We start from the raw sequence: 144,179 nt of genomic DNA on the forward strand, positions 1-144,179 counted from the left end.
ATGTGCCTTGAGAGGCTATGGTGGTTTCCATATGTGTGCCTCCCAACATTTTGTTCTAATATTGTGGAGAGTTAGAGATTTTCAAAGTCAAGGCCTTTCTATGTTGCAATTTGAAAATCCTAGTTATGATGCTGATGCTTAAAGATGACTTATCTATTTGACTCTTCTTATGATAATATTTCAAGATTGAAGTATCCTTGTACTAACTGTGTAATTATGAATACCTCCCTAGTTAATAAGGAGTGTTGAAAAATGTAACTAGGTTTGGTCTTCATAATTGACATTGTAGTTATGTTATTGTAAATTTCATGTAAAAGAAAGATAAGAAAAATGCATATTATTTTCAAGCATGTGTTTCATGCTCAAGTCATTTTTTCAATTAGGTCAAGCATGTTCTTCATGCTTCTAGGGTTTTCCAAGTCAAACGAATATTTGTCATGATCCAAAGAGTCAAGTCCCTTTTGGAATTTTAAAATAAATTGAAAAAAATAATTTTATTTGAGTAAAAATGTCAATAGTGACCCCACAAGAACAAATTAGCCCTAGAAGGGACAATTCGACCTCCTGCCAATATGTAAATATATAGGACAGTTCGAACTCATTTGGAGCATCTCAAGCAAGTTCGATTCCTGTGCTAAGAAAGATAGAGAAAACCATCGAAGAAGCCTAGAAGAAAGAGCAGAGTTCTAAAGAATCCAAGAGAGAGAGCGAAGGAAAAAAGGTTGAATATTTGCCTAATTCTCTCATACGTGAGATTTTTTGGAGCTGCTGTAGGGGCCAATTTTTTTGAAGTAACTGTAGGTTGAAAATTTTGTTGCTGGGGGCTAAAATTAGAAATTTGAAAGGCTTTGAATTGGTTTGACTTTGACTTGCTAGAAAAGTTGTGAAGGAGGGTTGACTTGGATCTTGTGGGAGGTATTGGTCTTGGATTTCTCATTTTATCTGATTCTATATGAAGAGTAGAATTTTCTAGGTTTCCCCTTGGAGGGGTTTTTGCCCTGGCTTGGAGCCTATTATTCTTTTGTGATTTTTATGGTTTATGGTTTTTTATAATTGTTTTATGAAAATAACATAATAAAGTAAAATAATCCAACATAAATTCATAAGTGATTATCTAGTATAAGAGAAATCAAACTAATTGCTACCCTATTGATTTATCAACATGTAATTGGCTTTCTGACGCATTGCACCCCTGGTTGTGATGTTCTCACGGAGTCTAGGATGTTGTGTGGGAAATCACCTACAAAGAATTAAATTTATATGGTTTGTTATTAAATATCATTGAAGTATATTTTTAGTAATAAAAGATACCTTTGCAATGTAATTATTTACCCCGTGCACTAGTCGACACTGTTGCAATGACTACCTTGTGGTCCTCTTCTGGTTGAGGATCTTCCTGTATGATATGCTCTTCCATTCAAACCACAAAATTTATAAGTAGATAATAGTAAATGAATAAGTTAAAAAAATTAGAAATACATACTTCATAAGTACAAAATTATTAAGTACATGATTAATGTACAACCCTATTAACATTGGGATTCATCTATTGATGCAATATCTTGGGGTTGCACCCCACTTTCACGGGGTTCCTCAGGAGCATCAAAATGTCCTTTTTGGTACGAAATATCAAAGGAATGATGCTTAATAGTCACGGGATCATCTATATTTGTACTACTCCCTTGCTAATGAAAGCAAAGCAACACATTAGATTTATATCAAACATGATTGTATTTTATAAATAATGAAAGGTTAATGTGGATTGATTTTTATTTACCCTGTCCTTCAAATTGGATCTTGGGGTTTGCCCCATGATTTTTCACCATTCAAATACGCCTTTAAATCCGAAGTTGAAACCAATATGGAGGTCTTCCTTTGTGGCTTCAATTCCGAATGCATCATCCTGCATTTCATAAGAGTATTGATTTTTATTATTTGCTAGTGCAATTACTAGAATGTTGGAATACGATATAATAGATAATATCGTTAAAAATTTCTGGGGTACTTACAAGTCATGCATATAACTTCAAATAGCCACCTTGCCACAGTTTGTGCTGCCCATGATTCTCAAGCCTTGCCTTGGTTTTCTTCCAATTTTCGGGGACCCTATGAAAAGTTTCAAGTATGTTATATACTACAATTTTTTTTCAAAACTAACGAAAATATAAGTATTGAATTCAAGATGTAATTTATACCTTGCTTGACCAAGTGGTGTTTTCCATTCATTTCTCATTTTCTTCCACTTTGTGTCCTCGATGAGGCCCATCCATTCCATCTTAGGAATCATGGGAGGGTGCTCATACCTAGAGTTATCTATCAATATTTTTCTATACTGATATCATAAATATTTTAACTATTTTTTGATTGCAGCAGTGATCTTGGTTTTATTGAAGGTATCTACCCCAAATAGATCTTCAAGGTAGTCCATAACCTCTTTTTTAAGGTTGGAATTTTGGCAGTTCCACCTTTCGCGTATGGTGGGCCCAAAAATATCTAACGCTTTGTCATCTATTTTTTTATAAAACAAGTTGTTACCTACATGCAAAAAGATACAATCATTAGTTTGAAAATAATAATATAGATGACTTATGTTTTAGATAAAAAACATGAAACAGTTAAAACATAAAAAAATACTAGGAATTTTTGGTGTTTTTATTAGAAGTCCTTTATCATTCACCAAAAATGTGCATGCAATTTTCCCTGTGATCTTAACACGTGATGCTCTAGGAAATGAACCCATAGTGTCATCAGTACTAGGGTCACCTCTATCACCACTTGATCTTGAGCCTGGTCGCGTGTTTGCTTTAGGGGTCATGTGCTCATGGGTCATAACCAATGGTGTGGACCCAATGCTAGTACCCCTAGAAAATGTATGCAGGGCACTAGTGCTGGCCAACCGCTCATGTTGTGTCTCGTTAGTTCCTCTAGTACCAACACCAAGTTGAGTATCAATTGATTGACGTGGGGGAAAAGTTCCTCCAAATAACACTACATAAGAAAGAAAATATTTTTTTGATTAAATAATGTAAAAGTTAAAAAAAAAATTAGAATTAAAATTATGACATTAAAATAAATGCACTTTAAAATATGGTTATTACCTTGTATGTCTCAATATCTTCTCTCAATTGCTTGATCCTATCCTCAGTCGCAACACTACGATCCCTACTGCAAATCAACTCAAAGAGTTGTTTGTTCATTTTCTTCACATACTTTTTTATTGTGACCTCAAAGTTGGGGGATTACCACAACTCTTCCTCATCGAGAACATAATCATCACGAGGCTCGTGCTACATGTTTTAACAAAAGAAAATTTATTATTTCGATTATATAATCAAATAATCAAAATTTCTAAAGTGAAATTGTTATTTGTTTACTTTTTACTATGCAGGTGTTTTTCCACACAAATCAATGTGCCACATAATAATATAATTAGAGTAGTGAAATACTTAAAAAAATGTTAAAAAATAGGTATCAACATAAAATTTTTAATTTATGCACATATAAACATATAAAAACATGATGAATAAAGGACTAGTACTATAGTATGCATGTGAGTAATTATGCCATTTTCAAACCTAGGCTTTTATGGCAAAGAACCTGAATAAATGGGACCTGCATTTTCAAGCCATTAGTTCAAGACCAAGGAGTCACAAAGTAATCATCCAAAATACATATTTGTGTTAAGATCTGAATTATCTCTATGAACAAACCTATAGGTTCTCAATGGCATGACCATGCCTCATAATATGAATTTTGTTGCATTAATCTATGGAACAAATTGTAAGGTAGTGTACTAGTTCAAGCATATATATGACTTAAAAACTATCTCTGTTTCGAGCATCCAAAGTTTACATAATGAAGATTCAATTTCGAGTTATCCATGGTATAGGAAGCAAGCAATAGTTGTGTTATGTGACATATGAAATCTCTTCAGATCTGAATCACAGGTAAGCAAGTCAAATTAATTGCAATTTTAAAGAAGTTCAAATATGAATTTCATTAGTTCTCTAACATCCGAAATGACATCTCTGAGAGACATTCAAGATTCTCACCGTGATCAATTTTTTTTGATAAGTCAAAATTTCTGAAGGATAGTGACATGACAATGTTTCTCTTCAAAATATTAGCATACTGAATCTATGGAACTTGTGGTACCTAACTTCTATGAAAATTTGTGGTCATGTGTTGCGAACTTGAAGCATTTTATCTTAGGCCAATTATCTATTTTCTATGGATCCTTGCATAGACTATAAGTTGGTTACTGCATTATGATGCAAACTCTAAGGAATTGTGCAAGTTAAGAAAATACGATTTGAGTTATAATAAATCTGAAATCCTTGAGGTGAGCACAATCACTCAAACCCTCTGAAGTTTTTAAGATTGAAGTTACAAGTCCATACTATTCAAATCAAGTAGTAAATAATTTGAGTTATGGAAATTTAACCCTCATCTATTGGCCTCTAAGTTTTTTTTTTTATCTCCGTAGGAGAGTAAAATACTAACAAGGTTAATCTTGTAACAATCCAAGATGGCACCCTTGTGAATTAAGACTTGGAAGTCTGAGATCATACTTGTATGTCTAGTAATCCGAGTTTATTTCTATGGCACAAATTTGTGAAGGCTTTATGATATGACTATACATAATAGAAGGATGGAATATATACACTAATATGATCTAAGGTATTTTTGAAGCTGTGACATGGGTTGTATAAATTCAACATCAGATATGAAGGTATATGTTCTATGATAAGTTGATATGGCTAAGAAAAATAACCTTAAAATATCAATGAGAAGGGTCATGTCCCTGTGGCAGACCAATACTCTATAATTGACATTCCAATCTCACTGTACAATGGTATTGTTTCACTTATGTGGTTTGTTCATCCGAAGTTTATCTCTAAAGTTGTGAAAGGAAGACAAAGTCTAAATTTATCTCTTTGTTACTCTAACATAGTTTTGTGCCCAGAAGGTCTATGGTGACAATCGATTCCTTAGAGGTTCAAGTTGTATCCAAAAGTGATCAAGTTTGTAAAGAAAAAAATAAATTGCAAAGAGCTGACCCATTATCTCTTTAAATCAGTCCTTACTCGAAGGAAGGATTGAAGGAAAAGTAAGGAATATCAAGTCAAAATATTTGTTTATGGAAGAATGAAACATAATTGATATAATAGATTGTGAAGTATCCAAAGCCTTATAAACCATAGCAAGGGTTTTATCTAGGAATATATAGGTTTATACCCTAGGAATGATTACTTCCAGTAAAATATGAAGAAGCCCTTTCCCGTGCATGATGATGTGGATGAAGTTGTCTTACAAGCTAAATGCCAGATGGCGCTGACAAAGTTGCAAGCAATGCAAGAAGTCCATAGATTAAGAGGGAGTTGAATCTTCTCAAAAGAAAAATATTCTATATCTCTCGCCTAATTTCTTGTGTTCCTTGTTTTTTATGCATTGTTTTTGTATAATTGCTTGACGAACTAATGAATTTTTAAATTTAGGTCTAGATTGTTCTCCATTGTAGATAATTGCATTTTAAAACCTTTTAAACACTTTTCACATTAAATTCACCCCATATCAACATTAGTAACTAAATATAGAGAAAAATAACATTAACAATGCAACAAAGCAATAAGGAACAATTGAATAAAAACATACACAATAGAGACACAAGGATTTAGGTCAGAGGCCAGGGAAAAATCTCACCAAGGGGAAAGCCCAAAAATCAATTCTTCTTCTTCTTAGATATTCATTAAATGTTCAATTGAGGTACAAAGTACAACACATGTCTTTAAAAATGAATCACATTATGCCTCCTAGGGCCAACCCTGGATAATGTAGGATCCTCATAAGATGGCAACATATAAGTTTATCAAGGATGCATTCACAAGCCATCCACAAGACCTCTGAAAGGTCTGCCTCTATATTGCTATCATAAGAGAAAATATATCTGACTCAGGTAGGAGCATGTGTCACAAGAATATCATAGTTAAGATCACAAATATCATTTCCATTGAATATATCACTACCATACGGTCATAAAGATAATTCCATACATCAATATCACTACCATAGAGGTTCTTCCATACAAGGACACAACCATACAAGCTAGTCATGAGGCCACTGTCATAAATCATAGTCATAAGAACACTCTGCCTTATATTATTGAAGATATATCATCATACAGAAGATATCACTATCATATAAGCATAAGAGTCATTGCTATACTTTATTGTCATAAGCACATAATTCACTGCTATACTTCACTTCCATTGGCACATAAGTTACTATCAGAAGACATTTCTATAAGGACAAATCTTACTGTCATAGATTGTTAATTTGAAATCTCATGGATAAATTCCCTCCATTGGACAACCTTCCTCATCAAGAAAGACCCCTCTTAGCCCTGGGAAGAATTTAATTTGGTCAAGGAAAAATATAATTTTTGTGCACAAAAGTACAAGTAAGCCTATGCAAGTTAATTCAACCTCCTAAGATGCATATAAGTACACATCATGTCACTTCACTTTGGAGCATCATCACATCTACCCGATACCTATTAACATCTACCACTTTTCTTTGCATAAGGGGTCACTAGTATATTTATTAAAACAATTATTTAAATGGTTTTTGGGTTTTAAGTTACGTATTTATCTTTCAACGTTGTTTTAGTTAAGTTTAATAATAAATCTCTGATCTCCTCTATGATTTGTGTAATAGGACATAATGTCGCACTCAGTCCATGCTTCTAAAGGCCCCATGCCATGTGGAAAATAGGATTCAAAATTAACTCAACTATTGTAATGAACTCCATAACAAGCCATTACCAATAATAGCTAATAGGTCCTTCAACCAACAATAAAGTCAATTGGTTTCACTAAAGAACAACACTTCATTGCAACGATTTCAAAATTCATCCTCTGGTCCAATAGAAGAAAAACCTCTAGATTCATTAACTTTATGTTTATCAAGAGAATCAAGGGAGACTGTTAGCTCTATAAATCTTGTATAAATACCCTTGAATTCGATGCCAAGGAAGGGGCTGTGATCACACACAGGGGGCTCTATAATAATTCAATTTGTGCTTTCCCAATTTTGTAGAGAATAGAAAGTTTTATTTAAGATATTGCAGAGAAGTTATGGCTTTGTCATAAAAGGACTTCACACTATTGCAATTCATTTCATTAAGGGTGAGATCTACTCTCGGAACTATGGTAATAAAAGTTTTACATGGTTTTAATTAATTCTTATTCTTGTGTACTATTACAGGAATGCTGGATTATTCTCTGATTGTTAAAGTTCCATTATTGTTTATGATCTTTATTTTGAACAATATTATCTTTCTTTCATATTATGCACTATTCTTTTGTCATTGACATTTTGTTGTTGAAGCTTTGTTAAAGTTATCTTTGTAGGGTAGAATGAGATCAAAATCAATCTCGATTCATTGAAGTATTCCTGTGGTGACTAATAACTATTTATTATTCATTTCCAAACTTATTTTTCTTTCACTTGTATTAGTTAATGTGAACTAAATCCTTTAATTAATACAAAATCACATGATGAATTATATTAGTTCTTCCCATGTTTTAGTTACCTTTCTCTCAGATTAGGGGAGGGTTATGCCATTTTAGTTTGAGATAGGTTTGTTTTACATTAGTTTTACATCTGCATCTTATTTTTTCTTTAAGTGCTCTCTTAAAGGGAAATAAACCATTTAATTTCAGTTTGATCAACCTTTTTAAATTGAACAAAGATTTGCGTCAATTTACTTCTTTAACTTACATCTTTAAATATCGATGTAAAGGAAATGTAACATATTATGATGTAGATATATTAAATCTTAGTTTAGGGTAGATTAGTATTATATTAGTTTTAGGTTAGTCTTAGATGATAGAGTAACTGGACCCATAACCAGTGGGAACCACTACCTTCAATGGAAAAGGAGCTACTTTAAGTTCCTGACCAGGTGGTCTCCTCTAATGTTGACAGAGGAAATTTTTGCTGATCAACATGTCCCCTTTATTACATGGAAATATAACCTGAGGCTATTACAGATCCCTCTCCCTTGGGGGAATACCATCCTCGATGTTCTTATGACTCTTATCATATATTCATATATATATATATATATATATATATGAAGACACATTCACTTTAACCAGCAAATAAGGAAGGATATAATGCCTGCATATGCTCAGTTATCTCCCATGCAACTTCATTGGGCATGATGTGCTTCCAATGCCCTTTAACATGCTCTGTTGCTTGGTTTTAGAGCATGAACTTCTTTCACTACAATATGCATTGCAGCTCTCATTAGAACTCTCCTTCTAGTCCCACCTACAATATAAACCAATCAATCACATGATCAACATCCCATACATAGCTTTTAAGCAATTGAAGATGGAAAACATCATGGACTTTCACTAATGGAGGAAAAGAAAGTCTATAGACCATTGGTCGAATCCTCGCAAGGATCTCAAAAGGCCCACAATATCAAGGTGCCAACTTAGCACGACCCTATCTTCAAAGATCTCTTCTCGAGCTTCATATGTGAGTACACATGATCTAAAACCTAAAACTCCTTGAGTACCTTATGTTGATCTGCATATCTCTTTTTCCTAACCTTTGTTGTCTTCAAATTCTTTTTGATAACTTGCATCTCCTACTCCATCTCTCTCAACAAATCCTGTCCAATGAATATCCTGCTCAATGGATCACTCCAGGCGATATGATTATTATAACTCCTCCCATAGAGAGCCTCAAAATGAATTCTCTTCAAATATTCCTGATACCCATTATTATAAAAAAACTCCATGAGTCGAAGATAATCCTCCAACTTTCTCTATTGATGCATGTCATACATCGTAAACATATCCACAAGAATCATGTTAATCCTATATGTCTTCCATCTATCTATAGGTGATAATTTGTACTCAAGGCTAACTCTGTCCCCAGGCCTACAAACAACTCCTTCCAAAAACTAGAAGTGAACTTGGCATCTCTATCTGATATAATCCTCTTCGAAACCCCATGCAACCTCACTATCTCCTTAATGAAGATCTAAACCACTTCACCAGCTTCATTAGTATACTTTACCGTAATGAAGTGAGCTACCTTGCTCAGTATGTCAACCACAACCATGATGGAGTCATGCATCCTGGATGTCCTTAGAAATCTTGTCATGAAATACATGGAACCGACCTCTCATTTCCATTCTGGAATTAGAACAGGATGCAACAAATCTGTTGGATGCTTTCACTTAGCTTTCACCTATTAACAATCCATGCACTTAGCAACAAACTAAACCACCTCTTTCTTCAAATTAGGCCAATAGTATACCTTCTTTATAGCTTTCAATGTCTTTTGGTATCTTGGGTGGCCGTAATATGACATGACATGAAATTCTTTCAAATTAGCATCTTCAAGTCACAACTGTCGGACACATAGATCCTACTCCCGAATCTAACTAAGCCATTTTCCATGAGGTGATATTCCTTATACTTATCAATTTCAAGTTGTTGCTACAATCTTTGCTTAAGTTGTTGGTACCTCTCATAATATTTCCCTTCATGTAAGATCTAGTCCCGCAAATTTGTCCCATAAGAGATTGCAACTGAAATATGATTCACCTACACTTTCGTATTGAGAGCCTCCATATCCTAATTCTCTTTTCCTTTGGTGTACATGATCTCAAAATCGAGCTCACTGAGTGTATCCATCCATCTATATTTGCTTAAATTTAAATTGGTTTGGTCAAACAAGTACTTCATTCCACTATGATCACTCATCAAAATGAACCTCCTACTAAAAAGATAATGTCTCCAAATATTCATTGCATGAATGATAATTGCCAACTTGAGATCACAAGTCACAAATTTTTTCTCATTCTCTTTCAGCTTCCGTGATTTATAATACACCACCTACCCTTCCTGTATGAGGACTCCACCTAGTGCTTCCTTGCAAGCATATGTACAAACCAAAATGTCCTTATCAAGATCTGCAACCCCCAAAATTGGAGAACTAGTAAGCAATTTCTTTAACTAATCAAAACTATTTGTGTACTCAGTCGTCCATTCAAACTTCTTTCCTCTTTTTAGCAAAGATGTGATATGATAACCAATCTTAGAGAAGTTCCTGAAGAACCTCCTGTAATAACCTGCTAATCCCATGAATGATCTGACCTCATCCAAATTAATCGGAATTAGCCTCTCCATCGTAGACTTAGTCTTATCTAGACCCACTGTCATCCTCTCCTTGGAAACAATATGTCATAGGTAATGACATATTGTTGAACTTTGCATGCAACTTATGCTCTCCCAACAATATAAATATCTCTAGAAGGTTCCCTACATTCTCTTCCTCATTCTTTGAATAGAAAAATATGTCATCAACGAAGACTATCATAAAATTATCTAGGTAAGGGCACAACACATTTTTCATCAATACACATGAAGGTGGCCAGTGCACTGGTAAGATCAAAAAGAACAACGACAAACTCATAGTGCCCATACCTTGTATGAAATATAGGATTGTAGATGTCTTCTTCTTTGATTTGCAATTGATGATATCTCGATTTGAGATCAATCTTTGAAAATAAAGAAAATCCCTTTAATTGATAAAAGAAATAATAAATATGAGGCAATGAATACTTATTCTTTATAGTCACCCTATTTAGTTACTTGTAATCAATGCTCAATATGGGAGTATCATCCTTCTTCTTTTCTAACAACACTGGTGCTCCCCAAGGAGACACACTTCTTCTTCTTTACCTGATATGTGTATTAATGGTCTAATCATAATATCGTGTCCGTCTGAATATTAGAACTTTTAAATGGTAACAATTGTAAAACCTACGATATCAAATCTCCAATATAGGGTTCTGATATAATGGACCGGATAAAGTTATCAAAAGGGAGTTTAAAAGTGGTAGATGTTAATAGGTATTAGGTAGATGTTAATATTCTCTCTCTTCTCTTTATTAGTTTGTACAAGTCTGCAATTTGGAGGTTTGAGCTTGCATGTGCAAAGGGAAGAAGGGAATATCTGATTTTTGCGTTGAATTTTATGTTTCAGACAATTTGACAAACCGTTAACCATAATTGAATTCATGTTTTGACTTAATTTCACTCAGAAAATATCGATTTTTGGAGGCCGAATTCTTTGGTGAGGGAATCAAACTTTTTTGGGCATATTGACTTGGGTTGACCACAAGCATGTTGAATGAATTTTGACTGCAAAATTTATTTTTCCTTTGGCCGAGATTTTTGGGACTATTTTGACCGATCTTCGACCAATAATGAAGGCTGAATATTTTCACTATTGACCGATCTCTTTTGGAGGAAGTTTGACCATTATCTTATGGACTAGTTAGGGCATCATTTTCTACTGTTGACTTTGACATAATTTATAGATTTGATTTTTTGACCATATTTGACTTTTGGGCTCATCTCTTGGATATTGGTTGGTTGAATTTTTGGATAGTCAAAGATTTTAATTTGACTAATTATTGGTGAATTGGAACATTTTGTCTCTCTGCTAACCATTTGATGATAATCAAATAGAAGAGTAATTTAAAAGGGTTTTCCCCTTTGTACTTGAGCCACTAGAAAAGAGATGATAGAAGAAGATATGCTCCTCATGGCTGTGAATAAGTCTATCATCCTCAATTGAGACCAAGAAACACAACACATGGAAATAATCTACCTCTACTCAATCTGAATACATTCTTATTTCTGCTCATTCTAGTTCTTCTCCTCCAGATTCATGTGATAGTTGGTTAGTAAATAGTGGGGCCTCTAGACATTTCTCAGGGTACCATGAAGTCCTCTCAAATCTGGTTGAGAGGGAGACTAATATGAAGATCATTCTTGGGGACAACTCTACTTATCTAGTGAAGGGTTTTGGTTATGTCACTTTTCATTTGGATTATGGGGAAACCGTACTTCTTCATGATGTTATGTATGTTTCGGGATTAAAGAAGAATCTTATATCTATATCTCCCTTGGATATGGAATCCTGCATGAGGGATGCATTCACCTTGGGATCTAAAATTGAAGGACTCTATAGAGTTAATGGAATACCATTGTGAGAAATGATACATGATAGCAATCATCAAAGTGAGCTATGGCACCAAAAGTTTGCACATCTACACTATTTAGCCATGCCTTAAGTAAGGAGGATGGTTTCTAAATTTCAAACTAAAAATAATGTGGTATGTCTGGTATGTGCTAGTGGAAAGAAGTCGAGGGGACCATTCCCCTCTAGCAAAAACCAAGACCAATGATATTCTTCATCTCATTCATTCTAACCTATGTGTTCCCATGTCGATAAAATCTCTAGGTGGATATATATATATTACATAACCTTTGTGGATGAATTCTCCTAGAAAACTTACCTAAAGCACAAGGATGAAGCATTTGATATGTTCCAGGATTTTAAGGCATTGATAGAGAATCAAATAGGGAAAAGGATCAAGGTCTTTAGGCCTGATTACAGAGTTTGTCCCTGATGGACTACATCTCCGGGTCCGCTTTCAAGATGGGCGTTTGCTTTATTAGGATTGAACGAAAGAGGTATTTTACATAGAAAAACACCGGACTGAATGTGCATGCAGGCACTTCTGGTCTCTGTCAACATAAATATCTCTCTCCTAGCTTTCCAACACCTATCTCGGTTCCCAATTACGCCTCCAGATGGCCAAGATACACTGAAAATGACAACTGCCTCTCTAGCTCAGCATCTGCATACAAGTCTCAAAATCTCTTCAATGCCTTTCTCCATGAACAAAAGGTTGAATTTATAGTGTTTTTGGTTCATTTGAGCCCCTGATGCCAAACTTAGGCATGAATGTGCTTCATTAAGTGTGAAATGCCTCGGTCTTGTCACAAGAGGACACCTTAGGATAAGTTACATGGTGGTTCAATTAAAAATAGAACAAACATAACAAAAACCCAAATATAAACTTAGGATAAACAATCCTGCTGATGGCATGCAGACATTGTGGAAAACGAAATTGTTGGCATGTGACTGGCCGGTCTAGCCCCTGACGGCCACCTGGTGGATCAATTCGGTGGTTCTGGCTAATGGCAGTGACCCAACTGCATGTGACAGCTGCTACACCCAACAGTCGCGGTCTTCCGGCGGTCAGCTCAAAACTGTGCAAATTCCAAACTGTGTTCTGACTGCTCATATGGTCGATGATTCTGTTGTGGTTTCCAAACTATGGTGACTTGCCTGTCGGCTACCACTACGTTCACATGCACATTTCTTCGACACAGTCCTACTGTGGTTAGCACCCGCGGTTAGGGACTGTATTTATTTGCATTGGTTTTAATATATAGTTCGATAGGTTTAGGTCTTTAGGTTTTTCATTAGATCTTGTCACCATGGTGCTATATGTAGCCACTTAGGTTTAGTGCTAGGATTGAGGACTTAGGTTATGTCATTAGCTTAGGATTTAAACCTTTTTACATCACCATAATAAAAAACCCATTACAATAATATTGTCACATTATGACAATAATCTAGACCACATTTCCACCATGAAAACCACCACCATGATTAACTGAAAAACATTGGTGAAGCTGAAGATGAACTGGACTTCTTGCACAAATTGGACTGACAAGATCTTCCTGGATCAATACACCATGTAGGATTAATTTTACCATAGTAAAATCACTTTCACCATAGGAAATAATTTAGTAAACTATTTTTATTAAATTATTTCTGTTTAAAATTAAAAAATATCCATGAGAATAATTGAATAAATAATTATTTATTTAATTTTCCCTATAAATAACTATTAAATCATTATTTTATAATTATTTCTTAACACATTTGACTAAATCACCTTGGAATAATTAAATAAATCATTATTTATTTATTATTCCTTATTCTTATTTTTGGAATAATTGTTAAACTATTATTTAATAATTATTTCAAATTCACACTTTTCTTAATCCTCACAAAGTGATTAATAAATCATTTTATTTGTTAATTACTTCAATCATTTTCTAAATAAAGATATTTGACCATTTTGAATATCTTTTCCCTCTCCAAAAAATATAATAAAGTATTCCTAACAGTTAGATTTTGATTTGGTCAATAATATTTTATTATTTTCCATTTCCTAATTTAACTCAATACTTTGTTATAAATAACAAGGTTCTCGATTCATTTTTTACCATGATCATTATCATCGTCACCATTATCATCTTATGACATTTGAGCTCCCACTTGAGTTCCATCTTGCTTTTGGGTTTTTTGCATATTGAGAGAGAGAAACAGATCGCTGAAGCACAAGGACATCAAAAGGACCCATCCCACGGAGGGGGATCTATAGACCCATGTTGTAAATCTTCCTCACCAGGTGTTTTTTAATAAAATATTATTCATTTAAAGTCCTTCTATTAGGTTATTGCACTTTTCTTTACTGCTGCTATATGTTTTGGACTTGTATCAGATATTTTCTTGTAGGGTTTTATCATGTTTTATTGCAGATCTGAAGCATAGAAGCAACCATTTTCTGTTGTTAGGGTCACTTGTCACCAATGACTTAAGTGAAGTATTTTTGGTACACTTTTCCAAAATATTTACACTAAAAAATGGCAACTCCACTGATGTAGTAATTCAGAACCTTGGTGACTGCTATTTCAACCCTCTTCAGTATTTTTCCAGCTATTTTTAGCCTCTGAATTTCTATTTTTAAATATCCTTTGTTTTCTGGAAAATTTTTGGTTTATGTTGTGGTTCCACATCTTTTCGTAGGTCACAGGTACCAGCCAAGTAGGAGACGACACAATCTAGGTGAGATCTGTCGAGCGAGAGTTGAGGGAGAAAAACACACTTTTCAGGCTCTTTTTTGTGTCCTAATGCACTTGTCATCCCCTAAACTGCATCCGGACACACTTTATAGGTCAATACATGCATTCTACATTTTCAATTATTATTATTATTTTTTTCCATAATTTTTCAAAATTTTGCTGTGACTACTGCCTGTGTGTCAGGGAGGGCTTCTTATATTTCTTGTGTCACAACTAGGCCTAGATCCGCTTAGAAAACTCTTCTTGAGGAAGGAAAAATATCCCTAGGGTTTAGAGTACATCTCCACCATTTAGGAAAATGGTTTCTAAAGTGAGGAGTCTAGTTTGCAGTAGTCCCAACCACTATTTTTCAGTCTTTTTAGCAGGTTATAACAGTCCATTTAGACACTTATTTATAACACTTTATTCCACTTTTAATCTAGTGTTGCCTTTCCTCCATAGGATTCCCTTGAGTATCCTCCATTTTGCAGCCATTTGCTTGCCCTTTACCAACTAGTTACCCTTTGTTATTTGTTGGCTTTCTGGATCATTTACAACAAATTGTTGCCTCTAGATCTCAATCCCTTTGACCTTAGATATTTTTTCCATAAGTGTGTCTTTGAGTAGCTTTTTTTCCACCTCTCTCTTTTCTGTTTTCATGCCTATTTGGGTGGGGGTTTGTGTGCTTGGATTGACTATTTATTTTACTGTCCATTTTCAAAATTATTTATAGTTTTTTAACACTTTATTTTTAGCAACACATGGCATCATAAAACATGCTCAATTAACTCATACCCTAAACACAATTTTCACAAACATGCACACCCTAAGCAAATGTGAGCTTGGTTAACACCACCAAGCAAAGACTTGAAACACTACACCTTAATAATTAAACTCACATAGATTAAGCCCACTTGGGCACTAGGGCCAAAACAATTTGTGTAGTTAGGTGTAGGATCAGTGGGATAGGCTTCCAATAACACCCATCGATCACTTACATTGAGACATAGCTTTTTGACATATTAAGGAGCTTGAAATCCTTCACCATCCCACGGTCCAAAGTTGGAGTGTGTTAGAAACCTGATTTAGAGGCGGTTAGGCTAGGTCATTGTGCGAGCGGTTCTCCCCGAGGCTACCCAACTTGTGGTAGGGAATACCGTGCTTTGGATGATCACTAAGAAGCTCAAGACTCAACCACCCCCATGGGATGAAGGTAACCCTAGTGACCAATCACAGGAGAACACACTATAGGACTAGCCGTGGGCAACAGTTGGTTCTCTACCCTATTTAGAAAATATCTACGAGTTAAGCTTTTGGCACATGAATTTGAATCTATTACATTCAGTTAGGTTCCTAGAGCACAAAATAACTATGTATATACCACTGCAAATAAAATTCTATATTTACATTTATCCCATGCATATACAAGAATACATCCATAACATAAAAAAATGTCGAACCACAATCATCACAAAAATATGCATAACCATATTATGTATCCATCATATAATTTTTGGGGTCCACTACTCTAAATGCATTCAACATGTCCATAGCATGCTACATCCATCCATACAACAGTGGGGGGAATCTATGCCCCTACATTTACTTATCATCCTCTAGAGGATCTTGTGCTAGTTGGGCCGAGTGCTCGAATCCATTATTTGAGCACTTGGATCACAATGGCGCTCCACAAATTCATCTAGCTAGGGGCACTATTCCCACCTTTGCATACCTGATAAGTCCCCTCCACCACATATGATGAGGGGAAGTATATCATGCCTAGGGGCATGAAGGCACCCTTGGTCACCTTTTCATTTAATATTCATAAGTCTCGGCCTAGACCCCAACGATCTAGGTATGGTCGATTATCCTTTCATTTCTTGGATTGTTTGTTCTACTGGTCTCTCTAATGAGCCATGTACAAATCACATATCGTAGATTCTTGATAACATATCTTCAAACATTCTACTCTATGTGATACCACACTTACTTCCTGGTCCCCATGTTTGACTTGGTGGGCATAGATGATTCTAGACCTCCTCTAGTAGTTCATTCCATCATTTTTCTTACCTTGATTCTTCACCAAGAACCATCCTTCTGAGAAGGATTAAGGCCATTTTTAGACAAGTAAGGCCACCTTCCTGAAAGCCACAAATCCAAATTTTGAATGTCATTTTTTTCACTATGATCCCCGCAAGATTTAGGGCCTTCTCCTCCTCTCAAAATTATCTAACAACTCACTATATAAATGAATTGGATTTGGGGGCAAGAACCCCTTTTATAAGAAAAACCCTAGTTTTTTCGTTGCCCATTGAGACCAAATCATAGCTTGGTTTGACAAACCATTAACATCATTGGAAATCTCTCACCGATTTCTATAATGGGTCTCTTTTTATTTTTGGTAATTTGATACTTTACTAGGAAACCATTTTCCCATGAGGTCTCACTTTGCCGCCTATTAAAATCGAATTTATTCATATGAGATGCCTGTACTCTGATACCACTTTACATTTTTACTGGTTGAATCCCATGTCAATTTTCATCATGAGTAACCACTTTTTACTCATATTTTTATGGTCCCCTTTGGGCCTCCCCCATGTGGCAGCATCGTCGAGGCACCCTTGCTCAAAGCATCAAAGATGAGTCACCCTTGTATCCATGGAGTCTTTTTTGAGTCCCACTGAGTCCTGCTATAGTATATCATCCATTTTTGTGTCACATTCATCCCCATTTTCTCATATTTGGCCTCCAACTATACTGCTCCATCTTTGAAAACCCTCTAGCTGTAATTGACCATCTCCTCTGGAATCAAGTCAGTAACTACCCAGTCAACCATGCATATCATGCTCTGACAAGGGAAGTCATCAGTTCACCTATCATCTTGTATCCTCCCATAATCATCCCTGGTGTCATTCAATCATTCACATTACTATGACCCTTGTGCCTTTTTTGAGGAATCGTCATTGCCTCACCTTTGGCAGGCCCTCTTTTATTGACTTCATCACATTTATTCCATAAGAGTAGTTAGAGGGCGGTGTACCTTGGTTAAAAATTTCATCATTATTTGATGCCTTAGATAAAGCAAAGGGAGTTAACAATTCCCTTTGATTTGGTTGTTTCTCGCGTACTCGAATCCATCTCATTATCACACGATCGAAAATCGTACACTTGATGGTCCAGTGATCCAATAGATTGTACCAACATTTCTTGGGTGTTTGTGAGATGAAATTCAATAGATTTGGCTGGCTCAGTTCCCGTCGGTTGTAGCACCCACAACATGCATGCCTTAGTCAGATGACCCATTTATATATTCAAAACCGTTTCCTATTCATTAGGGCTTCTTTGGTTGTGATCCACCCTTACCATGTGTTATAGACATATTTGGGCACCGCAACCCCAATCTTATATGTCAATAAACCAAGGACTCTTTAACCCCTAAAAGTGTTATTTCATACCCTAAAGGATCATAGTCAACTGATTACATCATTCCCTAGAAGTTCCACCTAAAAAACCACTCAAAACTGGCCACAACTGGACCATACTGGCTGCTCCACTGTCAGGGTGTGATGCATACTGACTCATACACTAGCCAGGTGCGATGCATACTGAAGAAGCCTTCTGTGGGGTGTGATGAGTGAGAATGGACAAATTTCCGAGACAGTTTGCTAAGTGGATGCTCATGGAATCTTCTAGAAACTTCTCCTATGACACTTGCCTCTCTGAATTCGCCTAGGGATGAGTAAGAGATCCAAGAAATATCCAAGTGGAACCAAGAACTACAAGTGGAATGAAACTAATAGAAAAAACCTAGAGATGACTCATACCCTTGCAGAAATCTATAAATGGATCCCTCATCTGAGAGATCTGGAGGATGGAATTTTGTAATTTGTAAGGAAGTGCTGATAGTTTGTCTTTGAGAAGGAAGATTGTATTGTTGGGTGATCTTGCTTTTCATGAGGTGAAGAGGGCTTTGATGCTGGGAGGATGATGCTAGATCAGATAGCTGGGTTGTAATTCTCCCTTCTATTTTAATAAAGTTCTTTGAATTTTCCTGCATACAATCATGTACTTGTGAATCTTGTTATTTGTGAATGCCATTGTATGTTCAATGTATTTCCGATTCTGCATTGTTTATGATATAATAGATCGAGAGGCTTTGATGGTGTTTTGTTACTTTGTTTCTACAGGTATTCTCTAAGTGGGACAAGTAGGAGAGGAGTGGCAAGCTCTATCAAGGGGGAGAGAAATCAAGCAAGGAGTCAAGCGGAAGATCTAGGTTGGTCCCTTTGCTTCTCTCTTATCTATCATACATAAAGGAAATCACAAATTGCTTTGAGTGTTTGTTTCTAGAATAACTGCCAATCCTAGTGGGACTAGCGGATCGAAAAGACACTAGATTTCCTGGAAAAAAAATGGCGACTCCATTGGAGAGCAAATAGTTTGTTTGTTTGTTATTTATTGTTTGTTTTATAAACTATAGATGGAGCCTGAAGTTAGCTAGATAGCCTTCGAACTGCTCTTGCTCTGCAATTGCAAAGTAGATGAATGCTGCTTCAGTCAATCTCTGGTTTAGTTTATGAACTGAAAATCTGAATTATAAGCATTCTAAACACCCTTGTGGTAGCTCAGTAACCTCCCAAGATCATTCCTTTGTACTTTTCTCTTTACTGTCCATCATAGCTCAGCTTAACTCACTGAAATCAGCTGCAAAATTGAGCCAAAACCCATCTCAGTTGCGCTCCCTGGCCCATCGCACTATCTGTAACTGGAAGCCAGTATGCATCACACTTCCCGTGTGTAGCAGGTGAGATGTATCCCTATTTCTATGAAGCACAGGTGCGATGACTGATTAATCCTATTTCTCTCCTTGAAATTTGGGGTTTTTGTCCTTGTTTTCAGCTCTGTTTGATTTTTTTGCTGCTTATGAACAATATGTCATTGCTGAAGCCTCCTTGCATTACATAGATCAACCTCCATTGATTAGGATTAGTAAATTTTTTTCTGTATTTGTCCATCATTTTCAATCCTTTGTCGAAAAGTTGCTTAAATCGATCTATCATTTTGGTACAAAAGTGTCGTAATTGTTGTTTTGTGTCAAAAAAGAGAAGTGTCGTTGAGTCTTCCTTGTTTGGATAATCGATTGAACTTTTTGTCATGTATTTGATTTGACTTGTTGATATTTGAAGTGTCAAAAGCATCTTCTATTCAAAATTGAGAAGTTTCATTTAAGTCTTCCTTTCATTTTGAAAAATAAATTGTCGAAATGTCACTTTGAAGAAAATATTTTAGATCTATACTTAGTTTTCCTTTTTGGCATTCTTCACATTAAAGGGAAAAAAAAACAAATACATGCATTTGCATTTGCAGAAAAATGATTTAGGAAAAGTGCATTTAGTGTGTGCTCTTTGCTCTCTGTTTGAAAGAATCGTAATCTTCTTTACCTAGTAGCTAGGATTTTCATTGCTAAAAATCAACAACGATTGTTTATCATTCTAGATTGCATATTTAGGAATTTTACATCTACATCACGCGGTGAACCTTGAAAGGAAAAATTCTAAGCAAGATCAACTCTAAAATAAATTTCAATGAAATTAACAACGCTTTGGAACCTAATGTAACACATCTAGATGTCTAGGCTAGAGACGTGTTCTGGCGTTGTAAAATCTAGTGACTATCGTTTTCATCGAAGGTCGGGTGATTCCTCCTCTTTGATACGACAAGTGCTAGCATGGACTTGTGCTCCCTGTATCGTCGAGTATATATTGGGAGACCACAATAGGCTTATATCCTTTATCCACAGGAAGCTGTGTCTTCCGCCCTATTGATCGCAATGCACTGAACACAACGTTTGGGAAGATTGACTGCCATACATAAGTCCTTGGTAATTTCTCTTTAATTTATCACCAAGGTGTATATTGCAGTTTTGCGATTGGTTTGGTAATCCCTCTATCTACATTTCCAGAGTAGTCACTTTCGTTCCTTTTTGACTCCTTAAAAGAAAAGGTCCATCTCAGCACTTGTCACTTTAGGCTCATTAAAAATTGAAGGGAACTAGAGTCATCTTTAACTTTTTCTCGACTCTTAAAAATTGAAAAAGCAATGTTGTGTCAAAACATCATTAAAATTTATTAAATTCAGAATAACATCCCTGTTCCTTCGTTGATCTTAGGTTGAGATAATGGAGTCTACTAATCAAGGAATCCATTTTGAGGGGAATCCTAGTCCTTTCTCCTCTTAGGGAGATATTGGTGCTCCATATATGGCCACATTCAACCATTATGGCTATTCTCAACCTCTATTGTTCAAAATATCGTAATTCCTCAGCAATTGAATCAACAACCAGTTAATGCTAGAGTTGACCCTTTGCCTTCTTCTTCGTTTGTTTCTCCCTCCCTTTCTTCCTCTTCACTTGGTGAAAGTAGTGATGTTAGTAACCAAGTGACTGAGAAGAAGAAGAAAGGGAAGGAGAAGAAGAAGAAGAAGTCAGTTAAGCAAGGGGGCAACCATGAATCATCTGGTGAAAATCCGCACACTAAATCTCCCAGATATCCTTGTGTAATTTGCAGAGGAAACCATTTTCATCGAGATTGTCCTTGCCTTCCACAGATCTTGAGAGAATGGTCTCCCTGCTCGCACTGTCCGGTGTCATCAACCTCTGGTGATCATGTTGACAACACACCATCAACTAGTGAAAATGAAGTTCATGGACAGAAAGGAAAGGTCAAAATTCCATGTGGATTATGTGAAGGGGACCATCACCTTCCTTGTTATCCTTTTTTGGATGAGGCCTAAAGAGTCTTGTGTAACTTCCCTGCTTCGCCGCAGCGACTTCCATCTAGATACAAGAAACTCACCTCAAGTCCTTTACTAGTTGAAAATCTGACTAAGATAACTCAACCATCAGTCGAAACACCTATCGTTGAAAGTTAATCTTTTGAGTCCATACCGGACCAAAGTCAACAGGTCGAGATGCCAGTCGACCCAATTTTACCTTAAGAAGATCCACCTTCAGATGATACCATTCTCAAAGAGAGTGAGAACGATACTGTTCAAATTATTTTTGTCACTTCAGAGTCCAACGAACTTGGGGGAAATCTACCCGTTTCTTCACAACAGGAAGAGAACCCCCCAGTTCCCACTACTCAAGGGGTTCATTCAACCTTTTATTCGGTACCCCCTACAAGTAGTCTAGTCACTTCCTTCAGTTGGAATCGACTAACGAGATCCCACCTTCCTTCTAATGTACCATTCCGGATCATAGGACAAGTGTACAAAATGGTCATGTCTGGCACTGTCATAGATGAAGGGGCTTTAGTGAGTATCCTTTCCTCAATTGCTTGGAAAGTGCTTGGTTCACCATCGCTTATGCCTGTCACACAGAATTTGTCAGGCTTTAACAAAGGAACCAGTCGACCGTTAGGGATCCTTCCTAAGTTACCCATAAATTTGAGAAGGAAAACCATTCACTTGAACGTGATGGTAGTCCAAGGACCGTTAGATTACAATCTGCTCCTTGGACATGACTATGTTTACAACATGGAAGCTATTCTTTCAACACTCTTTCGAGTGATGTGTTTCTCGCATGAAGGAAAAATTGGCACTGTTGACCAGCTTTCATTTCCCGGTTCAAACACAATGTCAAGTCAAACATCACCCCTAAATGGTCCTTTCGTGTCAAGAGTGTCTCTTCAACCTTCATTCCATCCACCTAATTACCGCGAGTAGTTCGGTGAATGAAACAAAGCTTAGGGGGCATGCACCCTTGTCTATTTTGAGACGAACCCAACTAAGAAGATAGGTTTCCTTGTAGGTTATGTGATTGGAAGTGTTATCTCACACCATTCACATTTGTCTATTAGATGGACAAAGCCAATGGAGTGTTTCGTCAGCTCCGTTAACAAAAACAATCCTTCTTAACCGCAGTGACTTCCATATGGTGATCCGGATTTAAACAGGAACGCAATAGATTACAGAGATAACCATAAATACAGAGATGCAATAACCATAAACACATAGATGCAGCGGAAATAATGCTTCATTTCATTAATGGAAAATACTGAAATATGCTTACAACCAGAAATGGAAAGAAACTAGCTAGGGCGATGGTAGCTTATCTCTGAGAAGAGATGTGCGGCTACATGCCTCTGAACTGTTCCGAACTGTATTACAATGAGGCTCGAAGGCCTATTTATTGTTGAGAAACAATGGAAAACCCTTCACATCCCGAAACCTAACCCTAGAAGATGAAACGCCAAATTGTGGGCCCCGTTTGGGTAAATTGGTACATCAATTTCCCGGGGTCGTAACTTTGGCATACGATCTCCGTTTGACGCGTATGATAGCTCGTTAGAAAGATCTATCCGAGTACTACCACTTTGGGAGGCAACATTGGTCTACGACCCATGTTGCCCCAGAATCCCAAAAAAACGTCGTTTAGGGCCTCAAAACGGCTCCGGAAGTTCGGGACCCGAAAAAAACTGCTAAAAATAGTAAACTGTGCTACAATTTAGGAAACTGAAAAGACTGAAAGAGACAGTTGTGGGGGTCCAAATGGGTTGGTGGGTGGCCACCAACATCCACCTGGATCATTCCTCCCCCCTTAGGAAGCAATGGTCCCCATTGCGTTGAGTTCCTCCATCTGCTGAACTTGTCCTGCAATCTGTGATGTGTCCAGTGATGGTGGGAAGCATGGTCGATGATGGTCCACATTGAATACTCGGTGCAAGCGAAGGAATGGAGGAATGCTGTGCTCCAAAGCATTGTTCCCCATAGCCTTGGTACTGCTGTAAGGACCATGTCGGAGTGGTCTGAGCTTCTGATGGGTTCTTGTAAGGCGTTCTTTCTGCAGATGTAACCAAACTTTGTTGCCCACCTGAAACTTGTGTGGTACCCATGTCCGTGAGGAGAAGTTGTTCCTGTGTTTTGTCATGACCGTATCCCTTTGCTGTTGCTGCTGCGTGGAGGAACCCTTTGCAGGGGTCATGGATGTAGCAACGATCTTCCCCTTACTTTGGGAGTGAACCAGACAGATGAATTTCCTGGTCTGTGATATGAGCTTGCTGCCTTTTTTGGTAGTGATCAAAGATGTGGCGGTAGGTGGGGCTACCTCTGGTATCCTGTATAATGAATCATTCAAAGAAATAATGACAGCACGAGGCCTTGACTCATACACAGCATGTCGCCTCCACAAGTATGGTTGGCCTAATAATACATCGCAAACATCCAGAGGTGTAACATCACACAATACCTCATCTGTGAAGGGCTTGATGCTGTAGGGAAGGCGGCACTGCTGGCGAACTTTCAGATCTCGTCCTTCGTGAAGCCACCCGATACTGTATGGCTGTGGGTGTGGTGTAGTTGGTAGGCCCAACCGCTTCACGACCTCTGCTGAAACCAGGTTCTTTTGGCTACCACTGTCGACAATGAATCGCAGCGGTGAACCCTTCACCCACATCTGTGAGTGGAAAAGACGCTCCCCCTCCTCTGGATCTTCGGGCTCATTTTTCTTGATCTTGGCAGTGGCAACAGTGGCACTGGGATCTGCATCAATGATCTGCTTCCCTTTTCCATTCCCCTTGTCGGGTTCTGGCTCAGGATCGGAACATGCATCTGATTCGGAAGCCTTCAACTCAGCCACCAGCGACTGCTTGGTCCGACACTCACTTGTGTTATGAGTGGGACTCTTGTGGAACTCACACCACTTACCTGTGTCCTTCTTCGGCTTCATGGTGTTGTTCTTTTCTTGCGGCTTCGACGGGTTGTCTTGGGTCACCCCGCCTTGGCTTTGTCCCTTGGGCTTCGGATTTGCAGATCCAAAGTCTCGCTTCTTCTGTTTGAACTTTTGTTCGATTTTGACAGCGTATCGGTATGCTGTGCCGAGTGAGGAGATGTTCAAGAACACCATCTCTTCCTGGATGTATTTGTGCAGGCAACCACGGTATTTGAGTACCAGATGCAGCTCAGAATCTTTGATACCCAACTGTGTGCGAAGGGTATGAAAAATGTTTGTGAACTCCGGCACATCTTGGTCTCGTCCCTGCCGCAGTGTGGTCCATTTGATGTATTTGTCCTCATAGCTTCCGACAGGGTAGTATTGCTCCTTGATGGCATCCCGAAAGTCATTCCAAGTGGGTGCGGCCGAAAATAGTGAGCCTGTACTTTCATCCTTCTGCTCGCAGTAGGTTTCCCACCAGTCCTTGACGTGGGGGGCTGCTTTGAGAAGAGCGAAAACAATCTTTTCCCGACTTGAAAATTCGTGAACAGAAAAATACCCATCTAGCAGATTTAACCATTTATCTACGGCATCTGCATCTATTTGACCCTCGAATATGGGGATTTCAAAATTAACTTGTACCTTGAAGGGTGTGGCATTTCCAGAGTCGCTGTTGGAAGCCGATGCGTCGCCTCTGGGTAGCCGCTGAAGAATCTGCGCAAAGCTATCCATCATCGCGTTCCTTTGCCGCTCGAGTGCTTCTTCGAGCAAGATTTTGATAGGATCTCCTGCTCCCTCGTCTTTCTTCTGATCCGCCATGGGAGGCCGTCGGGATTTGCGAGGCTGGTCTTGCAAAGGTTCGACCAGTTCAAGCCCTAACTCCTTATATCCCGACCTCGTTGGGGACATGCAAAGAAAAACAGAGAAAAAGCAGACCGCTCTGATACCACTGATCCGGATTTAAACAGGAACGCAATAGATTACAGAGATAACCATAAATACAGAGATGCAATAACCATAAACACATAGATGCAGCGGAAATAATGCTTCATTTCATTAATGGAAAATACTGAAATATGCTTACAACCAGAAATGGAAAGAAACTAGCTAGGGCGATGGTAGCTTATCTCTGAGAAGAGATGTGCGGCTACATGCCTCTGAACTGTTCCGAACTGTATTACAATGAGGCTCGAAGGCCTATTTATTGTTGAGAAACAATGGAAAACCCTTCACATCCCGAAACCTAACCCTAGAAGATGAAACGCCAAATTGTGGGCCCCGTTTGGGTAAATTGGTACATCAATTTCCCGGGGTCGTAACTTTGGCATACGATCTCCGTTTGACGCGTATGATAGCTCGTTAGAAAGATCTATCCGAGTACTACCACTTTGGGAGGCAACATTGGTCTACGACCCATGTTGCCCCAGAATCCCAAAAAAACGTCGTTTAGGGCCTCAAAACGGCTCCGGAAGTTCGGGACCCGAAAAAAACTGCTAAAAATAGTAAACTGTGCTACAATTTAGGAAACTGAAAAGACTGAAAGAGACAGTTGTGGGGGTCCAAATGGGTTGGTGGGTGGCCACCAACATCCACCTGGATCATATGGTTACCTGGAGACTCTCCTTTTATCGATGCCTGGTGGCATGCAAACCTTTTTATGCAAGTGGAAAACGACCAATTTCATTTTTAGCTTTTTAGATTTTTTAGCTTTTAAGTTTTTTCAACTTCTTAGATTAGGTGATTGGTCTGATCCACCATTCACCTTCGTCTATGCTGCGGACAAAGCAAAGGAAGTGTCTTGTCTAAAATGCTGACAAAACCATCCTACCTAGCCTCAGTAGTTCCTTAGCCTTCTAGTTTTTCTAGCTTTTTTAGCTTTTTAGTTTGGTCGTTTCTAGCCTACATAAAAAGGCAATGAGAAATGTTATCGCATGGTTCAAGCTCGTTAAAAAATAAACCTACCGCTGAGCATATGTTCCCTCAGAGTTCAAGCTCGTTAAAAAATGAACCCACCTTCGGTAAATGACCTTTGTGATTACCATTCTATCAGCCTTTTGGACCTTGGTTGTGTTCTTGCCATCACCTCCATTCTTTTGGCTGATCATACACTTCCACTTGATTGTTTACCTTTTTGAGGAACAGCTATGATGAGTGGTCCTGTTAGCCACCCTCTTCACATCACCATGTTTTGAGAAGTTCCATGATTACTCGGAACTAGTTGCAACCCTAAACACCAGTCGTTCCTCAAAAAACAAGTCTACTTTAAACTCTTTTCAGACTCGCTAAATATGAAAATATTGTCGAGCTATTGGCCTTTCCAACTCGCTAAAGTGATTTGAAGTGCCATCCCTCCTATATATTTTAAAATTTTCGGACCTGAGGGATTTATTTCATGAAAAAGTTCGAGCGCTTGTCTTTTCGGCTTGCTAAAGTTATCGAAAACTCATCTCTTTCATATTATTTTATTCTTTTTTTTCAGACTTAAGGGATTATGCTACGAGAAAGAACTGTTGGAGTTTCCTTTTCATCCATTTTCAAACTCTCTAAACATGAAAAGGACCGAGTTATCCTTGTCGTTAAACTCGTTAAAACAATAGTGAAAAACTTGTCCACTCAGACAAGAATGAGTTTCACTGTCACTAGGCTTGCTAAAACATAACGACAGGTTTGCCCGAAGGGAAAATTATAGAACAAGCATATGTTATCCTCCTCAAGCTTGACAAAAATAAAGAGGTACTGGTCAGCAATGACTGGGGAAAAAGGGAAGAAAAATTGAAGAACTTTATTGGTAGCAGGTCGCTCTTGAACATGACACTTTCACTCCATCACCATGATTGAGTCAGGATGGCTTATTCCGTTCGCCGGCCATATCACCATTCATCCTACATGCCATCCATTTTTGGGGTTAACGCTACCAATCCATCTCAGTGTCGCTGATATGTTCAAGAGAATTCATTCAGAGAATTCACCTTCCAGTTAATGCCTTATCCACTGCAATACCTTCACCCTCCATTTTTCATGACCGCCATTCCTAAACCTTGTATCATTAGATTGTTTTCACCTCCAGAAAATCATTTGCTACGTCATGTCATAGATGTGGGATACATTAAGGCCCTCCTACAATGGGTCACTTCTTGTCGACATCAGCGCATTATCCAAGAAGTTGACTTAGAAACAACCCTTTCAGTACTTTGAAGCTTGCATGCCTCAATGGCAAGTTTCTCACTTCCGGTGACAGGTTTACATCAAAGGCCTTCGACCGAGAGATTTTGCGTGGTGTTCAACATCAGATCATATATTCACACCACGTGAAATGTACAATAGTACCTTGAGGGTCATTATCATTATCAGTGATTCCTCTTGTGCCTGTTAACAACTTACATTATTGGTTGGTAATTAGGCGATGTCTTTCCATGTTCGACTTCAGGACATCTTTCCACATGGATCAACTTGTACATCGGGCGAAGATTGAACGAGTTTGAAGACCCTGGATCTAGTTTCATCCATCCGGGCTGCGATATATTTAGGAATATAAAGACATAAAATGTACACAGAAGCTGCACAGATGATCATCCAAGCTAGGGATGATGACTCTATATATAAAGAATCACTGCAACCGCAAGCGATTATCTGTCCTATGTACATGTAAATGAATTTATAAAGCTGAGCATGGGAATGCCCACCTCAGCTAGATCATGAAAATAATATGATGACGATGTATTGTATTGTATCTTATAGAGGTCACCGTCCAGTTTGAATACCTCGGATCCTCATGATAAAGCATTTCACCTGACATCAAAAGATTTATGACTTCGTGCTTTAGGGGGAAACTATTATAGACATATTTGGGCACTGCAACCCAAATCTTATATGTCAATAAACCAAGGGCTCTTTAACCCCTAAAAGTGTTGTTTCATACCCTAAAGGATCATAGTCAACTGATTACATCATTCCCCAAAATTTCCACCTGAAAAATCACTCATAACTGGCCAAAATTGGACCATACTGACTGCTCCACTGTCAGGGTGCAATGCATACTGACTCCTACACTAGCTAGGCGCAATGCATACTAAAGAAGCCTTTTGTGGGGTGCGATGAGCGAGAATGGACAAATCTCTGAGATAGTTTGATAAGTGGATACTCATGGAATCTTCTAGAAACTTCTCTTATGACACTTGCCTGTCTGAATTCGCCCAAGGATGAGTAAGAGATCCAAGAAATCTCCAAGTGGAACCAAGAACTACAAGTGGAATGACACTAATCAAAAACCTAGAGATGACTCACACCCTTGCAGACATCTATAAATGGATCCCTCATCTGAGAGATCTGGAGGCTGGAATTTTGTAATTTGTAAGGAAGTGCTGATAGTTTGTCTTTGAGAAGGAAGATTGTATTGTTGGGCGATCTTGATTTTCATGAGGTGAAGAGGGCTTTGATGTTAGGAGGATGATGCTGGATTAGAAAGATGGGTTGTAATTATCCCTTCTATTTTAATAAAGTTCTTTGAGTTTTCCTCCATATAATCGTGTACTTGTGAATCTTGTTATTTGTGAATGCCATTGTATGTTCAATGTATTTCTGATTCTGCATTGTTTATGATATAATAGATCGAGATGCTTTGATGGTGTTTTGTTACTTTGTTTCTACAGGTATTCTCTAAGCGGGACAAGTAGGAGAGGAGTGGTAAGCTCTATCAAGGGGGAGAGAAATCAAGCAAGGAGTCAAGCGGAAGATCCAGGTTGGTCCCTTTGCTTCTCTCTTATCTATCGTACATAAAGGAAATCGCAAATTGCTTTGAGTGTTTGTGTTAGGCCCCTATACTACTAGTGTAACCCCTTATTGTTATTAGTATAACCCACTTATTATATTGATGTACCCATGTAGTGCCCATATTGTTACTATTGTGCCCCATAGAAGCCCACTATTGTTATTATTGTGCCCTTACATTATTATTGTTATGTCGGCTCTGATTATGTTATAACCCCTTAGACTCATATATATAGAAAGGAGGTCTTTTCGTTTGTATCATCCAAGAATTGTTCATTTATGTAATGTAAAGGAGGTTGCCCCCTCGAAGAGGCTGAATTCTAAGGCGTTGATCTATCTTTTCTATCTTTTCTTGAGCTGGTTTCATAACATTTGGTATTAGAGCTTTGGATTGTAGGGTTTCGCTGCTCCAAACAGGTCATCGTGGTATTTTCGCTATAACTTTTTTTCTGTGACGTTTCGGAAGTCGCAAAAAAAAACCCATTTGAGAAGAAATCACGCTGAACCTTGGGTCCGAATTTCAGAGCTTTTCACGTGATATTTGCGGAGATATGATCTGAGGAAGTTGGTCTTTTTGCAGACTCCTGAATTACATTCAAAACAGGTGACCTGGGGAAAATCGTCATAACTTTCTCTCTGGGGATCGGATTGAAATTTCGTAAGAAGGTATAGAAAGAGGACGGACTGTAGTTTCTTGTATGCATTTTTTAGATCCAAAGGTTGAAACAATGACACGTGGCACTTCATACAATTTCGCTCTTCTGGAAAGGTCTATAATCAGGTCATCTTGGGAGATTGTGCATAACTCTTTCTTATAGAATCCAATTGGGATCAGATTGGTGGCATTGGAAAGAGGACACAGAGGGCTACTATAGTTCACAATTTTAGAACTTAAAGATCTAAAAGTATAGAGTTACAGTCGTTTCAAGGTCGAGCTCCTAAAATCAAGAAAAAGCAAGATGAGGAAGTTTGATGGTAAGGATCCGGTAAATTGGATACTTCAGATGGAGCAATATTTTGATCTACATGGTGTACAACTGTTACAAAAGGTATGTATAGCATCTTCATATTTAGAACCAGATCAATTTTTATGGTATGAAGGGCTTTGTTCTCGTAAAAAACTTGTTACGTGGTCAATTTTCACGGAGGAAATGATAGCACATTATGAGGATACAAAGAGCAACACCTTCTTTAGAGCAACACCACAACAATTGGAAAGAGTAAAAGGGCTTTGTGACATATTGGAAAGAAAAATTATGGAAACCAGGAAGCATACCCCTCACAACTATAAAGATGGAAGTGTTGTTTCTCCCAGCCTTCCACAACCTACAAGGGTTACACCACAACAATTGGAAGAAAAAAGAGAAAAAGGGATTTGTTACAATTGTGATAGTGAATGCCCTAAAGGTCATAGGTGTGCTGAGAAGAAATTATTTTACATAGAATATGAAGAGGAGGAAGAAAAGGATCAAGAAACATCAAAAGAAGAGGATATACGCCAGGACACCACCCCAGAGAAAGAAGAAATGAATCATACCATATCTTGTAAAGCATTGGCAAGAATTACCACTCAAACTCTCAAGATAGAAGGACATATCAAGAAGAAAAAGGTGAAAGAAGTGAAAGATCACATCGAGAAAGAAGAAATGAATCCAACCATATCTTGTAATTCATTGTTCGAAATTACCACTCCTCAAACTATCAAGATAGAAGGACATATCAAGAAGAAAAATGTTCAAGAAGTGAAAGATCACATCGAGCATCAAGAAATGAATCCGACCATATCTTGTAAAGGATTGGAAGAAATTACCACTCCTCAAACTCTAGAGATAGAAGGACATATCAAGAAGAAAAAGGTTCAAGCAGAGAAAGATCACATCGAGTATCAACAACAAGTTCTCCAACTTTTAAAGGATAAAGCCACTTCGTTGCAAAATCAAACGAAACAACAGGTAGATCAACATCGTAGTGAAAAATGTTTTGATGTAGGTGATTGGGTATTTTTACTGCTACATCTCAAGCAAGCTATTTATGAGAAGGAAATGTTGGCAATACTACATGCACTAAAAAAATGGCGACCTTACCGAATGGGAAGACTCTTCAAGGATGAGGATGTGGAAGCATTGTTTTGTGCTATTTATATTATCCAACCAGATTGGATAAACGAAGCAAGGGATGAATGGAAGAAGGACGAAGAAGTATGGCCACTTATTCAAAAGTTGCAAAAGATCCCAATTCAATAAATATTGCCAGAAATTAAAGAGGAAGGAAAAATCATATTGGAACCTAGAGCAGTCACAGAAAAAAGAACCCGACAGCTACAAAATCGATCAATTTCAGAGTATCTCATCAAGTGGAAGAACTTACCCGTTGAATATTCCACATGGGATGACAAGAATTTTATACAGAAGCATCAAGAACTACTCAAGCGTTGAGGACAACACTTTTTGAAGGAGAGGGGCATGTTAGGCCCCTATACTACTAGTGTAACTGCTTATTGTTATTAGTATAACCCACTTATTATATTGATGTACCCATGTAGTGCCCATATTGTTACTATTGTGCCCCATAGAAGCCCACTATTGTTATTATTGTGCCCTTACATTATTATTGTTATGTCGGCTCTGATTATGTTATAACCCCTTAGACTCATATATATAGAAAGGAGGTCTTTTCATTTGTATCATCCAAGAATTGTTCATTTATGTAATGTAAAGGAGGTTGCCCCCTCGAAGAGGCTGAATTCTAAGGCGTTGATATATCTTTTCTATCTTTTCTTGAGCTGGTTTCATAACAGTTTGTTTCTAGGATAGCTACTAATCCTAGTGGGACTAGCAGATCGAAAAGTCACTAGATTTCCCGGAAACACCATGTCAACTTGGTGAGCATTATGTATCATGTACTCAGATGTTATTGTATTTAGTCCTGGCCTCTGGTTTCCAAGAACATTATGTATATGGAACTCATTGTATTATTGTATCACATTCTGGCCCATTGGTGCCAACGTATCATGTATCATGTACTTTGTAGTTCAGTCCCACAATGATGGGCATACCATTATTATTTGTACTGAGTTATCTCAGTGGGTATGGGTATGCCTCCCCTACCTCATTTGAGATCATGTACACCAAAATAAATGGAGACTTATATTAGATTAGTAGGTATAGCCCCCTCCATTTTTCCATCCTTCCTGGCATTGCTTCAACTATCTCTCTCTCTTTTTGACTCCCCTTTGGTGTCTCTTCGAAGTGTAACTTACAATGTATTTCAGTCATACAATTTTCTCCTGACGTTCATATGTTGGGGGTAAATCTGTTATCACCTAAAAAATGATCACCTAGCAATTTCTAACTAGGTGGATCGAAATACACCACGTAGGATGAATTTTACCATAGTAAAATTACTTTCACCATAGGTTTCTGTTTAAAATTAAAAAACCCCATGAGAATAATTGAACAAATCATTATGTATTTAATTTTCTCTAGAAATAACTATTAAATCATTATTTGATAATTATTTCTTAACACATTTGACTAAATCACTTTAGAATAATTAAATAAATCACTATTTATTTATTATTCCTTATTCTTATTTTTGGAATAATTGTTAAACCATTATTTAATAATTATTTCAAATTCACAATTTTCTTAATTCTCACAAAGTGATTAATAAATCATTTTATTTGTTAATTACTTCAATCATTTTCTAAATAAATATATTTGACCATTTTGAATATCTTTTCCCTCTCCAAAAAATATAATAAAGTATTCCTAACGGTTATATTTTGATTTGGTCAATAATATTTTATTATTTTCCATTTCCTAATTTAACTCAATACTTTGTTATAAATAAGAGGGTATTCCATTCATTCTTGACCATGATCATTATCAATGTCACCATTATCATCTTATGACATTTGAGCTCCCACTTAAGTTCCAAATTGCTTTTGGGTTTTCTGCATATTGAGAGAGAGAAACAGATTGCTGAAGCACAAGGACATCAAAGGACCCATCCCATAGAGGGGGATCTATAGAACCATGTTGTACAACTTCCTCACCAGGTGTTTTTTAATAAAATATTATTTATTTAAATTCCTTCTATTAGGTTACTGTACTTTTTTTACTACTGCTATATGTTTTGGACTTGTATCAAATATTTTATTGTAGGGTTTTATCTTGTTCTATTGTAGATCTGAAGCGTAGAAGCAACCATTTTCTGTTGTTAGGGTCACTTATCGCTAGTGACTTAACTGAAGTATTTTTGATACACTTTTATGTACTCTTTACACTAATAGTGACTTTTGATGAATATGTTTCCCTTGGAAAAGCAAGGGGTGTTCCTCCTCCTCCACCTACTCAGACTAAGGATGATGCCATGGACCTACTAGAAGGTCCTTCTATGTTTGAGCCTGAGAAATATGTTTATGATGATCCCATTGAGTCTATGGACCCCTTGGATTATCCTCCATGTGATCCCCTTGCTAGGAAGAGACCACTTTGGATTTGTGATACATTACAGGACGCTAAAAGGCATGCTGCTACAAAAGGAACCTTCAGGGAAAGTAAGAAGCCATGTCAATACTAGGGATACATTGCGGTTATGAGCTCCACCATCTAGGAGGAACCACATGCCTTTGAAGAAGATGTGAAAAATCAAGTTTGGAAAGATTCTATGGCCGAAGAATATAAATCTATTGTGAAGAATGATGTATGGGAAGCTGTCCTGAGACCCAGGGGGAAGTCTGTTGTGACTTCTAAATGGCTGTACATGATAAAACATGGAGCTGATGGGAGCATTGAGAAATATAAGGTGAGATTTGTGGCTATAGGTTTCTCCCAGAGAGAGGGAGAAGATTACAATGAAATCTTTTCACTTGTTTCCCACTATAGCAGCATTAGATCTATTATTTCCCTTGCTATTAGTGAGGGATGGACACTTCACCAGATGGATGTGAAGACTACATTTCTTCATGGCATACTACAAGAAGAAGTTTATGTTGAGAAACCATAGGGATTTGAAGTGCATGACAGTAAGACTCATGTTTGCAGACTGAATAAGGCACTTTATGTATTGAAACAAGCCCCCATATCCTGGTATGCCCACATTGATAGCCACCTGGTGAAGCTTGGATTCACGAGAAACAATGCTGACCTAAACCTCTAATTCAAAGTTGTCCAATGTATGATTTTGATTTTTGTTCTATATATTTATGATCTATTCTTGACAAGTATTGAGCCTCTAATGCTTGAGTGCAAGAGAGAGTTGGCCTCTAAGTTTGAAATGAAGGACCTTGGATAGATGCACTACTTCCTGGGCATAGAGTTGTGGCAAAGACGTAGCGATATTTTCTTTTCTTAAGGAACATATGTTTTGAAAATGTTGGAAATATTTGGAATGGTAGAATGTAAGTCCATGGTCACACTGATGGAAATGAACTTCAGGAAGTTATGTGGAGATGCTGCATGACCTAACTTGGTGAATTCCTCCAAGTATCGATAGTTGATTTGAGCATTGATGTTCCTTGTAAACAACCATCCGGACATATGTTTTGTAGTTAACACTTTGATTTAATTCATGACTGAGCCTCTTCATGCACATTGGTTTGTTTCCAAGTATGTGCTGAGATATTTTCATGAGTCGATTAATCTTGGTTTGAGATATAGTACCAAAGATGTGAAACTTCATGGGTACATTGATGCTAACTGGGATGGAAATGTTATCTACAAGAATAACACATTAGGGTGTTGCTTTAGCTTGGCTTCTTCCATGATATATTGGATGAGCAGAAAACAAAATTCCATTACTCTTAGCACGACCAAGGCAAAGTATATTGATTCTAGCATGGATAGCTATGAGGTAGTATGGTTAAGGAACATATTTGGAGAGTTGTTTGAGTAGGTTTTGGATACGACAATGATATACTACGACAACAATATTGGGATATGATTGGAAGAGAATCCCGTATTTCATTACAATTTCAAGCATATTGAGATTAGATATCGCTACATTCGAGATATGGTGCAAATAGGAGCTATGAGACTCCATCACATTTTGACAGATGGGTAGATAACATATCTTCTTACCAAGGCTTTGTTGAAAGGGAAGTTCTTGGTGTTCAGAGAGAAGATTAGACTAATTGTTGGGATGGGGTCCCCAGGGGCAGAAAGGAATTAATTAGTAGTTTTTTGTAACAAATTTTGTAAAAGATGTAAAGTCTCCGAGATTTTTGGATGCAGAGTATGTAGTTGAATAAAAGTTAAAAGGGCTTAGCCCCTTGTTTTAAGTAAAGTTCTGAGTTGGTTTTGAGATTCACCCATGGTTCACAGACCATGGAATTGTATGAAAAAAGTCTATAAATAGTTGAGTCTTAGTGAAAGGAAGAGGTAACTAGATGGAATGATAAAGGATCGTGTTGATTGAAGAGTCTTGGGCAGGAGCTAAGGTAGGAAGGCTCTGCTTCGCGTGCTTAAATAGGGAAAGAAAGGCTCCACAGTTGAATGCCTAGAGGCCTAGGTAGAGTCCGCAGCTGAGTGCGCAGACCCCTGCAGCTGTGTGCGCAAGGCAATTTGAGTCTATAATCCGTGAATTGAGATCAATAAAGACAATTTTCAGAAGAATCCTTAAGTAATTATGTTCATATATGTTTATGTTATATGCTGATGATAAATAACTTGTTTTATGAAATATTGATTGAATGCTACACGATTATCTTGAATTAGTATTAATAATGTATGCAATGAATGTTTAAACATGTCTGCGAAGACTCCGATGATTTCTCTTATGTTTATTGATGACTTAAGTAGATCTACACAAACACCAATTTACGATTGCTTTTTGATGCATGCAAGTAGGTAGATCAACTGCTAAAGGTCCACAAGGACTGATCGTGGACCTTCGTGAAGGTCTGAAGGCCGTTTTAACAGAGTTATAGTGACACGCCCTAGGAGTCTGTTGATTTAAGTGGAGATAGATCTAAGGTGTTGGAAGACATCACACTAGTCTCTCGATGTAGAAACTTGGTTCTTGCATCCCCCCATACTGCTTCGAGTGAGACTGCAGCCTGCACTACGCGGGTTGTTGCCGAAAGGGCCAGTAGTGTAGGGTTTTATTGGTTGGTGCAACTAACTCCGAACTTGGGTCAAGACCCCCTAAGCCAACAAATGGTTCCATTGTTGGGACCGAGATCTGCTTGAAAGAGATGTGTGATGTCACACCATTGAAATCCGACCAAGGAAGAAACTGAAAAGTGGTTGGATCACAAGATTCACTAGTTCACAACACAAGAAAACATGTATCCACACCTGTCAAAGGAAGAGTGGTTGAACATGTATCTATACATTGAGATACATGATATCTTCTTCTGCACCTTCCTCATTGAACTATACGAGTGGTTAGCCAAATTGACAGACAATCAAGGAAGGTGGAAGCTCAATAGTCGTATAGTGTGGACTCCATAATTAGTGCGATGACTAGAAGCTTCTGATAACAAGATCACGCGGGCTATCAATAATTGGGTCGATCAAATTCTTGGAGGATTTGTTATAGAATTTGCAGTTGATACCTTAGTCAGCTATAGCGAAGCGGAGAGGATATTTTTCAAAGGACCGTGAGGTAAGTATTCAAGATCATTGAATACTTGGATTAAAATGCTATTATGTGAAAAATAGGTGATGACATTACCTTGATCTTCGAAGCCACGTGAAGTGGAAGATTCTTTAGAGATTGTGAGGGATCAGGACGAGAGTATAGTTCATTGATTGGACCTCCTTCAAGCGATGACAAAGGGGCGGGAAGACTACTTCGCGAAGCGCTATGCAGCTAATCACTCAAGGGATTCCTAGAACAAATCACCCATCCACTCTGCCTCCACCTCCACCTCCACTGCATACACCATCACACACACCTTCACCTCCGCCACCACCATTCAACATGGAGAACACAATGAAGATGCTAATATTCAAGGGCATAGGAAGTGAAGATCCAGAGTAGTTACGGTTTGTTATGAATGCTGTATGGACAACACAACAGATCACCGATGATAATATAAAGAAGGCATAATTGGTTACCGCTTCGTAGGATTGCGTGCTAACCTGGTACATTAAGTATTGCACTGATAATCATCTTGCAATGCTAGCAAAGACTAAGACGACTTTGAACAAGGAATTTAGTAAGCCTAAGTTTGACTCATAGTTAGTGATTGAATTCAAAGAGGTCATGATGAAGGTGGAAGAGACACCTTGGGACTTTGATCAGAGGTTGAAATGCCAGAACATACAAGATAAAATGTAGATCTCAGATAACCACCACCGCGACTGGTTTATTGCGTCGCTTCTAACCCATTTGAGAGTTGCTCTATCACAGCAGAAGATAAATACATAGGTAGAAGCCTTAGAGATCACAATGAGGCTGAATGCATCACCTATTCATGATACGAACCTAGGAGTACGACAGATCCACTCACAATTAGCAAGCTTACGCCTATAATTACAGAGTTTGAAGAAATACAAGGAGGCTATACCATAAATGCGTGTAGAAGTCTGGTGTTTGAAGTGTAAAGGCTATGGGAATGATAAGGATCATTGTCTAGTGTATGTGAATTATATTATAGGAAGGGGGAGATTCCCCTGAAATGAGAAGCCCCAGCAGGCCCGACCATGGGGGCTGCACTATGGTGTGTTATTTGTCAAGTTACCAGGCAACATGTGACGAATAATTTCCATTTACTTCAGAAGTTCATTAATACACCCCAGCAGTTGTTCTATAATTTTTGCAAATCTGTGGGCCACGATGAGCACCATTTTTGAGGCTATGAGTTGATGATGGAAAGAACCCCTACGTACCATATGCAAGAAAAAACTCGACCTACAGATCAAGGCGCGGGAGGAGCATGCAGAGGTTATTAGGGTCGAGGACAGGGCCGAGGAGGAGGAGGAAATGGTAGAGGTCGAAATTAGATTATCGGCTACAACTGTGAACAGTCGGGACACTATGCGCGAGAGTGCCAGAATCCTACACACCCATCATGTCAATACTATAGACAGTTTGACAATACTATAGAAGAATGCTCGGTGCTAATAGCCAAAATGCAAGAGAAGAAATCACAACCTCAGCAGCTGACGCAAAATTTACAAACGATGAAGGCTAATCTCCATGAAGAAGACCAAAGCATTAATATTGTGATGAGAAGTGGAATGATGACTAGCACTAATAAAGGTAAACAACCTGAAGAAGAAGGATGGGTCTGCAAAGCGCTAGAGAAATAAGCCGAATTTGATTTGGATCACGCTAAGGAAATATTTACGGAAGCCAAGAAGAGCTTCGTTGAGGCCTCCACCTTAGGAAGCGAGGAAATATGCAAGAAATCAACACACTTGCAGAGGTTGATCCTTTTGTACTCACTACGTTTTTGGAAATTTGCATGAAGTTGCTGCGTGATTGCAAGGCTGTAGAAGGCCTGTAGGAATTAATAAATAATTATGCCAGCAAAGAGAAAGCCCTTGATGGACACGCGTAGTCAGAAATATTGGAAAGCATAAGGCACAAAGATGAGGCTAACAATGCAGATAGGTGATTATGAAATGGATTAGGTAATCTTGAATTTGGGGTTCGATGCAAATGTGTTATGCCCCTATAATACTAGTGATTACCCCATTACTATTGTCATTGTATCCCTTATTTTTATTGTTGTGCCCCTATTGTCCCCATATTATTATTATTGTGCCCCATAGAAGCCCATTATTGTTATTTTTGTGTCCTTATATTATTATTGTTAGGTCGGCTTTGGTTATATTGTGACCCCTTAGACTCCTATATATAGAAAGGAGGTTTTGTCATTTGTATCATCCAAGAATTGTTCATTTGTGTAATGTAAAGGAGGTTTCCCCCTTTAAGAGGCTTATTTTGAAGGTGTTTATCTATATTTTCTATCTTTTTGTGAGTTGGTTTCATAACATTTGGTATTAGAGCTTGGATTCTAGGGTTTTGCTACTCCAAACAGGCTATCATGGCATTTTCGCTATAACTTGTTTTTTGCGATGTTTCAGAAGCAAAAAAGACCCATTTGAGCTGAAATCTCTCTCAACCTTGGTTCCAAATTTCAGATCTTGTCTCACTATATTTTCGGAGATATGATCCAAGGAAGTTAGGGCTTTTGCAGGATCCTGAATTATATCTCAAATAGGTGACCTGGGGAAAATCGCCATAACTTTTTTTCTAAGAATCAGATTGAAATTTTGTAAGAAGTTACAAAAAGGGGATGGATTGTAGTTTTCTATGTAGCAGTTTTAGATCCTAAGGTCAAAACAGGGACACATGGAATTTCGTACAATATTGCTCTACTGAACCAGTCTATAATCAGGTCATCATGGGAGATTTGGCATAACTCTTCATTGGAGAATCCAATATTGATCAGACTTGCGGGGTTAGAAAGAGTACTCATAAGGTTACCATAGGAAGCAATTTTAGACCTTGGAGATCCAAAATTATAGAGATATAGTAGATTCAATATCGAGCTCCTATAAAGTTTGGTTTGAAAAATTAGTTTGAAGGAATTCAAAGGGCATAGTGAAGCATTATTATCAGTAATTGATGCCCCAAAGAAAGAAAATGGAAACACTTAGTAAGCAAATTGAAAGCTATAACATGACTCATGAAGAAGAGGAAGAAATGCAACATGATATATCAAAATTACTAGACCAAGTGAAACAAAATTCACTCGCACAAAAAGTAACATAAGCTAAGATGGATGGTTTAAAGAAAGACGTAGAAGCTAAGATGTATGGTGTGGAAGCTAAGATTTATGGTCTAAATAAGGCGTGGAAGCTAAGATAGATGGTTTAAAGAAAGGCATAAAAGCTAAGATGAATGACGTGGAAGATAATATGGATGTGGAAGCTAAAATGGATGGCGTGGAAGATAAGATGGGTGATTTAAAGAAAGGTGTGGAAGCTAAGATGGAAGATTTGGAGATAGATTTGACAAAGTTTCTACAAGAAATGCTTACTGATGGCAAAAGGGTAGTAAATGGAACTCATGATGAGAAAAAAATAAATGTTAATCATGATTTCATATACTCTAATGTTGGATCGAAGAACCACCATGTTCCAAAGATTGATATGAAGAAGTTTGATGACAAGGATCCTGTAACATGGATACCATAGATGGAGAAATTTTTCGATCTCCATAATGTGCAAAACACACAAAAAGTACGCATTGCAAGTTTATATTTGGAACCAAATCAGTTTGCATGGTATCAATGGCTTTGCTCTCGTAAACAAATTCACTTCGGCTATTTTTACAGATGAAATGATAGAACATTATGAGGATACAAAAAGAAAAACTTTTTTTAGCCTATTGATAAATCTCAAACAAAAGGGTTCAATGATGGAGCACATTGAGGACTTCCAAAAATTGAATATAAGGGTAAAAGATATTCCAGAGGAGCATATGATTGATGTGTTCATAGGGACTTTAAAGGATAATATCCAACATGAGGTTTTCCATTGGGAACCTAATTCATTGGAGAAGGCATTCAGGCTGGCAAGAAAAATGGAAAGAAAAATTATGGCAACAAGCAAGCCTACCACTCACAATCATAAATATGGAAGTGTTGTTGCTTCTAGCCATCCACAACCTACAAGGTTGGCACCACAAAAATTAGAAGAAAAAATAGAAAAATGGCTTTGTTACAGTTGTGATAACAAATACACTAAAGGTCATAAGTGTGTTGGGAAGAAATTATTTTACATAGATTGCGAAGAGGAGGAAGAAAAGGAATAAGAAACATCAAAAGAAGAGGATATACACCAGGAACAAACCCTAGAGAAAGAAGAAATGAGCCTGATCATATCTTGTAATGCATTGGATGGAATTACCACTCCTCAAACTATCAAGATAGAAGGACATATCAAGAAGAAAAAGGTAATAGTGTTGATTGATTTGGGTAGTACCCATAATTTTATTCATTGTAAGATAGCCAAGGAATTGAATTTCTTTCTATATCTAGCACCAAAGTGTCAAGTGATGGTTGCAAGTGCAGGAACCATAAATTTCTCAAGAAAGAGCCATAATATCAAGCTATGCATGGGAGAATATGTATTGAATAGCCCAATGCTTTCCATTCTAATGGGGGGTGTTGATGTTGTACTAGGAGTCCAATGGCTATAATCCTTGGGTACAATAGCTTTTGATTTTCAAAAACTTTTCATGAAATTTTCTTTAGAAGGAAAGGACGTTGAATTAAGGGATATCACAGGGAAACTGGGAAAGATAATCAACTCTAAAAAAATGAAAAAGCTTCTAAAGAAATAGTAAGGCATAATTGCATAATTATGTTCACTAGAGGTTCCCACATTGAAATCATCTATTTCTCCAGATCTCCTAAAAGTCTTGGAAAATCATTCCAAGGTATTTGAGATTCCCAAAGGCCTCCCACCTATTCATGATAATGATCATGCTATTCATTTGATTCCAGGAAGTGTTCCTCCAAACGTCAGGACTTATAGATATCCCTATGCCTAAAAGAGTGAAATTGAACATATGGTTGTAGAAATGCTAGAGGCTGGTAAAATTCAACCTAGTCAAAGTTCTTTCTCTGCTCTAGTAGTATTGGTTCGCAAGAAGGATGGATCATGGCACACGTGTCCATATTATAGGGAGCTCAACAAGCTCACTATTAAAGATAAATTTCTCATTCCTGTCATTGATGAATTATTGGATGAATTGCATGGATCAATTTTCTTCACCAAGTTGGATCTTCGTTCAGGATATCATCAAATCAGATTGAAGACTGAAGACATTCCAAAAGCAAAATTTAGCACTCATGAGGGTCATTATGAATTTTTTGTCATGCCTTTTGGTCTTACCAATGCACCTTCTACATTTCAAGGTTTGATGAATTCCATTTTCAAATCCTTCCTTAGAAAATTTGTGTCATTATTATTTTGATGATATACTAATCTACAACAAGTCTTGGAAGGATCATGTTCAACATGTTGATAGGGTGCTCAAACTATTGGAGGAGAAACAATTATATGCAAAAATCTCCAAATGTTTCTTTGGAGTATAAGAGGTGGAATATCTGGGTCATATTGTATCTCATGCAGGTGTTAAGGTAGACCCTAGCAAAATTAAAACCATTAAGGAATGGAAAATCCCCACATCCATAAAACATCTATGAGGATTTCTTGGGTTGACAAGGTATTATCACAAGTTTGTTAAGAATTATGGGAGAATAGTAGCACCTCTAACAAAATTATTGAAGAAAGATGCATTTTCATGGACTCTAGAAGAAACGAAGGCCTTTGAACATCTTAAAGAGGCAATGTGCCAAGCACCGGCCTTAGCTACACTAGGCTCAAAAAACTTTTTTGTGGAATGTGATGCCTCAGGAAATGGAATTGGTGCTGTTTTAATGCAAGAAGAAAGACCCATTTCTTTCGAAAGTCATCCAGTCAAAGGAAAGTATGTACATGAAGCTATTTATGAGAAGGAAATGTTGGCAATACTACATGCACTTAAGAAATGGCGACCCTGCCTAATGGGAAGACACTTCAAGGTAAAAACAGATCATGATGGTCTTAAATACTTTTTAGAACAAATATTATCTTCAGAAGAGCAGCAAAAATGGGTCATAAAGATGTTGGGTTATGACTTTGAAATCATCTACAAAAAAGGGAAGGAAAATGTTGTGGCAGATGCATTCTCAAGAAAGGATGAGGATGTGGAAGCATTTATTTTTTCCATTTCTATTATCCAACTAGATTGGATAAATGAAGCAAGGGATAAATGGAAGAATGACGAAGAAGTGTGGGCACTCATTCAAAAGATACAACAAGATCCCAATACATTTGATACATTTAGCTAGAAAAATGATTCGTTATGGTACAAAGATCGATTATACCTATGTAGGAATTCCCAACTAAAACAAAATATTCTTAGGGAATTGCACACCTCTCCCTTAGGAGGGCCTTAGGATTTCTAAAATCTTACCACAGGGTTAAGAATGACTTTTTTTGTGATGGCCTTAAATTGGATATTCAAAAGTTTGTGGCGGAATTTTTGGTTTGCCAAAAAATTAAAGTTGAAACAATTAAGACCCCGGGTCTATTACAACCTTTATCCATTACAAACCAACGTTGGGAGGAGGTTTCAATGGATTTTATCACAGGTTTACCCAAGTCCGAAGGAAAGAGTGTTATCAAGGTGGTAGTTGACATACTTACCAAGTATGCACACTTTTGTGCATTATCTCATACATTTAAAGTGAGTATAGTTTCTACTAAATTTATGGAAATAATTCAAAAGCTACATGGAAACCCAAAGATTATTGTAAGTGAAAAAGATTCCATTTTCACTGGAAGTTTCTAGACAAAATTATTTTCTTGTCGTGGTACTCAGTTAGCTCATAGCTCATCTTATCATCCTCAATATGATGGGAAAACTGAGATAGTAAACAAATGTTTGGAAGGATATCTTCATTGCTTTGTATTTGATAAACAAACACAATGGGTCAAATGGTTGCCTCTGGTTGAATGGTGGTATAACACTTCCTTCCATACTGCAACAAAAATGACCCCATTTATGGCACTTTATGGATATCATCCACCATTCATCACATCATATTTAAGAGAAAAGTCTAAGGTTCAAGCAATGGAAGATCACATCAAGCATCAACAACAAGTTCTCCAACTCTTAAAGGATAACCTCACCTTGGCGCAGAATAGAATGAAATAACAGGTAGATCGACATCGCAGCGAAATAAGTTCTGATGTAGGTGATTGGGTATTCCTACAGCTACAACCATATAAGAAAATGTCCCTCAAGCAAGCTAAGAAGGATAATAAATTATCACCAAAGTATTATGGTCCGTACAAGGTGTTGCAAAAGATAGGTACTATGGCATACAAATTGGATCTTCCTGCAGCTTCCTGAGTGTACCCAATTTTCCATGTTACATGCTTAAAGAAGGTTAGACGTGACAAGATCCCAGTTCAAACAATATTGCCAGAACTTGATGAGGAAGGAAAAATCATATTAGAACCTTAAGCAGTTAAAGAAACAAGAACTCGACAACTACAAAATCGATCAATTTCAAAGTATCTCATCAAGTGGAAGAACTTACCCATTGAAGATTCCACATGGGAGGATGAAAATTTTATACAGAATCATCCAAAACTACTCAAGCGTTGAGGAAAACACTTTTTTGAAGGAGAGGGGCATGTTAGGTCCCTATAATACTAGTGATTCCCCCATTACTATTGCCATTGTCCCTTATTGTTATTGTTGTGTCCCTATTATCCCCATATTGTTATTATTGTGCCCCATAGAAGCCCACTATTGTTATTTTTGTGCCCTTATATTATTATTATTGTTAGGTCAGATTTGGTTATATTGTGACCCCTTAGACTCCTATATATAGAAAGGAGGTTTTTTCATTTGTATCATCCAAGAATTATTAATTTGTGTAATGTAAAGGAGGTTTCCCCCTCGAAGAGGCTTATTTTGAAGGAGTTTATCTATCTTTTCTATCTTTTTGTGAGCTGGTTTCATAACATAATGTTTTATCGAAACATACATGGGAAAGGATGGGGAGACCTGCACTGTAATGGTATCCGATTCAACTCAGAATCATAACCAGCAGAAAATCATCCCCATGGGATGATTATATGGAGTAACAGTTGACATTGAAGGTGCGAGTGTGATGGCAGACTTTGAAGTTATAGAAATTGTCGATGACAGTAATCCCTACCCCGCGCTCCTGGGAATTGACTGGGCTATTGATATGAATGGGGTCATTAATTTGAAGAAGAGGACAATGTCATTTGAAAGAAAGTCGCTTCGAGTTATAGTGCCACTGGATCTGGCAGAAGGGGCACGCTATATTGAACCAGTCTATGATTATGAAGAAAGTGATGATGAACTGGATCAAATTTACAAGATAACAACACAAGATCAAGACTAGATCAATCTGACGATAGATGGGAAGATTGCATGGGACCAAGAGAGTTCCTGCACCTTTGATTCAGACGAGGAGTTAGAGCATTGGTATAATCACTTACATGAAGTTTCTACATTGCGATGCAATATGATGACAAAGGCATTGCATTGTGTTTCGTCGGAGGTAAGAAATTTACCTTATTATGATGGTTTAACTGACGTAGATTTGTTTTTGGAGGAATTTGAGCGTGAGGTCCTTGAGGACCACCACTTCCAAGCATTAGAGTTGGCACTGTGTGCTACACCTACACAATGGTGGGGTACGCATAAGGATAGTTTTGCTAGATGGCGAGATTACAGAAGAATGATGAAGCTACGGTTTGGGTATGCTAACACCAAAATAATTGAGAAGTATAATGGAAAGGATGATCCGCGCGATCACCTGGAAAAATGGAATAAGGCATGGGGCACATAACCATAGCCATAGTGGGTATACATGTTTGTCATACCTTGGATACAATCCCCATGAACTGGTATCTTGAAACGGAGCTCCACCATGGCACCACAGAATGGGATGTATTGAAGGAAGGGTTCTTATTGAATTTCAATTTTGAGGACGAGTTTGCAAGCATCGATGAAGCATTGCAAGAAACTAAAGTGGTTATATTTAGAACACTGAAGGAACCTATGGAATGGACCTAACTAGACAAGAGCACCCAACTGCACCACACAGTGGAATGCTATAATGTGACTGCTAAAGAAGAATATGAAGACCCAAGGAATGTCAATATTTCGGAGGTAGAAGGAAATCGCGAAGTTGAAGGCCCACAAATAGAAAACCCGAACATCTTTGCACCTTTGAAGACAAATCAAGTAAACATTAGCACTAAAGAAGAACTGAAGTTCACAAAAATTGGAGATTATTGGGACGACGCTACAGTAGATAAAGTTTTTGAATTACTTCATGAATATCAGGATATCTTTCCCACTAAGTTTTCCGACTTAAATGGCATCATCAACTATTTGGGTGTCATGAAGATCACATTGAAATCGGACGTGAAGCCTATTAAACAAAGGCCTTATTGCCTTAATCCTAAGTATAAGGAAAAGGTTCTCCAAGAGTTGGATAATATGTTGGAGGCAGGCATTATAGAACCTATTGAAGAATCCGATTGGGTGATCCCAATGGTGGTCCAATAGAAGGAAAAAAAAGGCGAAATAAGGATTTGCGTAGATCTACGGAAGCTTGACAATGCCTGTGTTCACGATCCATTCCCAACGCCATTTACAGATGAAGTGTTAGACAATGTTGGACGACAGGAGGCCTATTCCTTTACTGATAGGTTCTTGGGGTATCATCAAATCAAGCTAGCGCTAGAGGATAGAAGCAAGACAACCTTCACGATGAAGTGGGGTTGTTTTTAGTACACTGTGATGCCATTTGGACTAAAGAATGCGACTGCTATATTTTCCCACATAGCCATAGCTACGTTCAAGGAGTTCATTCATAAGTTTTTGGAAGTATACTTTGATGACTCAATGATGTTTGGATTACTAAAGTGTCATGTAGTGAGTCTGCGCCTAATGCTCGATACATGTCGCAGATTCCAGATAGCACCGAATTTGAAAAAATGCATATTCTGTGTACCTTTCAGAATCTTGCTGGGTCATGTTGTGTGCAACCAAGGATTGATGGTGGACGTTGCAAAGATTGTGGTAATTTTAAACTTGGAGGCCCCTAGGAACGTCAAGCAGCTGCATGCAACGCGGGGACATACATGATACTATAGAAAATTTATCAAAGCTTATGCTCAAATCACTGCGCCCATGGAGAAACTGCTAAAGAATGACGCGACATTCTTTTGGGACAAAGAATGTCAGCGCAACTTATATGTGTTAAAAGAAAAGATGGTCACTGTACCGATCTTAGTATTCCCCAATTGGAGAAAGGTGTTTCATGTACATGTGGATGCTTCTTGCAATGCGCTGGGTGTAGTATTAACATAGGACAATGAAGGAGAACTAGAACATCCTATCGGCTTTGCAAGTAGGAAGTTATTGAAGGCTGAGAGAAACTATTCAACAATTGAGCATGAAGGGTTAGCGATGTTCTACACACTGTAAAAATTTAGTTACTATCTATCAGGAGGGAATTTCAAGATGTATATAGATCATTCTCCTGTGTTGGGGGGAAGATTTGCAAATGGTTGCCATCATTTCAAGAGTATGAATTTGAAATCATTGTGAAGCCAGGAAGGTTAAATGTGGGACCTGACCATCTGTCACGAATTGAAACAGGAAAGGAACCTAGTAATCTGGAGGAAAGGTTGCCAAATGCATAGCTCTTTGCGGTGCATTTAGCGGATGACCATTTTGCAGACATTATTCACTTCCTAACTATGGGGATAGCATTGGAAGGATATACAAGTCAACAGAAGAAGGAATTAGTAGTTCACATGGCCAATTTTTTAGTTATTGCAAGACATTTGTATAAAATGGGTGAAGACGAAATATTGTGAAGATATGTGCTGGAATTTGAGCGGGACAACATTCTCACTGAAGCTCATGGGGAGCTGCGGGAAGCCATTATGCAGGAAAAGAAACCGTGCATAAGATTTTGCGCAGGTTTATGGTGGCCAACATTGCACAAGGATTCCAAGGCATACTGTAAGGCATGTGATGCATGTCAAAGAACTGGAAGACCATCGCGAAGGGATGAGTTACCCCTACATCCTCAGGTGTCCTTGCAGGCATTTGAGAAGTGGGTGATTGATTTTGTTGGGCCAATTCAGCCCCTTGGAAAGAAAACGGGTGCACGCTATATTATCATTGCGACGAAATATCTAACCAGATGGGCGAAAGCACAACTGATTAAGGATTGTATAGGGGCTATGACAACAAAATTATTGTTTGAGTATGTCTTAACCAAATTTGGATGCCTGAAAGTGTTGATGAGTGACAGGGGTACGCACTTTCTGAATGAAACGATCAACGCGTTGACTGAGGAATTCCAGGTCTACCATCAGAAGAGTACACCATATCACCCACAGGTAAACAAAATTGTTGAAGCCTTTAACAAGATTTTGGAGAACACGCTGATGAAGATCTGCAATGTGCAACAGAATGACTGGGATGTACGCGTACCTGCAGTGCTATGGGCTTATAGGACTACTTGTAAGAAGCTGATAGGACAAATGCCGTTCAGATTGGTCTCTGGGGCCGAAGCTATAATGCTGATGGAATAAATTATACCTAGTTTGTGCATAACAACTTTGACGGACATGGCAGATTGCGAGGCCATGGAGGAATGGTTCATGCAACTGATGGAGCTCGAAGAAGATCGATTTTTGGCAGGATTCCATCAACAAGTATAGAAGGAACGCGAAAAAGCATGGCATGATCGCCATATCAAGCTTTGCACATTCAAGGTAAACGATATTGTCCTGTTATATGATAGTAAATTCACTAAATTTCTAGGTAAATTCCAGATGCATTGGTTAGAGCCATATATTGTCAAAGAAATTACACATGGAGGTGAAATTCAACTTGTGAAGCTGAAAGGGGAACTCTTCCCAAGAAGAGTGAATGGGAGCAGGTTGAAGTTGTATACAGGGATCCTGCGCAATGACTATATGGCAGCAGGATAGTCTTAGTGCTCTAGGTAGTTGCAAGGGAGCGCGGGACTATAAACTACACTACATGGTTTAGAGGACAAAGTAGTGAGAAAGCTACACTGAGAGTGATAAAGATGAAACAAATGAAGTTGTGCCACGGGAAAAGGTACAATGTGGCCCAGTACGAAAATGACCATTGGAGTTACTGTTCATGACTTGATAGTCCAAAAATGGTTAAGAGGAGCAGGGTGGTGGAAATTAAGGAAAAAATATTCGAAGATTTGCCACCAAAACAACATTTATTATCATAATTTGGGGGGAACAGTTGGAATTGAATTCAAAAACCCCTATAAATTACGCGTGCCGGTCCAACAAAGAACACTTTGTGCTCTAAGGCTTGTTGCTAAATTTTGATGTCTGTCACCTATGAGCCGAGCGTTCTAGGAAGAATTCTTGTCATGATCAAACTGTTCTCCCATAGCCCAAGAGTTATTTATTGAGAGAATGACTGCAACTAAACCCACCGAAACCCTGATTTCAGGAGCCGCTATGTTCGAGGTGCTAGGACCAAAAGTGTCTAGTGTATAGGCTATGCCTGTGGTGCCCACAACACCAAGGTCACCTAGGCCAAAGCAAACTATGGCTAAAGAAAAGCAACTTGCTACAAAGGAAAAGAAACCATACGCAAAGGAGAAATCAAAAAAGCTGGCTCCAATGCGTGCATCACCGAGAAAGCATACTGAAACACAGGGAAAGCAGAAAAAGGATAAGCAGTAGAAAGAGTAGTGGACGTAGAGGAGGAAGAATTCCAGGGAATGGAGGATATTTATCCCGAAGGGGTTGAGCCGATGAGGAGGCTGCTTGAGTATATCTGTCTGCGCAAGGAAAAATCTAAGGTCACGAAGGATCTCGATACGGGAAAATTTTTCAGTGTGAACACCTTTGATGCCTAAGAAAGTTGCATTTGAGGGTCCTAGGTTGACACACATTCCATTGCTTAAAATGGAATATTGGGACCTCGTGGACCACACAAATTTTCCACACTTGGTGACTCACAAGTACATGCAGAAAATCTACTTTGAAGACACGGGGGTTACAACTTTGGAGCCCATGAAGTGGGTGCGCAGTGTTGAGTAGTCAGGATTTCTCAATCTACTGTTGGTGTCGCATTATCACCACACCCCCATTAATACGGTCTGTCTACACCAGCTCCTCGCGGTGGTGCATGATGGGTGCCTATGGCTCAGAGAGCCTATCCCTATAACCGACTTGTTGATCCATAAGATCAAGAATTTTCCTTACAAAGGTGAAAACCCTGCCAAGGAGTTTGGGGGAAAAACTAGAGAAAACGAATTGGCAGACAAGATGAAAAAGGAGTTGGGTTGATAAAAAAGTCGTAAGGGTATTTTATCACATCCATATAAGAACCAGTAGTGCAGTTGGCTGCCCAGATCCTAGCAGGAAAGGTAATGAGAAAATGCCACGCGGATGAAGTTCCGGCACTGTTCATTTCACTTGAATCATAATGTGCGAAGGGGGTTCAGTACAACTGGGCCATGTACCTATGTCAGGAGTTCCTCACGAACTTCCGTGAGGCCCAGGATGAGAGAAAGCCACTTCACTTTGAATGGATGCTATTGTCAATCATTTTGTTGCTTGGAGGTTACCAGAGGATAGCCAATTTCCTCCACACAAAGAGGAGGCAGCGCAGTTTGCCTCGTTATGGACATCAAAAGATCCAGAACAGGTTAAGGAGACAAATATCTTTTGGGTGTTACATGCACATGGAGATTAGCCAGTGGCCAAGATTTCACCCCACCTTGTATGAGAAGCTCTCGGCTTATGCAGAATTCAAAGTCAATTTTCACAAGGTCTTGATCAAAGCGCACAAAGACCCTGAGTAGAAATGGCACATGTTGCTTTATATGGTGACAAATACAGACATCCAGGAAGTCGCGGGGCTGTGGCCATGGGAATGGTGCATGCCTACGAAGTTAGATGTAAGCACACACATAGGCATAGAGAACTCGACTGCGCAGAAGGAGAAGGACACTGCTCAGCAGGCTGTGCACACCTTAGCTACACAAAAGAAGAAGGAGACAACAACAAAGAAGGCTCACCTGGAAAAGGTGCGCACTACTAAGGCCCAGGAAAAACACGAGAAAAATTATGCAGAGGAAAATGAACAATTTGCTTCCCAACACACTAATGAGCAAGAACTGTCCAAGCAAGAAGGAGGTGGCGGTGAAGAGAAAACCACTCATTTCATACTGAAGAAGTGCTTGTAGGAGCAGCAGAGTGGGAAACAAAAGAAACAAAAGTCTGACAAGCAAACACATGTGGATCCCATGATGCTGATAGAGGGTGATCTTGATGAGATCGGTGACAAAATTTGGAACACCATGATAGACGTGCTGCAACAATTCAAGCAACAATATTTGGAGACGCTTGGGGGCGTCTAGAAGGATCTGCGCGAGTTGCAGATCCAAGCAAGCATAATTCAAGCATATGTAGGGAAGGAAAGTGATGCGTAAGACAACTTGACACAAGGAAGGAGTGCAGTATCAGAGATAGACTAGCTTCAAGATGTCAAAATATTTCCTATGCCTAAAGGGTTAGTCCGTGTGGAGATGGAGGAGCAATGCAAGGTTCTTCACACAGTAAAAAACACTGGGATAAACTTTGCCATGCTACCACTTGAGTCTCTGCATGCGCTACATCAAGGGGTCATGGAGGAGCTCAGGATCAAAGAACATTGTGCACTCACTGCTGCCAGTGAGTTCAAAGTTAACAATCATTAGATTTTCGTGGAAAAGACTCAGGTCCTGAAGGAGCAGGAGGAGTTGCGTACACAACGTCAGAATCTCATGGCAACAATTGAGTAGGCTTGCAAATCTTTACCTGTTATAGACAATTTTGTGCCTTACAGCAACAAGCATGAATTGTCAATAATCCAAGGGATCCAAAGTTCCCTAAACATGATGTTCCTACCCCTAGAGGAACAAGGTCATCAAACCAACAGCTCTCAGATCAGTTCTCCACCTGAAAACACTCAAAAACAAGCAATCCTGAAATCAAAGCAGGTGCTCCACTAGGCTTCTGCGCTGAAACACAACTGCTCCATGGTGTACCTGCGTTGCAAAGCAGGTAGAACAAAGCCCACCTGCGTTGAGCGAGTTTGGACATGTGGCACACTGAGTCATTGCTCTGGAATCTTCCAAAAATGACACTTGGATCAGGGATTTCGCCTTGTGATGAGTCAGAGGCTTTGTTTCTCCAAGTGGAAGCAAGGTTCACCAAGTGGACTCAAGAACTGAAGATCAACTAAAGATTAACTGAAGAGAGAGAGGACACAAGGCAGCTACACATCAGTTGCAAGCTGACTCATCCTTTCTCAATTCATCTATATATTGAGCTCTCTCCTATGAGCTCAGGAGGCTGGAATTTTGTGCAAAGTAATGATATGATGTTGGTTTCACTATAGAACTATTGGGTGATTGTTTGAGAGAGGTGAAGAAGAGCAATTCTTTCTGCTGGGAGGTGTTGCTGGGTTGGAGCCTTCAATGGTTGTAATACTCTCAGAACCTTTATTTCTTCATTAATAAAAGCTATTGAGGTTCTTCTATGTGCTCTTGTTTCAATGATATATTGTGATGATTGCATGTTTGGTTTATACTAATCCATGAACCAGTTATGATTGCATGCCTCTTGTAGTTTCCTTCTTTGTTATTTTGCAGGATCTCATTGTAGCTGGGCGAGCAAAAGAACAAGGAGCTAGGAGCAAGCGGCCAAAGAGAAGAGTTTGGATTCGACATTAAGCGCAAGGCAACGGTTAGTGCATTTCTCCATTCTCTTTTGCTTTCATAAAGAAGTAAACCTTAAGTAGTTTGTTTTACAGTTGTTGCTAAGGAACTGTCACCCTTAGAGTGGGATAGGGTCATCCGAGTCGGATACTTTTCCCTACAACAAACTGGCGACTCCGCTGGGGATCGTATCTGTTTGATTGTTTGTAGTATTTTGCTATTCATTTCCTGAACGAAAAAGTACCAAATCGAAAAGCTTTTGACTATATCAAAAGCGAAGTAGAGGGCAGCTACTCTAGCTCATTTCTGAGCATGTTCATGATTTGAAGAGCTGATCTACAAGGATCCTTGTAAGCTCTTAGTGATAGTTTTTCACCTTCCTAATCATCCCTTTGAGTATGCTTGACTGATTGCTTCTGATTTGAGCAAAAACCATGAATTTTTGAGAAAATTGTGACCCGGAAACTGAGAAAACGTAAGTCTCGTTTTCCAAAGCAGGCTGTACACAAGCTACCTGCTTTGCAACGCAGGTAGCCCCTTCGGGACCTGCGCTGAATGTCAAACAGGCAGTGTACTACCTGCTTTGATCCAGTTTTGCCTAGTGCAGTTGGGGTTTCCTCCCTTTTTCTTGCCTGTTTTCACTACAGTTTTTGCAGCAAGTTGTCTTTCTTGTACCTATTCTGAAACCAACCTTACTTGCCATCATTCAGCCTCTGTTATATAATGAAATTGTACTTGTTCTTTGTATTTCTTACTTCATTTACAAATTCCCATAACGAAAAGTAAACTAGTCTTGCTTTGGCCTCCTAGATCTGAACCTGTGTTAGGCATTTTGCTGGTCTAAAGAGTTAGCTTGCTTGCTGTCCATAGCTGATTAGTCTTTTTACTTTCGTCATTATGGTTTGATTTCATGTATTTCCAGTGATTAAACAAGTAAATCTTAAGGTGTCTTTTGATTTTGGGCAAACTTGTTTGTTTTCGCTTTAAATCGAAATCAAAGTTATATAACAACTTTCTTTTTGTAATACATCAACATTAAGAAAGGGAAAAGAAAATACATGCAATGTGCATTTTGCATTTGAAAAAGTTTGCATGATGATTTAGGAGAAAGTGCATTAGTTTGTGCTGTATGAACTGTGTGAAAAGATATGCCTTTCTTCTCCCTCAGTAGTTGAGATTTTCATCAGTCAAAAAGATTTGAAAAAGCTTGCTTCTCATCTTAGACTGCATTTAGGAATTTGTATCAAACATCTCGTGGTGATCCTTAAAGGCAAACTGCTAAACAAGATCAACATTAAAATAAATTCAATTTACATAACAACGCTTTGTAACATAACGCAAACACATAGAGGTCTAGGTAGAGACGTGTTCCGGCGTCGTTAAACATAGTGACTGTCGATCTCTACGAAGGTGGGTGATTCCTCCTGAGAGTCGGTGGCACTAATACGGACTTGTGCTCCCACGTACCGTCGCGTATATATTGGGAGACCCCTATAGGAACAAAGCCTTTATCCATAGGAAGCCGTGTCGGCCGCCCTACTGATCGCGACGCAGTGAACACAACATTCACGAAGATCGACCACCCGTACCGTAAAACGTATTCTGTGGTTTCGCGAAAAGTTTGGCACACCCTCTGCCTAGAACTCCAGAGAAGTTTCTTTTGGCCTTTTTCAAACTCTATAACTGAAAAAGTCCATCCGAGCATTTGTCACTTCGGGCTTGTTAAAACATCGAAGGAGACTAGAGTCATCTTTAGCTTTTTCTCGACTCTTTAAAACTGAAAAAGCAAGTTGTGTCTAAAGCGTCGTTATAAAATTTATTTTAAGCGGAATAATCATCACCCTTCCCTCGTTGATCTTCGAAGTTAGTCCACCACAAGTGGAAGTTCCTGTAGAATCGCTAAGAAATCTTTTGGATAGACTAGATATGTCTGAACAACCGTCGACATCTAGGACTGTGTCGTTCGACACAGCAGCAGCAGGGCCTCCTACTGCTACTCCAACGATGTTCGCTGGTATACCATCTGTCCCGGCAAATTATCAACAACAAGCCGGAGTCCCATCAAGGACGACGACATGGTTAGTTCCTATTTCTTCATCCGGATTATCATCTGGTATTTCTTATGTTGAAACTCAACAAATTGATCCAATGTGTCTTCAAAGGCCAATTTACCCTTTAAGTACTGGATTTCCACCATATGGAGGGCAGTATGCTCTTTCATTGTTCCCTCCCAGAGAACAACCATATGGGAGTTTACAACAAAGTTCAGGTCAAACTGGAATTACATCCAGCGGTTGGGTACCAATACTGCCTCAGCAACCAGGGGTTGTATATTCAATGCAACCAGTACACCCTGTGTCGAATATTCCCACCATACCTGCTATAATGAATGTGTCGCAAGTCTCAACGACTCAATCACAATCTCAGGGTAGTGCCTCCTTATCTGGAGCGACTCAGGCTCAAACAAGTACTGTGACTCCTCATCCTGGTCAATCATCCAGTATTGGTCAACAGCAAATGGTCCAACAACCAGAGCTGGTTCAATCTCAACAACCGCCATTCCAGCAATCATATCAAGGACCTGAGCAACAAGTCTTTGTAAGTAATGGGCAACCATGCTATAATGGTTATGCCCATCAACCTTGTCAAAGTTGTCAGCATTATGCTGGTCTGCAAAGACCCATTGCTCAGGCGATACCATCTTATCCTGGATATGCTTCGCCTAACCTGAACCAACAGTTGCCCTTTGTAGCAACTCTAGAACTACCAGATCTAAACCGGCTGACGAATGATCCAATTGCTTATGCCCCTTGGTGGCCAGCGATTCCGCATAAACTTCCATCGGACATCCCTAAATTCAATGGAAATCCAGGTGAAGATCCGTCGAATCATGTGATGACATTCCACCTGTGGTGTTCATCAAACACCCTGAATGATGATTCGATAAGACTTCGCCTCTTCCAGAGGACATTGACAGGTCCAGCGGCTAAATGGTACATTGAATTGCCAAGAGCCTCTTTCGACAATTTCAGCTCCTTAGCCACGACTTTCTTAACCCATTTTCAATTACCGATAAGGTATGAAACAGGAACAGAACTCCTTACCAACTTCAAACAGACAACGGCCACTCACATATCTGATCATATACATGAGTGGCGACATCGTCGTAGGATGGTGAAAACTTACGTTCCCGATCAGCTGTTAGCTGAATGGTTTATAAAGTCGTTACTTCTGGCTATAACGGAAGATGTGGCCAAGGGAGGAGTCGTAACAGAGGAGCAAGTCATTGCTCGTGCTCAATACTTAGACTTAGTATATACTCAGTCGGGCACGCTCTACGACAAAATACCTGACGCCCCTAGACCTAAATTTTCAATTCCTTCCCCTCCTGAATCGAATACTAACTCTCACGCCAATAATGGCGTGACTGGAAAACGCAAAATTTCTAGTCAAAATGCAAATGAGGAACTTCTTGCCTCAGAAGAAAATGCCATGTCGACCGACAAGGGCAAACAACTGAAGCAACCAGGGGGCAAGAAGGTAAAGAAAAGGAAAGGGAGACCCCCGACAGGGTGTCATATATGCGATGAGGATCATTGGACGAAAGATTGTCCACATATACCTGAAGTTAAGAAACTCTTCAAGAGTTCAAAAACCCCAGCAGTATTGACTGATTCGTTCCCTAATCCAAGCCAAAATCTGGTTGCCAATCAAAATGCTTCCCGATCCCAAGTGCTTATGTTGTCCACCTCAAAGCAGCAGAATAATGCTTTGACAAGGAATAAAGGTTACCAGAATCCACAGCGGTCGAATAACAAGGCTGATAAACAACCTAGCAGTTCGACAACAACTTTGAACGAAGTTGTGCCACCCATCGTTTCTAAACCAATGATAAAGTCGCCAAAGGGAGTAGTACACAAGTCTACATTTAATCCTCATGAAAAAATAACACAGGATTATAATATAATAGAGGACCTGACCCAATCGTCGTCCGCTATGTCGACACTTGAGGTAGCACAAAATTGCACCTCCCAAGAGCAAGCTTTATTATCAGCTATAAGTGGGATTGGCCCAATGGATTCCAATCTTGTGGCCTTTGATCATAAAGGATATGACCCTAAGTTACCAGCTCAACAAGCTTTCCTTATTAAAGTGAAAGCCCTCAACAAAACTGTTCATCGAACAATTATTGATGAGGGGGCATCTACATGTCTTATGTCGATGAGTTGCTGGAAAAATTTAGGCTCACCACCCTTGTCGAAATCGTCAACGAAGTTAAAAGCATTTGATGGACGATCATACACTCCATACGGGATTTTAAATAACTTGCAAGTTGAACTGGGGGGCAAAACAGTAGAAGTTGATGTGGAAGTAATCGACGGAAACCTCGATTACAACATCCTACTGGGAAGGCCTTGGATATATGCCATGGCTGCAGTTGTGTCGACCTACTACAGGAGGATTGTATTTCCTTTTCAAGGAAAAGTTACAATCGTCGACCAACAAACTTTTCTCCCCAACAATTCTCAAGTTACGGGAAGCAGCACAATGATCCATGAAAGTAATCAATCACCCCAAAATATCGGAGTAGGTCTCCTAAAAGACCCTACCTTAATGGGTACTTTTGCCCTACCGCCGGCAAGAAATCTGGCGGAAGTAGCCACAGTGGAAACCTACAATATGAAATCTTCTATATCCAACAGATTCAGAAGATTCCTAAATATTTTGTCAGCATGGATCGTCGCCCTAATGGAAATACTGTAAATACAGTGGGCCCCGAGGACAGTTCTTATCTCGTGTCAACCTCGTTAAAAAATGGAACAAGGAGTCATGAGGATAGTTCTTTTACTATGTCAACCTCAATAAAAAATGAAACAAATCCCCTTTTCAAAATTCAAAGGTAAACCTTCATTCCAACCACCAAGTTGAATGCAATGAAGCTTGGGGGGCACCCTCCTTTGACATGCGTCATTATGATGCTGGGGGCATGCATAAATTCGAGCAGTTTTAGCACATAGTTCATGCTCGTTAAAAAATAAACGCAAGATCCGAGCAGTTTTAGCGCATAGTTCATGCTCGTTAAAAAATAAACATAAGTTGTGAGCAATCTTCCCCTAGAGTTCAAGCTCACCCAGAAAAATGAACCGGTAAATAACCTTGGTGAATGTAACCTTTGACAGCCATATTAAAGCCCTTGGTCGTGTTCTTGCAGTCTCACCTCCATCCGTTTATTTGGCCAATCGTTCATCTCCATATGTTTGTTTACCCATTTTGAGGAACAGCTGCGAAGAGTGATCTCACTAAGCCATCCTTGTGACACTGCCGTGATTGGAATATTCCAACCTGTACCTGGAATCTGCTGCTGCCCTGTTAATCACTCGTTCCTCAAAAGACGAGTCTTCTTTGAGCTCTTTTTACTGACTCGTAAAATATGAAAAGTTTTGCCGAGTTTTGGCCTTCCAGCTCGTTAAAGCGACCGGAAGAGCTATCCCTCCTCTAGATTTTAATCTTTTTGGACCTGAGGGATTATTGCACAAAAAGAGCGAGCGCTTGTTTTGTTCGGCTCGTTAAAGCAATCGAAAATTCATCCCTTCTGTATTGTTTTATAATTTTTCGGACTTAAGGGATTAGATGACGAAAAAGGAATTTTGGAGTTGACTTTATGTACCTTTTCAGACTCTCTAAAAATGAAAAGGACCGAGTTATCCTTGTCGTTAGACTCGTTAAATTCATTAAATAGCGACAAACTTGTCTTTAGACGAGAACGAGTTTCCCTATCGCTAGGCTCGTTAAAACATAGCGATGGGCTTGCCCGAAGGGCAGGTTATAGAACAAGCATATGTTATCCTCCTCAAGCTTGACAAAAATAAAGAGGTACTGGTCAGCAATGACTGGGGAAAAATTGGGAGAACCTCACAGCATTAATGGTAGCAAGTCGCTCTTGAACATGACACTTTGTCCTCCGTATCACATCGGGTTGGGTTGTTTCATTCACCGGTCTCATAACCATGGTCCTCGCCACACCATCCACAATTGGGGTAATGCTACCGATCCATCACATCAGTGTCGTTATATGTTCAAGAGATGTGGTTCTGCAAAGAGTCAACCGTGTCCCACCCACTGCCATACATTATCCTTCATCCACTTCATGACCGCCACCCTGAATCATACATCACAGTTTGTTTTCACCTCATCACAATCACTAGCTCCGTTCCGTGTCACTGATGTGGGATTCATTAAGGCCCTCCTTTGACGGATCGCTCCTCGTCGACATCAGCTCATTATCCAAGGAGTTGATCTAGGAACAACCCCTTCAGTACTTTGAAGCTTGCATGCCTCAATGGCAAGTTTCTCACTTCCGGCGACAGGTATACATCAATGACCTTCGACCAGAGGATTTTGCATGGTGGTCGACGCCAAGTCCTTTATTCCCACCATGTGAATTGTACTGCTGTACCTTGAGGGTCATCATCCTTATCGGTGATTCCTCTCGCTCTTGTTAACGGTTTACATCATTGGCCGGTAATCAAGCGATGTCTTTCCATGTTCGACTTCAAGAAATTCTCACATGGATCGACTTGTACATCGAGTGAAGATCGGAAGAGATTGAAGACCCCGGATCTAGTTTCATCCATCCGGGCTGCGATATATATTCAGGATATAAAGACATTTGATATGTACATCATTGCAGCAGATGATCATCCTTCTCAAAGGATGATAATTTCAGCAGAGAATTATCAGTCTACAATCAGACGATTGTCTGTTCTATGTACCAAAATGTATTTATAAAGCTGAGCATGGGAATGCCCGCCTCAGCTAGATCATGAAAATGTATGAAAAATAATGTATCGTATTGTATCTTATTACAGGACACTTCTCAGCAGATTGAATGAACTTCGGATCCTCTCAATAAAGCATTTCACCCGATAAACGACCTCATACTTTAGGGGGCATCTGTTATAGACAATTTTGTGCCTTACAGCAACAAGCATGAATTGTCAATAATCCAAGGGATCCAAAGTTCCCTAAACATGATGTTCCTACCCCTAGAGGAACAAGGTCATCAAACCAACAGCTCTCAGATCAGTTCTCCACCTGAAAACACTCAAAAACAAGCAATCCTGAAATCAAAGCAGGTGCTCCACTAGGCTTCTGCGCTGAAACACAACTGCTCCATGGTGTACCTACGTTGCAAAGCAGGTATAACAAAGCCCACCTGCGTTGAGCGAGTTTGGACATGTGGCACACTGAGTCATTGCTCTGGAATCTTCCAAAAATGACACTTGGATCAGGGATTTCGCCTTGTGATGAGTCAGAGGCTTTGTTTCTCCAAGTGGAAGCAAGGTTCACCAAGTGGACTCAAGAACTGAAGATCAACTAAAGATTAACTGAAGAGAGAGAGGACACAAGGCAGCTACACATCAGTTGCAAGCTGACTCATCCTTTCTCAATTCATCTATATATTGAGCTCTCTCCTATGAGCTCAGGAGGCTGGAATTTTGTGCAAAGTAATGATATGCTGTTGGTTTCACTATAGAACTATTGGGTGATTGTTTGAGAGAGGTGAAGAAGAGCAATTCTTTCTGCTGGGAGGTGTTGCTGGGTTGGAGCCTTCAATGGTTGTAATACTCTCAGAACCTTTATTTCTTCATTAATAAAAGCTATTGAGGTTCTTCTATGTGCTCTTGTTTCAATGATATATTGTGATGATTGCATGTTTGGTTTATACTAATCCATGAACCAGTTATGATTGCATGCCTCTTGTAGTTTCCTTCTTTGTTATTTTGCAGGATCTCATTGTAGCTGGGCGAGCAAAAGAACAAGGAGCTAGGAGCAAGCGGCCAAAGAGAAGAGTTTGGATTCGACATTAAGCGCAAGGCAACGGTTAGTGCATTTCTCCATTCTCTTTTGCTTTCATAAAGAAGTAAACCTTAAGTAGTTTGTTTTACAGTTGTTGCTAAGGAACTGTCACCCTTAGAGTGGGATAGGGTCATCCGAGTCGGATACTTTTCCCTACAACATTACCTGAGTTGGTGTTATAGACATTTTTGTGCCTTACAGCATTGAGCATGAAATGTCCATAATCCAAGGGATCCAAAGTCCCTAAAAGAGTTGTTCCTACCCCTAAAGGAACAAGGTCAACAAAAGATAGCTTCTCCCAGAAGTTCTCCACCAAAAACAACTCAGAAATGGTCAAATCAAGATCAATTCAGTGGCTCCACTAGCTGCCTGCGTTGAAATGCAGAAACTACACTGGCTAGGTGCACTGCAATGCAGGTGGAAGCACTACCAGGGTGCGCTGAGCGGGAAATGACAAATGGCAAGCTCATTCAACGAGGTGGAAAGACCCTGGAAGCTTCCAAAATCTTCTCCAATGACACTTGCCTCAATGAATTCGACTAGTGATGAGTAAGAGGCTCTCAACCTCCAAGTGGAAGCAAGAACTGACAGAGAGAAGCCACAAGTCAAAGCATAAGCTGACTCATCCTCTCTGCTTACATCTATATATGGATCTCTCACCCAGAGGTTCATGGGGCTGGAATTTTGTACTTTGCAGAGAATTGCTGTTGGTTTGAGATTGAGATTAGTACATTGGGTGATTTATGCTTTGTTGGAGGAGAGGAAGGGATTCCTTTGCTGGGAGGTAGATGCTGGATCGGGACTCACTTGGTTGTATCTCCTCTTGAACCTTGTTATCATATCAATAAAGCTATTTGAGTTTCTCCTATATGCTTGTATTTCAATGATGTTTTGTTATATTTGCATATTTACTTTATATCTGATCCTAAACTAGTTATGAATGTGAATCTATGTCTTTTGTGTAGTTTTCTTCTCTTGTGATCTTGCAGGAACTGGATGAAGCTGGACCAGTGAAAGAGCAGGCAGTGGGAAGCGAGCAGAAGAGAGAGTGATTGGATCGACAAACTAGCGGAAGACATCGATTAGTTACATCCTTCTTTCTCTATTTACATTCCATAAAGAAGAATACTCAGATAGTTTTCCTTGTTTGTTGCTAAGGCACTATCACACCTTAGAGTGGGATAGGGGCATTCCGAATTGGATACTTTTCCCAACAACAGTTGGGTATACTTGATGATGCAGAGGCTTCAGCCAAGGCAAGAAAGTTGGATGCTATAGTGTGCGCTTCAAAGGAGAAGGTCAACAAGGTGATTTTCGACCTCAGGATGCAGATAGATGAGCTGTAGTTAAAGTTGCAGCCGATCACACCATCGAAGATTGGGGAACAAAGGAACGTGACGATTAAAGAATCCATGGCTCGGCTAGATGTCGCTATTCAAAGGTGTGACAACCTCTTCACTCAAGCACTAGGCCTCTGGGATACATTGTAGGAGGATCCTACGCTACAACAATTAAGCATGGAGCTTAGGGAAGCGCAACAACAATATGATGAATCAACATGACAATGCAGACATTGGCACTAGTCTAGCGTTTCACGCGCTTACAAGAAGTTAAGGCAAAGTTGCTGCACATTCAGGAATTGCAGAAGAAGAAGTCTGTGCTTAGCGCACGACTTGAGCCTTGGACAAAGGAGTGTTGTGGAGGTAAATCCTCTCTGCGGATAGAGACGATCCCTACTAGCCCAGACCGGGTCTAGCAACAATCACACAATGTTATCACGCAAGTTCCTAATTGCAAATAAAAAGTGGATGGTGAGAACCTACTTGGATTCCAACGCTAGTGTTTGTAGAAGAGATGTCGCTCTCGTTCCTTTGCCTCAGCCGGTCACGATCCCCACGATCTCCGTGATTGGACACATGCACATGCAAAGAACAACACGAATACAAGCATAAAATATAGTAGATGCAATTATATATCAGTCAGAAAAGATATAACTCAACATCAAACATAAGACAATGAGAGTGGAACCATAATGATAGTCATATATTATTAATAAATAACAAAGAAGAATACAACCATTGTTCTGACGTCAAATCCTCCTTTGGCTGGGTAGTCAGCTACACAAGTCTTGTAAAGCTTGTTGGGATGGGAACAAGCCTCTCTCTCTTTGGGTGACAAGAATCTCCTTACTTAGATTTGGATTTTTGGGTGCGAAGAAGGCGCTTGCAGCTTCAAACTCTCTGACACTATGCTGGAATTACTGACTAGAACTACTACCACCATTAGAATTACTAGCTTGCTCAAGGCATAGAGACAAGCTTTTATAGATAGAGAGGAAAGAGATAGGATCAACCACATTATTCATGGGATTGGCTTTATCACTTGGAAACTTCCATGAAAGGTGGGAAACCACTTCCCTTCTATGGAGATTCGAAGCCAAACCATCCTAACTCAACATAGATTCAGTTGGTGAATGGGTTGAAGAGAACCTTCGGGAGCTTGTTGGTTAAAAAATTTACTCAATTCGGTTGGCGCGAGTGCGACTTTGAGACAGAGCGCTAATGGTGTGCCCTTTTTAGATGATTTCCCTCATTGGCGCGGGCAGTGAACTGTGGACCCGCGCTAATGCAAAAAGAGCTGTTTTCATGGGTATTTTGTAGGAGATGTCTTCAGGGCACATAAAGCTCATACTTAGAGGAATGTGATGCAAGTGGTTTCAAGTCATGTCACTTTTCATAGGTCCCGGAATGAGTCCTCCAGTGTGCGAGTGAGGGGTAACAAGGACGGTGACAAACAATGACAAATTGTTGTGTAACAAGGAGGCTAGCCAATTCTCACAGACTATTATTGAGAAGCTGAAGGCTATGAAACAGACAAAATGAACCATACAACTGGCAGCAGAGGGACCAACCACAGAGAAACTGGTTCAGGAGGTGCAACAAGCAGTAGAATTGAGTACAACGGAGCTCCAAGCACTGACTAAAGCATTCAGAAAACTCCGCCAGAAATTAGAACAGCTAGCTGAGTGACTCGAGGGCGAGTCACGATCTTTGTGTTGGGAGCTTGTTGGGATGGGGTCCCCAGGGGCAGAAAGGAATTAATTAGTAGTTTTTTTGTAACAAATTTTGTAAAATATGTAAAGTCTCCACGATTTGTGGATGTGGAACACGTAGTTGAATAAAAGTTAAAAGGGCTTAGCCCCTTGTTTTAAGTAAAGTTCTGAGTCTGTTTTGAGATTCACCCATGGTCTGTGAACCATGAAATTGTATGAAAAAAGTCTATAAATAGTTGAGTCTTAGCGAAAGGAAGAGGTAACTAGATGGAATTACAGAGGATTGGGTTGATTGAAGAGTCTTGCACAGAAGCTAAGGTAGGAAGGCTCTACTTCCCGCGCTTAGATAAGGAAAGAAAGGCTCCACAACGGAGTGCGTGAAGGCCTAGGTAGAGTTTGTAGTTGAGTGCATGGACCCCTACAACTGTGTGCGCAGGGCAGTTTGAGTATGTAATCTATGAATTGATATCAATAAAGACAGTTTTCCGAAGAATCCTTGAGTAATTATGTTCATATATGTTTATTTTATATGTTGCTGATAAATAACTTGTTTTATGAGATATTGATTGAATGCTACACAATTATCTTGAATCAGTCTTAATAATGTACGCAATGAATGTTTAAACAGGTCCGTGAAGACTTTGGTGATTTCTCTTATGTTTACTAATGACTTAAGTAGATCTACATGAATACTAATTTAGGATTGCTTTCTAATGTGCGTGAGTAGGTAGATTGACTAGTAAAGGTCTGCAAGGATTGATTGTGGACCTTCGTGAAGGTCTGAAGGCCATTTTAATAGAGTTACAGTGATGAGCCTTGGGAGTTTGTTGATCTGTGTGGAGACAAATTTAAGGTGTTGGAATACATCACACTAGTCTCTAGATGTAGAAACTTGGTTCTTGCATCCCCCCATACTACTTTGGGTTAGATTGTAGCCTGTGCTACATGGGTTGTTTCCAGAAGGGACAATAGCGCCGGGTTTTGTTGGATGGTGCAACTAACTCCGAACCTGGGTCAGGACCCCCTAAGCCAACACTAATGGATGTGACCCTCTCAGGTAAGGGACCCAACTAATAAAGGACACTGAGCTATGCTTTTCCCCCCTTGTACAATCTCTTAGGGATAAGAATTGAGCCAGAGAGCTCTTGGGGTTGAGGGAAACTGTGGACAACAGGTGTGTCTAATCCTTACCTCAGGTAAGTGTGTATCTCCCCCTACTGAGTATACCCCAATATGCATCCTACCCATAAGATGGTCTTGTCGGGATTGCCACCCATCTGGCCAATGGGTGAGGAGACTTAGGCATGTCTGATCCTTACCTTTCATGGTAAGTGTGTATCTCCCCCAAGGTAGTGGATGCAAGTGTTCTACCACTTGAATCTTGAGGGTAAATATGGGAAGATCAATGGAAAATATGATAGCTATGCTCCTTACCTCATGGTAAGTAGTATCTTTCCTACCCACATGTGCACAAAAGTACAAGTTGACATGGGAAAGTTAATTCAGCCTCCTAAGATGCATATACATACACATCATGTTAGATCACTTTGGGTCATCATCACATCAACACATATTCTCTCTCTTCTCTTGATCAGTTCATACAGGTTTTCAATTTTGAGGTCACAGCTCACATGTGCGAAGGGAAGAAGGGCATATTTGATTTCTGTGTTGAACTTTTTGTTTGCAAAAGTTTGACTAGCCATTGAATTTCCTTGAATTTATGTTTTGACTTGATTTCATTTTGAAAATTTTGATTTTTGGAGGACAAATTCTTTGGTGAAGGAACCAAAATTTTCTGGGTAGATTGACTTGGGTTGACGCAGGCATGTTGAATGAAGTTTGTTCACAAACTTTCTTTCTCCTTTGACAAAGATTTTTGGGATTGTTTTGATTGATCTTTGACTAGAAAGGAAGGCTGAATATTTTGAATAATAACCAAGATATTTTGGAGGAATATTGATTGTTGAATTGTGGAATGGTTAAGGCATCATTTTCTACTATTGACTTTGACAAAAGTTTCAAATTTGACTTGTTGACCAGATTTGAATTTTGGGCTCATCTCTTAGATATTGGTTGGTTGAATTTTTGGATAGTCAAAGATTTGAATTTGAGGATTGTATCTCTCTTATGAACATTTGATAACAATATAATAAAAGAAGAATTTGAAAGAGTTTTCCCCGTTGTGGGGTTTTTCCCTGGTCCGACGACCAATAATTGTGTCTCTTGTTATTTCTCTTGTCTATTTTCTATTGTGTATTGGATTTACTATTATATCCATAATTTCTTATTGTTATTGGAAGACTAATTTGATTGATAATCGATTACTAATTGAAGAAGAATTGGAATAAGTGATTATGATTAGCATAGAACAATGAACAATTATCATAGATCACATATATCATTGACATATTTCACTGTAAAGTATTACAAGTACCTCTGCCATTCATTATTTTCAAAGACACAAATATCACTACTCAAACATCACTGAATTAAGGGCACATAAGTCATTGACATAGAGCTGCTCAAATAGGCATAACAAACCCCCTAATGACCACATAAAACAAGTCTTTAGGATCACATAAACAATACCCTAGTCATAGAGGGTTAGGGCCATTAGGGCTGCACTAAGAAATGCCAAAGGGGTTGCACATAAGGTCCACATAACCTTGATGGAATAGTTCTATATTTGCTGAGGGAGACTGCATGTATATAAGACAAAAACATAGAAATAAGGCCACATATATACCTCAGAAGAAGGCCGCATAAGCCGCAAAGAAAAGTCTGCACCAGTCACAAATAATAGGCCACAATAGTACCTCAAAAAAACGTTGCAATAGTACCTCAAACGAAGGTTGCATAAGCCACAAAGGGTTGTAGATGTATGCCGAAAAAGATTCTAAAGTAGGCCACATCTATGCCACTGTTAGGCCACAAATATATGTCGCAGAAGATGCCAAAGTAGGTTGAAAATATGCCACTATTAGGCCACAGATGTATTTCATAGAAGATGCCAAAGTAGGCCACCAATGTATGCCATAGAATATGCCAAAGTATGCCACAGATGTATTTCGTAGAAGATTCCAAAGTAGGCCATAGATAGGTCACTATTAGGTAGCATAGATAGATGCCACAGGTGACCAAAATGCACCAGAGAAGAAGCCCCAGTTGCATGCCAAATGATGGAGGTAAGGTGCCAATTTATAGTTGTTTTCATATGCAAAAGGTCATGACCTTTGGGGCAAGATGACTTGAAGAGATATAGGTCTACTTGAATAATTTTATTATAATTTGTTCAAATAATATTTAAATATATTTGATATATGCCTTGATGATGCTTTCCTAAATAAATTTGTACCTCATTAAATAATAATGAGAGGAGTGCTAAGAACACATACAGTAATATTTTTTAGAATTATCCCTTGGGGAAAGATGTTTCTTGTTGGGTTAGTTGGGCTTGTTTTGGTGTAATTGGATTTCTCTTTTGGAAATTCATCCGACACCAAATTTTAACATTCCCTCTTAGCTAGGGAGGAATTTCTGGTTGCATCATGTGTCTCATCGTGGATGTACATGTCTTGAGATAAGAGAAGATCATCTCATATCATCTCATAGAAGAATAATAATTCACAACCAATGGTAGGGGAGATATATTTACCAAACCAAGTCCATTATAGTCATAAATGACCTTGGTAAATATCATCCAAACCCTACGGGTCTCAAGGGCAAGCTCCATGACCTCATCTTAGCTGACCACTTATGACTCGATCTATAGAAGAATAAGAATGATCCACAGTGAAAATAGGGGAGATCAATCTACCAAAACCAAGTCCATGGAATTCATAAATGACCTTGGTAAAGATAATCCAAACCCTATGTCCACTAAATAATGCTTTCCCAACTTGATCCTCATTGATCAAGTGGTAGAACACCTGCACCCAATACATCAATTTACCACAACCAAGTCCATGGTAGGAACATCAACCCTTGGTAAAGATCATCTACACTCTAAGTATTATCTCCCATGTGTCCAATATGGGAGGAAATCCCAAAAATCTTAACCACCTCACCGTGGCCCTTGGTCAATAAATAAACGAAGGTGACTTGTGCGTAGGATGCATATTGGGGCATGTACTCAACCAATTCCATGGATTCGAGTACCCTAACACCTAGGAGAGGAAGCACAACCCACTTCACCACGTCCATGGCTAGTAATAAAGGCGGGGAAGGCTTATGTTTAGTTTTATTAATTAGCAGTGTTCCCTCTTGGGGAGGGAGATCCTCGCTGCACATCCCCCTTCAACAAGTCCATGGCTAGTCATAAATATGGGGGAAGGAATATTCTTAGTGGAAGGATAAATTCTATTGCACTCCAAGCTACTCTTAGAAGAATTCAAAGACTTGGTGAGAATGTATGCAACCTGCTCATCTGCTGAAGCCTCACTGCTTCAATTCTACAACAAATCACTTTCAAAGCCTCATCACTCTCTCTTGTTGGAGCCTCATCTCTCCCTCTTTTTTGAAGCCTCATTGCTCCCTTATTGTTGAAGCCTCGTCGCTACCTCTGTGTTGGAGCCTCATGACTCCATCTAAAGCCACACTACTCACAATATGATTAGCCACTACTTGGATTGAGTACAATGGAAGTCTGCCACCTGCTCATATATAGAATCGAAGCAAGACCCATATTGAATCAACACCTCAATGTGTTATTCATAATCACAACACTCTTGGTTGGCATAGGTCCTATATGTTCAGTCACAACATGATCTCAATCCATGTAGGTATCTCAATACTAACTTTGCAACATCGCAATGTACATGTCCAAGCTTTATCTGGCTCAGGGTACATGTTGCAAAGCAAGGATCCATCTAGCTTCCCTCCCATCGCGAGATCCACCAAATATGTATCTAAAGAGGAGTCTCTCAACTGCTTCAATGTAATCCGTCATGCCAAGTCTCTAACAACATACTTCCCTTAAGAAAGAAGTCCTCATTATCTCTCAATTACATTTGTAATCTCAAGAAGTGGATCACCTTGGGCTCAAAGGTCAACTCCATTTGGTAGTGAATGAGGAGGTGATCTAATCCCATCAGAAATAAATTATTAGCATATAAAACCAAATGTTGAAGACATATCTTCAACCTTGAAGAGAGGTTGGTGTCCACATTAGATATCCATCAGTCATAGTCTACCAATCATGGAGGACTTGCTAGAGTTTGTATGGGGTTTTCTTCAATCTACTATCATGAGTGTCCTTCTCATGTACCTCAAAGCCCTGAGGTAGCTCCAAGTTTTCTTATTCCTTAAGTACATCATGGAGGAAGTGAACATCACATACATATGATAATAGTGCATCTGGCAATAGGAGCTGGGATCTCATCATAGTCCTCTTTATCAAAGAGCATATCACTATTGAATTCTCTGACACTACAATATACTTGTCATATAGAATGGTCCTTGCATGAAGGACATATTTCTCTCAACATTTCCTCTTCTTAAAACATTTCATTTGATTGCTACATGGCAATGTACTCCATCTGAATAGGAATCCTCTTTTAGTCATAATCACCAACTTGGGAGATTGCAATCCTTCCTCCAAGGTCTGGGATCTTGTCCATAACCACTCTTATCATTGGATGGCTCTACATTATTCTCAATATTAATATTGAGGACTTGGTCCTTACATCCATCTGATATACTCGTTGACCCTAGAATAAGAGAAAGAGAAATAATAAAAAATTAAATAAACATCATGAAAGTGTACTTTCTTCTCTAAATATGAGAGTGGCTCCTTCATTTTCCTGCACCATCTCCCTCTTGGAGCAAAATATTCCTACATTACTCCTCATCTTGATGACACAATATGGATCTACTTTCCTTGATCACATTCTCATTCAAGAAGAAGATAGGAAATAAACATATGGTTAGCAAATTACTCATGCAGGAAGAATAAACAAAACAATAAGAACAATGTCAAAAAGAAATAATGTAAGTCTTGGAAGTACTTATCTTTAATGAGGATGATAGGAAGCTATTAGCTCCCTCTTGATCTTGCATCCTTCTTCACCACTATTCACCAACCATATGATAATGTCGTCTACCAAAAGAGGAAATTATTTCTCTTGAATAACACCTATATCCTTAATTTCCTTCATAAAAAACCAAGCCCAATTATCAATGATGACTACTAGATTTGCATCATACCATCTCCTATTGGGAGACAGGCCCATCTAGGATTGTTCTGAATCTGACATAGGTACTTGGATAGCTCAATCACTAATGAAAATTATGAATCACACTAGGGTTCCAAGGCTATAGGAACCTAGGCCTTTTCAATATCCAAGGACACTCTTGGGGTTTTCTCCCAAACCCTAAGCTTTATTTGTAAGAACAATGGCTCCCAAGGGTTTCCTTCAAACCCTAGAATTGTTTTAGGCCTCCAACATCTTCATCTATTTTACTCAAATTGATCAAGAAATCCATTATAGGTGTCTACATGGGGGTGATCTTAATGAATTTTCTTCAGCCCAACGCTGATTCCATGTTAATTTTAGGGAAATATTATTCTCTATTGCAGATATTTGCATTTTTAAACATTTTCAACAAATTTCACATTACATTCATCCCATATCAACATTAACAACTATATAGAGAGAACAATAACATCAAAAATGCAACAGAACAATATGGAACAATAGAATAAAAGCATACAAAATAGAGACACAAAGATTGTTGGGTTGTGTTATATTCTTTCCACGTAGTTAATAGGGGGTTTGAAGGGCACCCGTAACCCCACTTTATGGGGTCTGGGGCAGCGCCCCGAAAAATTTTGGTTTTGGACCATATGTTAGGTTGGGCGGACCCACCTATGGTTTTGTGCATGTTTTTCGCACATGTTTTTGGACGCGATGGTTTTCGGTCCATGGTATTGGACGCGATGGTTTTCGGTCCATGGTATTGGATGCTTCAGCATGTATAAATATGTATTGTAACATTGAAAGGAACATAATGAAAAACCAAGCTGGTAGTCCCAGTTTTGGGATCCAGGGAAAAATCTCTGTGCATATGTGTTTTATGGGTTATGCTCTCGCATTGTTTATTTTCTTTGTTTAAGAATTCGTATGCAGGTAATTTCTGTATAGGGTTAAAACCTACATTTGGTATCAGAGCTGTTTTGGCTTCAAGGGGACGCCTTTGTTACTGAGGGGTTTTGCTCGGGCCTGTGGTAGACCCTGTTCAGTGGGAGATCTGCGAGATCGATTCTGGTGGTGAAAGAAGATGGCGAGCAGTGGAAAGATAGAGATTGAGAAGTTCAATGGTCAGAATTTTGAGTTGTGGAAACTCAAGATGGAGGATCTGTTGGTGGATAAAGATCAGTGGATCACGGTAGATCCGGGTACTAAACCATCGGGAATGACCGATGAAGAATGGAAGAAGTTGGATTGGAAGGCAAAGAGCACAATATGATTGTGTGTCTCGGATTCAGTATTGCTGAATGTATCAGGAGAAGCTACGGCAAAGGCTTTGTGGGTCAAGTTAGGGACTTTGAACCAATCTAAGTCTCTGGTGAATAAACTGTTCCTGCGGAAAAAGCTATATAACCTGAGGATGAAAGATGGAGACTCGGTGACAGAGCATTTGAATGCGTTTAATACTGTGGTAAGTCAGTTATTATCTATTGATATTAAAATTTTAGATGAAGATAAGTGCATCAGTCTGTTGTGTTCTCTACCAGATTCGTGGGATAGTCTGGTTATTGCAATAGGTAGCAATGCAACTGCTTTGCAGTTTGATGAAATAGTCTCAGCCTTGCTGACGGAGGAGATGAGACGGAAAAATATGGACAACCAGAATGGTGATGCCTTGTCTGTACGAGGACGGTCCCAGAACAGAAACAAAAATAAGTCATCGAGTGGGAGATCTAAATCTAGAGGGAGATCTAAATCTCCAGGAAAACCTACAAAGGTGGTGTGCTGGAAATGCGGAAAGGAAGGGCACTTCAGAAGGGATTGTAAATCTAAAGCTCCTGATAAAGGAAAGGGATCTGATGATGCTCCTTTTGCAGAGGCGAAAAACACCTTAGATGAAGGTGGGGATGTGTACTTGGCTTCTTCAAGTACACATGTAGATCATGAGGCATGGTTGATTGACTTAGGTGCATCCTTTCACTTCACTCCCCATAGAGAGTGGTTCTGCGAGTATGAGAAATACGATGGTGGTGATGTCTTCTTAGGAGATGATAGGAAGGCTAGAATCATTAGTCGGGGAAAAGTAAAGTTGAAGTTGCAAGGTGGAAGGGTTAGAACACTTCCGGGTGTTCTACATATTCCTGCATTGGCCAGAAATCTGATTTCTGTAAGCAAGTTGGATGATGCAGGTGTAAAGACGGTGTTCGAGAAAGATACCTGCAAGATGGTTCGAGGAGCACTGATATTAATGTGGGGAGTTCAGATTGGAAATCTGTACAAGCTGCAAGGTAGCACTGTTATTGATGAGTGCAATAGTTCTATGGTTCTTGAAAATGGAGTAGAGGATCTAGTGGTCTCTGGAGAGAAGACCATGTTGTGGCATCAAAGGCTTGGACATATTGGAGAGAAGGGCCTTCGAATACTTCATGGTAAAGGTATGGTAGAAGGTATGAATAATAGCTCTCTGGATTTTGATTTCTGTGAAAATTGTGTATATGGGAAGCAGAATCGGGTGAGTTTCCCCTCTGGTGGTAAGAGGACAAAACATATATTAGAGCTTGTGCACAGTGATGTGTTTGGACCTGTGAAGGTTCCATCACTGGGTAAGTCTATGTACTATGTATCATTCATAGATGACTTCTCAAGGAATACATGGATATATTTTCTTAAGAAGAAATCTGAAGTCTTTGACAGGTTTAAAGAATTTAAGGCTCTGGTGGAAAATCAGACAGAGAAGAAGATAAAGGTGCTGAGGACAGATAATGGTGGAGAATTTTGCAGCAAGGAATTTGAATAATTTTGTAAGAAGTGTGGTATAGCACGGTAGAAGACTACTCCATATACATCTCAGCAAAATGGAGTCGTAGAAAGAATGAACAAGACATTGATGGAAAGGGCAAGAAGCATGCTCAGTGGTGCCGGGTTAGGACAGGAATTCTGGGCAGAGGCGGTGGATACTGCATGTTACCTGATCAACAGATCACCTTCATCAACATTGGAGGATAAGACTCCACAAGAAGTATGGACTGGTAAGAAACCCTCTCTTTCACATCTAAGGGTATTTGGATGTGATGCATATGTACATGTTCCAAAGGAGAAACGAACCAAGTTGGATAGTAAATCTGAAAAGTGCATCTTTATTGGGTATAAGGATTGTTTAAAGGGTTATAAGCTTTGGAACCCAGTCACACGGAAGGTTGTGTACAGCCGAGATGTGTTGTTCAGAGAGGTAAAAGATGTTATTCAACATGAAGTCCAACCAAAGGAACCTGAGAAGATAGAGTTTGAGCCAAAGGAGGAAGAATCAGACTCTGTAGCAGAGGAGGAATCAGAAGATGAAGAGCCACAAACTCCGGCTGTGAGAAGATCAGTTCGAGAAAGAAGGCAGCCAGAAAGGTATAGTCCATCTGCTTTCAGTTTAAATTTTGCTTTGTCTGTTACTGATAATGATCCCAGAACTGTGAAGGAAGCAGTGGATTCAGAGGATGGAAAACTCTGGAAAGAGGCCATGGTCGATGAAATGGCATATTTGCACAAAAATGAGGCTTGGGATCTGGTGGAGTTGCCGGCTGGAAGGAAACCCATTGGTAGCAAATGGGTGTTTAAGAAGAATACAAATGCAGAAGGAAAGGTGGAGAAATACAAAGCTCGGTTGGTAGAAAAAGGTTATTCCCAGGTGCCGGGAATTGATTTTGGTGATATTTTTTATCCTGTTGCCAAGGTAACTTCTATTATATTACTTTTATCTGTTGCTGCTGCTTTTGATTTTGAGGTAGAACAAATGGATGTGAAGACAACATTTCTTCACGGGGATTTGGAAGAGGAAATCTACATGAAGCAACCTGAAGGCTTTGCGGTGAAGGGTAAGAAAGAACTGGTATGCAAGTTAAAGAAGTCTCTGTATGGGTTAAAACAGTCACCAAGAATGTGGTATCAGAAATTTGATACATTTATACGGGGACTTGGCTTCACCAGAAGCAAAGCAGATCATTGTGTGTATTTTAAATTAATTGGTGACCGTATTATTTATTTGGTCTTGTATGTGGATGATATGTTGCTGGTTGGAAATGACAAAGAAATTATCCAGGATTTGAAGACCCAATTGTCCTCCAAATTCGACATGAAAGATATTGGTGCTGCAAACTATATTTTGGGCATGGAAATTAAAAGAGATCGGTCAAAGAGGAAGCTCTGGTTAAACCAGAGGAAGTATGTCGAGACAATACTCCAGAGGTTTAATATGCAGGATAGTAAACCGGTGAAGGTTCCTATTCCTGTAGGTGTGAGGTTATCTGCTGAACAGTGTCCCAAGACACAAGAAGAGGAAGAGGACATGTCCCGTGTTCCATATGCAAGTGCAGTGGGTAGCCTGATGTATGCAATGGTCTGTACTAGACCAGACATTGCACATGCAGTGGGACTATTGAGCAGGTTTATGTCAAAACCTGGGAAGGAGCACTGGACAACAGTGAAGCGGGTTTTCAGGTATTTGCGTGGCACTAGTGATTATGGTTTGTGCTGCCAAGGAAGACCAGGATTGGACAGAGTGTTGGATATTCATGGCTTTGTTGATGCAGACTGGGCTGGAGATCTGGATCAGAGAAGATCTACAAGTGGGTATGTGTTTAACCTATTTGGAGGTGTAGTCAGTTGGATGAGTAAGAAACAATCTGTAGTGGCACTATCAACTACAGAGGCAGAATACATGGCAACCACTCATGCAAGCAAGGAAGCAGTTTGGTTGCAGAGATTGTGTTCAAGTATGGGGTTAGTACAGGGAGCTATAAGAATAGACTGTGACAGCCAAAGTGCAATTTTCTTGGCAAAGAACCCTACTTATCATTCAAAGACAAAGCACATTGATGTTCAGTATCACTTTGTGAGGGATATGATAGAAGACAGAAAGGTGTTGCTGGTAAAGGTGGAAACTTTGAAGAATACTGCAGATGAATTGAAAAAATCTGTGAGCTCTGAGAAGTTCTCTTGGTGTAGAGAAGAAATGGGAATCTCAGGGCTGAAAAAATGACTAAGCTCTCCTGTGGCCCCCTGTGGAAAGAAAACAACAAGTGGGAGATTGTTGGGTTGTGTTATATTCTTTCCACGTAGTTAATAGGGGGTTTGAAGGGCACCCGTAACCCCACTTTATGGGGTCCGGGGCAGCGCCCCGGAAAATTTTGGTTTTGGACCATATATTAGGTTGGGCGGACCCACCTATGGTTTTGTGCATGTTTTTCGCACATGTTTTTTGGACGCGATGGTTTTCGGTCCATGGTATTGGACGCGATGGTTTTTGGTCCATGGTATTGGATGCTTCGGCATGTATAAATATGTATTGTAACATTGAAAGGAACATAATGAAAAATCAAGCTGGTAGTCCCGGTTTTGGGATCCAGGGAAAAATCTCTGTGCATATGTGTTTTATGGGTTATGCTCTCGCATTGTTTATTTTCTTTGTTTAAGAATTCGTATGCAGGTAATTTCTGTACAGGGTTAAAACCTACAAAGATTTAGGTTAGAGACTAGGGAAAAACCCCATAAGGGGGGAAACTGAAAAATCAATTCTTCTTCTTCTTAGATATTCATCAAATGTTCAACAAAGATACAAAGTAAAATATAGGTATTTTAAAATTAATCAAAATAGGCCTCCTAGGGCCAACCCTGGATCATATAGGATCCTCATAAGATGACAGTAGGTAAGTTTATCAAGGAGGCATTCACAAGCCGTCCACAAGACCTCTGAAAGGTATGCCTCCATATTGATATCATAAGAGAAAATATCTCTGGCTCATGTAGGAGCATGTGTCATGGACATATCACAGTTAAGAGCACAAGTATCATTGACATACCATCATAAGGATAATTCCATACATCAATATCACTGTCATAGAGGTTCTTCCATACAAGGACACAACCATACAACTCAATCATGAGGTCACTGTAATACATCATAATCATAAGAACACTCTGCCATATATTATTGAAGATATATAATCAAACTGAATATATCATTGTGATATAAGCACAAGAGTCAGTACTATACTTTACTATCATAAGCACATAAGTCACTACTATACTTCACTATTATAGACACCTAAGCTACTATCACACAATATTGTTATAAGGATAAATATCATTGTCATAAATCACAAGTGTCACTGCCATTTTTCACTGTCAAGTATCACAAGTACCTTTACCATTAATTATTGTCAAAGGAACAAATATCACTGCTCAGACATCATTAGATTAAGGGCACATAAACCCTTGAAATAGAGCTGCTCAAATATTCTTAATAGACCTCATAAAGACCACATAAACCATGCCTCGAGGATCACATAAAACATACCCTAGCCACATCGAGTTCGAACCATTAGGGCTGCACCAAGAAATTCCAAAGGGGATTCACATAAGGTCCACATAACCCAAGGTATTTTTTAAGGATTTAATATTTTTCCTATATATAATTTTGTAGGCAAATATTTTGGTTTGAAAATTCATATGTATAAAATGTAGGTGAATATTCAATAAAAAACATGTAATTTACTATTAAAATTGGTAAATTTTTGGCAGATATCATCCATTTAATCATATATATGTAAAAAATAGGTGAATTTTAAACCAAATTGGCAAATAATTCTTTTAGAAAATGTTCAAAAAATAGCCCATTTGTGAAATTTCGCCCCTAAAAGTTTTCCCTTAACCTCACTGGAACAATATTCATATTCACTAAGATATACCACATGTATATCAGAAAAAAACACATAGAAACGACTGCATATATACCTCGGAAGAAGGCCGTATAATCGATAAAGAAAAGACCGCACAAGCCACAGAGAATAGGCCACAATAGTACCTCAGAATAAGGCCGCAATAGTACCCCAAAAGAAGGTCACATAAGCCATAAAGGGTAATAGATGAATGTGACCATAGAAGATTCCAAAGTAGATTGCAGATATGCCATTGTTAGTCCACATATGTGTGATGTAGAAGATACAAACGTAGGTTGCAAATGTATGCCACAAAATATGCCAAAGTACGCCCCAAATATGCCACTATTAGGCTGCATAATATGCCAAAGTGGGCTGCATATATGTCATTGTTAGGCCACAGAGATAGATACTATAGGTATCTAAAGTATAACACAAAATAAGCTCAATTGCATGCCAAATGATGGAGGTAAGGTGCCAATTTATTGTTGTTTCCATATGTGAAAGGTCATGACCTTGCAAGATGACTTGAAGAGTATAGGATGACTTGAAGAAGATTCTTATAATTTGTTCTTCAAATATTGTTTAAATATATTTTACATATGCCTTGATGATGTTCGCCCAAATAAATTTGTTCCTAATTAAATGATAATGAGAGGAGTGACAAGAACACATAAAATAATATTTTTCCTTTAACCAATTTGAATTCTTTGGGGAAAGATGGTTTATTCTTGGGTTAGTTGCATTTATTTTGGGGTAATTAGATTTCTCATGGGGAAATCAACCCAATGCCACCCCAAATTTCAACATGAATGACGTAAATACTATATGAAAAACATACATAAAAAGTTACAAGTTATTATCATGATAAGAAATTCTATCTTTCATTTGAATTTCAACAAAAACTTGGGATCAAGTTAAGTTCTATAATATGAATTGGTAGGAGTTAGGGTTTGGAAAGGAAATCTAGGGATTTTGGAAAAAACCCTAGATTGAGCTATCCCTTGTGAAAAGTACTCTTAGGTTTTTGAATTTTGAATATCTAGGGTTTGTAAGCCCTAGAAAACCTTGAAGGTCTTGAATAAGATAGTTCCTAGGGTTTTGGACAAAACCCTAGGCTGAGACGTTTCTGTTAAAAATAAGAAACCCTATATCATGATTATGATGTCAAGGACGAGGATGTTGATGTGCAAGATGAATGCAACATTGAGAGGGAGATATTATCCTTGTTAAAAAGATAAGTATTCTATCTCTCTTATTTAATCATTACTATTATTGATTTCCCTAGTAGTTAATTTCTCATTTTTGTATTCCATGATTGGTTGTAATATTTTGTCCATAACCTCCTACTGAGGATTGTAGGTACATGCTAAAGACTGTATAGGGTTGGAAGAAATTAAAAAGATCAAAGCAAACCTTTTGGAAAATTTTGGATTCAAAGGGAGCTTTGTATCCAAAGGGAGTTGTGGATTCAGAGGGAGCTTTGAATCCAAAGGGAGTTGTGGATTCAGAGGGAGCTTTGAATCCAAAGGGAGCTTTGGACTTAGAGGGAGAAATTTGATTCTCAAGTTTGAGGTATGCCTTGAAGTATTATCTTAGGACTATATTAATAAAAAGTGGCTAGGGTATGTCAAAAGTTGTGATAGGAATTTGACAAAGCCTCTGTCTTTGATGAAGTTCATGCACTTCAATGAGAATCTATTGATAGGAAACATAAGTAATATTGCATCATAAATATGATTTTTCTTTGAGTCAAGGTACTATGACTAAAATTAGAGAAAATGGTCTGGTACAATCTAGCTTGGACCTTTATCTAGAGAGAGCTTGGCCCAATTACTCAAAAGAGTAAGGTGCCTTTTAGTATTTTGGCCTGGTTACTTGAAAGAATAGGTTCCTTTTAGTGTCTTAGCTTGATTAATTGAAAAATTAAGGTGACTTTGCTGGTTTTTTCCCCTTAGCAGGTTTTCCCAGGGTAAACATCATGTCTCACTTGTGCATTGTGATCTCTATTGCTTCTTGTATTTATGGTTGAACTTATGAATGTGTAATCACTTAATGATATATTAAAAAAGTGATAAATAAACACATATATCATTGGAAGCTATCAAGTTTCATATGTAAAGTGATCATCTGGATTGCACTCAAATTTCAACAATTACTAACCTCCATCTTGACCAACTTCACTTAACTTCATTAGGACTAGATTCAAGGGCTTGATCTAATTTATGGTAGAAGAAACTTAGAATATTCACCACATAGAAACTTTTATCATCATCATAGAGAAGTCTTGAATCATCATTAGAGATAGAACTTGAATTCGTTGGAAAATATGGTATCCATAGACGATATTTTCATCTTGAAAAATAAATGAAATTTGAATTTTTAAAATTGCCTCCTTAAAGATGACAAGTCGGATCCACTAAATGTTAGGTCAGTTGGGCCCCTAAGAGGCACCCATTCAACCCCGACTTGAAGGTTATATAAAGGGTATCATTTCTCCTCATTTGTACACATCAATATTTGTCTCATGCATCTCTGGTCCAACGAAATCACAGGAGGGCCAAAATTTTAGGAACTTGGATTTTGACATGGAATTTGATCATGATTTTGTTTACTAGTTTGGATATTATCTTGTTATCATTATTTTTTGATGTGCTGATAAATTTGGAACTCTCTCACATAAGGAAATACTTTTTTTTTTCTGGGTTTTCCCCTTGTGGGTTTTGCCCTGGATGTGATCCTAATTTTTGTGTCTCCTGTCTTATGGTTTCATGGTTATATTTTACTATTTTTTTTTCATGTTTTGATGGTAGAAAGTCTAAAATGAATAATAATATTGTTAAACACTATATGAATGCTAGTAATGATCTTTTGAAGTTTTAATTGTGTTATGTTATTCCCTAAGAAAAAATTCAATACAGTACTAGAGCTAGGGGGTCACTAAAGAGCAACCTAATTCCTTCCTCTGGTGCAAGTACAAATTCCATTATGTGGCTTGTGGAATGTTTTGAGGCTTCCAAACTATGGTTGTGTGGCTACATACACACACACAGAGACACACACAAACACACACATATATATCTCTATGTGTGTGTGTGTGCCTAAGATCTTGAATTGGACTTTGAAAACTCAAACTGAGACCTGAAGTGAAAAATTTTTGGTATGTTTCTTTGAAGAAAAAAATCTAAAAGAAAGGACCAAAATTTTTCCTTTGTTTACACATGCTGAGGCTACTTCAATATGTTAGAAATTATATATTACAAAGCCATGGCACACATAAAATATTGCAGAAACACAAACACATAAAACACATAAAACACATAAAACAAGAGAGACACAATATACGTGGTTCACCCATTTTGGGCTTATGTCCACGAAGAAACAACCAGTCCTTCCTTTTATATTATCAAGAAAATGAAGAGATAAAACCTACAACAAATCCACTGTAATTTCCTCTTTGTTCTCACACAATCACCTCTCTCTTTCTCTTTCAAAATACACAAATACACAACTGTAATACAATTCTCTCATATATAGTGAGGGGTTGCCTTCTACGGAAAAAAAACCCTAAATTAAACATAACTTGTACCTTCAGATCATCCACCTAATGAACGAATTAGATTGACTACAAAATTTCAATATTTTACAAGGAAAAAATACATCTATTTATAGTTCCGAGGGCGTTTCCCCCGAACCCTCGCCAAGGGGGGTGCTAGCGATCAAACGAGCAGCGTTGCTGCCCTGTTATGAACTGGGGTCGAACATGAAGATACCTATGAATAAAGAATATAATCAGGCACCACACCCAACAAAATAATCAATTAAGCTGAGATCAATTAAGTAATCATTTCAATATATATTTCGAGCTAAAAAGTCTATGTAACTACCTTGCAAATATGAGCTATCTCTTTGGGACCCTGCTCCCATTCATGCGAAATTTTTGTGGTTATGTTCTTCTATAAATTTTTTTTTTGTGACTTATGTGTTGATGACTTTATTTAGATGATTTGTCTTTGTGGCTATATGCGTGTCTCTGTGAAAAGGTAAATTTTCTAAAGCTTTGTCTTTTATGTAAGTATCCTGATCCGTTTCTTTATTTTGTATTATGATCTGAGTTATTGATTGATTCAAGTTCTATGTTAAAGACCAATCATATTAATGCTAAAAGTCATCCAAGAAAAATTTTATGGGTGATTTGAAATGTATCTGCATTTGAAGGATCAAGGTAGCCTAGATCAAATGTTTCCAAACTTCCTATGGCTCGTATTCATTATCTTATGTAGATTGATGGAATTCTAACCTATGAATGGCGTAAACGTCTTGTAAAAGAGATATAAGCTGCAATTCAGAGCCTTCTCCATCATTTTGTTGAACCTAATGATATTAGTATAACTCTGTATAAGATTTGTTGAATCTTGTATATCTATGGTATTCATTTTCTCTTAAAGAAATCTAAACTTTGTAGATCATCCTGTTCTAACAAGGTTGAAGTCTAAATTGTTGATAATATAATTGATAAGTCCTTTCTATCCATAAAAGAAGGATGTAATAATTGCTATAGATCTGACCTAATTGATCTAAAAGTTGACTTCAAATTGGTATTCAAGATTGTTGCAGAAAAGTTTGTTCTCAAAAAATCAACTACGAAGGATGACATCTTAACAAGGTCTAGAAGGTCTTTTATGAGCCATGATTTTCTGTAAGTTGTTGAATTAAGGCTTCTGTGATCCATATCAAGTTTATGAGAAAACGTTTTTCGACGTCAATCACATGATAATACATTTGTTGATGCGTTTCGAACCAACAAGTGTGGTTCATCGTCAGGACAAGTTGAAGAATCAGATCTTGGCTGCAAATTAAATAGGGAGAGCAGATCATCCAATGGCTAGGTTTGACTAAAAAATGGCTATATTGGGTTAGACTAGACAAACAGCTATAATTGACCAAGAAACGGCTAGATTTGACCAATTAAATTGTTTAACTATATTATTATTATTATTATGTTAAAACAAATATTATTTTAATATTTATCAAGAGTTATTTAAAGTAAAAAGGATTCTGGGTTAACACTATTTTATTTAGGGAATATTTACCCTAATTTATATACTAACTATTAGTGAATGAAAGGTTTTAATGGATATATTTATATCCATACTATTACTAATTATACACATCTAATTTGAACAATCTAGCTTAAACAATAATTAATTCCTTTACTGTTGAATTTATATTAATCAGTTATACAAGCCATTAAGAAGAAGATTAATACTATTAATCTATCATTATTAGTTTAGATTAAAACCTTTCATTCACTAATAGTTATTATATAAATTAGGGTAAATATTCCCTAAATGAAATAGTGTTAACCCAGAATCCTTTTTACTTAAAATAACTCTTGATAAATATTAAAAAAATACTTGTTTCAACATAATAATAATATTATTATAGTTAAACAATTTAATTGGTCAAATCTAGCCGTTTCTTGGTCAATTATAGCCATTTGTCTAGTCTAACCCAATATAGCCATTTTTTAGTCAAACCTAGCCATTGGACGATCTGATCTCCCTATTTAATTTGCAGCCAGGATCTGATTCTTCAACTTGTCCTGATGATGAACCACACTTGTTGGTTCGAAACGCGTCGACAACTGTATTTCTGCAAGTTTTCAAGAAATCGATTGTTGAAATAATATATATTTGAAGAATGATCATGTTTCAAAATTACTTTGAAGATAATAAAATTCAAGTGAAAAAGGAAATACATAATGCAAAATTGAAGCCTGATTATAATATTGATTACATCATCTAGGGTTTGATAGTCTAATCATCCTGACCAGAGTCTAAAAGGAAGCTCTAGGGTTTGTGTATCTTTAGGATTGTGGATGTTACAGTGATGAATTCCAAGTTTATTAAGATCTAATATGGTTCTCTAATGGTCGATCCGAGTTTTTTCCATGATAGTGTTTTTGATTTTAAGCCCACACCTAGTGCTTTGGAAGGTGACCTCTATTTGCAGGAAATTCAAATCTCATAATGATTGACCTTAAGTGGTCGCATTATATTGCATTCTTGATCTTATGGTAGGTGAATAAATTTTTAAAGTTAAGGGTATTATTTGGTTTGTCTCTTATTTTAAAATTTTTACAAGAAAGAAACTCTCATGATGCTTTTATTGCTGTCATGGATGGATGCTAGGGTTATGTGTTGCTAAAAATTATGTTGCTGGGTTTTGTATTAATTGAGTATAGAATATTAGTTAAAATACATGTAAAAACCCTAATATTTCTTCCTCTTAAGGATAATTCTTAGCTTCTTTATGATTAGAATGGTTTTAAAGTTGGATCCAAGAAGATTGAAGATCAAGAGGGAGTTTTCATGAGCTCAAAAGAGAAGTATCTTGTATTTCTTTTATTATTTTAATCATGATGACATTTGATTATTTATGGTTTGTATACCCTATGTGGGGCTTGGAGATGAACATGGACCAAAATCCTAGAACTGATTATGTTCGTTTGAAACAAGAAACCATAACTTATTGGTAATGATGTGGACTTGTTAATGATGATGTTGATTCATGATGTTAATAATGACAATCTGGACTCATTGATGATGTAGACTTCTTGATGACGATGATATGGAATTCTTGATGATGTAGAATTATTTACAACGATATGGATGATATGGACTAATTAATGATGATACAATTTCCTTGATGATATGGACGTCATTGATGATGCTAATGATGTAGGCTTGTTGATGATGTGAACTCATGATGTGGACTCGTTGATAATTTTGTGGAATTGTTGATGATGTGAACTCAATGTGATGATATTGATTATAATGACATTGACTTGATGATGATGTGGACACTGTTATGAAACCATCTCACAAAAAGATAGAAAAGATAGATGAATGCCTTATAAATAAGCCTCTTCGAGGGGGCAACCTCCTTTACATTACACAAATGAACAATTCTTGGATGATACAAATGACAAGGCCTCCTTTCTATATATAGGAGTCTAAGGGGCCATAATATAATCAGAGCTGACATGACAATAATACTGTAAGGGCACAATAATAATAATAATGGGCTTCTATGGGGCACAATAATAACAATATGGGGACTACATGTGTACAAAAATATAATAAGAGGGTTGTACTAATAACAATAAGGGGTTACACTAGTAGTATAGGTGCCTAACGGACACCTTGATGATATGGAGTCATTGATGATGAACTCCTTGATGATACAAACACCTTGATGATTTGGATGTGAATTCTTTATTGATGATGATGTGAACTCCTTGATTATGTGGATGATGGACTCTTTGATTATGTGAACTCCTTGAGGATATTGATTTGGACACTTTAATTATGATGAATCCTTGTTGAGAAGTCCTTGAATGAATTTCTTAATGATGATATGGACTCCCTATTAATATAGATGATATGTACTAATTATGTGAAATATTTGGTGATATGGACAAAGTCAACTTCTTAATGATGATATGGTCAACTTATTGATGGTGACATGGACTCTGTGATGGTATTATGATGATGATATGGGTTCCTTAACAATGTGGACTCTTTGCTGATGATTAATTGGACAATATTAACTCTTTAATGAATTAAATGAGCTTATCTGGAAGGATAAGGTCAAGAGGGAACTGACATACTCTCAGAATATAAGTATTATCTTGATTATTTATGTTGATTGTTTCATTATGAGTCTCTTTTCAACTTTCTTGGTTGTTCTTGTTCTTCCATAGCCTCCTAGTGAGGATTGCAGGTACATAATGGAGACTGCCAATGTGTGGCAATCATCGGAAATGATCAAAGAAAAATATGACAAGAAGACTTGTGATAGGCTCTATACTTAGAGGGAGAAAGCAAGATCTACCTAATTGAATAACGTTTCCATGAAGAGGACTTATGTGTAAGAGGGATTTAATTCTATAAAAGCATGAGGCTGGGGATATATTTGGCACTATGGATTGTGAGTCCATTAAAATTTGCCTGATGAATGATTTCAATAAGCTGTAAGACTCTTATGTTGACTTGATCTATCTATTGAGGTTTGTTTATGTTGAAGGCACTTATTATCTGCTGGATTTTATTATGGTATGCTCAATTATACTATGGTTATTGATGCCTACTTATGTGAGAAGCATATTATTATCTATTGGACTCAATTTTCTAGATTCTTCTATGTTGCTAATGCCCACTTTTCTGAGAAGCCACTTATTTGCTCGTTTCTACTATGGCTTTTAATGCCTGCTTTTGTGAGAAGCCATTTATTATTTGCTAGATTCTAGTATGGTTGTTGATCCCTACATTTGTGAGAAGTGATTTATTATATGCTAACTTTGACTATGATTGTGAGAAGGCAATTATTATCCATTGGATTTGAATATGGATACTACTATTTGCTTCTCTGAGAATCCACTTATTGTCTACTGGAATCTACTATGGTTGCTGATGATTTATTCTGTGAGAAGCTACTGTTAATGTCTATTATTGTTTGCTGATAACTACTGATGTTTACTTATGAAAGAAGCCTTGGTTGAAGCTAAATGAACATATGAATGCTGTTGTGGTTGATAAATTACTGAGATCCACCATGGCTATATTTCTAATGGTAATATGGTTGTTTATGTTTATATGAACAAAATAGAATGACTAAGAATCCATTTGGAGAGGGAGCTTTGATTATATAACATCCTAAATATTCCTTAGGCTATGGCTGTGAGACCAATGGATTAGTTGGTAAGATCGTCACTCTCATAGGCCGTGTGCTGTGAGACCTTGTGGTCTGGGAGGTGCATTGATAATTCCTCCTATAGGTTTTTTTTTGAGACCTTATGGTCTAGGAGATGTATTGATTTGATGATTCCTCCTATAGGCTATGTGATATGAGACCTTGTGGTATGAGAGATGTATTCATTTGATGATTTATCCTGTAGTTTTTATGCTACAATGACCTTATTTTTCAAGAGATGCATTGATTTGGTAATTCCTCCCTTAGGCTCTATGATATGAAACCTTGTGGTTGGGGAGATACATTGAGATGAGTTGGATAATATGTATATTTCCTTATGATGAAACTGATGATATCTCCCTTAGCCCATGGGCTGTGAGACCTATGATTGGTCGGGGAGATTGATCCTGAGAGATAAAGAGATTTGTATTTGTTGATCCCTTCCTTAGGCTGTGGGATATGAGACATATGATTGGTTAGAAATATTGATCTTGATAGAGAGAATGAAAAATACCCCCTTGGATAAGAGGGAGTGTTGGAAAATATAGTAGCCATGGTCAGTATTTTCATCTTGAAAAATAAATGAAAATTTGATTTTTTTAAATTTGCCTCAAAGATGACAATTCGACTTCACTAAATTTTAAGTTGGCTCGACCCCTAAAATGCACCCATTCGTAACCCACTTGAAGGATATATAAAGGATATCATTCTCCTCATTTGGACACATCAATTTTTGGCTCATGCATCTCTGATCAAATGAAATTATAGGAGGGCCAAAATTTTAGGAGGAGGCTGAAATTTTAGGGAGGGCCAAAACTTCAGGAACTTAGATTTTGACATGGCACTTGATCATGATTTTGGTTACTGGTTTTGATATTATCTTGCTATCATTATTTTCTTATGCACTGATGAATTTGGAACTCTTTCTCTCACACAAGGAAATACATTTTCTGGGTTTTCCCCTTGTGGGTTTTGGCTTGGTTGTGAGCCTAATTTCCATGTCTCTTGTCTTATGCTTTCATGGTTATATTTTAATGCTCTTTTCATTTTTTGATGGCATAATTTATAAACTACACAATGATATTGTTAAATGTTAATATGAATGCTAATAATGATCAGTTGTAGGTGTAATTGTGTTGTTCTTTTATGATCTAAGACAAAATTCAGCAGGATCATCAACATAGATTGTACTAAAAGATAAGACTCTAATCATATAAAAAGAAGGTCATGGTTAGCAGAAGGGTAAAAGTTAATGTGAGGATGAGTGTTACACAATAATTTGTCACCGTCACTGTTACCCCTTCTCCTGCACCTTGGAGGACTTATTCCGGGACCTGTGAGAAGTGTCATAACCTGAAAACACTTGCATTGTATCCCCTTGAGTATGTACTTCATATGCCCTAAAGACACCTTCTGCAAAATACCCATAAAAATATCCCTTTTTACATTGGCGCGGTTCCACTGTGTATCACTCGCGCCAATGGGGAAATCCTCCAAATAGGGCGCGCCAGCTGGCGCTCTGTCTCAGAGTCGCACTTGCGCTAGCCCAGTTGGGTAAATTTTTTAACAAATAAACTTACGAAGGTTATTCCTAACCTATTCATGAACTGATTCCATCTTGAGTTAGTTCAGTTGGGCTTCGAATCTCCATAGAAGGGAAGTAGTTCTCCACCTCTCATGGAAGCTTCTTAGTGATAAAGCCAATCCCATGAATCTTGTGGATGACCCTAACTCCTTCTCCTCTATCTATAAAAGCTTGTCCTTTTGCCTTTGACAAGTTAGTCTCCAAGTTCCAAATTCTAAGTCCCAAAGTCTGAGAATTGCTAAGCTCATGCTACAAGAAACCTTCTTCATTCCCATGAGGCTAAATCTAAAGTGAGGAGATTCTTGTCCAAGTAACCAAGGAGAGAGAGGCTTGTTCCCCATTCCCAACAAGCTTTGCAAGGCATGTGCTGCTGTTCACCCAGCCAAAGGAGGATTTGACGTCAGAGCTATGGTTGTATTCTTCTTTGTTGTTTATCAATAATAGATGACTATCAGTATGGTTCCACTCTTATTGTCTTTGTAACGATGATTGAGTTATATCCTTTCTGACTGATATATAGTTGCATCTATTGGATTTTATGCTTGTGTTTGTGTCGTTCTTTGCATGTGTAGGTGTCCGTTCACGAGGATCGTGGGGATTGTGACCAGCCGGAGCAAAGGAACGGGAGCGACGACTCTTCTACAAGTACTAGCGTTGGAATCCAGGTAGGCCCTCATCATCGGTCTTTGATTTTAAATTAGGAACCTGCATGTTAGCATTGTTTGATTGTTGCTAGACCCCATTTGGGCTAGTAGGGATCGCCTCTGTCCACAGAGGGGATTTACCTCCACAACAATTTGGCGACTCCACTGGGGAGTTGGCTTTTTTTCCTTGTTGTTTGTTTTGTCTTGTTGTTTGATTTGTAAACTTTAGACGGAGCCTGAAGTACGACCAGATAGCCTTCGAAATGCTATTGCTCCGCATTAGCAAAGTAGATCAACGCCACTTCAGTCCATCTCCGGTTTGGTTTACGAGCTGAACAGCTTGGAACTTGCCTTGTTTCTTGGTTGTTTCTTGGTTTCTCCTGCTTGATTAGCTTTCTGGGTTGAGTCCCTGTATTGCTTCTTGCCCCTTGGTGTACCTGGGTACTGTTGACTTAGCTTTGGCTCGTTTTTTTTTTTATTTTTTTTATTTTTCCATAGCAAACTCGGATGGCGCTGTTTTATAGCGTTATAGTCGCGCCAGTTGGCGCTTGTTGCACATTGACAACACGCACCAATACTTGAAAGGCATTATTTTCAGCCTGACAGTCGCGCCAGGACTGGAAACTTTTGAATTTTGCTTGTTTCTGAGCCTCCTGAGCTTGGTTTTTGTTCTGGGTACCTTTTTTCGACTACTTGAGTGTGTTGGAGTCTTGTTTGACTAGTTTTGAGTATATTTTTTGAGAAATTCTTAATTTGATTTCCTTTGGTCATTACTTGGAGGTTTGTCCCAGTCTTTTCACAATTTTGCATCTTTTTGCTTTTGTTTTTGCAAAAAAATTTCCCCCTCATTCGCCGGGGGGGGGGGGCTAAATTGTGTATGAGTGTTAATCGCCTTTGAGTGTTTTTATTTTTTGATCTTTGGAACTCTCACCCAATTTTCTTGATTTGCACTTGATTTGTTCTTGGATTACATTAGAATCATCTTGTGTTTGAGAATTCTCTTGCATAATCACACTTGCATAATTAGAATTCTCATTTTTAGAATGTGCATAGACTACATTTGCATACTTTTCAAGTGAATTGTGCATAGATTACCTTTACCCTTTGGATGTTTTCCATTTTCTATCGATTTCACATTTCTAGCCCTAGGGCATCTAGTGGCTTTGTGTGTCGAGCCTTCCTTAGGAGTTTTGGTCTTCTATTAGTCCAGTCAACTTTCTGATTGCTCCCTTGCACTCGTTTAGTGGTTGTTAATCGTTTTATTGCATTATTTGGGTGACTTTCTTTGTTTTCACTTGAATTCCGCTTTGTCTCGCTTTGAGCCTAGATTACACGACTCATTGGTTTCTTTGGGACTTTTCTTGTTCATTGGAGGTTTGCTTGGTGATTTAGGGAACTGAATGTGCTTGTATTGAATAGAATTTGTGTTTTTACTCTTTTGTTATCATTTCTCAAAGTTGTTTAGTGCGTTTTGCCATCATCAAAAAGGAAAAAATCTCTTTTGCTTTGTATTAGTTAATGAGAATTAGAACTTTTCATTTTGATTAGTGATTAGTGATCTCGAAGAAAAGTTTGTTAATTTCCATTAGCTGCATTAGGGAAGTTCTTTGTTGTGTTGTGATCATTTCGTTTGCGTGAAAGCCCTCAAACCCTCTCGTAACTAGCTTTCATCGAATGAAATGACATATTTTGGCATATAGTTTGCATTTAAGGAATTTTGACAGATTACATATGGTAAGGCCTGAAAACTGAAACCTAATACAAGATCAACTTTAAAATGAACTGAATGAATCTAACAACGCATTGGAACGTAACACACACATTTAGAGGTCTAGGCTAGAGATGTGCTCCGACATCGTTAAACCTAGTCACTTTTGTTTCATTCAAGGTTGGGTGATTCCTCCTTCCGTGACGCAATAGTGGTCTAGCACGGATTTGAGCTCCCATGTACCGTCAAGTATATGGGGAGACCCCACTAGGTTATCATCCTTCATCCATAGGAAGTCGCGTCTACCGCCTTACAAGTTGTAACGCACCGAACACAACATTCGGGAAGATTGACTACCATACGGAAAGTCCTTGGTTTTCATATGACTGCTAAGATGTATATGCAGTTTTACGGATTTGTTTGGTAAACCATTTTTCCTAGCTTTCCAGAGTAGTCACTTTCGTTCGTTTTCGGACTACCTAAAAGAAAAGGTCCATCTGAGCACTTGTCACTTCAAGCTCATTGAACATTCGAAGGCGACTAGAGTCATCTTTTTGTCCTTTTCTCGACTCTTAAAAAATGAAAAGGTCAAGTTATGTCCTTGCGTCTTAAAATTTATTCGGCCACGATTCACATTTACCCGATTAGATCTTGTTTGCGTTAGTTTGAGTAGGGTGCTTTCTCGTTTTTGATGGCAACTTTTCCGAAGTTTACTAACCCAGGCATCCCCTCTGATGGGAATCCTGGTCATTTCCCTCCTTTTGGAAATTTTGGTGCTCCTTACATGGCAACGTTGTCCATTCCTGGGTTAACTGTTGGGCTGCCTGTTTGGTTGTTCTCAACCTCTCTGGTCCCTACCGTCTCAACTGTTGGTCAATCAGTTCCTCCACCCGAACAACATCATGTTGATTCTAAGGTGGACCTCTCCCCTTCTTCGCCTGTTTCTGCATCCTCATCTTCTACTTCGCCTGGTGAAAGTCTGGATTCAAGTAACCAGGTGGCTAAGAAGAAGAAGAAGTCTTCTAAGTGAGAGGTTAAAATTACAACTCAAGTCGAGCCACCTTCTGCTCCTCCGCGGAAGGTCAAATTTCCTTGTAGATTGTGCAAGGATGACCACCTTCTTCGTGATTGTCCTGGCATTCCCAAGATCCTTGAAGTATGGTCTCGCGATCTGGCTCGTCCCTCATCATCCTCTGAAGTTCATGGCGATGCCACCTTATCAACTGACAACATTCAGAAGAAAGGGAAGTTTTGAATCCCCTGTAGACTATGTGAAGGCAACCATCCCCTTCACCTTTGTCCGCTCATGGATGAAGCTTCCGCTGTTTTGGAAAGTCTTACAGCTTCTTCACCCTAACTTCCCATTGGTTATCAGAGGCTCTCTTTAGACCCTCTCCCTGTTGACAAAGAGATTGACTTAGATTCTTCTCTTGTCCAGGCTCCTCTTCCTGAACCAGGCTGTGCCAAGCCTATTCCAGACCAACCATTGGTCGCCAAGAGTGTCGACTCGAGCTCACCACCCGTCGATTACTCTGTTTCGGAAGAGCATCATGCTCATGTTCTTCTTGTCTCATCAGATTCTCCTGAGTCCGAGAACGACCCTCCTATCCTCGCTGATCAAGGGGGTCCTCCTTCGGCTCCTATAGAGTAGGGGGGCAATCATACGATTCCCCCACCAAGTAGTTCAGTCGTTTTCTTCGACTGGAGTCATTTGACTACATTTCGCTTTCCATCCCATGTGCCTTTCCAGATTACAGTACATTCCTATGATAAGGCAGTACCTGGCACTATCTTGGATGAGGGTGCATCTGTCAGTCTCATGCCTTTCACTACTTGGCAAGCTTTGGGCTCCCCACAACTTGTGCCAGTTGCACAGAATCTGTTGGCATTTGACGGAGGAACTAGTCAACCTTTAGGGATCCTCCCAAAGCTTCCCATTACTTTGGGGGGAAAAACCGTCGATATAGACGTACTGGTTACCCAAGGTGCTTTAGATTTCAGTCTTCTCCTTGGCCGTGACTATGTTTATGCCATCGGGGCCCTCATCTCTTGACTTTTCTGTGTGGTTTTTTTTCCACACGATGGAAGAATCGTGACTATAGATCAATTATCGTTCTTTAGTCCCCCGGTGCCTCCTGTGCAGTTGCCATCCCCTCCTGGTTTTTATCCACTGGTTGTGTCTGCCCCGCCACAGGTCAATTATGTGGCTACCTGTTCCATCTCCACCTCTGCTGATGATCATGCAGATGGTCTGGTACACAATGTACTGGGGGCATTAGAACCCGATCTGTCATTGGTGCATCATGACATGTATTCCTCCCAGAGTGCGTTTCTTCCATCCCGTGAATACCTCTTGGGAGCCATGTTCTCGTATGGCCCATGAACGGATGTTCTGAGGCTAGTTTGTTCTTGTGTCGACCTCGTTAAAAAATGAAACAAGGGCTCTGAGGATAGTTCTTTTTCACTGTGTCAACCTCATTAAAAAATGAAACAACTCCCTTGTCCAAATCAAGTCTTTGAGTAAGATCTCGTAAAATCCAAGTCGAGTCTTTCCAAGATCTTGAAAGTGAAGCTTCATTCCATCCACCTCATTGAATGCAATGAACCTTGGGGGGCATGTACCTCGTTTTGCGTTATTATGCTGGGGGCATGCGAACTCATAACAAGCATAGTTTTTCGTTTCAAGCTTGTGTAAACATGAAACCGAATCCAAGCAAAGTTCTCCATGATTCAAGCTTGTGTAAAAATGAACCCATACCCGATTTACATCTCGTGATTGCCATTTATCCGCTAAATTCTGCTAGATGAGCCTTGGTTGTTTCATTCCATTGCTACCATCTCTTTGGCTGATCATATTCTCTCACTTGGTTGTTTTTCCTTTCCTGAGGAACTACAGTGATGAGTGGTTTTATTAGCCAGCCTCTTGACCATTACATGTTTTGAGCAGTTCCACCATTGCCGGAACCAGTTGCTTCCCTTTATACCACTCGTTCCTCTAGGATGAGTCACCTTTAAGCTCTTTTCTGACTCATAAAATATGAAAAGATTGCCGAGTATTTTCCCTTTTTGACTCGTTAAAGAGAATAAAAATGGAGGTCTGCTTTCAGCTCTTTTCCGATCGTTTAAAGATGAAAAGATTGCCGAGTTTTTCCTCTCGACTCGTTAAATGTAAATGAGAGGCGGTCGTCTTTAAACTCTTTTCCCACCGTGTAAAAAACGAAAAGATCGTCGGACCCTTGTCGTTTCAGGTTCGTTAACGGTTACGAAACGACGTAATTTCGATCACTTTTTTACTTTTTCAGATCGAAATCACTAATCATGAAAAGTACTCCTCGATCGTAATGGTCGGGCGGTTATTTCGAGCATTGTTTTATACTTTTTTCGGGCTCGAGAGACACAAATTTACAAAAAAGGACACCCCTGGAGTTTCCTTTTCTGCTGTCTTTTCAAACTCTCTAAACATGAAAAGACGCCGAGTTTTTCTTTGTCAAACTCGTTAAAACTTAATGACATCAGATTCCATCGAAATGACGCCTTTCAAGCATATGCTATCCCCGTCAAGCTTTTCATCAAAAAATAACTGGGGTACTCGCCAACAATGGTGGGGAAAATGGAACCACAATTATTGTCGTGTTGGCGGTATGTCACTCTTGAACATGGCACTTGTTTGCATTCGTGTCTCGGTGGGGACATCTCATCTTGTTTTTACACTTGCCTCCGTGGGTTTGGGTTTCATCTGCTCATTACCTCGTCACCATGACCCTTGATCATTTGATGTCAAATACTGCCAAGTGCACTGTCGTGCCGCCAATATGTTCAAGAGAAGTTGACCTCTGCAGAATAGTCAACCTCCCTCTAATACCTCACACAAAACATCTTATCTTTCTTTGTCTCTTGTCGATGATGTGGGAACAATATGGTCCACCTTCGATTAAGGTCACTCCCTGTAAACTTCAGCTCATTATCCAGGAAGTTGACCCAAAGACTCCCTTCAGGTGCCTTGGAGCCTGCATGCCTCAATGGCAGGTTCTTCGTGTTCGACGCGAGGTTTTCATCATTGGCCTCCGATCGAATGATTCTACGGGTGTTTGATGCCGGCTCATTGATTTGCACGCCGTAGATTGTACCTATAGTACCTTGAGGACCATTGTCATTATTGGTGGTACCTCTCGCGTCTGTTAACAGTTTTCATTATTGACTGGCAATCAGACGATGTTCTTGCATGTTCGACTTCGACTCCCATATTCGCATGCTTGAACTTGTACTTTGTTCGGGTCGAGATGGAGCACAAGACCTTGGATTTTGTCTGTTGAGATCCAGGTTGCGATTTTGTGGATTATTATGATCATTACATGACTAATTCACTGGATGGCTGCAACCATGCCTGAGTCTACTTATCGATCCTTACTGGATGGCTACGCCCATACCTTGGATCTGGATTTTTATGTACTCTGCTATGGATGGCTGCGCCCATACCACATACGTCATGTACTTGAGATATTAGTTGTACCTCTTCATGTAGGTTCTCCAGCAGCAGTGTTTTCAGTTGGCCATGTTCTTGTAAAGCATTTCATCCCTCTCTCTCTCTCGAGCTTCATGCTTTAGGGGGCATCTGTTACACAGTAATTTATCATTGTCCTTGTTACCCCTTCTCCCGCACCTTGGAGGACTTATTCCAGGACTTGTGAGAAGTGACATAACCTAAAAACACTTGCATTGTATCCCCTTGAGTACGTACTTCGTATGCCCTGAAGACACCTTCTGCAAAATACCCATAAAAATAGCCCTTTTTCCATTGGTGCGGTTCCACTATGTATCACTCGCGCCAATGGGGGAAATCCTCTGAATAGGGCACGCCAGCTGGCGCTCTGTCTCAGAGTCGCACTCGTGCCAGCCCAGTTGGGTAATGTTTTTAACAAATAAACTTACGAAGGTTCTTCCTAACCTATTCATGAATTGATTCCATCTTGAGTTAGTTCAGTTGGGCTTCGAATATCCATAGAAGGGAAGTAGTTCTCCACCTCTCATGGAAGATTCTTAGTGATAAAGCCAATCCCATGAATCTTGTGGATGACCCTAACTCCTTCTCCTCTATCTATAAAAGCTTGTCCTTTTGCCTTTGACAAGTTAGTCTCCAAGTTCCAAATTCTAAGTCCCAAAGTCTGAGAATTGCTAAGCTCATGCTACAAGAAGCCTTCTTCATTCCCATGAGGCTAAATCTAAAGTGAGGAGATTCTTTTCCAAGTAACCAAGGAGAGAGAGGCTTGTTCCCCATTCCCAACAAGCTTTGCAAGGCATGTGCTGCTGATCACCCAGCCAAAGGAGGATTTGACGTCAGAACTATGGTTGTATTCTTCTTTGTTGTTTATCAATAATAGATGACTATCATTATGGTTCCACTCTTATTGTCTTTGTAATGATGATTGAGTTATATCCTTTCTGACTAATATATAGTTGCATCTATTGGATTTTATGCTTGTGTTTTTGTCATTCTTTGCATGTGCAGGTGTCCGTTCACGAGGATCGTGGGGATTGTGACCGGCCGGAGCAAAGGAACGGGAGCGACGACTCTTCTACAAGTACTAGCGTTGGAATCCAGGTAGGCCCTCATTATCAGTCTTTGATTTGCAATTAGGAACCTGCGTGTTAGCATTGTTTGATTGTTGCTAGACCCCATTTGGACTAGTAGGGATCGCCTCTATCCGCAGAGGGGATTTACCTCCACAACAATGAGAATCATTGTAAAATACAAATATTTGTGATCAAATTTTAATTTTTAAATGCAATCATATATATAATTTACACGTTCTTGATTTCCAAATTATAAACAAAACATATAAGAATCATTAAAGAAAGGTTACGTACCAATCCCATAATGGAAATGTTTCTATCTATTTGATTCAAGTTGTAATGGATCAATATCTCTTCTCCTAAATCTATTGATCTTATTTCACATAAAAATACATAATTTCCATCACACGCCTCAAATATGCAATTGGGTTGCTTATTTGTTGTCCTAGGTTGCGTACTATTTATAAACCCTACAATATTCCCTGATGCATTTGGCCTTCCATCAATATAGATAGACACTCCTTTAGTTTGATTATTGTCTCTTAGTTGCATATAATTTGTAGCCAATTTGTATCTCCGAATACCTGTCATATATCAAACCATCTACATCCAATATCTGTAATTGTAACAGGGTTCGACATACTCCATCTTAATTCACCATAAGAAACCATTATTCTGTCCATGGAAAATAGCCCCAAAAAATATAGCGATTATGGAATAATATGATATATGCTCTCATCAAGACAAAAATATGTGTTTACTTGAGGAAGATCCTTGGGTACCCATCTTTTCACTAGATTTTGGAACCTCAACATCGTCTCTACTCTCAACATCATAATAACATGACCCTTAGTTTATATATGTCTCCTAGACATATTAGATCCTTGACCTTTATCCACTCTACCTGAACTTCCCTCACTCGATGAAGACAAATCTGAGAGGTACCTATTTTCTTATACATACAACCCATCCAATGTATCCTTGTTTAAAATTGAGATGAAGTGAATAAAGCAAGAAGAAATTTCACTAAGAGAAAAGAAAGGCTACCAACTGGAGGGAACAATCGATATGGAAAATATTTGATATGGGTGTCATCTCTTTCTTCCTCAATTATAGGTTTATTGATGCAACAAAATCTATAATTTTCATTGACCGAGAGGTCAAATAATTTACTAGAGGAGTTGGTTCCTAAATGAGTGGCTTGTTAGGATAGGAGTTGTTTGAAATTTCCATGTAATTTGTTTAAATAAGGCAGATTGTTGAAAAATTGTTATAGTTGTTGTAGAGGCTACAAAAAACTCCAAAATGTTGGCTTGCACTCAATTTCAGAGCCTTCCTTGGTTTTTCCTTTATGGTTGCAAACACTCGAGCTCATTCCGTGAGCTCCCTCAGAGACTTTTAACCCATTTTTCTTGATTAACCAACTGTCGTCTTTTGGCATGTTGATTGCTTTATCATGCTTGCAGTCCTATTCTGGTGATTTTGAAGGTTTGTATTTGTGTGTTTGAGTTTTCCTAGCTATGTAAACATCAATCACACTCATACAAAAGGTTTTAAGAATTGTCGCACAAGTGTCATCACAGTTGTCCCAAGGTCTATCTCAAGTGTCACACTTTTCACTTTTGAGTCTAGACAGTCTTACAGAGGGTAATTCTTTCACTTGTTATTCCGGTGGTCTATGTTGTTGTGTTGTTGAATTATGCTAAGTGTGTGATCACAATGTAAAGTTCCTCACAAGTTCACTTCCCTTGCACACTTAGCCACTTTCATGAAAATCCTCCCGACCAGACAACTCCCCTTTATCGGACCCTGACTGAGCTACACACTGTGCAGTCTCAACCCTCAGTGATGTTTCTATGATGCCTAGAACTGCATAGTGTGTAGAGACTATCCCCCAGTGAAGTTTCACTTCCCAATCCTAGAGGTGAGCAACCTGCCTTCCTTTCCATTGCACAAAAGTTGCCTCAAGCCTAACCTGAACTGCACCTTTTGCAAGATCAATCATCAAGCCTCCTCCCTACCTATTGGAAACCCACAATGTGCAGAGACCTAAGCCTGATTTGCCTCCCAAAACTATGCAGAGGAGTCTCCCAGTGTCCTCCCTCAGTCGAGACTCATTGTCCTAGAAACTGTGCAGATTTGTCTTCTTTGGTCCCTCTACTACCCAGTCCTGCCTTCCCTTAGAAAACTGCACATACCTACCTCCCAAGGTGTCACCTTGAAGCTACCATTAATGATATAAACTGTGCAATCCTGCCTCCCAGTGGCATCTGTGCAGTTTTTCCCGGCAGCGAAGACTGTGCTCCAGAGTTCCTCAATCAAGCTTGAGCTACGCTCTGCAAAATATTAGAGACCAATCTCCCTCCCTGTCACCTGGAACTGCGCAATGCACAATTGTTGGGCCCTCTTCCTAGCTTGTCATTTGTCTTGAGCCCAGTCCATATTTAACACTGCATCATCATAGACTAGGAGGTTTTGGATTTGATGTCGTCTTGTCATGAGTAAATTACAGGAACATGTACACTGTTAAATCATGGTGAGACGATGAAGGAGATGAAGAAGGAGAAAACATGCTAGAAGAATTACTTGAAGTTGGATGGAAAAAATAAGCTCATCAAGAAAAAGTAAGGGGAACACATGCATGAAACCGCCTTTCAAGACCAAAGATCATTGAAGACCCCGCATCATCAAGACATGTAGAAGAGAGAATAAATCACATCCAAGAACACATCTATCACTCAGCAGCAACAACAACTTGACATTGTCTTAACAACAAGCCATTCCATTTCAATAATGTCGTGTCAAGTTGTGTCATGAGCTGTCAAAGGCCACATCACTATTATGGGCCATATATGTTGTAAATCGAATGTAATGTAAAGTGAAAGTCCAATGGACACACATGAATATGAAGAGTCATGTTAGTTGAAAATTCATAGTAATTTTAACAATCATGAGGGTAGTCCAATAGTCACAAGGGTCAAGCATTACCCTTGGTTATCTATACCCCTCCCATTGTATGAGTGAGGACTTTTCACCTTGGCTCCTCTCACAAAGCATTGAGAGTTTTTAGTCAGTTCTTTGAGGAGTGAGGAGTGGCTCCAATGTCCCACTAATAGGGCTAGTGCTGTATGATTGTGACACAGGCAAGTTCCCTCTGCGGACAAAGGCAACCCCTCTAGCCCTAGAGTGGGTCTAGTCACAACAAAGACAATACCAAAGAAAATTTATTTAGAAAGTTGATGCCATGAAGGCTTACCTTCAAACCATTATTCAATGGAGTTCTTTTTGTGTTGCTCCAGCTTTCATTTTTCTAATCACTTGTACCTGAAATCAACATACAAAACACAACCATGAACATAATAGAGTACGAAAAAACTATCTACTTAAAGAGTCAAGGAGCTTCAAGCTATCATTACGCATTTAGACATATGATATAGGAAATAAGCTATTGATTTGTATTAATATAAATCAAAGTAGAACTTACAACCAAGCCTTGATGTCGTAAGCCTCCTCGAAGGGTCCTGTCAGCATGTCCCTGCAAGCATTCACTCATATACTGTCTCCCAAAAGATGAACAAATCTCTCTCCTACCCAAAGGCTAATACTAGAATACTCTTATAATCAAGTCAACTCCACTCAAAACCATCCCAAGCTAAGTTACATGAGAGGCTACTTCCACACTCTAGCAAAAAAACTCTCTACTCTTACTATTGAATTTTTGGATTTTGGAGCTAGCTGATCCCAGTCATGGAGGAAGTATTTATAGTAGGATGAGCTTCCATAAAAGATGGGAGAAAGAGTTTATCTCTTTGAGAGGTTGCAAAAAAGGTGGAACAACTATCCCAAAAGAGAGATGTAAGCTCATCTAACCCAAAAACCAACCCTAGGACCACCCATGAAGTTGTTATACTTTGAAGCTTTGACGAGTTGTTTAAAAAACTTACTAAAAGTAGATCGTCGCTGGTGCAATATAGAGATAGAGTGAAGACTTCACTAGGGCTAGTGCAATCTTGGCCATCTTCATGGGTGGAACAACTGCTGTCCCGCAACGACCCAGAAACATAAGTAAAAATGGGTCTGCTCCAGGAGAAGTAAACTGAGATATTCTTCCTGAGATGATAAGGAAGACCTTGACACATAATTTGCAACATGACATAAGGCAGATGTCAATAACATGGACTGGCAGTGTTTGGAATTAGGGAATGCAGGGTCGGTGACAAATTACTGTGTAACAGATGCCCCCTAAAGCATGAAGGCTGAGAGAGTGGGAGGGGTGAAATGCTTTACGAATCCATAACTGAAACAGAACACCATCACGGAGAACCTGCAACGCAAGTACAACTGATATCTCTGATACATGAGTACATAGTGAAAGGAAATATATGTGCATAAGGCATGGGCGTAGCCATCCATAAGATAAGCATAAATGATCTGTGGTATGGACGCAACCACCCAATCAAAAGGACCATATGAAAGACTCAGGTATGGTTGCAACCATCCAATCAAAAGAGTCATGTGTACAATCATGAACCAATCCGCACAACCTGGGCTCGTGTAATTTGGACCCAGGGTCTTGAATCCCAACCTGATCAATGGTACAAACTCTAATATGCAAATAGATGTGCTGAAGTTGAGCATACTAGAAAATCGCTTGATTATCGATCAATGATGAAAACCGTTAACAAGCGCAAGAGAGACCACCAGTAATGTCAATGGTTCTCAAGGTACTGCCATTACAATCCACGAAGTGTGAAGAATGATCTCAAGTCAAATACCCATGAAATCACTCGATTGAAGGCCAATGATGAAATCATATCATCGAATGCAAAGAACTTGCCATTAAGGCATGCAAGCTCCAAGGTACCAGAAAGGAGTCTCTAGATCAACTTCCCAGATAATGAGCTGAGGTCGACAGGAAGTGATTGGTCAAAGGAGGGCCATAATATTTCCCACATCATCGATGTGAGACAAAGGAACAAGATAAATGTGGATGAAACAGAGATTCAGAGGAAGATGTGTAAGGGCACAAACTGCAGAAGGATTAAGCTCTTGAACATATTGGTGACACGACTCCAGAGTGTGGTAGCATTTTGGTACCAAGGGATCAAAGGTCATGACGATGCAACAGGGATCAGATGGAATGAGGCAAAATGGATGACCCAAAACCCAAAAGGCCAACGATAAAGTGAGGATATCCCACCCCGACACGAAGCAGAAAGAGTGTCGATGTTCAAGAGCGACAAGCTGCTGTAACAATTAATACAACCAACATATTACTTCCAAATTTCCCCCCCCCCCCCCCCCCCCCCCCCCCCACCATTGCTGGCGAGTACCCCAATTATTTTTGAAACACAAGCTTGAAGGGGATAACATATGCTTGTAATGTAAGTTTTTCCTTCGGACAAATCTGACCTAGTCAGTGTTTAACGAGCCCTAGTTTTGGGTAGTGCAAGTCCCGCGTAACGAGTATGGGGTGGGAATCCTGGAATTTTGGGTAATATTAGGGTAAAAGACTCCGCAGAAATCCTGGAGCATGAATTATAGTAGGTTGAGTCAAAGGGTAGTCCACTCGAAAATAATGTAAAGAAATAGTAATAGAGTTGGCCTGCGGAGGGATTGCGGGCTAAGGGAAAGTATAAATAGAGCGTGGCTCTATGAGGGAAAAGTAGTTATTTTGGAAGATGAAATGTAATGGGTTTTAAAAGGAAATAGCCTGAAAGCGTCTGTAAGTCTAAGTTGAGGGAGTAGGATAGAAGGTAGAGGCTTTGCAGCTGTGTGCGCAGAGGCCTGAAAAGTCTACAGTTGTGTGCGCAAACCCCTACAGCTGAGTGCGCAGGGTGGATCTGGATGTATTGTTGAGGATTGGTAATGAAGATAAGTTTCTTCTGAAGTCTGTGTTAATTGTGACTTTACTCTTTTATGATAAATGTACTATTATGATTTTTACATTTGCTATGGTTGAATACGTGTGAATTGGGTTAATATTGAAGTGCAAGGTAACCAAAAGTAATAAATGTTTGCTTAAAGACCGCTTTAACTAGACCAAACCAGTAATAAGTGATTCAATCTATAATAAGCACGATAAGGGTATTTTGATCTACGCAAATCTGGCATAGCACGAGGCTGCAGAACAACACACGAGCCCCAAACCATATCCAAGACATCCCTAGGGTGTAGAAACCTGGTTCCAGCACCCTCCCCTGCTACCTCAGGTGAGACCTCAGTCCGTGCTTCGTGAGCTGTTGCTGATAGGTCCAGTAACTACGAGATTTGTTTGGCTACATAATTCTTCCGAACCTGGGTCAAGCCCAAATAAGCCAACAAATGGTTTTGTTGCCGGAACGAGATCTACCTAAGGGGTGTCTGGTGTGACAGGTGAGGACACCAGAGGAAAGAGCGATGAAAGATCAGGACGGTAGTAATGGTGAGCACTATCTTGTTACCAATATTCAAGGGAGCAAGGAGTGAAGATCCAAAAAAGTTTTGTTTTGTATTGAATTCAGTATGGAATGTGCAACACATCATGAATGATAATATCAAGAAAGCCATCTTAGTCAGCACACTATAGGACCGAGTGCTAACATGGTATATGCAGTATTTAGGCATCAACCCAATGACGGGATAGTAGACATCCACAATGAGTTAAAAAACGAATTCAGCCGGCCAAAATAAGAATTGCAGTCAGTCGTTGGATTCAAAGAGATCACAATGATGCCTGGTGAGAACCCGTGGGATCTGGATTAGAGGTTAAAAAGAACTATTCGCGAAGCCAACATGACCCTGACGAATGCACAACACCGTGCTTGGTTTATCGCATCACTAACGCCATATCTGAAATCAGCTTTGTCACAACAGAAGATCTCAACCCAAGTAGAAGCGCTGGAGGTAGCAATACGGTTGCACAAAACCTCGGTATAGGACCCAAGGTTGGGAGTTCAGCAAATCCAAGCGCAAGTCCAAAATTTGTGTTTGGAAATACAAAAGTTAAAACAAAACTAGGTGATGGAAGTTCGGGAAGAAGTTTGGTGCATCAAGTGTAGGGGCTAGGGACATGATAAATACCATTGTCCAGTTGCGGTGAATCTTCTGGTCACGGGGGGTCCAGCACCATTACGACCAGAGGCACAGGCAGGGCTGAGCGTGATCGCTCCGTTCTGGTGCACAATCTGTCAAGTAGGAGGAAAATACAACACGGATAATTGCCACTTGCTGCCGAAATATAATCAGACCCCCCAGCAGCTCTTTTGCAACTTTTGTAGGTTGGTGGGTCACGAGGAGAGGGATTGTCAGATGTTGGTATATCAGGCATCTGCCTACCGAATGTAGACTGAGGGGCGAGGTCAAAACCCAAGTGCAACGTTTGCGTGCGGTGGATTCCAAGGACGAGGTCGAGGACGGGGTGGAATGGGACTAGGAAGGGGTCGAGGACAGCTAATTTGTTACAATTATGGAGGACCAGGACATTATGCGTGGGATTGCACAAATCCAACTCAAATATCATGTCCCTATTGCGAGCAATTCGACCATGAACTGCTAGATTGCCCTATGTTGCTAGCACAGATTCATGAAAAAAGGACAACACCTCCTATGATGACACAAAATGTCTAGATGATAAGGGCCAAACCATGCGATGAAGAACCTAAAGTAAATATGGTACTAAGGAGCGATGCAACCTTAGAAGGGGATCAGTATGAGCCATATAAAAGTCCCTTGATGTTGACAACTTTCATAGAAACTTGCATGAAGTCACTTTGCAATAATAGGGCAGTGAAAGGATTGCAGGAGGTAATTAACAAATATGCAGGATGGGGAAAACCTCGCATAATCGGACGAATAGGGAGCCATACGTCGCGAACTAGATAAGAAATGTAGTTAACAGCGTGGATCGGCGACTATGAGATGGATCAAGTCATTCTGGACCTTCGTTCGGATGCAAACGTCTTGCCCAAGCAGACGTGGGAGCGTATTGGCAAGACCCCACACCAATGGTCTCCGATCCAATTATGGATGGAAAATTAGCAGAATATCTTACCCATGGGTAGGCTACAAGGAATCACCGTAGACTTGGATAGTGCAAGCACTAGAACAGACTTTGAAGTTATTGAGATAGTGGACAAAAAAATCCTGTACCCTGCGTTGTTGGGAATAGACTAGGCCATCGACATGAATGGGATTATTAATCTCAAATGGAGGAAGATGATATTTGAGAAAAAGTCACGCCGCATAGTTGTTCCGCTAGATCCAACCGAGGGACCTCACTACATGGAACCGTGCGCGATGACAAGCAGGACGAAGCAGTGGATTGCATCTACCAAATTGCTACACAAAGGCCAATAAAGGGTAAAGTAATAGAGGAATGGAGAATTTCACAGGGTTACGTAGAACCATACACCGATGATTCAGAAGAAGAAGATAAGCAATGGTGTATGATGGGCTCACAATAGTAAATGAATTCCTAGAGAAGTTTGAAAGTGCAGTACCAGAGTACTAGCGGTTTGATGTGCTCAAATGGGAATTGCGTGTGACACCGTCGCGATGGTGGGGTACCCATGAAGGAACCACTCCAACTAACGGAGAAATATGATGGACGAGAGAATCTGCACATACACTTGAGAAAATGGACCAAAGCCTATGGCGAGGAGCCACAACCAGAATGGGTGCACCTATTTTATCATACCTTGGATGTCATCCCAAGGAATTGGTATATTGAAACAGAGCTCTGACGTGGCACAGGTGAGTGGGATATCTTGCGCGGAAGGTTTCTGTCAACATTTCTTTCTGAGGATCAATGGATGGATACAATGGACGACGGATTAAAGCTAGTAAAGACCACAATTTTCATAATGTCGCTAGAACCGGAAGAAGTCATGCAACCAGACTAGTCGCGACAGTTGAGCCGGGCCTTGGAATGTTACAATGTAAAAGTAGAAGGTGACGAGGATGATCCGCACGACATCAATATACCAGAATCTGAAGGAAGTCGAGAAGTGCGCGGCCCCGAAATAGAAGATCCAAATGTCGCAGCACCATTAAAAACGAAGCAAGTGAATATCAGAATAGAGGAAGAACCGAAGTATGCTACGCTTGGGGATTACTGGGATGACGCTACAGTGGAAAAGGTCGTCGAGCTGCTCTGGGAGTATCGAGACCTCTTCCCTACCAAGATTACAGAGCTGAAAGGGATTCGAGGTGAACTAGGAATGATGAAGATAACTCTGAAGCCTGATGTGAAGCTAGTAAAGCAATGACCTTAGCGATTGAATCCAAATTACAAAGCAAAAGTACGAGAAGAACTGGACAAGATGATAGCAGCTGGGATCATTGAACCAGTCGAGGAGTCTGATTGGGTAAGTCCGATGGTGGTACAGTAGAAGAAATAGAAGGGTGAGATCCACATCTGCGTGGATCTACGAAAACTCAATGATGCCTGTGTTAACAGCCCATTTCCCACACCTTTTACTGATGAAGTCTTAGAAAATGTGGGTAGGTAGGAAGCATATTCCTTTACGGATGGGTTCTCTGGATACTATCAGATCAAGATTGCGCCCGAGGATTGAAGCAAGACAACGTTTGCTATGTAATGGGGTTGTTTTCAGTATATGGTGATGCCATTTGGGTCGAAGAATGCTCTGGCAATATTTTCCCGCATTGTGGTAGCTGCTTTCAAGGAATTTATACATAAATTCTTGGAAGTCTATCTTGACGATTGGACCGTCTTTGGCCTGGTTAAGAAACATACTGAGAGCTTACGATTAATGTTAGATACTTGTCTTCAACACCAGATTGTGCTCAATCTAAAGAAGTGTACGTTCCTTGTTCCTTTTGGGAACTTGCTGGGCCACATAGTTTGTAGGCAAGGCCTGATGGTGGATCTAGCAAAGATCGTTGTCATACTAGGTCTGCAAGCACCACGCAGTGTCAAATAGCTATGCGTTACACTAGGACACATGGGATACTATCAAAAGTTCATAAAAGGTTACACCCAGATCACGACTCCAATGGAATAGTTGTTAAAAAAGGATTCCATGTATTGTTGGAACGAGGAATGTAACAAAAGCTTGGAATTGTTGAAGGAAAAAATGGCATCTACCCCTATCTTGATCTTTCCAAAATGGGATGTGGAGTTCCATGTGCATGTCGACACATCGTGTATCACATTAGGAGCAGTTCTTACTCAGGAAGGAGAGGAGAGAGTTGACCACCCGATTTCGTTTGCAAGTCGAAGGTTGTCGAAAGATGAGAAGAATTACTCTACTACTGTGCGAGAGGGATTGGTTATGGTGTACGCACTCTAGAAGTATTGTCACTGTTACACAGTAATTTGTCACTGCCTTCACTCCCAGTCAATTTACTGTGTCATGTGTCCAAGTCAAACATGCTCATACTGAACAAATGCTCTCTTATGCTGCCAATTGACCCACCTTTCCTAAGTTATCTACCTCATCGCAACTATGGGCTTAATATACGCGCTGAAGGGTGCTCATAAACAGTCCAGCCATGCTGCCAGCGTGGAAGTACATCTGATTCCCTTGATGGTACGATTTCATGCTCCAGTGCGAGGTTATTTGTTATATTTAGCGATGATCTAACTGGCTACACTGCTCACTAGCGATGTCTGCTCTAAAGCTCAGTTATGTACTCGCAATTATCCAGATTGGGAAAATTTGTTCCAACAGTCGGCCTTCTAGTTGACTCCAGACCTGGTTGTTGGCATAGTTTGTGTCGCCCTTCCTTCCCTGGTGTGGCAGTTCCGTCAATTGTGCTACCTTCCTTGGTGATAAGCTCTCTCTTCCACCTTTCATGGAGACTCCTTCTCCTATTTAAACACTCACTTTTGATATGATCAGCTAGTTGCTAGTTGGTAAATTCTTGGTTTGAGCAGTGCTGTTAGTGCTTTTGATAGATAGCTGGTGTGAGTGTGACAAGTGTGAGAGTGTTGATAGCTTGTGGAAGGTTTTGAAGTGCCCTTAATTTTATGTAAAACTTATGAGTGAGAGAGAGACCTTTGTATGTTGCGAGATCCATCTTCAAAGAGTGAATGCTTGAAGAACATGCTGGCTGGATCCCTCTGAGAAGGCTTGTGATGTCAAGACTTTGGTTGTAAGCTTGCTCTTATTTCATTATTAATACAATCAATGATGTTTTCCTATGTCTTGTATGTAATGTACTTGATAGCTCATGACTTCTTGACTTTGTGAGTAAATATATCATTGTTGTTTTCTGATTACGTGTTTTTTTGTATTTCCTTTGCATTGTTTCAGGTTGATCACTCGTTGAGGAGAAGGAAGCGAAAGCTAGAGCAGTGCAATGGAACTCCATCGACCACCGATTGAGGTAGGCCTCCAACTATGAATGTTTAAGGAAAGCTATTGTTGATCTATCCTTGTTTGTGACTACACCCACTCTAGGGCCAGATGGGTTTCCTCTGTCCGCAAAGGGAACATTTTCCTGCATCACAAATTGGCGACTCCGCTGGGGAGTCTATCCTATGTTTTTCTCTTTGATCTTGTTTTGATTTTTATTTTGGTCTCTCTTTGTTTTGGGGATTGATTAGCAGTCTTTTGGGTCACCTGGATTTATCTGGGAGGTCCCTCTATTGTATGTTAGATTTGCTGGTTTTTGTTTGGAAGCTTTTGGCTCATTTGCCATTGTTTTTTACATCATCGTGGAACATAGTTTAACAGTCGCGACGTCATCGCCATTTTATAGCTTTGCACCTGCGATGATCTCGCGTTGCTAGTTTAATTCCCGCGACGACTCTTGAAATCGTACCGTCGCGGAAAATAGGTGTACTTCTGTGACCATCTCTAGTTGTTAGTGTAACACTTGCGATGACATCTCTAGTTGTCTGTGCATCACTAGCGATGGTCCCTATTTAGCGATGACATCTATAGTAGTCTGTGAATCACTAGTGATGGTCTCTATTTAGCGATGACATCTCTAGTTGTTAGTGTAACACTTGCGATGATTCCTGTAAAGTTGTTTTTACAACTTTACCTCCTGAATTCATCAATATTGTCTATCTCTTGTTGTTTCTTGTCTATCATTAGCTTGTTTTAATTGATTTTGGTTAGGGTATTGTCTCTTCGATTTCATTGAGTGAGTCTTGTGTTTTTTGACCATGTGACCTAGCCCTTTAGAAGTTTCATCGAGATACCATTTGCTTGGGTTACTTGTCTGTTCAAGGTTCATCCACAACCGTCTTGTGTGCTTGAGGCTCTTTCGCTGCTTGTTTTCTTGCTGGTTGATTTTCAATGTCTATTATTGAACCAATTTTTTATGTTGATTCAATTTCTTCACTATTGATCAGGTGCTCATGTCCTAAGTGTCGTAAAATGCTCAAAATTTAAAGTGCTTAGAACTAGTTCAAAGTTGAATTACTGGAAAGTGCTAGTCTTCCTGATTCCGGCGCCGCAAATGGTTCGAAAAACGGTCGCCGTATGAGGAAGTTATGGCAAAAAGAAGAATTTGTCCATAACATTAGAAATTTTAATTTTTCAAAAAAAAATTAAAAAAGGAATATTCCGCCGGGCATGAAATCCGAGGCAACCACCAAACATTAAATGTAACTGCAGTTAAGTTGGCGGAATTTTGGCAGGAGCGCCAAATTTGACGGACCCGCCATAATTGGCGGAGCTATCTGGAGTTAACTAAAGTTAGCTGGAGTTTTTTTAGGGAAAAACTGGAGAAACTTTAAATGGCCTTAACTTTGGCTAGGAAAGTCGGTTTTGGACGAATTTTTTTTTGATTTTGGGTATTTTCGACCTTCTGAAGCCATTGGTGTAGGTATTACAGCCATCTGAGGTCATTTGCAAATGTTTTGGAGCCGTGAAAGTTCTAGGAGCCACCAGGGCCCAGTTTTGTGAAGACTGTATAGGGTTGCAGGTATCCATTGGAGGTGATCCAATAGTCAATCCTGAAGGATTCAAGTGTTCTGAATCCATTTTTTCCATCTATTTCACCTGTAGATGCTTCTATTCAGCTGTATTTTCAATTTGAGCATTTAATAAAAACATGGACAAGCCAGGTTGGGAGCTTTGGACCCAATAGACGTAGCCCTGGAGGGGGTGAACTGCTTTATCAACTTATTTTGCATTTGTGGTTGATTTATTTTGCAGAAAAAATTCATTTTAATGTGTTAAATAGTAAAAGGAAATAACTCTGCTATGCTTAAATGGGTCATGAACAGCTGAAAATTTCATGTGTTTTCTTTCTGCAAGACATGGAAATTTTTTAAACATGTTTAATTCTGAATTGAATACCTTGCAAACAAATTTCAAGTAGTTTCAAATTCAGATCAAGTTGGTATCAGAGCTCAGGGTTTTTGTGCAAAAATATTCTAACTGTCTTGCAAAGTATTGATGCTTATCAGGTTGAAACTCAAAAGAGGGGAAGGACAGTTGACTAGAGAACGAGAGAATCCTCAGTCAAGGAAGGCCAGAGAGCCATCACCTTCACCTTCAATTTCACCCTTAAGAGTCTCAGCAGAAGCTTCAAGGATGTCTGAACATGAAGGAGAAATTCCTATAGAGACAGATCCAAGAGAAGAAGAAAGAGTCTTCAGAAAGGCTTTCTTGGACCTCACTGAAATGGTGAGGATATTGTACCAAGAAAGAAATGAGAAATTGGCTGGAGAAGGGTCCAAACATCCACATGAAGGAGAGGGATCTTCAGGAGGTAAGAAGGATGATGATCATTCCAAGAAAGGACATGGAGGAAATGGTGATCCACCACCCCCATCCTCACCTTCTTCCTCTTCATCCTCGTCTTCTTCTGTTCATAAGCATAGATCCTCTGGAAAAAGTCCTTTTTTGAAGCTTGATGTAAAATTCGAATTACCTATGTTTAATGGTGAAGTGAATGCAGAAAAGCTTGACAACTGGATTAGGTAGTTTGAAGTTTATTTGAGGATCTAGAATATGCATGATGATGCCACAAAGATTCAATTGGCTTCTTTGAGAATGGATGGAGAAGCATTGGTCTGGTGGGAGGCCAAGACTAAAGAGGAGATCAAGAAATTTGGTAAGGTTACCTTAACATGGCCTGAATTTCTGTTAGCCATTAAAAAACAGTTTTATCCTCTTGCTCACATGTAGAAGGCCATTATGAATTGGCAAAATTTCAGACAACTTAAGGGTTAGAGTGTCCAAGACTACACCCAAGAATTCAGGAGAAGAGCTCTCTTGTTAGGGGTAGATTTGCAGACCCAGGAAACCTTGCTGAAATACATTGGTGGCTTGCATAGCTACCTTAGACACACCATCTTGATGTTTAACCCTACTAGTGTGGACGAGGTTTATGTTCAAGCTACCCATTTAGAGGCAAGGGGAAAAAACACATTTGAAGAGGGTAGAAACAAGCCCCCCAAGGGGAAAAACAAAGAGAAAACCTCCAAGGGAAAGGAAAAAAAGAATGCATCTGTCAAACAGGAGAGTGAGAAAGTGATCTGTAAACAATGTTCTAAACCAGGTCATGAGGAGAAAAACTGTTGGAAATTATATCCTGAAAAAAGACCTCAATTTAACAAATCCAAAGGGAAACAAAAAACTGCTGCTACTACATATACACCACAAGATTTAGGGGAAGACTCAGGTGATGAAACCAAAATTGCAGCCATGGGTTTGAAAAACTTGAAGGGAAAAGAATTTGAAACTCAAGCCAGCACTAGCACCTCAAACTGCCATGTACAAGCTCCTAATGAGGAAGAAAGAATTGAATTGTTTCATGTGAGGGTGATTTCAAAACATACTAAAATTGACACACTTTTTGATAGTGGGTCACAAGCAAACCTTATATCAGAGGACTTGGTCAAGCAGCTTAAACTTGAGACCGTTCCACATCCGAAGCCATATCCACTTGGATGGATTTGCAAGGATGCAAATTTACAAGTTTCAAGAAAGTGCACATTGCGCTTTGCAATTACTGCACATTTTATTGACACAGTTGAACTTGATGTGGTACCTTTTGATATAGCAGGAATTGTTTTGGGAAGTCCTTACTTGTTTGACAGGAAAACTATCTTTCATCGCCATGAAAACAAATATCATCTGTTCAAATATGGCAAGGAGTTCATTGTTAGAGCTCATCGCAAGAAGACAAATATAGCGATGGTGAATGCAGGACAGGTAAAAAGGCTGGTCAATTCAAGTAAGAATTTTGTTCTTCTTATGATTAAGCCCAAGGTTGATGTGAATCATGAGTCATTTGACAATTGTGATCCAGAACTTAAATCAGATCTGTATGATGTAGTTGATGCATATCATGAGATGTTTCAAGAGCCAACAGATTTGCCTCCTAAGAGGGAGATTCAACATGAAATCCATTTGCATCCAGATTGTCCTCTTCCAAACATAGGCATGTACCGCATGTCTATTATGGAGAATGCTGAAATAAAGAAGCAAATCAAGGACTTGTTGGACAAGGGTTTCATAAGGCCAAGTACTTCGCCATGTGGGTCACCGATTGTATTGATTCCAAAGAAAGATGGCACTTGGTGTATGTGTGTTGATTTCAGGGCCTTGAAAAAGATAACGGTAAAGAATCATTACCCACTCCCAAGGATAGATGATTTGCTAGACCAGTTGAAAGATGCTTGATATTTCACTAAGCTAGACTTGCGCAGTGGATATCATCAAGTAAGAATTGAAGAAAGTGACATTTGGAAGACAACCTTTAAAACCAAACAAGGACTCTTTGAGTGGCTTGTGATGCCGTTTGGTTTGTGCAATGCACCTGCAACTTTCATGCGGGTAATGGATGATTTCTTGCGTCCTTTTCTTGATGATTTCATTATTGTATACTTAGATGACATCTTAATTTTCAGCAAGTCTAGAGAAGATCATGTCATGCATGTTAGAAAAGTACTTGATGTTTTGAAGAAGAATCAGTTATTTCTTAAAATGTCAAAGTGTGAATTTGGAAAGACTTCTTTGGTTTATTTGGGACACATAGTAGGAGGAGGTGCTTTGAGAATTGATCCTGCTAAGATTGAGGCTATTGTGAAGTGGCCTACTCCCAAATCCATAACAGAGGTAAGAAGTTTTTTGGGTGCAGCTCAATATTGGAGGAAGTTTATGTCTAACTTCTCTTCTATAGCAGCTCCTATGCATGCAGTGACAAGTGTGAAGCATGCTTTCTAATGGGGAGGCAAGCAACAAAAAGCTTTCGAATCTTTGAAAGAGAAGATTAGTTCAGCTCTAGTCCTTGCATTACCGGATTTGAGACAACCATTTGAGATACAAACTGATGCTAGTGATTATGCTATGGGTGCAGTTCTTCTACAGCATGGTAAGCCTATTGCTTTTCATTCTGAAACTTTTAATGGTGCTGTTGTAAATTATCCTACATATGATAAGGAGTTGTATGCGTTGGTACAAAGCGTCAAAAAGTGGAAACACTACTTGATGGGCAAAGAAACTGTTATACATACCGACCATCATCCCTTACAGTACTTGCAATCACAAAGCAAGTTACAACAGTCACGACACTTCAGATGGATGGGCTTCTTGCAACAGTTCCATTTGGTAATAAGGTATAAGAAAGGTACTTTGAATAAGGTTGCTGATATGCTTTCAAGGCCTATTATTGGTGCTGTTACTTTACTTAAGAATGATTCCATTGTACATGATAGTTACATAGAACAATATGCATCTGATGATGACTTTAAAGATGTGTATGCTAACTTGAATAAAGGGAATCATGTAGAGGAAAATGACTATCACATGCATAACAATTTGCTGTTTCATTTGGGCAAGTTGTGTATACCACAGGGGGAGAGGATACATGTCATAAGAGAAGCTCATTCTTCTCTTATTGTTGGCCTTTTGGTGTGAGCAAAACAGTTGCACATCTACAGAGGTATTGCTATTGGCCTCGCATGGTAGATTCTGTTTCAAGGTTCATAAGAGGTTGTTCATTATGTGCTACAAGCAAGCCTAGCAACAGGAAGCTTGGTTTGTATACTCCTTTGCCGGTACCTTCTAGACCATGGGAGAGCATCTCTATGGATTTTGTAGGAGGTTTGCCAAAATCTCGAAAGCAGCATGATTATTTATATGTAGTAGTTGATCGTTTCAGCAAAATGTGTATACTTATGCCTTGTAAGAAAACTATAACTGCTGAACAAACTGCTGAATTATTTTTTCATCATGTATGGATTCACTTTGGTTTTCCTACTTCCATTATTAGTGACAGGGATTCCAGATTTGTGGGGAATTTTTGGTCCAACCTATGGGAGATGATGGACACAAAGTTGAAGAAAAGTACTGCTTTCCATCCACAAACAGATGGACAAACCAAAGTTGTGTACGGAACCATTGTGCACCTCTTGAGAGGTTATTGCAGCAAGCATCCCAAGCTTTGGGATGAACATTTGCACTACATACAACATGCTTACAATCGTGCCAAGCACTCTTCCACAAACACCTCACCGTTTGAAGCTTGTTTTGGTTATTTGCCAAAATCACCTCTTGATTTCATTCTTGAGAAAGATGTTGCCATTGAGGGACATAGTGACATTGACAAAGCTCGTTCATTCATTGAAAGGATTCAGCAAATACATCAACAAATTCAAGAACAGCTTGAGAAGAGTCAAGGCAAGTACAAGGAAAGACATGACAAGCATAGAGTCGATCACAAGTTTCAAGAAGGAGATGAGGTATGGCTGTACATTAGTAAGGAAAGGATGCAAGGAGAAGGGAAAAAGCTGAAGCCTATTCGTTATGGTCCATTCAAAATCCTCAAGAAGGTTGGAAATAATGCTTTTCACTTAGATTTGCCTTCCTACATGCAAATGTATTCTGTTGTCAATGTGGAGAACTTACGTTTGTATGAACCTCCTTTGATTGCTGATCATGAAAATGCTGTTCAGTTGCCATCTATAGAAGATTTCTCGCCAGAATTCTTAGATGAGCTGAAAGAAGATACAATCCTTGACAGAAGGACACGCACTTCAAGGAGGGGCAGTGTAGATTATGTTTGGGTTGGTTTCAAAGGTAGCAAACTGAACAAGCAAAAGTGGATGGAGGTGGACAGAGTGAGGGAGCTGTACCCTCACCTCTTTAACAGGTAGTTGAAGGCTTTTGGGGTCCAAAATCTTCCCAATGGGGAGGCATGATCAGGTGCTCATGTCCTAAGTGTCGTAAAATGCTCAAAATTTAAAGTGTTAGAACTGGTTCAAAGTTGAATGATTGGAAAGTGCTCGTCTTCCCAATTCCGGCGCCACAAACGGTTTGAAAAACGGTCGCCGTATGAGGAAGTTATGGCAAAAAGAAGAATTTGTCCATAACATTAGAAATTTTAATTTTTCAAAAAAAAAAATTAAAAAAGGAATATTCCGCCGGGCACGAAATCCGAGGCAACCACCAAACATTAAATGTAACTGCAGTTAAGTTGGCGGAATTTTGGCAGGAGCGTCAAAGTTGGCGGAACTTCCATAATTGGCGGAGCTATCTGGAGTTAACTAAAGTTAGCTGGAGTTTTTCTAGGGAAAAACTGGAGAAACTTTAAATGGCCATAACTTTGGCTAGGAAAGTCAGTTTTGGACGAATTGTTTTTTGATTTTGGGTATTTTTGACATTCTGAAGCCATTGGTGCAGGTATTACAGCCATTTGAGGTCATTTGCAGAGGTTTTGAAGCCGTGAAAGTTCTAGGAGCCACCAGGGCCCAATTTTGTGAAGACTGTATAGGGTTGCAGGTATCCATTGGAGGTGATCCAATAGTCAATCTTGAAGGATTCAAGTGTTTTGAATCCATTTTTGCCATATATTTCACCTGTAGATGCTTCTATTCAGCTGTATTTTCAATTTGAGCATTTAATAAAAACAAAGACAAGCCCGGTTGGGAGCTTTGGACCCAGCAGACGTAGCCCTGGAGGGGGGGAACTGCTTTATCAACTTATTTTGCATTTGTGGTTGATTTATTTTGCAGAACAAATTCATTTTAATGTGTTAAATAGTAAAAGGAAATAACTCTGCTATGCTTAAATGGGTCATGAACGGTTGAAAATTTCATGTGTTTTCTTTCTGCAAGACATGGAAATTTTTTAAACATGTTTAATTCTGAATTGAATACCTTGCAAACAAATTTCAAGTAGTTTCAAATTCAGATCAACTACCAAGCATAGATCACAATTGTTTGGATCGATCAGTTCACACTTGCTTTTTTGTCTCTTTAAATTCAAAAAAAAGAAAAGAAAATCAAAAGTTTGCATTCATTTAGCATATGAAAGTGAAAGTACAGTTGCATTACGAATTTTCATGTTTAAGAAATTGGAAAGCAAATGTTAAATCTTTCATTAGTAGTATCGATGCATCGTGAGATTAATGTATTGATGCATTGTGTTTCTTAGTGTTTGCATTCGCTTGTCTTGGTTTGGGAATGATCTCTCTACCCTTCTGTAGGTAGGTGTTCATTGAAGTAAAAAGATGCTTTACTCATCCTAGCTGCATCCTAGATTTGATATACATACGGTAGGTCTTGGAAACTGAAACACAATTCAAGGTCAACCTTAAAACGAACTGGATAAATCTAACAACGCATTGGAACATAACACTCATTACTTAGAGGTCTAGGCTAGAGACGTGCTCCGACGTCGTTAAACATAGTCACTATTGTTTTCACTCAAGGTTGGGTGATTCCTCCTTTGTGACTCAATAGCGGTCTAGTACGGAATTGTGCTCCCATGTACCGTCCAGTGTAAGTTGGGAGACCCCACTAGGTTATCATCCTTTATCCTTAGGAAGTCGTGTCTGCCACCTTGCAAACTGTAACGCACCGAACACAACATTCAGGAAGATTGACTATCGTACGAAAAGTCCTTGGCTTTCATATGACTGCTAAGGTGTATATGCAGTTTTACGGGTTATATGGTAAACCTTTTGCATAGTTCTCCAGAGTAGTCACTTTCGTTCCTTTTTGGACTCCCTAAAAGAAAAGGTCCATTTAAGCACTTGTCACTTTAGGCTCATTAAATATTCGAAGGCGACTAGAGTCATCTTTTGGTCCTTTTCTCGACTCTTGAAACATGAAAAGGTCAAGTTTTGTACATTCGCTGGTTCATGGATTGGTCGAAGACCAACTGGAACAGGTTCAGGGGGAGAATATATTCTTCTAATAATGCATTGTTGGCATTATTATAGAAGTTCTTGGAGGATAAAGTACAGAAGGAGAACATGGATGCTGATCTGAATATTGCTGTTAATGTTTTGTCTCTATGTCTTATATTTCTTTTGTCAAGGTCATGTAATGGCCTATGTCTAGGATGAATAATATAATGATGTAACCCCACTTGGTTGGGTGATGAATGTATGTATAGAGTCTTTTGGTGATAGGAAGGTCATTTATGGTGTATGGTGGATTTTGGTTCTTCTTGAAGAAAATTTCTTTTGCAGATTTGGCCTACAGTCAGGGGGAGCATGATCAGCACAGCAGAGCAAAGTTTTCAGCATGTTCTCAAGGGGAGCATAACCCTTTGCCCTTGATGACAAAGGGGGAGAATGACTTTGAGGATCTTGGGGTTGCCATCAAGTCTAAAGGGGGAGATTGTTGGAATTATGACTCAGGTTTGGCGCTATGGCACAGGTGTTGTCCTTGATGTCAACTCACTCAAGTGGCAAATCACTGTTCAAGCTCTCAAAATGATAGAAAATGAGATACCTGCAGGTGCGCTTAACAAAAGCTGCAGACCCGCAGGTGCCCCGAACAAGAAGTGTGGACATACCCGCAGGTTTTCCGAACAAAAGGTGCTGGCGTCAAATTCTTAACAAAAACTGCGGACCCGCAGGTGCCCCGAACAAGAAGTGCGGACATACCTGCAGGTTCTCCGAACAAAAGGTGCGGGCGTCAAATTCACTCACTTCAATGCAGAGAAGCACGCGCACGTGGGAATTTTTATGATTGATCCATGGTATTTAGTCCGACGTACATGATCCTATGGTTTTGGTCCGTGGTATAGCATCTAAATTATTGAACCCCGGTTTTGGGTCCCTTGTATTGGTTTTCTATGGTTTTGATCCATGGTTTGAGTAAGGGCTTGCCTATAAAAAGGAAAGGAGATCATTTGGCTAGACACTTGTGAACATTGAATATCTTAAGATCTAAAATTTTGGTTGATCGGTTTGAAAAGCTAGATCTAAATCAAGGAGAAAACTGTGAATTGTAAGGTGAATCTATTGAGAGGTCGTGATCTCTTTGGTGCATGATCAGATCTGTGGATTTGACAGTCTGTGACACATTGGAGGACTGATAATTTGGCTCTATTCGAAGGTCCGCAGGCGATCCACAGCATAGGTGCGGTGGTACGCAGCTCAGCGACAAGATCAAGTTCGGAGGTTCGCAGTGCAGTAGAAGGCGCAGGTGCGAAGGTACGCAGCGCAGCAGAAGGCGCAGGTGCGCAGGTACGCAGCGCAGCAGGAGGTGCAGTGCGGAGGTACGTAGCGCAGTAGAAGGCACAGGTGCGAAGGTACGTAGCATAGCAAAAGGTGCAAGTGCAGAGGTAAGCAGCGCAGAAGACACTATAGGTGCAGAGCTGCACAATCTAGATACAGAAGAATTGCGGATATTCGTAGGTTTTTATTGGTGAAGTTGCGGAATTTTATTGAAATATTTGTTGGCTGCCTTTTGTCTATTGCTGCAGAGTTCTGGGTTTAGATTACTGGTATTGCTTTTCTGGTTACTGCATTCTGAGAGGCTATTGGCTGATTCATTAGTTGATAGTAAAAGGAGATTGGTTGATTCACATGTACTTGATGATTATTTGATGGATCCAGTCTGAAAATTAATGAAACGTGGTACTTGGAAGAAAAGAAGTAGGTCAGCACCTACGTACTAGTAACTCAGCTAGTACAAGAGCTAAGGGGGTTGTAGCTCCCTTCCAGGAGAGACTGGAAAATGAGAGAGGGTTGTAGCTCTTTGCAGGTTGCAGCCTGCATACTGGTAAAGGACTGCACCAGTACAGAATCATTGTAAAAGAAGTTTCTAATTGAAAGAATATAGAGACATATTGCAGCAGGTGGTTTTCACCCACATTGGGTTTCCACCCACATTGGGTTTCCACCTTATATTTGGTGTTCTTTGGTGTGACTATCTGTTTTTCTTGTTCGTGTTCATTATTATATGGTACTGACATTCAAATTAATGATCAACATCTGAAGAATAAATTAAATTATAAATCTAGAAGGAATATTGAAAAGAATTTGATAACACTGATTCACCCCCACCCTCTCAGTATTATTTCCAACAATTGGTATCAGAGCAGGTCCTTTAGAATAAGCTTGATCGTTTGAAGGAAGATCTATCATCATGAGCAACTACGAGAGGGAAGCATCGATTAGGCCATCGATTTTTGATGGGACAAACTTCGTATATTGGAAGGTAAGAGTCACTGCCTATCTTCAATCTCTTGGTACAGAAGTATGGGATATCATAGATACAGGGTACACCTTTCCGTCAGCAACACCTACAGATCCGGCTGGTAAGAAGCAATATGAAACAAATGCAAAGGCTGTTAATACTCTATTAGGATGTCTATCTCAATCAGAATTCGTCAAGGTTATGCAGTATAAATCCGCAAAAGAAATATGGGACAAGATTGTTCTAAGCTATGAAGGAGATGAACAGGTAAAACGAGCAAAACTTCAAACCCTCAGAATTCAGTATGAAAATCTCAGAATGCACAATGATGAAAGTGTGGCTAACTATTTCCTTCGTGTAGATGAGATTGTTAATTGTATGAAAAACTTGGGTGAAGAAGTAAAAGAGGCTGTTGTGGTTGAAAAGGTTCTAAGATCCTTGTCCCCTAAATTTGAATCTAAAGTTTCTGCTATAGAAGAAAAAGAGAATCTACGAAACCTCACTATGTCACAGCTGCATGGAATTCTGACCGCTTACGAAATGAGGAAAGGAGGACCATCAGACAGAAGAGAAGCTGCTTTCAAGGCTTCAGGCAAAGGAGATTACTATGAGTCAGGACATCTATCAGAAGAAGACGAAGAATCAAATTTTGTCAAGAACCTTCAACGGGGTGCTGGAAGATTCAAAGGTAAGTTACCTTTCAAATGCTTTGCTTGTGGAAGAGTCGGTCACTATGCTGCAAAGTGTCCACATAAAGACAAGCTTGATAAAGGTAAGGAACCTGTCAGATGGAACAAGAAACAGAATGTAAATAAGAAAAGTTATTACACTCATGAAGACAATGATGGACTTTCAAATAGTGACGAAGATGAACAAGGTAACACTTATAGACTCTTAATGGCTTTTGAAGATGATGATTCTATGGATGCTATAGATGAAGAAGGTCTTTATGAAGAAATTTCTAGACTCAAAATATGTTTAGAAGAGAAGAATGTGATCATTGATACTCTTCAATTCCAACTTGCTGAAAAGGAAAAACTTCATGAAAAGTTAGAATGTGAAATTGTTGGTCTTAGAAAAGAGATTGAGAAAACAAAAGCTCTTAATCTTAGATTTGTTAAAGGATCAGAAACTCTAGATGAGATTATCAATGTACAACGTTCTCCACTAATCAAGACAGGTCTGGGGTATAATGAAGAAGCATCTCAAGCGCAGCAACCATCCACCTCCAAAAGTTATCTTGATGCAGCAAGGAGGAGTGAGCAAAGGTCAAATAAAAATCACCAGGTAAATCAGGGACAATTTACCTCAAGAATGAACAAAGACTACCAGGTAAATCAGGGGCTATCCACCTTAAGGATGAACAGAAGCTACAACCAGCCACAGGTAAAATCTTCCCAATTTGCCTCAAGAATGGATGTCAGTAGAAACTACAATCGGTTGGTTGATAGATTTGATAATCGCAGGAGTTTATTCAATGGCCAATGTTTTTCTTGTCATAACTTTGGTCACAAAGCAGCTCAGTGTGTTGCCTATAAGACAATCATGACTAGAGAAGCTCAAAAACAAAGGAGCATGACTGGGATCGTGAAAAGAACCTACAATAACTTTTCTGCTCTTGAAAATGAAATAGAATGCTCTATTTGTAACAACTTCGGTCATGAAGATTCTGAATGCAGGAGCAGGTTTCGGCAGACAACTCAGAAGGAGCAAGCCTCAAGTGTCAAAACATGGAGAATGAAGGAACCACAACCAGAGAGATGTGGTATAGCTTTATATGCAGAAGGGCAAGAAAATCAATGGTACATTGACAGTGGCTGTTCGAAACACATGACAGGTGATAAGGAAAAACTCCAGTCATATAGTGCCTTAGAGAAGGAGAAGAAGGTCTCTTTTGGAAATGACACCCCTGCGCTCATAAAAGGTAAAGGTTTTGTTCAGTTGAAAGAAAAGGTAAAAGCTGGAAATGTTATGTATGTTGATGGGTTAAATCATAATTTGTTGAGTGTCAGTCAGATGTGTGATCAAGGAACAGAGGTAATATTTCGATCAAATGGATGTAGTGTTCGTGATCTTGATACAGGAAAACAGTGATCAAAGGCATAAGGACTCCAAATAATTTATACATATTCAAAGAAGGACAACATCAATGCTATCTAAGCAAGAATGATGAACAATGGTTATGGCACAGAAGATTGGGGCATCTTAGCTTCTCACAGATAAGGAAAGCATGTAAATATTAGGTAGTTCGTGGTCTTCCAGACATCAGAATTCCAGACAATACAATTTGCAAATCATGTCAGTTTGGTAAGAAAACCAGAACTAACTTCCCTGAGAAGGAAGGATCAGCTAGCAGGCCACTTGAACTTGTCCATACTGATGTATGTGGCCCATCTAGGAAAAGGTCACCTCGAGGAGAAGAATATTTCATATTATTCATTAACGACTTTTCCAGGATGTGTTGGATAGGACTTATGAAGCACAAAGATGAAGCCTTTGAAAAGTTCAAATCATTCAAAGCCTTGGTGGAGAACGAATCAGATCACAAAATCAAATGCCTCAGGTCTGATAGAGGTGGGGAGTTTACCTCGAATGAATTTTTTGACTTCTATGAAGAACATGGAATAAGAAGGGAATTCTCTACAGCTAGGACTCCTCAGCAAAATGGAGTGGTAGAAAGGATGAACAGAACGGTTCAACAAATGGCTCGTGCTATGCTTGATGAGTCTGGAACTCCCGCAACCTTCTGGGGTGAAGCCGCATTTGCTGCAGTTGTTATTCTCAACAAGACAAATATTCGGGTGAACAGTGCTCAAACTCCTCATGAGCTCTGGTATGGTGAGACTCCTTCGGTAAAACATTTCAAAATTTTTGGACGAAAATGCTATATTAAAAATAATGATGAAAATCTTGGCAATTTTGAACCTAGAGCAGATGAAGGCATTCTCCTTGGTTATTCTCCTCACAGAAAAGCATAGAAATGTTACAATAAAAGGCTTGGAAGAATTGTCCACAACATTGATGTAGTGGTGGATGAAAAAGAAAACACTCCCAGGCAGGTAAGATCTGAAGACTTCGAAGATGATGAGGACTATCCATCAACATCAAATTAGATTCATGATGAAGAAGAAACCCATAAGGCACCAGAGGAACAGATAAGGATAGAAGAAAAGACTCCATCCACGTATGTTCAAAGGAATCATCCAGAATCTCAAATTTTGGGGAAAAAGGAGGCAGGCATACAAACAAGAAGAACAATTGCAGAAGCTTCAAGCTATTTGGCATTACTCTCCTCCACTGAACCAAAAAATGTAAGAGAGGCATGCAAAGATGAATGCTGGGTCAAGGCAATGGATGAAGAACTTGAGCAGATCGAAAAGAACAACACTTGGGAGTTGGTTCCTAGACCAAAAGATAAGAATGTCATAGGGACAAAATGGATCTTCAAAAACAAGTTGAATGAAAATGGGGAAGTAATTAGAAACAAGGCCAGACTTGTTTGTAAAGGGTATGCTCAACAAGAAGGAATAGACTTTGAAGAAACTTTTGCTCCTATTGCAAGACTTGAGGCCGTCAGAATGTTCCTTGATCTCTCTAGCTTTCGCTTTCAGAAGTTCAAAGTATTTCAAATGGATGTGAAATCAGCCTTTCTGAATGGAGACTTAGAAGAAGAAGTGTACATTGAGCAACCAGATGGTTTCATCCTTGGGAATGATCCAAATCTTGTATGTAGACTAAAAAAGGCTCTCTATGGTCTCAAATAGGCTCCAAGGGCTTGGTACTATCGGTTGGACAAATACCTTCATCAACAAGGTTTTTCAAAAGGATCAACAGATAGCAATCTTTATATAAAAATTGAAAATGACAAGTTGCTAATACTTGTTGTGTATGTAGATGATATTATCTTTGGCAGTAATGAAGAAGATATGAGTCAAAACTTTGCCTTGGTAATGAAGAAAGAATTGGAAATGTCTTTGCTTGGAGAGCTGACATATTTTCTTGGTCTACAAATCCAACAAAATGAAGGCAGTATCTTTTTATCTCAAACCAAGTACCTCAAACAGATCTTGTATGGCATCGAAGATTCGAAACCAGCATGTACCCCTATGGTTATAGGATGCAGCCTCAGTGCAAATGATGAATCAACAGCAGTGCATCAACCAACCTATAGATCCATGATTGGAAGTCTACTTTATTTGACAGGTACCCGACCAAACATCATGCATGCAGTGGGAATAGTTGGAAGATTTTAGGCAAATCCAAAGGAAACTCATCTTCATGCAATTAAGAGAATCTTCAAGTACCTTCAAGGAACTCAAAACTATGGCTTATGGTATCCTAGATATACAGATCTCACACTTCATGCTTATACAGATGCAGATTGGGCCGGAAGCGTGGATGACAAAAAAAGCACTAGTGGAGGTGCATTCTTCATGGGTTCTAGATTAGTATCTTGGTTCAGCAAGAAACAGAGTTCAATTGCTTTATCTACAGCTGAAGCAGAATATGTGGCTGCTGCATCTTGTTGCACACAACTTCTTTGGATGATGCAAACTTTGCAGGATTTTCAAATCACTTGTTCTCCACCTATCTCCATCCTATGTGATAATACAAGTGCCATCAGCATTTCAAAGAACCCAGTCATGCATTCAAAGACCAAGCATATACCTATCAAATATCATTTTCTTCGGGAACAAGTGCTTGAACAAAAGGTTAAGTTGGAGTATGTTCCTTCTAAGGAACAAGTTGCTGATATGCTCACCAAACCGCTGCCCAGGGAGACCTTTTAATACCTCAGGAAAAAGCTGCGGGTAGTTGATGCATCATCTTGTTGTTGAATCTCATCTGTTTCAGAGATTGTTTGCTGTACGCGAGTTTCATATGGGGTATACGCATACATTCGTTAGTTCATGGATTGGTCAAAGACCAACTGGAATAGGTTCAGGGGGAGCATATATTCTTCTAATAATGCATTGTTGGAATTATTATAGAAGATATTGGAGGAGAAAGTACAGAAGGAGAACATGGATGCTGATCTGAATATTGCTGCTAATGTTTTGTCTCTATGTCTTATATTTCTTTTGTCAAGGTCATGTAATGGCCTATGTTTGGGATGAATAATATAATGATGTAACCCCACTTGGTTGGGTGATGAATGTATGTATAGTCTTTTGGTGATAGGAAGGTCATTTATGGTGTATGGTGGATTATGGTTCTTCTTGAAGAAAATTTCTTTTGCAGATTTGGCCTACAGTCAGGGGGAGCATGATCAACACAGTAGAGCAGAGTTTTCAGCATGTTCTCAAGGGGAGCATAACCCTTTGCCCTTGATGACAAAGGGGGAGAATGACTTTGAGGATCTTGGGGTTGCCATCAAGTCCAAAGGGGGAGATTGTTGGCATTATGACTCAGGTTTGGCACTATGGCACAGGTGTTGTCCTTGATGGCAACTCACTCAAGTGGCAAATCACTGTTCAGGCTCTCAAAATGATAGAAAATGAGATACCCACAAGTGCGCTTAACAAAAGCTGCGGACCCGCAGGTGCCCCGAACAAGAAGTGTGGACATACCCGCAGGTTCTCCGAACAAAAGGTGCGGGCGTCAAATTCTTAACAAAAGCTGCGGACCCGCAGGTGCCCCGAACAAGAAGTGCGGACATACCCGCAGGTTCTCCGAACAAAAGGTGCGGGTGTCAAATTCACTCACTTCAATGTAGAGAAGCACGCGCACGTGGGAATTTTTATGATTGGTCCATGGTATTTAGTCCGACATACATGATCCTATGGTTTTGGTCGTGGTATAGCATCTAAATTATTGAACCCCGGTTTTGGGTCCCTTGTATTGGTTTTCTATGGTTTTGATCCATGGTTTGAGTAAGGGCTTGCCTATAAAAAGGAAAGGAGATCATTTGGCTAGACACTTGTGAACATTGAATATCTTAAGATCTGAAATTTTGGGTGATCGGTTTGAAAAGCTAGATCTAAATCAAGGTGAAAACTGTGAATTGTAAGGCGGATCTATTGATAGGTTGTGATCTCTTTGGTGCATGATCAGATCTGTGGATCTGACAGTCTGTGGCACATTGGAGGACTGATAATTTGGCTCTATTTGGAGGTCCGCAGGTGATCCACAACACAGGTGCGGTGGTACGCAGCTCAGTGATAAGATCAAGTGCGGAGGTCCGCAGTGTAGTAGAAGGCGCAGGTGCGGAGGTACGCAACGCAGCAAAAGGCGCAGGTGCGGAGGTACGCAACGCAACAGAAGGCGTAGTGCGGAGGTATGCAGCGCAGCAGAAGGCATAGGTGCGGAGGTACGTAGCACAACAAAAGGCGCAGGTGCAGAGGTATGAAGCGCAGAAGACAGTGCAGGTGCGGAGCTACGCAGTCTAGACACAGAAGAACTATGGATATTTGCAGGTTTCTATTGGTGAAGTTGCAGACTTTTCTTGAAATATTTGTTGGCTGCCTTTTGTCTATTGCTGCAGAGTTCTTGGTTTAGATTACTGGTATTGCTTTTCTGGTTACTACATTCTGAGAGGCTATTGGCTGATTCATTAGTTGATAGTAAAAGGAGATTGTTTGATTCACATGTACTTGATGATTATTTGATGGATCCAGTCTGAAAATTAATGAAACATGGTCCTTGGAAGAAAATAAGTAGGTAAGCACCTATGTACTAGTAACTCAGCTAGTACAAGAGCTAAGGGGTTGTAGCTCCCTTCCAGGAGAGACTGGAAAATGAGAGAGGGTTGTAGCTCTCTGCAGGTTGCAGCCTGCGTAGTGGTAAAAGACTGCACCAGTACAGAATCATTGTAAAAGAAGTTTCTAATTGAAAGAAGATAGAGACACATTGCAACAGGTGGTTTTCACCCACATTGGGTTTCCACCTTATATCTGGTGTTCTTTGGTGTGACTGTATGTTTTTCTTGTTCCTGTTCATTATTATATGGTACTGACATTCAAATTAATGATCAACATCTAAAGAATAAATTAAATTATAAATCTAGAAGGAATATTGAAAAGAATTTGATAATACTGATTCACCCCCCCCTCATTATTATTTCCAACAGCTAACCTATCAACTAGCAATGGTAAGAAGAAAGGGAAGATTCGATTCCCCTGTAGGCTATGTGAAGGCAACCATCCCCTTCACCTTTGTCCGCTCATGGATAAAGCTTCCACTGTTTTGGAAAGTCTTACAGCTTCTTCACCCCAACTTCCCATTGGTTATCAGAGGCTCTCTTCAGACCCTCTCCCCATCAACCAAGAGATTGACTTAGATTCTTCTCTTGTCTGTCCTCCTCTTTCTGAACCTAGTTGTGCTAAGCCTGTTCCAGACCAACCATTGGTCGGAGAGAGTGTCAACTTGGGTTCACCACCTATTGATCACTCTGTTTCAGAAGAGTGTCATGCTCATGTTCTTCTCGTCTCGTCAGATTCTCTTGAGTCTGAAAATGACCCTTCTATCCCTGCTGGTCAAGAGGGTCCTTCTTCGGTTCCTGTAGAGCATGGGGGCAATCATACGATACCCTCACTGAGTAGTTCAGTCGTTTCCTTCAACTAGAGTCATTTGACTGCATTCCGCCTTCCATCCTATTTGCCTTTTCAGATTACAGTACATGCTTATGATAAGGCAGTACTTGGCACTGTCTTAGATGAGGGTGCGTCTGTCAGTCTTATGCGTTCCACTACTTGGCAAGCCTTGGGCTCCCCACAACTTTCTCTAGTCACATAGAATTTGTTGGCGTTTGACGGAGGAACCTGTCAACCTTTAGGGATTCTCCCAAAGTTTCCTGTTACTTTGGCAGGCAAAACCGTCTATATAGACGTCATGGTTGTCGAAGGTGTTTTAGATTTTAGTCTTCTCCTTGGCCGTGATTATGTTTATGCCATGGGGGCCCTCGTCTCTTCACTTTTTCGTGTGGTTTGTTTTCCACACGACGGAAGAATGGTGACCATCGATCAATTATCATTCTTTAGTCCCCCGGTGCCTCCTGTGTAGCCATCATCTCCTATCGGTTCTTATCCGCAAGCAGTACCTTCCTTGCCACAGGTCAATTATGTGGCTACCCATTCTGTCTCTGCCTCTGCTGATGATCATGAAGATGGTCTCGTACATAATGTACTGGGGGCATTCGAACCGGATCTATCATTAGTGCCTCATGACATGTATTCCTCCCAGAGTGTGTTCCTTCCATCCCGTGAAGACCTCTTGGGAGCCATGTTCTCATATGGCCAATGAACCAAGGAGTTTTGAGGATAGTTTGTTCCTGTGTCAACCTCGTTAAAAAACGAAACAAGGAGTCACGAGCATAGTTCCTTGTATTATGTCAAGCTCATTAAAAAATGAAATAAATGTTACGAGGATAGTTTGTTCCTGTCTCAACCTCGTTAAAAAATGAAACTGGGTGTCCCGAGGATAGTTCTGATCTTGTGTCGACCTCATTAAAAAATGAAACAAGGTGTCCGAGGATAGTTTGATCTTGTGTCAACCTCCTTAAAAAATGAAACAAGGATCCTCGAGCACAGTTCCTTGTCTTGTGTCAAGCTCATAAAAAATGAAACAAGGAGTCTGGAGCACAGTTCCTTGTCTTGTGTCAAGCTAATTAAGAAATGAAACAAGGAGTCTCGAGCATAGTTCCTAATCTTGTGTCAAGCTCGTTAAAAAATGAAACAAGGGTGTTGAGGAAAGTTCTTGATCTTGTGTCAACCTTGTTAACAAATGAAACAAAGGTTATGAGGATGGTTCTTTTACTGTGTCAACCTCATTAAAAAATGAAACAAATCCCTTTCCAAATCGAGTCTTTGATTAAGATCTCGTAAAATCCAAGCCGAGTCTTTCCAAGACCTCGAAAGTGAACCTTCATTCCATCCACCTTGTTGAATGCAATGAAGCTTGGGGGGCATGTACCTCGATTTGCGTCATTATGCTTGGGGGCATGCGAACTCATAACAAGCATAGTTTTTTGTTTCAAGCTTGTGTAAACATGAAACCAAATCCAAGCAGAGTTCTCCATGGTTCAAGCTTGTGTAAAAATGAACCCATACCTGATTTACATCTCGTGATTGCCGTCTATCCGCTAAATTCTACTAGATGAGCCTTGGTCGTTTCATTCCATTGCCACCATCTCTTTGGCTGATCATATGCTTTCACTTGGTTGTTTCTCCTTTCCTGAGGAACTGCAACGATGGGTGGTTTTATTAGCCAGCCTCTCGACCATTACATGTTTTGAGCAGTTCCACCATTGCCGGAACCAGTTTCTACCCTTTATACCACTCGTTCCTCTAGGACGAGTCACTTTTAAGCTCTTTTCTGACTCGTAAAATATGAAAAGATTGCAGAGTTTGTCCTTTTTTACTCATTAAACGGAATTAAAAAGGTGGTCCACTTTCAGCTCTTTTCTGACTATATAAATGTGAAAAGATCGCCGGACCTTTGTCGTTTCAGGTTCGATACTGGTTAGGAAACAACGTGTCTTCGATCACTTTTCTACATTTTCAGATCGAGGCCACTAATCACGAAAAGTACTCCTTGATTGTAATGGTAAAGCGGTTCTTTCGAGTATCATTTTATATTTTTTCGGGCACGAGAGACACAAATTTACGAAAAAGGACCCCCCTGGATTTTTCTTTTCCGTGTCTTTTTCAAACGCTCTAAACATGAAAAAGACTCTGAGTTTTTCCTATGTCAGACTCGTTAAACCCTGACGACATTGGACTCGTCACCATGACGAGACTCGAGCTTCTCGTCCCTAGGGCTTGTTAAATTATTACTAGGTTGGATTCGACCGAAGGTCGAACTTATATTACAAGCACATGCTATCCCCTTTAATCTTGTCTCCAAAAATAATTGGGGTACTTGTCAGAAATGGTGGGGGAAAAATTTGGAAATCATCATTGATTTTCTATGGCAGCTGGTCACTCTTGAACATCAACACTCTTACTTCTTGTCAGGTTGGGATATCCATACTTCATCATTTGGCCTTCCGTGGGTTTGGGTTGTCATTTAGCCTCATTCCATATGATTCATACTGTTCTCATTAAGCCTCTGATCCCTTGGTACCTGAATGCTGCCACCCTCCGGAGTTGTGTCGCAGACATGTTCAAGAGTATAATTCTTCTGCAGTTCACGCCCTCATTTTCTCCTCTGATACTTTGTTTCACCAACTACCGCTTGTTCCTTGTCTCGTTTCATTGGTGGGGGAAACATTATGGCCCTCCCGCGACAGATCGTCTCCTGTCGACATCAGCTCATTATCTAGGAGATTGATCTAGAGATCCCTTTTGGTACCTTGGAGCTTGCATGCCTCAATGGAAAGTTCTTCATGCCTGACGGTCGACTTACATCATTGGTCATCGATTGGGTGATTCCATGAATGTTCGATTTCAACTCATTCTCCACACTTCTTGGATTGTACTGGATAGTACCTTGAGAACCATTGGCATTATTGGTGGTTTCTCTTGTGCTTGTTAATGGTTTACATCATTGACCGGTAATCAAGTGATTTTCTATCATGCTCAACTTTAGCACCTTTATTCACATGTTAGAATTTTTACTATGGTCGGTTGGGTTCAAGACCCCGAACTCAGATTACACATGTTCAGGCTGCGTGGATTGGTTCATGATTACATGACTCACTGATGGATGGCTGTGACAATACCTGAGTCTTCATGGATGGCTGTGACCATACCTTTATCATTATCACGGTCTCATTAGCTGTATGGCTACGTCCATACCATAGACCTAGTTCGTATGTCTTTTAGATGGCTGCGTCCATGCCTAGACTACATGTATTTTGCTATTAGAGATATCAGTTATACTTGCGCCTGCAGGTTCTTCTAGATGGTGTTCCAGCTCAGTGGGTTTTGTAAATCATTTCACCCCACCCACTCTCTCGGGCTTCATACTTTAGGGGGCATCTATTACACAGTAATTTGTCACTACCTTCACTCCCAGTCCATCTACTGTGTCATGTGTCCAAGTCAAACATGCTCATACTGAACAAATGCTCTCTTATGCTGCCAATTGACCCACTTTTCCTAAGTTATCTGCCTCATCACGACTATGGGCTTAATATATGCGCTGAAGGGCGCTCATAAACAGTCCAGCCATGCTGCCAGTGCGGAAGTACATCTAATTCCCATGATGGTATGATTTCATGCTCCAGCACATTTTATTTTTTATATTTAGCGATGATCTGACTGGCTACACTGCTCACTAGTGATGTTAGCGCTAAAGCTTAGTTATGTACTCACGATGATCCAGATTGGGTGGATTTGTTCCAATAATCGGCCTTCTGGATGACTCCAGACCTAGTTGTTGGCATAGTTTGTGTCGCCCTTCCTTCCCTGGTGTGGCAGTTCCGTCAATTGTGCTACCTTCCTTGGGGATAAGCTCTCTCTTCCACCTTTCATGGAGACTCCTTCTCCTATTTAAACACTCAATTTTGATATGATCAGCTAATTGCTAGTTGGTAAATTCTTGGTTTGAGCAGTGTTGTTAGTGCTTTTGATAGATAGCTAGTGTGAGTGTGAAGAAGTGTGAGAGTGTTGATAGCTTGTGGAAGGTTTCAAAGTGCCCTTGATTTTATGTAAAACTTATGAGTGAGAGAGAGACCTTTGTATGTTGGGAGATCCATCTTCAAAGAGTGAATGCTTGAAGAACATGCTGGCTGGATCCCTCTGAGAAGGCTTGTGACGTCAAGACTTTGGTTGTAAGCTTGCTCTTATTTCATTATTAATACAATCAATGATGTTTTCCTATGTCTTGTATGTAATGTACTTGATAGCTCTTGACTTCTTGACTTTGTGAGTAAATAGATCATTGTTGTTTTCCGGTTACATGCTTTTTTGTATTTCCTTTGCATTGTTTCAGGTTGATCACTCGTTGAGGAGAAGGAAGCGAAGGCTGGAGTAGCGCAACGAAACTCCATCGACCACCCGTTGAGGTAGGCCTCCAACTATGACTGTTTAAGGAAAGCTATTGTTGATCTGTCCTTGTTTGTGACTAGACCCACTCTAGGGATAGAGGGGTTGCCTCTGTCCGCAGAGGGAACATTTTCCTGCATCATAGTCACTATTTGTTTGGAGGATATTTTAAGATGTATACTAACCACTTTGCACTAAAATACCTAGTGAATAAGCCTATGTTGGGGGGTGCATCTGTTGATGGTCGCTGTTGTTTTAGGAATATGATTTTGAGGTTGTCGTAAAGCTAGGACATCTGAATGTAGGTCCAGACCACTTATCCCAGGTTGAGACGGGCGAGGAACCCATGAATCTAGAAGAAGGACTCCCGGATGCCCAGTTGTATGAAGTGTGCATTGAGGATGGCCACTTTGAAGATATAATCTGTTTTTTGACTACTGGCACTGCGCCGCAGGGGTATTCCGTGCAACGAAAGAAGGAATTGGTGACACGAGCAGCAGATTTCACTCTGATTGCTGGCCATCTCTACAAGATGTGCCATGATGAGATATTACGTAGATATGTACTATTGTTTGAGCGAGAATGGATCCTTGCCAAAGCACATGGAGGGGTTGTTGGTGGACATTATGTGGGCCACACCAGAGCCCAGTAATGCTACAACCATTTGAGAAATGGGCGATCGACTTCGTCGGGCCTATTGAACTGCGAGGGAAGACGGGTGCACACTATATTATCACTACGACCGAATACTTGACCCAATGGGCAGAAGCACAACTAGTTAAAGATTGCACAACCATGACAATGACAAAGTTCTTGTTCGAGAATGTGTTGACCAGGTTTGGGTGTCCTAATATTCTCATGAGTGATTGAGGAACACATTTTTTGAACGAAACTATCAGTGCGCTCACTAAGGAATTCCAAATATATCACCAACAGAGCATGCCATACTATCCGAAAGAAAATGAGACCATTGAGGCATTCAACAAAATCTTGGAAACTGCGCTGACTAAGATCTGCAATGCGCGATGGAATGATTGGGACTTGTGCATCCCTGCTGTGCTATGGGCATACTGAACCATGTGCAAAAAGTTGACAGGCCAGACACCATTTCGACTAGTCTATGGTAAGGAGGCCGTGATCCCTATGGAATATATTGTGCCCAGTTTACAGATTGCAGTAGCTACAGGAATGGCAGATCATGGGGCCTTGTAGGAAAGGCTCACACAGCTTGACGAACTAGACGAAGAACGATTTCTGGTGGGATTTCATTAACAGGTACAAAAGCAACGGAAGAAATTATGGCATGATCGCCATATCAAGGTGCGCACGTTCAAGAAGGATGATCTCGTATTGTTATATGACAGTAAGTTAGAGACATTCCTAGGTAAACTTCGCATGCATTGGTTGGGACCTTATGTCATTAAAGAATTAACTGATGGGGGCGGAGTTCAGCTGGCTAAGCTCAACGGAGACCCCTTCCCGGGAAGAGTGAATGGCAGTCGCCTGAAGCTCTATATGGGTAGGTCGACCGCCTAACTAACCATTTCGAGGAGAGTCTCACCGATCTGACCAGTTGAAAGAGAGTGAGGGATGATAAAGCAGTCCAGGGGACAGATGTGCAAGTATCAGGGTGCGCGTACAGTTGGCCAACAATCAGGGGCGTGGTTCTGCAGACAACGCCACGCCGGTGCATCACTCCAAGGAATGATGATCGTTAATCCCATTGTTCATGACAAGATGGCTGCATTATGGCAAAAGGGAGCGGGCGGTGGGTAATTAAGAGCAACAATACGAGCCAGATATGAAATGATCGGCCACATATTTCACACGGGAAGGTTACATGAGCTGGAACGAGCGACAATCTGGGCATTTGAAGTTCACATGGCTTATAAATCACCATGGGGAATCCACTGGGCAACCTACGCTTTGGAAATACAGATGGAGCTATTCAGCATCTCTACACCAGTGATACGCCTGAAGGTAGTAATCTGGCCGAGGGAGAAGCAGGACTCTCTAAGTAGTTTGGTATTGACAGATGCGGGTATCCTGCAGGATGCAACATCACTAGCAGGGGATGTACTAAAAAAAAGGGAATGCGAAGTAGAATTGGTCCGGATGTCGTCGCCCCGCCTAGGGGTAGGATAGTGCACTACAACACAATAATAGAAGGATGGATAGACGACGACCATGGGTGAAGATGCAGTTAATAAGTCGCCTTTGATGGTTCTTGACAATTGGGATCTTGAGGACAGCAGCCAGGGTCTTGCAAAATTGTAACACAGGCTGTAGCAGACAATGCGAAGAGAAGATGTGATGGTCGGAAAGGGCTACGGTGGTACCAGGAGATCTCATATGCAGCTCCCCCGCTCACGCTAAAATCCTCGGAGGGGGTATTCTGTGTTAACCGAGCAGAGCAGAATGAGCATCATCGGTTGTGAGACGTGGTAGAAACACTGAAGTAGGAGATGGATGAAGCGCTGCAGGAGACAAAGCAGGAGCAACCAGATGACGAGCGCCACTCAACGGGAGGTGAACTGCGAAGCCAAGGTAGAGCGTCTAGCCATGCCAGTGAGTGACTCGGGATGAGTCATGATGATTGTGTTGGGGGACTGTTGGGTAGCGAAAGCCCCGCAGAACAAGTATGGGGTACGAAGCCTGGAATTTAGGGTAATATTAGGGTAAAAGACTCCATGGAAGGCATGGAGCACAAACTATAGTAGGTTGAGTCAAAGGGTAGTCCGCTCGAAAATAATGTAAAGAAATAGTAATAGAGTCACCCGAAGAGGGATCGCGGGCCAAGGGAAAGTATAAATAGAGCATGGTTCTATGAGGGAAAAGTAGTTCTTTTGGAAGATGAAATGTAATGGGTTCTAAAAGGAAATAGCCTGAAAGTGTCTGTAAGTCTGAGTCGAGGGAGTAGGATAGAAGGTAGAGGCTTTGCAACTGTCTGTGTAGAGGCCTAGAAAGTCTGCAGTTTTGTGTGCAGACCCCTGCAGCTGAGTGCACAGGGTGGATTTGGATGTATTGTTGAGGATTGGTAATAAAGATAAGTTTCTTCTGAAGTCTATGTTAATTACAACTTTACTCTTTTCTGATAAATGAACTGTTATGATTTCTGCATTTGCTACATTTGAATACATGTGAACTGGGTTTATCTTGAAGCACGAAGTAACCAAAAGTAATAAATATTTGCTTAAAGACCGCTTTAACTAGACCAAACCAGTAATAAGTGATTCAATATGTAATAAGCGCGATAAGGGTATTCCGATCTACGCGGATTTGGCGTAGTGCGAGGTTGCAGAACAGTGCGTGAGCCCCAAACCATATCCAAGACATCCCCAGGGTGCGACAACTTGGTTCTAGTACCCTCCCTTGCTACCTTGGGTGAGACCTCAATCCTCGCTTCGCGGGCTATTTCCAAAAGGGCCAGTAGCTGGGGGATTTGTTTGGCTACATAATTCTTCCGAACCTGGGTCAAGCCCAAATAAGCCAACACTTAGGAAGGAGAAGCTTGGTCTTGTCATAATGACAAGTCCTATGTCGTTAGGGTCTAACGATTATGACATAGGTAAAACTCAGAGTCTTTTTCATATTTAGAGAGTTTGAAAAAGACACGGAAAAGAAAACTCCAAAGGTCCCTTTTCGTAAATTTGTCCCTCGAATTCGAAAAGGTAGAAAACAATACCCAAGGGAACCTATTGACCGTGAGAGATCAATGTATACCTTTTTCGTAAGTAATCTATCCAAGTCCGTAAAAGGGGTAAACTTATAATGGGTAGATGACACTTCGCAGACTTTAACAAGTTCAAAGCGACAAGAGCTCGACGATCTTTTCATGTTTCGTGAGTCGAAAAAGAGCTTAAATATGACTCTAAAAACGATTTTTTTTGTGTTTTTACCGAGCTCGAAGAAGTATAAAACACAACACGTGAATCATCTCTAGAGTACTTCAGAACCTGATGCTGCACAAAAGAAAGTGTAAGATCTGTTTTCGATGTAAACATGCATGAAATACTCAAAAATAGACCAAAAACCCCTAATTTCCAAACCCTAATTTTGCAAAAAAGCTTATAAAAAGGGCTATGAGGTAAAAATCAATTTACTGTTCACTTTTTACCTTGGAGTGAAATTTTTACTCTCGTGCATTGGTGATTTCAATGATCGACTGGAGGAGTTTCAAAAGTTTGCTGGAAAATTCGTTTGGTCTAGGTAGGCATTCCACTTCGTCCTGCATTTTTTAGATAGAAGGTAGCTTGTTTTTGGGTAATTTTAGTTGTCATTTAGGAATATTTTGGAATGAGGATGTTCGTAGTAGTCGTCGTGAGTTGCCAGCTCAGGACTGCGACAAGCCAAAATCTTCAATGGAGAGAAATCGGGCTCTTCATGACTGTACACCAAACAATCACGAAGAGCCCTAATTTTCTAAACGGTGGATTTTGGCTTGGCACACCTGTTTGAAAAACAGGCGCGACGAGTGCCGATAATCAAAATTTCTCAAAAATTAAGCCACTTCACATGGTTTAAAACAAAAATAGAGTGCTTATGATTACAATGTGTGTTTTTACAGGAATAAAATCATGGTGATTGAGTGGAAGGAACGAGAACATAGCAATGATGACGAATTGGCCATGGGGGATCCAAATTGCTTGGACGTGCTCTGAAATTGTAGGCTTCTAAAATTTTTTATGGTGCCCTGTCTGAGAGCACAACCAGACCTACTCCAATATCTGGTTGGAGCATGGGATCTGAATGAGGGGAAATTCAACATCCAGGGGCAAGAGCTAGAAATTGATGCCAACGACATCTATTTCTTGACAGGGTTATCACGGAGGGGGGAAAGGCCCCGAATGACAGGTACCCAGATCACAGGGGAAACAATGGATATGCTCATAGGGAGGATGTGTCCAGAGGCCCAAAAATCAGATAAGGGGGGAAAACTGAAGATTTCCACAGTGGCTGACTTGTCCCTGAGAGTCCTTCTTTCCACCATCACTAGAGCAGCTGGTTCACAGGCCCCACATGAGGCCACCAAAATGCAACTTCGGCTGGCCGCTGACTGCCTAAATCCTACTGTGTTCAATTGGGCTGAGGCAGTAGCAGACAACCTCAAATGGTAGCTGACAAAATGTTGGTGAGGAGACACCAAACAGTTTGGATATGGCTCGATCCTCGTACCATTCATCTTGGAACAACTCCCCATCTTCCAGAGACAGGAGGTGGCTGTGACATGGCCACCACCACAGGAACTGCAGATCACTCGCTGGGCCATTTTGATGCCTTGAGGAGGCGGAGACCAACAAATTTCATGGAGACTAGAGTTCTTCAAGTGGCTAGATCGCCAGCTCATTGTTGTAGAGGATTGGCCCTATGCTGGGATGAACTTCAGGGGTGACCCAGACCTAGTACTCCCACCTGGGGAACACTGGGATGACAGAGGTAACAAACTCATTTTTTGATTTTGAAAGAGTTTTATAATTTTTAATATTTTTATATATATGTCCTGATTATTATGCTTCAATCTTGCAGATGTTGGACTGGAAAGACCCGCAGGTTTATCTCCCATTGCTCGCAGAGTCGAGAGGGAGTTCGAGCTACCTCCTCCTGGTGGAGATGTAGAGGACGAGATTGCCCGAGACCTGGAGGGCTTGATGGAGGGGATCCTAGACTATGTGGGATTCGAGGATGTCCCTCGACGGTACCAGCGACACACAACAGGGGTGTCGAACAGGATCCACCGACTGCTCAGACGTGTCGTCCGAGCAGTGGTGTGCTATAGGGAGCATCATGCAGATTAGACCCCTAGGTTTATTTTTCTGCAAGTTTTGAGAGACATGTTGTCTCATGATGTAACCTGGACACATATTTTTTGAGCACTACGATGTGCAACACACGATATATATATTCATACCTATGTTTTGTTTTATGAACTTACTATGTCTCATTGTTTACTTTTATAAATGTCGCAAATGTCTATCTAATACATGATTTTCCAATGCATCTGTTAATGTATTTAGCCTTCTAGGAATGTGTTGATATGTAATGAAATCAAAATTCCTTTCCAGTAAATGAACACATAAATACAACCTTAAAATGTGAGGGTTTCTGATAGAATAACGCCCGTTGAGCTGGAGAACAACAAGCTGTGAATCTAGGTTTACGATCAAAGTGCAAATATTGAGGGCAACAACCTCAGTCAATAACTCAATAACTGCACTATATTCAACGACATTGTTCGTAGTGCATCCTAGACAAACACCTTGAAGATCTACCAACTCACCATGAGGATCATAGATAACCCACGCCGTGGAGGAAAGATTCTGGGTACTGCGACAGGCACCATCAGCGAAACCGACATAAGACATCTGCGTAAGAAGCAAAAGGATACAACAAGAAAAAATGTTTACACACCAAACCAAACATGTACAAAAACGAAAACACAGTTATGTACACATAAATGCACAAAAGACTCATGCATAATACTTCTTGAGATAAAGTCCGTTTCAAGGCTTATCTAAAGGATTGCCTTCATAATCAATCAACTCATAGGCACCTTTTTGGAAAACACATTTCACAATGTAGGGCCCATGCCACAAGGGTTTGAATTTGCCTGCCCCCAATTTATCATGAGCTTGATCATACAATAGGAATAAATCCCCTTCAACAAAGGAACGTGGATTGAATGTCTAATCAAAGTGAGCTTTCACTCGCTTTTTCTGTGCTTGAATGACCAATGAAGCAAGTCAACGAGTCTCATCAAGCTGTTCTAAGTAGAAAAGATCCTCCTTCACCGGAGTGGTATTCGACAGTAATTCGATAGCTAATTTAAGAGAAGGGATTTCACATTCAATCAGAAGGGTAGCCTCCAGACCATAAACTAGCTGAAATGGTGTAAATCCAGTAACATCCTTAACCAAGGTTCAATAGGCCCATAGAGATGAAAACAACATCAATTACCAATTGGATTTATGCATTCCAATGGTACGCTGAAGCATGGTAACCAATAATTTTTTTATTGCTTCGAATTGGCCATTGGACTGAGGATAATATGGAGTCAAAATTTCGTGACACAAACCCAATTGGGATGTCAACTCTCCCATCATGTAACTACGAAAATGAGAACCATGATCTGTGACGATGGCTTGCGGGACTCTGAACCTGGCAATCACACGATTGAACAGAAATTGAGCGGCTATCTTATCGTTGTTAGTCAATGCAGGCATCACTTCAGCCCATTTTGTAAAGTAATTGATGACAACGATGATATACCCATGCCCCCCGGCCGAGCGAGGGTTACAGGTCATAAAATCAATGCCCCACTTTACAAAGGGGCCAACGGTAATGACATGGTGCAGAAGAGAAGGCGGAGCACACATCTTTTGCTGGTAGATTTGACACACATGACAGGAACGGACGACAAGAATGCAATACCTGAAAATGGATGGCCAAAAATATCTAACACGAAGAATCTTATGAGTGGTGGCATAACCAGACATGTGACCACCACATGTGCCAGAGTGACATTCGTTCAAAACTTTCTCAGCTTCCTCGAGGGTTAAACAATGACAGAGGATAGAATGAATGCCGAAACAATATAATGTGTCTCCAATAATACGATATGGTTGAGAATGATAGCGAATGCGTCACCGAGCATCCTTAGACAAGTCAGAGTGAAATGAAGATGTCTAGAGGTAAACGATAATGTCACCATACCAGGGATCGAGGGTATTGATCAAGAAAAGTGTATTTTCTGGAATGTGGTCCTCTATCCAAGAGGGAGTGAAAACATATGGTAAGGAGCAAAGTAACTCAGTGAAAACTAGTGACTTCTTAGAATTGGTGGTAGTGAACTCCAAATCAAAATCCTAGAGGATAACGATCCACTTGGAGTATTTCCCCCCCAACAATTGGCGTGACAGAATATATGTCATCAGGTTGCAATCAGAAATCACAGTCGTGGAACACAACAAGATGTAGTGACAAAACCATTGAATAGCTTGAACGGCGGCCAAGGCCAACTTCTCGACATAAGCAAAATGAGTCTCAGTGTCAAGAAGGTTGCGACTGAGATAATATATGACATGCTCGGAACCATCATCATTGTCTTGGACCAGAACTGTAACGCCCACGAGTTGTGATGCGTTTCAGTGAGGCCGCATAATGGAGGAGTGTGGGCGAGTTGGGAGAAATGACGCAGCCGCAGAGGAGAACACACGAAGGAAAATTTTGAAATGGCTAAGTGTGGAAGAAGACGAAGATTTATAAGAGTTAGGCGGTCTCGGGTGGGGGCGCCGAACGTATGGGCCGACGTACAAGAAAATAGCTTGGAGGGCCGAATGGATGGTCGGCTGGGCGGGTTGACGTACCAACCATGGCGGCGAACAAGTGTATAAGTTAATGGCATGGAGGAGCCATTCAAACCATCAATGAACAGGCAGTTCAAAGCGTCCAAGGGTGGAGCATAGAGAAATGTAAAGTGTTATGAAATTTGGGCGGAGGTGCAGGTAGACAAGAGGCCGAAGCACCTGAGCTGAAATGAAGGGATGGTCATTTGAAGGCATGGTAGGGCATCTGGGTGAATGGTCGTTCAAGGGTGCAACAAGGCATTCATGTGAGAGGTCGTTCAAGGGTGGGGTAGGGTGTCTGGGTGAACGACAATTCAGGCGAAGGCGCGACAGGGCATCCGACTGAACGATCAGTTGAAACACTAGGCGAGGGCATGGTAGGGCATCTGAGTGAATGCCAGGTGAGGGCGCGGTAGGGCGTCCAGTCGAACATTGGGCGAGGGCGTGGTGGGGCATCCGGCCGAACGATGGGTCGAACGGAGGGCACAATAGGGCGTCTGGGTGAGCGAAGCGTTCGGGCAGAAACATGCAACGAGTGAACGAGGGAATTTGGTGGAATGCCCGGTGAACATGAATGTGTGAAGGGCATCAGGCAAAACGGACCAGCCGGTGTGAACGATGGGTGTTCAAAAGTTCGGATGATGAGCTGGGCAAGGTGTTCAGTCGAAACACCGACATGCGGACAGTCATGCACGAAGGCACAATTCGTACAAAGGATCGTTCGGGTGGCTGGGTGGGCACGCCCGAAATGACGAGTTGGTCAGCACGATGCAATGGTGATGAGCTGGTGGTGCCAATGAAAAGTATAAGTCTCAAGGAAATCTAGGGTTTCCTCCAGGATTGTAACTTATATGTAAATTTTTATTATTATTATTGAAGGTAGACTCATTACAGGGAGTTGCCCCTCCCAGTTATACTATTGTGCATTTCATGTTAATGTTGATTCATGGTAATGAAGTTAATATGATAAATGGTATAACGAAAGATATGCTTAGCTATCGAAAAATAAACTAAGTATCAAAAGTAGGCGTAGTCCATAACTACAAGTATTTTTGAAAAGAAATTAGTTGGTGGTGCCGCACCTCCTATAGTGTGGTTGGAAGAGTACCGCCAGTGTAGGGGCATGAAATGTGGCATCAGAGATGATAATTGGATTTGTAGAAGAGCTGATCCAACTGCTCTTCGTGATAGGTGGTATCAGAGCTGATTGGGACAAGGAGCTGATCCCACTGGACTTCGTGACAGGTGGTATCAGAGCTGATTGGGACAAGGCACTGATCCCACTGCACTTCGTGACAAGTGGTGTTAGAGGAGATTCAGAGAATCAAGGAAGATGCCCATTCTGCAGAAAATGGGTTTTGCAGGGATTACGACCTTTGAAGAATGGCAAGGGCACACATTAGGTCCAAGTCAATTTGAAGGAAGCCTACTTGAAGAATCAAGTGTTTTGGAGCAAATAATTGCATAATGGAGCAATGAATTTTTCAAAACAAGGGATGCTCTTCTTGCTTTGGCCAAGGAGGGGATCTCTGATATGAATATGGATGAAGCCTATCGACTTGCAGGGAAAGTGGACTTGTTTAATGTGGAACTCAAGGAGTTGAAGGTAAGGCATAACTCGATCCAAAAGAAATTGGAATGGTTAGCTCTTGAGAAAAAGCAGTTCATAGCTTTCATTCATGATAAGAAGAAAACTGCAAATTGCGATGATAGGGAAGAGGAATATGTGATGGTTGGGGATGTTGCAGATGTGACAATGATGGAGGTTGAACTTGGAATTGACCAAGTTGGGCCAGGATTGTACAGTTTGTAGACAATGGTGGATGAGGATACTCACATAGAGGAGCCTCATGATGAAGTAAGTACTTATACTTGTGTTTCATTTGAGCTTTTGGTAGATGGACCATATGTAGAGAAGTGAAAAATTATTTTGCCAATGCAATGGAGGATCATACCATGGATGTCTACAGTGAGACCTTGTATGGAGAAGAAAGGACCATTGAATGTTGTAGGATTTGTTGGGGTTGTTTGTGACCTTATGGTAGAAGGTGCAAAGGCCGATGACAAGGGAGGAACATGATGATCATTGCGGGGGAATGGGTCGTGCTTTAGCCACATGAAGAATTGGCTAAGTGCTTGGCATGACTCATGTGCAGATGGGAGAAGGGCACACACTTGAGGATGATGATATTTGGGTAGAATTCTAATGGCCGAGACCAAGAGAAAGTCTTGGTGGAACCTTCAGTGGGGGGAGCCATGGTTGAAGAGACTCATGTGATGACGATATAGTTGGGTGACTGAGTTCACTAGACTAGATTGCAGACTTGGATGAGGATGACTGATGGTTGTGAGGGGTCTACCTAGTTAGGAAACATGGGCAACTTGATTCATGGACATCGAATTGGAGACATGGAGCATGGCAGGCTTATGCAGGAGCACTTGTAGAGGTGTCATTTATGGGCATCCAATGAGGAGTGCCAAGGAAAGGATGTTGTGTGGGTGGATTTGCTGATGTGACATGGAGATGTTTTATTTATGAAGTTGATGGGGATGTTGTGTAGTTGAGTACAACAAGACCATGGACTTGGTTGGATTTGTGAGCAGACTATGGAGCATTCCTACTACATGGAAAGCTGAGGAATCTTGCAGAGACCTTTGGGCCGAGACACATATGCTTGCTAGGGTGTTGGTTGGAGATGACTCATGGAGCTCATGATGACATGAGGTTGTGACTTTTAGGGACTTCATATTATGGTGGACTTGGAGGATTTGATGCATTTAGGAGCTGAGGTCAGAGACTTTGATGCAGGATGGGGTGCATACTTTTCAGTACATGTATGGGTGTGCTTGAAAGAGTGACTTGATGTGGAGGATCTATATGAGACACTTTGGAGTGATGGAGTTACAATGATAATGATTCCTTGGTGGCAACACTTGGGCATGGGTTGAGCCGAGACTTGTAGGTTTTAACCCCATACATAAATTACCTGCATACAAATTCTTAAACACAGAAAATAAACAATGCGAGAGCATAACACATAAAACACATATACATAAAGATTTTCCCTTGGATCCAAAAATCGGGACTACCAGCTTGAGTTTTCATTATATTCCTTTCAATGTTACAATACATATTTATGCATGTCGAAGCATCCAATACCATGGATCGAAAACCATCGCGTCCAAAACCATGGACCGAAAACCATAGGTAGGTTTGCCCAACCTAATATAGGGTCCAAAAAAGTTTTTCCCGGGGCACTACCCCAGACCCCATATAGGGGGGCTACCTACCCCCCTCAAACCCCTTAGATAGGGGGGCTGCCACCCCCCCCTGTGACCCCCCCACTGTGCAATTAGTGCAACTAAGGGGGGGCTCCATCCCCCCTCTAACCCACCAATTCACTACGTGGGTTAGTCGTGGAAAGAATATAACACAACCCAACAAGACTTAACCACTTATGATACATGGGTGATGAGACAAGTGTATACTTGTTTCCGTGGCAGACTTGAGGGATGGCACATTGCAGAGATGATGGAGGTGGCTTCATAGACTTGGATGTGACACATCAAGGGTCATGGTTTGATGAGAGGATCTCTTCGTTTTGAGAAGATAGATATTTCACAGATGGATGATGATGTTGGATAGATGCGACTGATTTCATGCAACACATTGATACCAAACATCATGGGTAGCATGTTGCAGATGAAGATGAAGACTACTTCATGGACCTAGACATGGCTTATATTTAGATGGAGATGGATTCTTGATCGAGTTAATGTTGTGACAAGAGTATGAGAAATGACTGATGATGGCATGAGAATGTGCATTCTCATGGTTTGAGCGTGATATTTGGATTATATACCTGACTAGTTTGAGTCATGAGGGTTAGCAGTGTACAAAGATGTGTTAGCATTGTGTTGGAGTATCATCGCAACAATTCACACTATTACGATACCTGATGGAGTCACACGATGTATGTTGTAATGAGCATATATCTTGAGTTGGAGGGGCCAACCTTCCACAATGAAGTAGCATGTGGGGATTGCGACAGAGGTGGTTGATGATCATGGATCGAGGAGACTTTCCGATGTATGGAGGACATACTAGTGGTTTATATGGCTTTGGTATGGATATCTTGGTGACAAATGGTTGCTGGGATGAGAGATTGCTGAGGTCAATAATGACTTCAAGTGGGGCAGAATGTTACGCCCATGAGTTGCGATGCATTTTGGTGAGGCCGCACGACGAAGGAGTGTGGGCGAGCTGCGAGAAACGACGTAGTGACAGAGGAGAACACACGAAGGCACATGTTGAAATGGCTAAGTGTGGAAGAATATGGAGGTTTATAAGAGTTAGGCGGTCCTGGGTGGGGACGTCGAACGTATGGGCCGACGTGCAAGAAAATAGCTTGGAGGGCCAAACGGGTGGTCGACTAGGTGGGCTGACGTACCAACCATGGTGACGAACAAGTGTATAAGTTAATGGCATGGAGGAGCCATTCAAACCATCAACGAACATGCATTTCAAAGTGTCTAAGGGTGGAGAGTAGAGAGGTGTGAAGTGTTCTGAAATCTGGGCGGAGGTGCAGGTGCACAAGAGGCCGAAGCACCTGAGCCAAAATGAAGGGATAGTCATTTGAAGGCATGGTGATGCATCCAGGTGAATGGTCATTCGAGGGCGTGGCAAGGCATTCGTGCGAGAGGTCGTTCGAGGGCGCGGCAGGGTGTCCGGGCGAAGGCGCGGCAGGGCGTCCGGCTGAATGGTCGATTGAAATGCCGAGCAAGGGCACGATTGGGAATATGAGTGAACATCAACAAGGGCACGATAGGGAGTCCGGTCAAACATCGGGCGAGGGCACGGTAGGGCATCCATTCGAATGACAGGTCGAACCGAGGGTGCGGCAGGGTGTCTGGGTGAATGGAGTGTTCGGGTAGAAATGTGCGACAGGTGAACGAGGGCGTTTGGTGGAATGCCCAGTGAACGTGAACATGCGAAGGGCATCATGAAAAATGGACGAGCTGTTGTGAATGGTGGACGTTTGGAAGTTCGGACGACGAGCTGCGCAAGGCGTTCAGGTGAAATGTTGACATGCGGACAGTTATGCACGAGTCAGACAAAGGATTGTTCAGGCGGTTGGGTGGGCATGCCCGACATGATGAGTTGGTCGGAACGGTGCGACGCTAACGAGATGGTGGCGTTAGTGAAAAGTATAAGTGTTAAGGAAATCATGGGTTTCCTCTAGGATTGTAACTTACATGTAAATTGTTATTATTATTATTACAGGTAAACTCATTACAGGGAGTTTCCCCTCCCAGTTATACTATTGTGCATTTCATGTTAATGTTGATTCATGGTAATGAAGTTAATATGATAAATGGTATAACGAAAGATATGCTTAGCTATCAAAAAATAAACTAAGTATCGAAAGTAGGCGTAGTCCATAACTACAAGTATTAGTGAAAAGAAAGTAGTTGGTGGTGCCGTGACTCCTATAGTGCGGTTGGAAGAGTATCGCCAGTGTAGGGGCATGACAAGAACCATGCCAATGGTACTATCAGTGGCGCTAGATAAAGCAAGTAATCACGATGATAGTTAGGTGGACACAACAAGGGAGTAGAGACAAGAAGGGTTTTGAGTTGCTCAAATGATTTTTGGGCAAGGTCATCCTAAATGAATGGAATGTCCCGCTTAAGTAGATGCGTATAAACTTTAGCAACCTCAACATAGTTAGGGATAAAATGATGCAAGAAATTAGCTTTCCCTTGCAAACTCTGCAACTAAGGCAAAGTAGCAGGAGGCGGGAGATTCAAAATAGCTTCAACCTTCAGTGGATTGGGACGAATACCCTCCTTAGAAATGACAAACCCAAGGAGTCTGTCGGACTCAATGCAAAAGACACATTTATGCGGATTGAGACAAATATGATAATGTCTACAACAAAGAAAAATTTGACGGAGGTGGTCTAGATGGTCTACGTGTTTAGCTGAATGAGTAGGAAGGTCATCCAGATAAGGCTGAACAATGTCTCTAATATCATGAAATACATAGGACATTGCTCTTTGGAAGGTCGCACCAGCATTCTTCAAGCCAAAAGGAAGATTTTTATAAGCAAAAGTACCCCATGGATAGATAAAGGTAGTCTTATGTTGATCGGCAGGCAAAATATTAATCTGGTTGTAGCCAGAGAAGAAGTCCATAAAAAAGAATATTTCACTCCTAGCATAGTCATCAATAAGCTGGTCAATAAAGGGAGTGGGATAGTTATCAATAAGTTGACCACTAGCTGGATTGACCTGACCAGAAAGTTGTCCTTGCTGAGTAGTAGGTTGGCCTTTTTAGAACAAGGGCTGACCTAACTGACCAGAAGGTGGTCTTTGCTAAGCAGCAATTTGACCTTGTTGGAGTTGAGGTTGACCTAACTGACCATAAGGTTGCCCTTGCTGGGCAATAGGTTGGCCTTGCGGGAACTGAGGCTGACCTACTTGACCAGAAGGTTGTCCTTGGGAGAAAGGAGGTTGTCCCGAATACACTGAAGATGAACCTGTTTGGGCTAAAGGTTGTCCCTGAAAGGGTTGTCCTTGCGAACCCAAAGGTTGCCCTTGCTGACTATGAGTCTGCTCTACTGAGGCATAAGGTTGTCCCTGAACGGGTTGTCCTTGTGAGCCATGGTAAGTAGTGTGATTCCAGGAAACGAAAGGTGGAATTTGACTATCAATTGGAGCCATCTGAGGAAGAGGTCTAGTATAATAGATATGGGCTCCACGGTGATTGAAATAGTGTGGAGGGTTATGTGGAACAAACATCTACTGAGAACCTAGAGGGTTATAAGTCAGATTTTGAAGAAGAAACCGATATT

The sequence above is a fragment of the Pinus tabuliformis genome, chromosome 6 (assembly GCF_031772625.1).
Source record: "Pinus tabuliformis cultivar Carrire ecotype Pingquan chromosome 6, CPIR1, whole genome shotgun sequence".
Lineage (NCBI taxonomy): Eukaryota > Viridiplantae > Streptophyta > Pinopsida > Pinales > Pinaceae > Pinus > Pinus tabuliformis.